General features: G+C 36.8%; 1 protein-coding gene across 5 annotated transcripts; it reads left to right on the top strand.

The window, feature by feature from the left end:
* Window positions 1-774: 774 nt before the first annotated feature.
* LOC104328999 (sodium channel protein type 2 subunit alpha-like) lies at window positions 775-77,979 on the top strand. Of its 5 annotated transcripts, XM_075429659.1 has the most exons (29): window positions 775-1,005; window positions 11,074-11,327; window positions 13,173-13,297; window positions 17,384-17,700; window positions 21,387-21,507; window positions 22,406-22,493; window positions 24,032-24,160; window positions 24,858-24,949; window positions 25,866-26,138; window positions 26,424-26,487; window positions 27,371-27,512; window positions 27,665-27,871; window positions 30,798-31,097; window positions 35,337-35,684; window positions 37,500-37,632; window positions 38,776-39,014; window positions 41,979-42,152; window positions 43,433-43,789; window positions 45,830-46,315; window positions 55,888-56,008; window positions 56,596-56,750; window positions 57,759-57,932; window positions 63,930-64,052; window positions 66,076-66,357; window positions 69,242-69,295; window positions 70,557-70,694; window positions 71,968-72,072; window positions 73,491-73,761; window positions 74,666-77,979. In XM_075429659.1, exons 4-29 carry the CDS (start codon window positions 17,434-17,436, stop codon window positions 75,856-75,858), a joined length of 6,036 nt encoding a protein of 2,011 aa, XP_075285774.1. In that variant the 5' UTR covers window positions 775-1,005; window positions 11,074-11,327; window positions 13,173-13,297; window positions 17,384-17,433; the 3' UTR covers window positions 75,859-77,979. The 5 variants fall into 5 exon arrangements, with proteins under 5 accessions (XP_075285774.1, XP_075285775.1, XP_075285773.1 ...); XM_075429660.1 differs by lacking the exon at window positions 13,173-13,297 and having other exon boundaries at window positions 11,126-11,327; XM_075429658.1 differs by lacking the exon at window positions 13,173-13,297.
* The last annotated feature ends 43,917 nt before the right edge of the window (window positions 77,980-121,896 follow it).

Genomic DNA, 121,896 nt, shown 5'->3' with positions numbered 1-121,896 from the left:
ATATTGCACACTCAGCATTTCTACATCTTGCTTTCGACAGACACAATACTCCTAAAAACTGACAATAAAAATATGACAAAATCATATGTTGCCTGAAGCACCTTATTCACACAATACCGTTGCCCGTGGACCAGGCGATGTTGGAGCAACCTCCCTAATAATTCTTCACAGGATGGCCAGAGGAATCCTAGGTAAGAAGATGTAAATCTGCACATGCCCAGGAATCCTGTCTAAGGGCAAGACTTTGAGCTATGGTTTTTATGTAAGCATGGTACATTTTATGCACATAAAAGAAATTAACATGATGCCAAAAATGTGTGATAGTGTTTAATGAATAAGACAGTATCAAGATAATCAGCAAGTTCGGCATACACCAATTAGAGGTGCAGTCAGTGTCTATGCTCTCTCCTTTACACATTCCTCTCTTCCCATAGATTTTTAAAGGAAACAGCACATTTAAAACTAAATGCTCAGCTGAATGTAGACAGACAACTGTTTACAAATTTAATTATTTTAAGAAAAAGTCTTTAAAAGGTTTATTCAATAGTGTGTGGTTTCGTTGGTCTGTTCTGCTTCTTGCCTGGAGGAACTCACTACACAGGAGCTGTCTGAAGTGTAGGTCAGAATAAACTGGGATAAAGATGCCTCATAAGCTGATGCTTTGTACGTATTCATTATCTTTACCAGTAGGTGGAGCTGCCACGTTAGGTGCTGCATTTTTTTCACTTCTTCTCCCCCACCCTTCACCCCCCCTTCTCCTAATAAGCTGTTTTCTGATATATGTTGGGTACCATAGAGTGAGACCGAGAACAGGAAGCGGAGGCAGAATCAGAGAGGATTCTGGAAAGGTCTCTGTGTTTTCTTTTCCACCGAGAATACAGAAATTATAATTAATTAGTAAAGCTTTGTGGATGGAAATCTGGACTATTTCAGAAGGAGACATATATTATCATATTATTTTTGGATGCTGGGATTTGCAGTGATTTGTCATTCTCTTTCAATCAGGTAAGATGGAAAAACATTTAATTGTACCCATAATAAATCTTAGCAATGTGATCTTTTCCACATTTCAGAATCGGATTGTGCCCTCTGGTTTGCTGTTAAGGTAGAGTCAAAGATGGAATGGGGAATTCAAAGCCATTTTGTACTGACTGATTGTGATGATGGTGTGATTTTTTTTCATTCTAACCTCATTAAATCTGATATCTGGCCTCTTACTCTTCATGTGATGTTGTGATGCAGTAGTCTCATAAAATCAGATCATTTTATAATCAAGGCATACTAAATTAATTCCTAGCATTTTATAGAAGTGACCTTCTTTCTTAAGAAGAAAAAACTGGTGATATTCAAGCTCGGGAACACCAGGTCTCATAAGATTCTGAGCATCTCAGATTCTGATGATCCGGGAATAAAATCTATGTGGCTTGTTACTGCTATTTTCAATATATATAGATATGGTGTTTGAAGAAATTCCCTTATTAGCTAGATTTTGTGAAAGATATGTAAGGAAATATTTTCTTTCTGTGCCATTTTTTGCATGGTTGTGTGTCTGTGTGTATGAGAGAACAGGCTCATTAATTAACCAGGGGTCCACACCAACAATACAGTTCACATTTTGTCTGTAACATTACTGTCTAGCTTAATATATGCTTATTAATAGAGCTGTTTGATGAAATCAGCACGAGAATTATTATATTTCATGTTATTCTCCATTTATCTATTGTCTCATTCATTGTTAACAGTAATAATTAAAGCAGTCAGTTATTAAAGGTAAAAGGAAAATATCTGTTGAAGATTACTTTGATATGTGAATTCTTTTTTCATTAGTGGTTCTACAGACACACATTCACATTAAAACTATGTATGTTACCACAGTATTAATTTGGAAATTATTTCCAAGAGAAAACAGTAGAAATAAAAAATGCCAAAAAAATGTACAACAGAATAAGGAGTCTACTCTTTACAAATCACCATCTAAATCCATGTAAGAAAAAGAAAGCAGGATTGGGTCTCAGGTGGTACTCAGAGTAGCAAGTGAGGCCTGTACCTGAAGCAGTGATATGCAAAAAGAAGTTTTTAATTTGTATTTTTTATGGTGCCAAATCAATGTGCCTGTGGCATCCTTGTGTAACTTCAAAACAAATAATAATAATGATGATGTTTTTTTAAAAACATACCATGTTTGTGTTTTAATATTTGATTTGTCAAGAAAACAGTTTCAGAAGAAGACTTTCTAACTCCGCCAGTTCAATGTTTAATTTTTGCTCTCTTACACATCTCGATTTTGGGAGGAAAGATTGTTAAAGACTAGAATGTGAGCTGCTGCAGTCATTTGAAGCTTCACAGCACCTATTAAACTAATATGTTGTTTATAAGGCCCTGATATTTATAGAAATTATGCTTGTGTTGTTAGCTTACGATTTTTCCCTCTAATAAGCAGAAGAGCCCATACTGATCTTAGCTGTGCCAATTAAGCTTGGTATTGTAAAGTTGTGTTTAGATAATGCTAGATGTTAGCAGAGGTAAAGGTTTTCATGTTTTCGTTGGAGAACACAAAACAATTCCCCTATGCCCTCTCAGATTCTGCCAGAGGGGAAATTTGGTCATTTCCGTTTATTATCGGGTAACTGGGAGTGGGGAGGGATCAAGGGAAAGGAGAAAGTATAGACAGTATGGGGTTTTTAATCAATATGCTGATAGAACATTTTGTGTGTTCACCTCTTTTTCTTCATCAGATAGCATTAGATGAGTTAACTTATACCTGATGAAGATTAAGCATAGAGATAAATTTATTTGCCCTCAAAAGACTATGGATTTTAGAAGCAAAAAGAGTGGTAGGATGTAAGAGGGAACTTTCTGACTGATGGTATCCATTTTCTTCTGCTGCTGATGTTCTCAGCCCTGTACAATTTGCTGTGTGTATGCTGTGTATTAATTACATTGCAGGAGTCCCACAACTTTTAATGGATCAGAGAACAGCAGATACTAAGAGAGTTCTTTGTACAAGGCAAGAAAGTTGTGACCTCATTCTCTAAGTGCAAATCCTGACCCATTTTACCCATATGCTGTTCTTACTATTAGGTGACAGATGAAAAAGTCAAAAGTCTAATTAGCTTATTTGCCCCTCAGTGTAACTCTTCTATATTTTTTTACCTTACAGCTGTTAATCAGTGATATATACTGTTGCCATTTGCAGGGAATACTGTTTTTTCACCCTCACTTGAATAAATAAAAGGTTTAAAATATCATAATAAAAGTGATGCTCACTTCTTCAGACTGCTTATGGAACAAATGTACACAGTCTGAGCTGTGGCTTCCGTGGGCCCATCAAATCAAGTGTCAGCCACCATAAAATCCATCTATAGGAAACTGCATCCTCTTCAGTGGAAAGCTGCTGTTACCCATTACAGCTACCACTCCTGATTAAAAGCTCTGAAGCACATTGCCAATGGCATCTCTCTCTCAGTCTGGTATTGACTGCCCTCCCATAGGACTCCGATATTGGAGCTGGTATCTTACAACCAGTTAGTTCATCTGCTTTCATCAAAATTTTCTTTATGGACAATGGGAATCCCTAGTATATCATTGTGATAGTGTTATTGCTTGATTTCCCTTGTCTTATGACAAGGTAAAGCAGAGTGACTAGCGATAAAAGCAGCTCAGGCAGGGACTGTATTACTTCAAAATATAAATATAGAGTAGGAGCACCATATGCTCTTGAGTAACCACAATGTGTGCATACTATCCCTGTAATCCTGAACAGGGGTAAGCAAGTTAAATTCTCGGTCACAAAAGTATCTGGTCTCTCATTTGCTCGTTATCCATCCCAAAATGATTCCTTTCCATTACAAAAAAAACCCAAACCAAACACCAAAAAAACCCAACCAAACCAAACAAAAAAAACCCCAAACCAGAAGCACCAGCCAACCTACCCCAAAACCCATAATTTCAGATTGTTGCTAAACTTTAAAGTGGTCACTTCCAAAAAATTACTGTTCACTTACTCTACCAACTAAGACAGATCATGGAATGTGTTTTAGAGTAAAAAAATGCAGCTAAAAAGTTAAAATTTGATTACAGAGCTTAAGCTTTTATGAGGCTCTTCCACATGTAATAACCTTAAGGAAAGGGTTATTTATGCTCAGATTAATTATTTGTCTAGTCATTCATTCTTTATTGTTATTGATCTTTTCTTACTGAGTAATTTTACTTACGCAAGTGTAATCACGAAGCTACCACGTGCACAGGTCCCTTTTTCAACCTGGAACTGTTTTTCCTGCTACTTCTCTGGATTCCCGATGATCCGTCAGCTTGCTGGATGTCATATATCGCTAACAAATGATCATGTTTGGAATTTGTATACATTGACTGTGTAGTCCACATGCAGTGAGTCTGGCACATCCCAGATACCTCGACTGCATACATGCTGTACTGTTGAGCTACCTGCTCGGCAAAGCTGATGCACTTCACATGTGTTGAAGTTATTGGGTATGTATAGATCAGCTGCACAGCACATACAGCTGACTCCCTGCACCTGCACTGCATCACGCACATCCTCATATTTCTTTGCAGGATTTCCTGAATGAAAGTATGAGGGACAGTAGTAAATCTGAAAGGTTATCACAGATGCCAATATGAAAAATGGCTTGGAAGGGTATCACTACTGTTGGCTCTGTGATCCCCTTTAATATTCTCCAGTGTTACCACTTAACAGGAAGGTCTTCGGATAGAGATACATAGTAGGCAATTTCCATTTATAGATGATTTATGCTTAAATTAGACATTGCTTATTTAATATTAGGCCCTCCTTTTTGATATGAGAGGGGAGCAATGTTTCTGGTCTTTTTGCATCATTTATTTTAAGAACAATGTGAAGTTAAGAAACTTCCTTTTTTATGGATGTGTGACATTTGGGGCTAGCGCAAAGTGTTGCACGCTCTGCTTAACCATAAAATATTATTAGGTATAATTATATATAGGTTTCTAAGAAGTGAGAATTTTGTATACAGAAATGCAGATGAAGAATTAAAATAAGCAAGGAATAAAAGGAAATTATTATTCACAGGAAAAATAGTTCCTTTTATATAAGGCAACATAGGACTGTGTGGCCTGGCTACTGTATTCATTGACAAAAAACTGCCATCATTGTTCATAAATCATGTCCTTTCACTGTCTGGTAGTCCTGGGGTAGTAGCAGAGATTGCCTGAGCCCATGTAGCCTGAATTTGGCCCCATATATCCCAGATTCTTGCCTACATTGGTTCAAGTATCCTGAAGAGTCTGCCCTTTGTTACGTGCTATTGCACTCTTAATATTTGGACACACTGAGGAATTCCAAATTTATGCTGGTTAAAAATATACTCTCAGAAAACCAAAGTTCTTGGTCTAATTTGAAGTATGTCAAAATAAGAAGTTTTCAGATGCTAAAAAGAATGCACTTTCTTAGCAAACAACTCTTGTCTTCTCAAAAGCTAATCACAAAATACAACTGTGTAACTGTACAAAGACTTTGATACAAGAACATTTTTATCCCTTTTTTTTTATCTTTGAAATATATGTGTGGCAATCTTGGAAACCTGAAGGTGAATTCACCTCTGTCCCACCTGAAACCACAGAGGTTTTTTTTTTTCTCAGATGCCATTAACATGATATCAACTTGATTTCCTTGAGCACTGAGATTTCTCTACACTTAGCAGCGCTAAAAACCTTTACTTTTGAATAGATATGTGATTGTGCAGTGGCTAAGTAATAAGGATCAAGCTGGTAGACTACAAAATTAGGACATTAAGTCACAGGAATGAAGAAGCCCTAAACATTTTCTAAAAGTTGACCTAACTTCACAGTGAAAGAGAGAGATTTTTAACCACAGAGAGATTTTTCTTATTTGAACAGATACTTGAGTGTGTCCTTCATTGAAAAGCACTCTTTAGATTACAAGAATTCCCTAAATCTAAACTGTGTCCAAAAATTCAAGTTTCCTGTGATAAATTTTATGTTACACAGAGAGAGAGTGCACTTCTAAATGATGAGTGAAGTCATATGTCTAACTTGCACTCTTGGACCCTATCAAGGAGCAAAGCAAATTCCCCTCATCACAAACAGCTTATAATCTTTTTTAAAAATTCCATTTTACTTCATTTTAACTTAAAGCCCAATCATCTGTAAAGCTTGTGTATGATAGATGAAAGTAAAAGTGCTAGGGTTTACAGTAAGAAAGACAATCAATTTATAATGTTATTTTAGGTCTAAGTGAAATAAACTTGATGACAGAAAGAAGTAGTTAATCTCAAAAAGGCCCAAGACTCCAAGGTCAGATTGAACTGAAAGAAAAGAGAGGGCAATCCTAATTTTTACTTTCATTCAGATGAAATGTCTCAAGAAAAGCCTGTCACTAATACTTAAGGCCAAAATGTTCATATGAAGAAGTCTGATCTGAGACAGAAGTTCAGACCAAAAGCAGTATAAAAAAAATTCAACCTGTGTTAGGAAGGAATTTCTTCCTACCAAGTGAAGCTGTAACTGAGTGTTACGAGTCTTCCTGAACAATTTTTACTAACACGAGTTTAAGTTACTTGCCATGTATTTCCTACATATCAGTTTGCTTTAGTTTGTGTTATAATAGGAAGTATACTAGAATTCTAGTAGCTGCTATAGCATTAGGTATCATTCTGTAGTGTATATTACTTAAAGCTATAGGCCTCTAATCTGTACAATATTTTGTTAATATACTTGCAATTTCAATATTACAAGACACCTTTTAAAGAGGTGCATAGGCTTTGCTCATTTGGATTTATTACATAGAAGTAGTGACTCAAAGTCATACCTCCGTAATTCATTTGGAAAACATTCCAAACTTAGGGCTTGCTTAAGTTTTATTAGGCACTTCCATGATGCCTGAATTAATGCCTTGAAGAAATCAATGTACATTTTTCATATGCTGTGTTAAACCACAGGTATAAAGAACTCTATTTTCATGTTGACTTTCTGTGCATTTTCCTGCTTATGTAGTAATGATCACGTTCAGATGAGAATTGTGTGTAAGCCTCTCAGCCAGAAGTTCCAATTTTTTCCCTTTCAGTTTCCTAGACAACTGTCAAAGTCTAGATACAATCCATTAATCTTGTGCTATACAAAGTTTATTCTTTCATATTTTTGTATTGATTAGTTTCTAGGGCTTAGGAAGACTAGGAAAGTAAGTGTTCCAGCTGCATGGTTCGTAATGGTTCAGTTAATTTCCTGAGTTTAGTTTGTAATTTCTTTTTCGTTTCATAAGCAATATTTTCTGTTGCGAATGGATTTTCATAAGTTTCCCTAGAAGAATTTAGAGAAGAGTATTACTTTACAAATGGAGCTTTCTATTTTTTTTAACAAAGCAAAATCAATACTGCAAAGTTTTTAAGTATTGCTAACTGATGTTTTATTGTGATTTCCGTAACACCTCCACAGTGGATAGTGATGTATGTTCCAGTGTTTCATTTGTCAGCACATTTAAATTTTGAGTACAAAAAATATTAAGAATTATTTGAAACTAGATTATGGGGAACACACAACAAATAATTCTGAATCTGGACAATTAATTTTGTGGATAACTGTTTCTCATTAATCTAAAACTGGGTTAACATTTTTATAATCCTTTAACACTTTAGATGTCCATATGGTTGCCCACATTTTCTCTTCATTGTCCAGCATTTGTCCCTGAGATTTCACTTATTTGAAGCCATCACTGGCATATTGTCCTATAAAGGTCTTTATAAGAGTATCTAATTTTTAATAAACCCATTTCTTTTCTAAATCACATTTCAGATGTAATCACACATTTTGCCATGGGACAAGGTGACAGTAATACACAACTGTCTTTTCCAGCTTATCATTACATTGACAGGGAGCTCAAGTGCATGAGGATATAGTTTGAAAGTTTTTTTGAAGCAATATCATGTCTCAGAATTTGAAGGATATTCTAACCAGTCTTAAAATACATGCTGATGCCATATAAGCAGAAGAGTTCAGAAAAGAGTCCCACAAGACTTTCCACCTGAAAGGAGGTTGTAGTGAGGTGGGTGTTGGTCTCTTCTCCCAGGTAACTAGTGTTAGGATGAGAGGCAATGGCCTCAAGTTCCATCAGGGGAGGTTTAGATTATATATTAGGAAAAATGCCTTTACTGAACGAGTGATCAGGCATTGGAACAGGCTGCCCAGGGATGTGGTTGAGTCACTGTCCCTGGAGGTGTTCAAAAACTGTGTAGATGTGGCACTTCAGGACATGGTTTAGTAGGCATGGTGGTGTTGGGTTGACAGTTGGACGTCATGATCTTAGAGGTCTTCTTCAACCTATGATTCTATGAAAGCATATATATAGTCTGTCCATCAGGAATCATCCCTGAATAGTCCTGAGATTTTACCTATGATTTACTCTTGGAAGCTGAATCAGGATAAGCTACCCGCTAAAAAATGACTTTGGTCAACATGGTATCAGCCAAAATGATTCTCTATCGTCACTTTCAGATACAGTAAAACTGTATAATTTAGACCTGCCTATGAAAATTTCTAGTCTTGGAGTAAGAATGAAAGATATTAGGTTTAGAAAAAAATGATGTATTTTTTAAAATGTATTGCAAATATCTGCATTATACAGAAAAAAAATGCTAAAAACTGTATGAGAGGAGTTATTAATTGACATTCTGTAATGAAATTATGCTGACATGGTCTAGGCTATTACAAATTCAGGACAAAGGGCTCATAATTCTGCCAGCCTCCTTCCTTCAATTTTTGCTGTGACTGCCATTGATTCTACTATACTACCATGATGTATAGGATTAGTGGATAGAAAGCTGCATCTCTTATCCACTGGAGATTCGGCCAGTACATATATATGTAGGATATAATAAACAGGAAGATGGAGACTAGGTGATAAGATTACATATGAAAAACTGATGGTGAGGGGACTGGAGCATCTCTCCTGTGAGGAGAGGCTGAGGGAGCTGGGCTTGTTCAGCCTGAAGAAGAGAAGGCTGCGAGGGGACCTAATATATGCTTATAAATATCTCAAGGGTGGGTGTCAGGAGGATGGGGCCAAACTCTTTTCAGTGGTGCCCAGCGACAGGACAAGGGGCAATGGGCACAAACTGAAGCACAGGAAGTTCCCTCTGAACATGAGGAAGAACTTCTTCCCTCTGAGGGTGACGGAGCCCTGGAACAGGCTGCCCAGGGAGGTTGTGGAGTCTCCTTCTCTGGAGATATTCAAGACCTGCCTGGACAACGTTCTGTGCAGCCTGCTGTAGCTGTCCCTGCTTCGGCAGTGCTGTTGGACTAGATGACCCACAGAGGTCCCTTCCAACCCCTACCATTCTGTGTGATTCTGTGATTCTGTAAAAGCTTCTCTGCCTTGTGCTCTAATGCAAAATACAGATTTACTGAAATCACTTGCACTGCTAGCATTATTAACAATTTTCACTTTAAAGATTAATTCCTCAACACACATTAAAGATTAATTCCTCAACATTTTGCTAACTGGCACATATTTTAACAATGGGACAGAAGTTACACCCCCTCTTTTGAAAATAAATGTCATCTGAATGCTTAGTATTAGTGATTACTCTTTTTTTAGGAAGCTATAATGTCCTTTCATATTATTTTAAAACTCGCAAGCAACAGCACTTGCACATTTTGCTTATTTGCACTGCATCTGACCATGAGATCAGATTTCAGCCACAATGCTACTTCAGAGGCAGAATCCAGATGCACCCAGCAGGCAAAGGGATGGGGAAATCCCCTACCTACCCCCAGGGAAAGCTGCATTCAGTGGAAGGTACGCATTGGTGGATAAGCATCACTGGTGGCAGTCTGAGAGTCATGAACCCTGAGGTTATTACTGTAGACACAGCTTTCAGATGTCTTCAGTGGAGCCTCTCCAGTAGTGACTCACCACAGTAAGATGTGCTGAATCAGTGCCTACTCAAAATGACCAGGACATTGACATAGTTTGCTGTTAGCAATCATTCAAAATGAAGCTCTAATTGTGGTACCACTTGTATCTTTGAGAAAGTGTAATTCTAGATTAATAGTAACTAGTACTAGGTAAATTCTAGGTTAGTTTTTGAAATGTATTTTCTGTAGGAGTACTTAGAGATATTAAAAGCAGGAGAAGCAGTGGTCTAATAGAAGGCTTTCACTTTCTGTTTTTCCACCTTCTGGGTTGTCTTTGACCCGATCTGCGTCTATGCAGATTTTCTTTATTTTATCTACAGAGTTTCTACAGTGGCTGCTCATTTTCACTATATTTGGAGAAATGTATTATTAAGGGCCACTTTGGCAGGAGTAGAGACCTAGAAGAGAGGGATGTCTTCTTTTTCTTTTCTTCTCTAGGAATAAAAACAAAAATAACAACATAAAAAGTATGAAAAGAACCAGAAATATATGTAGTTCAAATGAGAATAAATGTCTCAGAGACATCTTATCTCAATCTCAATGGCTGAAGACTAAAGTTTGCAAGCTGTAAGTAGACTATTTAAACTTCATAAACTAGATACTCAGATTATTAAAGCTTTAAAGACAGAGGAAGCCTTAGCCAACCTTTGGTCACCACTTATAATGATGCAATGTTTAAACTGAAGAACCTGGAGAAGAAATTGTCTTCTGCTATCACATTGCTTGATATGGAAGAAAAATTGTTTCACACAAAGAAAAACACTTATATCGACCTTCTCCAAGATAAATAACACGAAGAAGTATCCATAATTTCATGCCAATACAGACTGAATTAACTTCTGTTCCTGGTTAAAGACAGTAAATCCAGTGGGGAGCAGTGATGCCCTGTGCAGTTCACTGAGTGACAGGATCAGAACACTCCTGTTAGCCTGGGCACAGTTATCCTGTGTCTACTAAGGACTGCACTAGTCATGCAGTAATCTCAGCAAGACCCATTTTTCCCTTTTAGTTAAAGTGTGCAGGTAAAAGAATAAATGGAATTTTTGAAATTCCTATCACTTAAAGAATATTATTAAATGTACTTTCGGTCTGTGTTTTGTGGACTAACCCATGTTCCATCCTGCTTTTCCTATATCTCTTTGCTCTTAGGTTGGAAAAATGTGTCTATGTGAATATGTAGACTTATCTTTGTCTCTCGCAGTTAATTTGGAGAAGCTTTAGACACAGGAACAAAGAATGAGAGAGTCCTGAAGAAACTTCAGTCTTGAAGAAGCTTCAGCTCCCAAGGAGAAACTTTTCTTACCAATTCAATTTTCTGCTAGAAATGCAGCCTTTTTGTTTTCATGATAGCAAAAGATCCAGTGGCTAAATTCTGAAATTTGGCATTTCTTACAAAAATAAAGGTAAGACTATCTTTTCTTCTCCGCCAGAAATAAAATATCACTTCAAAAGGTAGCCATTTGGTATAGTGCTATATATCTTCACTAAAATATCAGTGGGAAAATGAAACAAATGTCTTTAATGAGGTCTAGCTGTAGAAATGTTACATGTATTGTAGCTATTTTCCATTAGAATGTAAGGATCTTTAACATTGGAAGGTATTTGCAAAATATTAAGTACTGTATTCCAACTAGGTTGATGGGCTAAGAAAGAGACCCTTCCTCTTCCTCTTAAATTGCATATGGTTTTCATTTGGCCTTCTTCAGCTTTCTCCAGTACTTCAAGCATTCACACTTGAGCTCTTTTCAACACCTTATCAGAGGCACCTTACGGTGTTAAAGAAAATCTGAGGCAGGGCTGTATTTAAAGAATTCCTAGAGGTTTTGGTCAATTTTTATAAATAAATGGGTCACATGATTTATTCTATGGGTTCTACAACTTTCAGGTACGTATCTGAGGAATCCAGATTAATTTCTTTACATAACCTATGTATTTTTGCTCTAGTTTACTAGGTACAGCATATATTGGCATTGATTTAAGACTCTTAATCCACTATTTCCACTCCTAGGCCTGAGAAGTGAAGAAATAGGAACACATTAATTCAAAAGTGAATGTTGCAGTGAGGTAGAGAGGGAAGAAAAGAGTGTGGAATGGCAATGGGCCCAAACAGGCAAATAAGCACAGTGAAAGGCTATGTCTTGGTGAGAGAAAGCAGTGTCCAAAGAGATCCTCCCAGGAAGCAGCTTTGTGATCTTCCAGACAGGTGTGAGATTGCTTTCCAGTCTCTGATCTAATCTGTTTTGAGTGTTTTCCCATCTGCCTAGTCTTTCACCAGTCAGATTGAACCGCTTGTATTATTTTCTGCCCAGATTTCCAAACTCTTACAGTACTTTCTTTTGTTCAGGTTGGGGTTCTTAAGATTTAGTTAACATGCTTTCACACCTCATTGCAAGTCATTACTGAGGACATTCAATAAAATTGCACATAACATCCCTGAAGCACCACATTACTATCAATTCATTACTATATCTCCTGTATTTCCTGTTCTTCAGTCAGGTTTCAGCCGATGTGAGCTACCAATTCATATTCAGCCCCTTACCACTATCCCATTCTAAATTCTTTTAAAGTAAGGTTTTATTAAAGAAATATTATTTCTGTTACATACCCTTATTAGTTGATTTCATATTCTCATAACAAGTATTTTTGACTTCTGCAATTGATTAATTTATTAATAAGTATCTGGTGGTGACTTTATTATTTTTATTTGAATCGTTATGTAACGCTAATGCCTGTAGGCCACTGAGGCTGACTGTACAAATCCAGGCAAAAATTATAGTCATTGCTACAGATAAATTATAGTCTAAGGAAAATGACACAATAGATGAATGATAAATGTTGGAAGGAATGGAAAAAAGGAAAACAAATCCTGCATATTAGTCAGTTAGGACCTCTAAACACAAATTATCATAGCTTAAATTAGTAGATTACAGTCTAAAGCAGAGGCAGTTTCTGAGCAGGTGCTAAATGCTGGAGGCTGTTTTCAACTTAGAGGAAGTCACTCCTTTCCTTGAAAATACCTACTTCTGTTGAACCAACATTCATGGATTGCTTGGCTTAGGACCCATGGATAGTTTTTGAGTACAAATGCCATCAGAAATTTCAATAAAAATATTTCAGATTAGATTGTCTTCACAGCAAAGTAATATTTACCCATCCTTTTGTTTTTAGGTTAAATTGAATGCAGCATTACCCAATTTGGAATTCGATCAGAGCTCAGTAACTTAAACATAACTTATCTTCACTTTCAGAAAATTAATACCAGAATTTTGCAAAACCACTTCCTGAATACTAAGAGAGGGGGTTAAGATAACTCATTTCTTTAGACAACTCCTGCATAGGCTCCCCCTGTACTGCTTCCCATCTCAGGACAGCGGTAAGTTGAGTTGAGGTAATTTTGTGATGACATCACCACACAACAGCTACACTTTTTGCTTCTAAAGCTGCAGAAAATAATCTCCAGCTGCTGCTGAAGTGGTGCCATCCCTGTTGTTTCTGTCTCTCTTACCATGGGAGCTCCACTTCTTTGATCTGGACAAATATCTTTACTGGCCTGATGTGAGCAAGCTAGTCTTATCGACACTAGTGATGTACAGCAGAGTTTTGAAGCCAGGCTTTAGCCTCTGAGAGGCTACTGCTGTGCTTGGCACAGAGGAAGATACTATTCCCAAATTACAGCCTCTCAAATAAAAGATTAGCATAAGAAAATTATGATAGCAGTTGGTCATTTTACAGATTCCATTTGCTATCCTTGCACTTATTCCAACCTTAAACAAATGCGTGTTTGTGTGCCAGTGTTTCAATTTTAACGGAATGAAAATCTCAGTAGTCAGCTTTTTCAAGGTTTTAGCAGGAAAATAGTTCTCATGCCAGTGCTTTAAAAGCAGGAAAATAAGAAACACTGCTAGATTTGCCATTTCTCCACCTTGAAAATTTTGAAGGGTGTATGTGGACTATTTCATGCAGAATGCAAATAACCTGTTAGATAACCTGATGGTTTTAATAAATAATCATTCTATCCACCAGACTCTTACACAGATAGTTTCACTTTTACCATTTGCCTGATTTAACATATCATAAAAACAGATACCTTCAGGCCACATCTCTGGCTTGTTCAGAGATACACAAAAATGAATTTGACATCGTTAGCACAGATATTTCACTTACTCTCTGAGTCATCTTCTGTGTAAATGGTGAGAAGATAATTACATTCAAAAATAAAATTTAACAAGTTATCCATGGACATAATATAATTAACTGAAATGTGCATAAAATTAAGAACATATGGATACAGTTTATTGCTCAATCTTGTTGTTTAAAGGAAGAGACTGAAGGAAGACTGGAGAATGATTTATAAAATGCAATGCTCAAATACCACTAAATGGATTTATTTGGTGAAAGCATGTCTTTATTAAATTGGAGCTTATTTTTTCTAATGAAATCTATTGAATTGTAGACCATTATACATCTGGTATCTAGGCCCAAATTGTATTTCAAATACTTGAAATTCTTTTTGCTGAGCAGTATCAGGTACTGAGGGGCCTGGACCATATGTATTTTTGAGACTATTCCTTTAAAGATTGTTTTTTTAATGAAAGCTATTCTGAAATGGTTAGATACACAGAATTCTTTATCTGAATTCTGTCCAGTATCATTCCTCTCCTGGCAGTTTAGTTACTGGATAACAAGCAATTTTAAAACCAGCAAAGAAAGACAAGTGAAGTTATCACTAACAAACAAGCAGTTCATAGTTCAAGGATTGCTGAGAGCTTGTTCAGAGCTCAGTGCAGGGAATAGCATTACTTTTGTTTCATTGGTCTAATAAACTACTGCATGTATAGCAACAGTAATCAAATATGTATTTGTGTGTTGTTCTGTTAAGCTCTGTAATTTGAACAAAAACACTTCAGGTGTATTTCATATAGGAAAAATCTTCTTGTGTAAAAGCAGCAGCCAGGAAAGATAGAACTGCTCTAGACTAGTGGAGGCAGGACGGAAGTCATGTTTCCAGCTTGTCAAGAACACTTTTTTAAACCATATTTTATGACTGTCTGAGAAATATGCAGTGAAACCCGAAGTCTGCTAATATGACTTCTCCCAGTCATTTATTGGCCTCTTTGTGGACTTCTAGCAATACAAATACATGTATTTCTAGTGAGGACAATGTATTTTTCTGTAGCATTTGTAACTGTAACTGTTAACAGATGAAAAGCAGCCTAACCAAATGCACTGAACTATAAAGAGAAAACAGACCCACTGATGACTCTAGGAGGGTGCACCTTTCAAGACTAGTTTGATAGGAAAGGCACCTAGGTCAACAACTTGAATCATAGACCTGTAAGATGTGGAATAAAGGAATCAATTATTCAGAAAGACCAAACAGAAACCTCAAGCAGCTTCTTAGTTTATTAATCCTGGACGGACAAAAGCAATAATCAAAGGAGTGTGGACTGTATCCAGAGAATGTGTATATTTTTAATTTTCAAATAAAGGACTATTTTGAGTTTAGGATCCTTATAATTGGAGGTTACATTAACAAAAAAAAGGTATCAGCAAAGGCTTCCATCTTGTACAAACTAAAAATTAGTAGCAGAAGCTTCAGTATAGCAACATGTGATAAGGTTGCCAACTGGAGACTCGGGCTGGCTTAACAATTTATTTTTCAATTTGTACTGCATCAGTACCTCCAGCCCCTCCAGGATCTCTGTGATTCTACACATTACGTTAACTCATGGTTCTCCAGGCTCCTCCTTGAGAAAAGCTTTATTTATGTCTATGTTACACTGTATTTTATTTATTAATTTATGGTCAGGTACCTCTGTTCTGGTCTTGTGTTACTTAGATGTTTGGTGCTGTACTCTACTGACTAAATTATTTTGGCGATCTCAGTGCTGACCATACACTCTGATGCTGTGCTGTGAACCCACTCCAGAGATAGACTTTGTGTGGCACAGGAGCAGGTTTACCCACCATGTCATTGGATTCATAATTCAGACTTGGGAATATGTAGTTTCATTTCTTTCCTCCAGTTTTCTACTGTAGGTTCTTCAAGCAGTTTTTAACATCCCACTCTACCTTTGTGCAGATTGGGGGTCATTTGTAAAGGAATCCATTATTTCGTAAGATCATTACTGTAGCACTTTTTGTGTGTGTGCGATTTCTACACACTGCTCCAGACAGGCAAAAAGCTTTAGAAGAAAGACTACTGAATGAATGCAAATGAATACAATATTATGTCTCAAATGTAGATGTGGCAACATCAGAATACAGATGTTGCACATTCATGAGGTAGAGTAGGGAAGGCTACATGGCTTCATGTACAGAAAACACAGAACTCAGGCACTGAAACTCACTCTTAAAAATAGGTTTTCATAATTAAAATTATTACTGTTCTATGCCACAAAGTTTTGCAAAGAAGACATCAAATAAGGCTATCATTTTTTGCTTGGCCCTGCTCCTGAACCAGATCTGTCTTCCTTCTGCCATTGCCTCTCTCCAGCCATTCAGACCTCTCCATTGTGGTGTACAGTGCATCAGTTTAAGCAACTGGTCCTACTGCAGAAGGACTTGGAAGAGAGAAAAGAACATTACTTTCAGCTGATGGACTGCAGGGCTTCATAAAGAAACTTGCTGTACAGTGGAGAGTTTGGTGCAGAGAGCAGGAAAAACCAGCAGGGACTACACCATTCAGCACTGGCACCAAAGACATTCACAGGGAACCAGAGCCTTAGATTTCAGACTAGTTTTAGTCTGAAATAATATTATGACACTTGCCTTAGAAAAAATCAGGAACAGCATTCTTTTCCCACATAGTCTTGATCATACATCCTGTTTCCTTCTACTTAAAAGGCCTGTGGTTTTGATTCACAGCTCACAGTCAGTCAATAAATGCAACCTAATCTGCTTTGATATCTAACATTAACCTTCAGCACAGTAAACTGCCAGTAAGAAAGAATTATGCTTGTTCCTCTCATAATTCTGTTGCTGTCATTTAAACAGCATTAATCATACAAAAACTTCTGTTTTGTTTAATGGAAGTATTTACGTTTGTAAGTTAGATTACTGATACTTGAAGAAATACAGGAAGATAAAATGCATTAACTAGTAAAATAGAGGTTTGCAATCTTCAAGTGTACTTTATAGAATATGCATTTATATTTGCTGTTAGAAAAAGATATACTGTCAAAACACTTGTATCAGTATCTTTAACTGGGAGAATCTAAGGACACAGGCAAAGCGGTGTTTGCGGGCAGAGGTAGTGTCTTTCTCCAGACCAGCAGGAAAAAGCTGAAAAATAATTTTAAAATACCTAAATAAATTCTGAGCAGTTGCTTTTAACTTTCATTAAGCCTTGAAATATGCTTCTTCTATTTCAGGCCTGGAAAGGGTTTCTAAGCAAATGCTGGCTTTTTTTCTCTTGGTACAATCTAGTTTTCCTAAATTATCTAATTTTCTTTTATAGGTCATTCTTATGCAAGAGGCTAAAAGTAATTAAATTTGCAGGATGAAAACATGGCACAGGCACTGCTGGTACCACCAGGACCTGAAAGCTTCCGCTATTTTACTAAAGATTCTCTCGCAGCTATTGAAAAGCGTTCTGCAGAAGAAAAAGCTAAAAAGCCCAAGCAAGAACACACAGATGATGATAATGAAAATGGTCCAAAACCAAACAGTGACTTGGAGGCAGGAAAGACACTGCCATTTATTTATGGTGACATACCTCCAGGAATGGTATCTGAACCTTTGGAAGACTTGGACCCATATTATATCAATAAAAAAGTGAGTGAATAATCTTTTGCACAAAACAGAATATAATTTTCTATACTAGAAAAGTTTAATCACAAAATATGATGGTTACAGTCACCAAGCCACTAAATATACAGAAATGTCCTTCCATTTAAGAGAACTGATTTATGCTTTTTCATATTGTGACTGCTTCAAATTCCGTTGATTTACTTGTTATTTACTTGATTGTAAGGAAGATACAACTTCCTTGAGCTTGCCTGAACTTGAGAACATGACTGAATTTTCCTGATTTCAATGTGGCAGGAAGACTGGATATGACAAACAAGGTGTCCCAAGCATGGGTTTGCAGGGGAGGTCATTGTAGATAACCAGGTAGCATCCATCCAAGTCACTGAAATAAAAGACTGCAACTGTACTCTTTGTTTCTGTTATAGCTATATAACACATTTTAACACACATGTATGTACAAAATATGTCTAGCTACATATATGTAGCATATAGAGACTCTGTGTAAATCCTGGGTCATATAAAACTACCACAATGAAAACTGTTGCTTGAGGTACTTGGGATTGCTAGGATAGATCTCTGCTGCACAGCTGTCAATTAGAAGTCTGTGGCAGACACCATGGGAAAGAATTGAAAAAAGAGACTTTTGGTGTTCTGAAGACTGACAGTTTTCATACAGAAAGAGCAGAGCAAAGACTTAAGTATTGTGAGAGAAAAGTAAAGTGCCTGAGTTACCTGTGTGAGGCTATAACACAGCTGGTCCATTAACAGCTCAGTTGTGCTCCATGAAGAATGTAAGCACCTAAAAGAGGTGTGCTTCCCCTTCCGATTTGCACAGTAATACAAAGCCCTCATTTTCACATGGTCCACAAGCTAGGGACTTGGAGATAGAAAGGCTAGTTCAAACATATCCATTCAAGTAATATTTTGCCCCTTGACCTTTTTAAAAGTCAGGATCTGCAGCAGAGTATATGGGGTTTGGTCTTGAAGCAATGATACGTAGAATCTGGAGACAGACTCCCATTATATGACTTAAGAGAAAGACAAGGAACAAACAAGTATATCTCCGTAGCTGGGATTGGTTGTAGACTACGTTAAACTTCTCCGGGATCTGAAATAGTCCAGCCTGGGAACAGTTAAAAATACCTGATGTCCTGCACAGATTAGTAAAAGGTACAGCTGACAGTAAGAGCAGGTTCTCCTCTGTACTCTCTATCTGCTTTTTTCTGCATGCTCCTTTAGCAGCATCAAGATGTCCTCTTGGTTACTGATAGACCAAAGTGTTGTGGGTAAGGAGAGTGAAGGAAGATGAGGCTGTGGATAATAACCATACATTCAAAAATGCAGAAGGTGTTGGACAAGTGCTTGGGATTATCGTTCCTCAACACTCTGAAACAGAGAAGGAAACGGACACAGTTGCTCTTGTGATAGCTTGAGGCATTCCAGGCTGCCATCCAGATAAGAAACTTGCTGTTGAGCAACTATAAAAAAATGAAGTCATAAAATATTTTAAACTGTAAATAAAGTTATTTTGTTTGTTAGGAAAAAATTGTGCCAATAGCACTCTCAATTTTGTGGCTAAATTTGTGGATTCCTTTGGTTTGCAAAACTCCTTAAGAAACTATGGCTTCAGTAATAGCAATGGAAAATAAAGGGCAATCCATATGTAATTGCATAACCTAACAGTTGCCAAAGTCAAATAAACAGTGCTGTAGATAATACAAATAGTAACATTATTAACGAAGTTTAAAGAAATGAAAGCTCATAGAAGGAGTGTTGCCAAGGGTTATTTTCATTCATGTGGTTTTGGTTCTATGAACAGTTCCATGCAGGTTCTTACTTACAATATAATTGTGTGCACTGAGCCCTTTTCTTGACTAGCTGCAAAACAAATCAGGAATAAAGTTGCTTAAAGTAAGTTCAGGAATAAAATTTTCTAAACAAGTCTTCTACAATCAGAAAACCTGAGAAGTACTGAATTATAATTTCTAACCTCTAATAATCAGAAAAAGTAGTCAGATTTTTTTGAACAACAGTGTAAAAACTCAGACTACTGATGGACTTGTTATTCTACGAGAGTAATTAGTAAACTGCAGAATCTTTCGTCACAGGTGACATCTGTATCTATGTTACGTACCAGCCTAAGGTGCTCAACAGAAAACAAATAGACTTCTTACATGATGAACTAGAATTAGTCATCCCTCCTCCAGTTTGTAGCAGAAACTACTCTTAATTGTTGACTTGTCAATGCAGAGAAAGTCATATGTGAATTGGAGTCTGTCTTCAGGCTCTGCTGCAGCAGTGTCCTCGGGACAAGTAACATCTTTCTAGCATTTCTAGATGGGTAAAACACTGTATGGCAGAGAGAAATGCCAATGGCTGAGTCCATTCTCTGTCATCCTCAGTGCTATGCTTGATGTTATTCTGTGAACAGGCACCGGCAACGCTCCTTTACCTGTTTCCCTTCCCACTGTAGAGAGGTTTGCTTTCTCTGCCAGAGCCAGCAGACCAGATAGGCGGTAAAAGGCCGTGGAGAGGGCAGCATTCTTCTGATCACAGCCAAGTTTTTACCCAGAATGGAAATCAACATGGAGAGCAGTGATACTATATAGCTCTGCTGAGAGCGTAACAAAGACTCTTTTATGGTAACACAAAGCAGGGCCATTACCATTGACAAAGAGCAAAAGGAATGAAGAATAGTCATGTCCTGAAGAAATTTCAAACAGCACCAAAGATGCAAGTAAGCTTCACACACAAATACACTTGGAATAAAAATGAAAACACTTAGGCGATGACTGCCACCAGGAACAGAACAAAACTGAACAAGAAGTGTAGGTTTGTCAGGTCAAATTATAATTATATATAATAATAATAATTATAAAATAAAATATAAATATAATATAAAAATATAAATATATAAAAATAATATAAAAATATAATAATATATAATATATAATATAATAATAGCTACCTAAATATGATGCTCACATATAGGGAAAATAAGAGCATATTGTTAAAAATGAAAACAACATGTTTTTGAAGGGAAGTTTTGTTGTTACAGGATGCCAAATTCTGGCTACATTTGTCTCAGACTGCTCAAAACGATGTCAGCTGGCAATTTATTAATCCCTTTTATTTTTTCACAGATACATTTTTAGAAGATACATATAATTGGTATTGATAGTATTTAAAAATCAAAAATGAAAACAAAATTATTTTAAAATTATGGCTAATTGTGTAGTGACAGGTGTTTGTCCTTGTCACCATATAGATGTGTATATAATTCTGTCAAGTATTTGTTCCAAATACAAAGCGTTTTGGTTTTGTTTGTGTTTGCTTACAAGGTAGAATGTATTTGATTAATTTGAGACTCTGACTTTAATCAAAGACTTACTAGAAATAAAATTGCAGATATTTTAGTGATGAGATGCTGCATTTTGCTATTATTGATAAACTGACATTGTTGATGATAGTTCCCACCAATTTTAATAATATCAGAATTCAGTCCACATGATGGGAAATTTAGAAAATTAGAGAATTGGCTGTGGAAAGCTTAATCCACCGTGTTCACAGAAATCAGTCCTTTTCCTACCACAGGTAGACAGTAGAATGGAACTTGAACCTCTCGGGCGGAGAATGGAATCCTTTAGAAGGAGGTAAAGACATTTATGTAGTCAAAACTGTATTTTAATTTTGTATTTGTTTTTTTGCAGACTTTCATAGTATTGAATAAAGGAAAGGCAATTTTCCGATTCAGTGCCACATCTGCCTTGTACATTTTGACTCCTTTTAATCCCATCAGAAAAATTGCTATCAAGATTTTGGTACATTCATATCCTTTTTTCTTAATGTTGGTTTAAGGGTTGCCATTTAAAACTATTTAATTACTGAGATAACACTTTTCATATAGATATACAAATTCTGTCCATGTGGGTGTACTATGCTAACTAAACATATGATGATCACACTTAAAAAGCAGCAATATTGCATGTGAGTTGCAGTATGAGCTTCATTCCTACTGAGAGAATTCCCTGCTGAACCACCTAAAGCTGTCAGAGTTTAAATATCAAGCTTTATATACAAAAGGAGACCTGATCCCATACTAAGCCCTGCAGCTAAAGCCAAATTAGTAACAAACCATTGCACCTGAACATATCTCAGGTCACACTTTTGCAGAGACCGGTAGTACTATTCGTGAACTAGACTCACTTGGCAAGGACAAAAGAGCATGAGTAAAGAGCAGCTTTTTCAGGAATACTTCTCCAGCATTATGTTTTCAGCACTGGGGTAGGTGTCCTATAAAAGATCCAGGTCAGAATAAAGGACAATATTTTCAAATATATTTCAGTCATGTCCAAAGAACAACTTGGGCATAAACAACCAACCTCTGCCTAAAGATCTTTTAGAACGATCTCCCTGGCTTCAGTGGGTAATTATGTTTAGGTACTTGTTTCATATTTTTACAGACTTAAGTATGTGTTTAAGTTTCATTTAAATCCTCAGCCTGCCATAATTATGAAGTAATGCATTGTTTTACAGTAACTGCACCATAACATGCCAGATGGCACACTACTTCAAATAGATAAAATTATGTGCAAAGCTTTATTTTCAGATTTTATTTAGAATGTTACGTTATTTGTACATATTTTTACACACTTAATATTTTTAATTATTTCAGTGTTACAAAACTGTCATGTTTTTCTGAGTTACATCCCTTGACTATAACCTACATTATTCAGCATGCTTATCATGTGCACTATTTTGACCAACTGTGTATTTATGACCATGAGTAACCCTCCGGACTGGACAAAGAATGTAGAGTAAGTTAAACTTTTTTGATTCTTCATTTTTACTACTTTGTTTTTGTTTGGCTACAAACAGAAGCATTTTTTGAAAATTGCATGTCAGAATGGGCTTTTTGAGAGTCATTAAGAATCAGATTCCATGAGATCATCATTATCTTTCTGGTTTTCTCATGAATAATTGATATGTTTTAGGAGTAATGCCTTGTTCTTTAAAATAATGTCTGAAGAATATCTGAACTTCTACTGTGAAGTACAAACATGAGCTCTTGTCCTCAGGTGTTCTGAGCTGTAAATTGGAAAAGGAGCTCCAGCTTCAAATATGCACGTAAAATTGTTGCATGTCATTGGTAACGCCAGCCATGTATTGCTCGAGTACCCATGATCTTAGCACAGCAGAACATTCATTGTGGCTTACAGATGTGATCTCACAAGTGCCAGCCACAGCAAGCACACACAACACTCAAACCACGAGAAACTCAAACTGCTGAGGAAAGGGCCTTACCTATGAACGAGTTAGAAACAGCTGACAGAAGTAAGGAAACCACATAGTATCTCTGTTTCTCTTTCCTGTTGATGGTTATACATCCATGTTTGTTCTCGAACAAAACAGAGATACAAGTTTTTCTTTGAAATACTACTACTTATGAAAAACCTGGTTCTAACCACTTGTGGTTTCTTTCATTCCCTCGTGTTCTGTAATAGCCATTATTGATTTCTATTTCTTTATTTCACTGCATTAAGGAGTCTTACTCTGAATGCTGCATCTAGAAACTGCACTATATCTAGAAACTGCACTAGTATTCACCCGTTCCCAGTATGCTCAACAGTGACTATGGCTTGTTAGGGTTGCTGAGAGCCTGAAGGGAGGGCAGTAGGGTCTTTAGGTAGATTTCCTCTATTCTGGAGCTCTGCACAGACCCATGTGGGTCTCAGGAAGGCTCTGCATTATGCTGATTGTAACTGAGTATTCTATGTTTTTAAATAAATGGCTGTTCCCACACCAGGTAAATTCGTAGTCATGCTCCACATCTTCAAGAATAACAATTGGGGGATGCTTTCTTATATTTAATGATTATTTATAAAATAAACCTGTATTATAGGTATGAGTATAGTTATTATCCAGAACTGATTTTCAGAAAACTCTCTGATTTTGATATAAAAAAATTCTTAATTATTTGTAATACTTACACATCTACCTGATTTGTGAAGACAAGCAAAGAGTCAGCCCTGTGAGTGCCAGAGAATGTACATATAAATATCAGAGTCAGAAATGTATATAAATACTGGAGTCTGAAATTATTTGCAAGCACAAAAACTGAGATTAAATCAACGTTTTAGAAAATGGACCGTATATATGTGTCAGGTTCAAATCTCATGTACTGAACAACGATTACATTCTTAAGCGTGTGTGGCAAGTTAAATTAATGATTTCCTCTTTTCACTTCTAAATATTTTTTCTTTTTTTTTCTTGTAAGTCGTCTTTGATAAAGAATGGCACTGTCTGTAAGTCTAAGTATGCAAAAATCCATTTTTCCTGCTTTGATGCTTTACAGGTACACCTTCACTGGAATTTATACCTTTGAATCACTTATCAAAATTCTTGCAAGGGGCTTCTGCTTAGAAGGTTTTACTTTTCTGCGAGACCCGTGGAACTGGCTTGACTTCAGTGTCATCTTAATGGCGTAAGTGGTTCAAGAACTTTTTAAGCTTTTAGGGCATGAAATTAGTGGCAAATATTATTATAATAAATGCATTTATTTAAAAGTATTTAATTTCTGCAACCTGTGAAGTTTGTAGACACCATATCACACATTTTAGGGCTCATAAATCAAAGTAAAATATGGCAGGAGCCAGCACAGGGTGTCAGCCGCTAGTGTAATTACTGCTGAGGGACACTAATTTCATGTCCTACATTTTTCTGCTCACCAGAATGGAAGCCATCCCTTTGACATCATGTCACCATGCTATTACAAGCTAATTAGTTTAATTAGCTGTTCAAATACAAATCAGTGAGTTTCACTTCAATGAAATTCAAGCAAAATCGATGAAAATAATTATAAAAGAGAGGTGTACTGAAGAGACAGGTAAATTTTGAAGTATGATTGCTAATGTTGCCACAGAGGTTATGAAGACCCGCATAATTAGTATAAGATCTGCCTCAATTCTGAATAACTGTGATTTAATCCTACAGGTATGTAACAGAATTTGTAAACCTAGGCAATGTTTCAGCTCTTCGAACTTTCAGAGTATTGAGAGCTTTGAAAACTATTTCTGTAATCCCAGGTAAGAAGTAGTTGGTGTAAGGTGTTAGGCCCCTCGTATCTCCAGCTGTTATTTGTGTGCTGTCATTGTGTTTGTGTGTGAACTCCCCTATTACAGATATGTGACAGAGTTTGTGGACCTGGGCAATGTCTCAGCGTTGAGAACATTCAGAGTTCTCCGAGCTTTGAAAACAATATCAGTCATTCCAGGTGAGAGCGAGGTTAAACACCGAGGCTGACTTTCGTTCCATTGAAGTCAAATTCACTTATTTTGAGCATAAGTCTTGCTGTTTGCTGCCCATGTTGCGAGAAAAAAAAAAAGGCAGGGATCATAAGCCTGGATTATGATTCTTTCCCTTTTCAGCATTAGCTTCTCTTATTTTGCAAAATCAGCCTTTGAGTTTAACAGATTGTTGCATGAAATGTAAAATATGAGGCCTATGGGTTATTTTGCTTTGTTTTTCTGCATTTTGTTATGACAAGTTATCTCTTTTACACTAAAAAAGCTTTAGCGCTATGGCTTTCTTGGTTTTGAATTTTTTTTTATTTTACCACTTAAAATTGACATTAGTTTTAAAGACGACAAAGTAACAACAAAAAACCAACCAAAAAGGAAATAAATACTGCACAGGAAAATTTATCAAACCCAGATGATTTTTTTTTCCTCAAAATTACTTGCAATTCTATCTCATACTATCTTCACAGTGTTGTGAAGTCATATTTAATATAAATTTTTTTTCCTTAAAATTACTTGCCATTCTATCTCATTCTATCTTCATATTGTTGTGAAGTCACATTTAGTATTAACTGGAAACTCAATTATTGGCAGAACATTAAATGCAGAGAAATATTAAGAAATCAAATCTATAACAGGAAGTCATGATTGATAAAATTTCCTGCTTGAGAATAACATTCTTTTTTCAGTTTATTGGAATATATGTACATTGCATATTCATAAAAAAGAATCTTTTTCTTTCATTCATCTTCACAAGCTCTGAGGCTGTTCATGAACCTTTACTTTGTGAGAAATAAAAAAAAATTCTTTTAAGTGTCTGCATGACATCTTAATTACATGGGAAGGGCAAAGATACTCTTTGATAAATCTATGGTTCTTTTCTCTTTGCAGGCCTAAAGACCATTGTAGGAGCCCTAATTCAGTCTGTGAAGAAGCTCTCGGACGTAATGATCCTGACTGTGTTTTGTCTGAGTGTATTTGCACTAATAGGGCTGCAGCTGTTCATGGGCAACTTGAGGAATAAATGCCTGCAGTGGCCTCCAGACAATTCCACTTTTGAAATAAGTGTTATTTCCTACTTTAATAGCACAGTGGATGAAAATGGTACATTTGTTAATATGACAGTGAGCACATTTAACTGGAAGGATTACATTGAGGATGAAAGTAAGAATGACTGATATAACTATGTTTAATATATTTGTGGCTACAGTATGTAACTATTTGTGATCAAACAAAGTATATTGAACAGTTGATGTTTCTGCCTTATGCAGAACTGCTTACAGTCACTGACTGAGATCAAGTACATACAATAAACGAGTACAATAATCAGAAGCGTTCCTAAACAAGCTACAAAGTGGGCAGCAGCTAGCCACTTTGATTTTATTACAATTTATTTTTATTTTACTTCATTGGATTTATTCACATATATTTCTAATGCTTTCTACACAGCTCATTTTTACATTTTGGAAGGACAAAGAGATGCCCTACTTTGTGGTAATAGCTCTGACGCAGGGTAAGACCCTTTAAAAAGTCCTCTTTTATGTTCTGTAGAAAAAGCAGTAACGTGAAACTTATCCGTACCAGTTGCATCTCCATATTAGGAGTGTTACAGATCATCTAGAATTCTGCTCCTAAACAATGGCTTCTTACTTAAGTCAAAATATTTTACTCCCTGACTAAACAAAATACTCATTAACAGCCTTTCTTCCTGCTTAATTGGAAAATGATGTTGGTGTTAATGATAAAATCTGAACTCTTGTAAAGTCTATTTTGGAGATGTGCTGACTGAAGAAAGAAGGATGAAAGCAAAGGTTAGAACTGAGAAAGAGAATATGTGAAATACTAAGAAGGCACAGTAGTGACTTCATAGTTCAAGACTGAATCTTTCTTTTCAGGCTTAACTCTTTTGCATTAATGGCAAATTCTGCCACACACATATGCCCAATTATGAGACTAGAACTATTAGGTGAACTCCAATACCTATCTGGCAACAGTGAAGAAGCTCATTAAAAAGAATACCTCAGCATTATGTGGGAGATCCCTAACAGTACAATTGGATTTAGCTAATATTGTTTAATCTGTCTGTAACCTTAACAACATTTTAGCAATTATTTCTGCCAGGAAATTATTGATTTGGAATAAAGATTCTATTTGCAAAATGTGACTGAGAATAATTTAAATGTTTAGCTCATTTCAACCAGTGAATGGATGGAAAGCATATAATTCATTTACTCTCTTATTAGTCTGTTTCTTAGGACTTTTTTTCTGGATGAATTAAATTGTAATTCATGGATTTCCTGTGGAAAAATAATGCATATTGTTCCAAAAGATAATAAAGATATTCTAGAAGGAACTGAAAGTTATGTGTAAGTACTTCCTTTTTGGTTTTCACACAGGCAGTGTCCAGAAGGATATATATGTGTGAAAGCTGGCAGAAACCCCAACTATGGTTACACAAGTTTTGACACATTCAGCTGGGCTTTTTTGTCACTCTTTCGGCTAATGACTCAGGACTTCTGGGAAAACCTGTATCAGCTGGTAAGAAATTTTTATGACATAAAAAGTAAATTGTAGGTGACATACAAAATTATAGAAACAGGCTTATTTGTACATGAGCTGAAAACATAATGTTGTCGCAGTAACAAAGATAAGTGGTGGAATAATACATAGATATGTTTTCTACTCCCTAGACATTACGTGCTGCTGGGAAGACATACATGATATTTTTTGTTCTGGTGATTTTTCTGGGCTCTTTCTATCTGATCAACTTGATTCTGGCTGTGGTTGCCATGGCCTACGAAGAACAGAATCAAGCAACCATGGAAGAAGCAGAGCAGAAAGAGGCAGAATTTCAACAGATGCTGGAACAACTGAAGAAGCAACAAGAAGAAGCTCAGGTAATAATGGAAATTGTACTTTCTGGACAGCTTTATTCTTACGGCAAAGATAATAATCCATTATGAATTAGAACATGTATAAATTGTGCAATGAAATACAAAAAGGAAAAAGTCTTGTTTACCACACAAGTCATAAAAGTGGAAATAGCCAATTAAAATCAGGAACTAACCAAATAGCAAAAAAAGCAAGCTAATGGTACAGAAAAGAATACTACGAAGTTCACCAAAAGACTGTAAAATAGTTGTGACAAGAGTGTCCTAGAAACCTGACTTTAAGTAGTCATAGTTCATGATGCTTTTATGTTACAGTTCTTATGAACAGCATGAAAAAATTCTAGTGATGCTACTTCTGGTTTACAGTCTGTGTGAGAATTGCCAGGCTTGCCGTACTTCAAAGTTCTTCCCCAATATTCAGAAAATAGAGAGAAGGATTGTAATCAGTGTTGTTTTAGGTTTCTATCCAGCAAGGTATTTAAGCATATCCCTAATCCAAACACACTGAAGTCAAACAGAAGTTTATATATCCTCAGAACAGAGTAGCTATATATATAACAAAGGTATTACTTCAGAATTCTTCTACAGTAATCTTTGTCTTCTTTGAAAAGAGAAGAAAGTTATTTAAAGTTTTATGAGAAAATAAAACATTTTAATAGATACTTTTGCGTGAGATTTTCTTATCTGAAAGTAAAATAGATGCAGGAATTCAGCTCCATGAGTCAGATGTCTTTCTAATTTCTGGACTGATTTTCTATTGCTTTTCATCTTGCATATAGTAATTTTCAACAGGACAATGTTTATAGAAAGATAGCAAATTAAAATCTGCTATGAGACTATAGTTTTGGTAGTATTTTACAGCTACTTTCACTAAGTTAGAATGATTCTAGGAAGTGCTAATAGAAAATAAAACTCTTCATCTTTTTCTTGAAAAGAAAGCTTTATGCATGACCTGTGAAATCTAATTAGCCTATCTCTATTTTAGTCATTAAACCCTATCACTTCCAAATCACTAAAGAAAAAGTAGAATCCTGCAAACTTCAAATTAAAAAAAGTTAAATATCAGCAAAAAGTACTTTTTTTAAAACAAATCTGATATTTTCATCCATGAAAGGGACTAAATCACATTATATCAAAAGATACTAGATGCTTGCCTGTTGTCTAGATGCTTGCCTGTTGGAGAATGGGAACAGAGATCAAGCTGATCCAGAATTAGGAAGAAGAGGAAAACCATATGAAATGGAGACTGCGAGGAAGGTTAGATAAAGGCCCTGGAAAGCCGTTCCTTTTTAAAATGAATGACCACTGAATTCATTATAAGAAAAGCAGTGTTACCGTCAAGATCCTTTTTGTACATGAAATTGTTAGTAGAAAGTATGCATTACAAGGTGGATCACTGAGCTGTTGAATTGGTTGCTGAGATGGAAGTGCATGTGAGACCCACCTCTCCACTCCCTTGACACTGAACCTATTCATCCACAAACCTAAGTCATCACGGCAGTCTGGACTGCTCCACTTGTTTGGCCTTTGATGTTAGTATTCCGAAGTAGATGGGTAGTGACTCAGCATCTGCTGTCCGTTTCTGTTAGAGCATTGGAAGGACAATACTCTGAAACCAGTATGACAAAACTTTGAGTATCACTTTTTTTAACTGATAAACACTTCAGAGTCTTTTTAATACTCCATTTAGCAGAAAAAGTCTGTATTAGGCCAACTTGTATAGCATGGGTTGTATACTGTGGCACAGGAAGCCATTCATTCATATTCTGAGATTTCAAACTATCCTTTCCTGCTGTAGAGAGATGTATCATCATTCTGGAAATACCTGGCATTGAATATAGTATGTTTTGCCAGATAATTACTAATCCTCTTTGTTATACAACAAAATATTTCATTATATATGTTTTGATATATACATATATCTAAAATATATATATAAAATGTCTCTTGCCATTTCTCATACCACCCTTTCTTGTAAGCTCAGAGCAGCCTATCAGCTTCCCAAACATATTTTCCACTGCAGAATTTCAAAGGAATCTCCCAGACAGTTCTTTCTAGGCAGAGTACTGGACACACTCTCAATTCTTTCTTTATTTGATGACTAAATGAACCACTTTCCCTAATGGACCAAATCAGGTAGACTGACGACTGTAATTAAAGATACTCGTCCTGAATTTTGGGATGGCTCTTTGCCCCAGTCAGTCACCTCATCCCTTTTCATCAGAGAAGAAACCTAAATTTTTTCTTCTCTCTGGCAGCAGCAGCAACAGGCAATAAATGTACCTTTGTGTATCTGTAACAAAGACCTAGAGTGCTGTTACAGTGGGAAATGCTGGAGGGGAAACTTGAAGAGGGAGGGAGAGAGGGCTTGAAGACATGTCTGGAGAGTGTGCCTATTGCCAGTGAAGGCAGAACAAAGTGAGGGGAATGTCCTTGCTGTAAAGACAGGAAAGGCTGGATTCAACTATTTGCAGGCTGCTGGATGGATGAACTCATATGGTGAATGTTAGGGATTAGTTTTCGTTGTTAGGACTCTGAAGGGATCAACTGAATTAGAGAATGATGTGGGGCTTTTCTCAAGAGAAAATGGGGAAGCAGCGCTGAAATACATGAAAAAGCCCCATGTTTATACTTTTCTGACTACCTTAATTTTAGATTGGTGTCCTGTGCAGCAAGTCTTTCAGGAATAGTGATGCTATTGTTCTGCTGAAGTTGATGCTTCGCATCTGAAGTTGATGCTTGAGACTACTAAACAATGAGGAGCTATACAACTCAATAGTTTATCTTGAGTTTAATTTGTTTGTGCATATTTGCATACTCAAGTGTGTACAGCCAGCAGTACTACCGCGGTGATAATAAAAACAGTTGATAATATCCTATAAAATTGTTCATTTTTGACTTACTAAGAATACCTTGCTTTGTAACCTGACAGGCAACAGCAGCAGTAGCAGCAGCATCAGTTGCATCAAGAGATTTCAGTGGTGTAGGGGGATTAGGAGAACTCTTGGAAAGTTCTTCAGAAGCATCAAAGTTGAGCTCAAAGAGTGCTAAAGAAAGAAGAAATAGAAGGAAGAAAAGAAGACAGAAAGAAATGTGTGAAGCAGAGGACAAAGGAGATATCGATAAGTTCCCCAAGTCTGAGTCAGAAGACAGTATCAGAAGGAAAAGTTTCCGCTTCTCCACAGATGGAAGTCAACTGACATATGAAAAAAGGTTCACGTCTCCCCACCAGGTACAGCACTCTTCTTTATCAAATCATGTACATCTGCTATAATTTGGTTTTGAATGACATTACAGAAGCTCTACATATTAGAAGTTATGCGAAAAATGAGTGAAGGAAAAAAACAGCGGTAGCACCGTTAACAGTGTTACAGTTTGATATGGTTTGACCTGTTCTTTTAGCAAAGGGATAAAAAGAACATACCAAAGATAATTGTAAATGTAATTAAAACATTTCTGAAAATGTATTTCTGAAAACGTATCTGGTAGATTGGAGAAAGAATCAAAGATTCTTTGATTAGTATTCATATATTTGCATTAATCAACATAAGTTCTCTGTTCTGCATCCATTTCAAAACTATACAAATACGGGGTTTTTTTAGCAGACTATATCATCAAAATACCCTGAATAGGAAGTTCCACACTATCATTAGTTTCTATTGCTTTCCTTAATTAGTTTCTTTAGATGGTAGATAATGAGAAAAGTAGCTCTTGTACTCCACAATAAAGACAAAATATGTAGGGATCATTTGGGCTTGTATTTATAAGAATTTAGTCATAGTGTTCTTTTTCATTAAAAATTCATTATACAAGATGGGGAACCATTGCAATCATAGAAAAAAAATTAGTTTAGGAAGGACCTCTGGAAATCATTTAGCCCAAACCTGAAAGCTCTACTCCCTTAAATCAGATGATATCTTCTGTTGTTTAAGGATACTGTTGTTTATTTCAAGTCTATGCACAGTTATGGTATTTGCAGGAAAATCTCAAAATGCATCTCTTCGAAATGATCATGTTGGGTCTCAGTCAACAGATGACATTTAGCTACCAATACTACCCATGTTTAACTACCAATGTTTATCCTATTCAATGTTCGTAACAAGTGTGTTAGTTTACAGACTGATATAAAATATGAAATTCAGAGGCGGAAATACTTCACACTGAAAAATATGCACTGAGGGGAGGAAAGCTTAATTTGAGACAAAGCCTCAGTAACTAGTCAAGTATAAGGGATGATGCTTGGTCTGAAAAAAATACATTTGCATTTCTAAGGAAGTGAAGTAATGTTTATTGTAATTAAGAAGAATGACCAGGTTGTTATCCGGATAAGAAAAAAATAGAATGTGAAAAAACTGAATTGTTAAATCTCTCTCAACTCCTTTGAGTAATATTGTAAAAGTGTATTTCCAATCTAATAAAATGTACTATTAGTTTTGGGCCAAAGCTGCTCAAAAAAATCTTTCATTAATTGGAATGGGGTTTGAGTCGAGCTAATACAAAGGAGCTGCAGCCAAAGATCTCATCTTAGACTGCACAGTTGTGTCTCAGATACGTAAGTGCCCACAGCTCACAGATGGGAATGAGTGACTTGACTACACTAAAGAGTCACTGACAAAGTCTGAGCAGAAAGGAATTTCTAATTGCTAGTCCCGTGCTTTAACTACTTGATAACAGGCCTCTCCATTTTCTAGTCTAAATTCCCTGATGCTTTTTTATATATTTCTGGTGAAGAGACTGATTAAGGAATATATTATGTTTATATTAAATTAATTTTTTGGTGCACAGAAAAAATACTTAATACAGAAGCATGTATACTAAGGGCAGGTGAATCTGAGAAAAAGAGATTCCATAGGTAATAAACTTTCTGTAGCTTTATTAACATACAGTAAAGCATTGTATGTATTTGTTCATACTGTGAAACTCTCAGAAAGCTTTCATCCTGGCAATTGTCATGAAGAACTGTGAAACTTGCACAGAAACTTAAGAAGCTTAGGAAAGCAAGGCATTCCAAATGACTTTTGATAACATTAAATGCAAATTCATGTTGTAGAATAAACAATTAAAAAGCATTTAAAATCAAGTCAAAACAAGTATTGTATATGTCTTAGATTTAAAAGAAAAGAAGGAAATGGTGCAATAGACAGGAAACAGCTCATCTTGAGACATCATGAATTACACAGCAAGAAGGAAATAAGTGACCATCTGAAACAAATTTTTTTAAAAATTAATTTAAGATTTTAAAATACAAAGAGATTTGTATCAAGTGAATAATCTAAATGAGGATAAGTTATTACTTAAAGACTGTCTTGGCAATTGTTTTTGCAGTTGTAAAAATGCTTTGGGGCAAACATTGCCTGCATATAACTGAAATAAAATGGAGCTGCCACACAAGTGGAAGGATTATGGGCAGTAGAACTGGTGAAGGCAGAGCTGGTTTGTCTTGGTAGCCATGCAGTTAGCTGCCTGGTGAAACAGAGTGGCAGAGCATGAAACAACATGGCAGAATGGTAAATGAGATAATCTGCCCAGTCAGCCCCTGTAGAGGTTTGTCCTTTGACACAATATTCCGCATGCAAGTGAATGATGCAGCCTGCAAGAAGAGCCAAGCTTTCCTTTCAGACCTTACTTTCCAGGAGCCTGTAGACACATATATCTCTGCCTCTACACGTGTCAGAATTGCAGCCATTTTGGCTCATAACTTTTGTCTCAGGCCAGCAGGGACTTTCAGTGCAGGCATTACTCCTCCTGAATCCCTGAGAGGCCTGATCCATTTAGCTGTGCTCAGAGCATGGTAACACATATTGGAAATATTGGACAACAAATAAAACATAGCAGCCATGGAAACATTCTCTAAAAAAAAAGGGTAGCAGTGGAAGTCAGACGAAACCTAGTGTGCGTGTGATTTTTTTGAAGGACTGTAGGTTGGCCAAATACATTTACAAAGAAATGTACAAAGGGTGCAGTAATTAGTTTACCACTTTGTCAGAATTCAGTGTCATGCTCCATAGCAGCTAGAGCTTTTTTTTTTAGATAAGATTATCTTTCAGCATAAGCAAAACAGTACTTTTTCTCCAGCCAAGTTTACGTAAATGGGTTAGCAAACCCATTTGGCTGATATTCTTCAAGTAACTCAGCCTGAGGCTGACAGCCAGCATAGAAAATATCAGCCCAAATTATTAAAATTTGGTACAGCTGTAAGAGAAGGAAAAAACCTCACAATGGTAAACACTTGCCAGCCTTTACAAAAGGCAGCACTACCAGTTCAGCATGCATATTATGTGTGTATATGTATAAATCAGATGTGCATATACAGAGATATATATGTATTGATATACGTATTACTCAGTGTTTGGTTTTCACAGTATTAATATAGGCTTATATATAATAGTGCAGTTTTCACTTTCACTTTAATTATCCTGGGATAGAAACCACTGCTATTACATATGAGCACCTTCCATTTGCAAAACTAGTGAAAAATCGAGAATCATCTCAAACCGGGTTGATGTACCAAGATGCAAAGATTTGTACAAATGCAGAATTGAAGAAGGCTTAATGCAAGGTTTCTTTTTTCCACAATTAGTACTCATTTTATTTATTCATGAATGCTGTTAATAAAATATGTAGCAAGGGAGAAGAACATTCCATTAACCAGCTTCTACTGTAATTAAAAGATGAATTACCAACAACCACCAATTTATTTTTCTCATTTGTAAGAGGGTATCTTTAGGTAACTATGTCCCTGGTGAATGCTTGCTTTGAGCTGCCTGATGGCCAAGTGGTACCTGCTGATAGGTGTGCAGCCTGTTGTAGCCCCCAGAGTGCTATGCCCAAGAGTGCTACTAGTCATCTCCACACTACCTCCAGAGCTTCCCTAAGCTGTTGCCTCTGTTTTCTAGTTTTAGACTACTATGTATGTTGGTCCCACACTACTGAGTCTATTGTGAAGAGGGCAGACACATTCTTTACATCAACTTAGACTGAATTTAATACCAAACTTGAGAACACTTCTGTCTCTAGCAAATAGAATAGAAAACAATGATTGGTGAGCATTATCAGTTATTATTCCTAGGAATTCAGGGGATGAAGAAGGGAAGAAAAATAAAATATTTTTAGCTCTGTGCTCTAATAGAAGAAATAAAAGACAAATACCTGCAAAACCTTGATAATGATGTTAAGAACTGTCTCCAGCACAGTCACGGGTCCATACTAATTCACCCTGCCTTTTTAGCTCAAAACTGCCCAACCTTACTTATGTCTTCTGCACTGTGTTTCCTCAGGCCTGCCACATTATCTTAAAAACAATTTTTCCCCTCTACTTCAGGTCCCCTAATGAGCACATTCTCCTAATGGACACACTGATACTATTGAAGAAAAAAGTGACTATCCTTCCTCCAGCACTGTAACTATTCTCTGAAAAGACAAGAACTTAGAACCTCAGTTCTAATGCTGTTTTGTTTTAAATCTTTCACAGTCTTTGCTAAGCATTCGCGGCTCCCTGTTCTCACCAAGGCGCAACAGCAAGACAAGCATTTTCAGTTTCAGAGGTCGTGCAAAGGATATAGGATCTGAAAATGACTTTGCCGATGATGAGCATAGCACTCTTGAAGACAATGAGAGCAGAAGAGATTCTCTCTTTGTTCCAAATCGACATGGAGAACGGCGCAACAGTAATATTAGTCAGGCGAGTGTGTCATCTAGAATGGTACCAGCCCTTCCAGTGAATGGGAAGATGCACAGCACTGTGGATTGCAATGGAGTAGTTTCGTTGGTTGGAGGGCCTTCAACTCTAACATCACCTACTGGTCAGCTTATACCAGAGGTAATTATAAGTAAACCAGTAATTATTACAGTTCGGTTCAGGAATGGATATTTTTGTCAGTGCTCACCTCTGCTTGCCTCATCATTTCTTAGAGCTGTGAGAAATAACTTACAATAGTTTCTAAATAACAGAACATTCAGGGAAAAAAGTCCTCAATCTCCTATGTCTGAGGCTCACTGAAATATTATATTCTCTTTGCCTTCAGCAAGAGATCTGCATATAGAAAGAAAAAAATATAAATTCAATTTGACAATTCGTACATAGTTTTGCCTCAACAACAAAGGTAGACATTTGCTATATAACTAAGGATATAACCTGGAAGTACGTATAGGAAAACACCTGCAAAATGAAGTGGAATGCAGTTACTACTCCCATAATAGTTAACAGAAATACCCCTTACTAAATTTATCTCGAAGAATTTTTTTCCATAACTTTGATGAGAAAAATATGTACAATTTCTGTGTACCTTCTCAATTACATGACATTTCAGTCCCAGTTTCAGACTTCTGTAAACTACGATGTTGTTTCAAACCTTCAAAAAAGCATGTAGTATTTTAATATGGATTCAGTATGGCATTTTGGTGGCTATAATACCACTGTATTTAACCTGAAAAATTATTTTCACTATAAATAACTATGGAGATTTCATTACTACTATTACTACACATATCTTTTTCTTTTTTTTTCTCTCCTATCTTGATATAGACCTTCGTACCAGAAATTCAGTCAGATTACCTCAGAGGTTATGCATATATACTTCTATTTCGGAAACAGATTCACTTGAAAAAAAATTTTGCCATTTAACTCAGGAGTCTTCTCTAAAGAAATAGTACTAGTGAATGCTCAGAAATGTTTTTTCATCTTCACACTAAGATAACCTTGAAATCCCTTATGAGTTCTGCAAGCTTCTTTATTCTTTTTCTGGATGGGGACAGAATAATGAAAAAAAGAGTGAGCAGTTTCCATGAATCAGAGAAACAGGGTAGAGCAGGAAACAAGATTTAGGAACTTTTTAATCCCTCTTCTGTGTTTAGTTGCCGAGGTCACACTGAGAAGAAAAGCAAAGGAACTGTAAGGACACCTACAAGCTACAGAGTAGTGACATGTTAGGCACATTCAAATCAGAGCCAGGTATTATTGCTTTGAAAAGATAATTAGAAGCCATACAAAACCGAGAGGACTTGCATAGTCATTGCAAGAATATATCACAAATTCTGTATGAGCATAGTGGTGGGTGAGAATTAGGTAGAAGAAATATTAAACAACGTGTGATTTTTTTCTCATATAAAATTTTCCAACCATGCTTATCAGGTTAGGAATGCAGTATACAGTATTAGAGAGATAATTACTTCCTAGAATTATACTCATGTTTCTTATATCAAAGTTACTTTCTTAAATAATAGTTCACCTCCTTCTGTACTCACACTTTAATTATTTAACATGACTAGCTGCTAGAAACTCAGGTGACAGGTTTCAACTTTGATAATTTGTTCTGGAAAGAATAATAATAATCACCAGCAAAAAGATACCTAACAAAAAATTTGTTCAGTCATTTAAATGAGAACCACTTTTGGTCCCACATTGCCTTGGGATTTTGTCCCCCAGCTGATTATTTGTAGCACTGTACAAAATTCCCACTGAGTTCCTCAATAAAGAACAAAGAAATTCCTGCGGGAACAGAAACATTCAGAGTGTAAGAAAAGTCTAGTATGCTGCACGAAACTGATTTTGGTTATCATTACAATATTTATACAGTAAATATTGTTAACTGGCTGTTGAAAAGGATGGTTTAATGCCTCAGTATTTGATTTACAGGGCACCACTACAGAAACAGAAATAAGAAAAAGAAGACTGAGTTCTTATCAAATTTCCATGGAAATGCTGGAAGATTCTGCTGCAAGACAAAGAGCAATGAGTATAGCCAGCATACTTACAAATACAATGGAAGGTATTTGATGCATTTTATCTGACAGACAGCTCAGTGAATTTCTGCTAACTGTATGCACAAAGCAATTATTTACATGATTTCCACTGTAAATGTAAAACTGGACACGTGAAATCTCTGAACATCAGATATAAAAGGCTTTTGAGCATTTCTAAGATCATTTACACATTCAGAATGCTTAGTCATTTATTTTTCATAATACCTTCCAAAATATGACTTCACTGAGTGGACTAACAGAGTAACAGAAACAAAATAATAAGAGCTAAGGGATGGCCAGAGTCCCAGGCAGACAATACAGGGATTTTCTTCCTATAAGACATCCACAGGAAAATCAATTAAGATACACAGGAACTGCTATGATAAAGGCAGTGATATGCTAGCTCAGTCATTTCCCTTAAACGTAAAATTCAAGGATAGACAATAGGAAATTTCAATGAAAAAGACAGCTTTAAAGAAAACAACCAACTGTAATCAACCCATGCCAATGCACATGAACTGCCTTCCTCAAGCATTTCTTAAACTTTCTTAGTTAAGTATAACTATAATTTTTAAAATAAGAAAACAGGCATTCTGTATATAAAAAATACTGATTTAAATAAGCAATGATAGATACGCACACGAAGTTGTTTATCTGCTATGATATTGTAGTGTTTCAGTGCATTAGCAATTATAATACTTTTAGTAGCTCAAATCAAAATACGTGCATGTTACATGCTTAACCGAAAAGGTTCATATTTTTTGAAGCCTATACAAATGATATACATTAGCTCACTGATGATGGAGTTATGGTGACTTTTAATGTTCAAAATTAAGACATCTGCTGTAAGCAAGTCAATTAACCTAAACTAAAGGTCTAGACTCTCCCTACTGTCATGGGAAAGAGACAATCACATTTCTGTCTTTAGATACATGTCAGAGATTATTCACTCTTTAGAGATAACTTCACTGTCCACTGGTTGTAGAGGAACTTAAATAAATCAGATGCTTAACTTTAAAATGGCTAAAAATGGGTGAGGGAAATCCCATGTTAGTGTGAGCTGTTTATTTGAATGATTTAATCTTTTTGTACATTTTAAACAAAAATTTCCAGAGAATATAAATGGAATATTCATGATTTGTTATTTTTTTTCCTGGGTTATTTTTCAGAGCTTGAAGAATCCAGACAGAAATGCCCACCATGCTGGTACAGATTTGCAAACACTTTCTTGATCTGGGATTGCTGGAGTCCATGGTTAAAAGTAAAACACGTCGTCAATTTAGTTGTGATGGATCCATTTGTTGATCTTGCTATAACTATTTGCATTGTTTTAAACACCTTGTTTATGGCCATGGAACATTACCCAATGACAGAACAGTTTAGCAGTGTCCTTTCTGTGGGGAACCTGGTAAGTTGTTTGTCATGTATTACTTGGTGCAAAAATACCATTTTCTAAAAGAAGAATGATCTTCTAAAAGAAGCAATGCATAAATGCATTGAATTGGTTTTAAATTTATTCCAGGTTGGTTTTTATAATCAGTTTAGAAACTGTATATATGATTTTCACAGATAAAGTCATTTTTGCTGGAACCTTTAACTTTCATGCATGTATTTTGTATCTACTATAATGAAATAACTGAATACATGTGGAAGTGCAATCTTCACTGGATTAACAGATTTCTTGAGGCCTACCTTGTTTTTTTTCTTTAAAATATTACGGTAGATTATCTAATTTTTACCATGGTACTGATATTCCATCACAGAAAATATTTTTCTTCAGTAAGAAACTGATGAAATATTTAGATGTCAGAATTTCTCTTTGAGGTTTTTTCAGTTAAATTACAGTGAAAGTACATTTCCAAGAAAGGCATATTTCTTGTTAGCAGTAAGTCCTTGCCATTTTAGGTAAATAAAAAATACTTATTAAACTAGAATATTATTATTTATTCTCTTTCACAAAGCACCTTGTATCTGTGAGTTTATCAGTGATGTCTTTCCTGATTTTAATTTGATCCAGAGATTTAGGTTTACATGTAACTCCTTTTCTGAGCAGATACCTAAATGTGACATAATGCTTAAATGTTGTTTGCTTCTCTCCATTTGCTTCTAATGCTCAGGAAGCAGAGGGCTGAACTGTCCAAGTGTTTGTTTCAGAAGAAGATTCATACATTTTTAATTTTTTGCCAGCTCACATAACTACCAGTAGTTGACACAGGAGAGGTCTGGATTGACTCACACAGCATGCAGTCCTGAAAATCAAAACCAACCAACTATTCTGAACTAATCACTCAAAAAGATTAGTTTTGAAAAGTCTGCTAATATTTAAATGGAGCAGTAATAGATTTTTCAGTCAGAGTATGTTTTAAGTCTAAACATTTTCCTTATATGTACTGCTAATACAACCTTCTATGACTTTTTTTAAAAATAGAACTACAAATGAACTTACTACCTATGTGTTCTTGTGTGCATTAAGAGTTTCCTTTCTCCTGCACAAAGATTTAATTGCTAGCATATTCTTATATTCATCACGGATTACAGAATATTGTATTTTAAAATGCTGGTCTGTCATATTGTCAGAATTATTTCTCTCCAATCATTCATACTTACAAGGTCGTCTGCCTTTTCCTATCTCATATTTTTCTTTTTTTTACTCTAAGCTAGCAACAGTCATATTTTTAACTAGCTTTGTAACAATCCAGTATCCTTAATTAGGACTATATATATCTGCAGTGAATACTATTCCGGCTGGTTTCAATTAAATTCTCTGTTCCTCACTGTATTAATCTATTAACCTTAATTTTGTGATTTGCATTCAAAATACGTTAATTTACTCTTTGCCTGTGACATCACGGTCTGTTTGAGGATAAATTAAATATGACAAATATGACTCTGCCTTTTCTGTAGCATTTTAATGAGAAGGAAGAAATAGTTCTAAAATGCAGTGATTCATTTTCGTAATGCTAAAATTCATCCAGATTCAAAATTCTTAATAATTTTAAGAAAACTTGAGTTTACTTCTACTAAAATGTATTTTTGTGTATTTGGGGATGCAGTTACGCTGAAAAAGAAGTAGTTTGTGGATGGAACGGGTTATTTTGTGAAGGAAGTATTTTAAAATTAAATGTTTTTAATTGCTTGTTTTTTCAATTATTTTGACAAATATGACAGTTTTTTCAAGAATAATCTTCTTGTTGTGTTCTCTTTACCACACATAGCAATACCTGTTATATTCTTCTGATTATACGGTAACATCTCTTATATCTCAATTTAATAGTATAGCATTTCTTGCTATATTTCCAGTTTCTCAAAAGTATACTCTTTTTAAAGTGTTAATATTTACACTTTGACAATGGTGAATGTTTTCACAGCATTATAGCCACCTCCCAAACTTCTTAAATTAAAAGATAATAATGAGAGTAGTTATATAGTGTTGTAAAAAGTCATCTGTGCTTCCATAAAACTTGCTGTAGGAGGACTAAGAAGAAGCTGAGTAAAGAACTCTCACAAGGCAATGGTAGAATACATTGATGTACTTTACTAGACTTTTGGATCATCTAGGATATTCTTTGAAAGTTCTGCAGAGTATTCATATGTTCTTCATGGTTTCACAGTATGCTCCAAAACTTCTTCATTATGCTGCACAAACCACTGATCACTACTCATTGCAAGAAGGCGTTGGGTTAAATTCTGGACTTTTAAAAACTGAGGCATATTGATAATTTCACATTTGGCACTTCCATATATTTCAAAGAACTTTCACACCTTGAAGTTCTTTTTTCCCAAGAGGAAACAGCTATCACACAGAATAGAAGCTATACTTGAAACCTCTACATCCTCACAAAAGCCCAGTACAAGAAAGTCCCACTTCCTCTGTCTGTTCCACCCATACTCTTCAACTCTGACCTAAAAGACAGACCTGAGAGAGTCCGACCTTAGTGAGTTTCTCTAACCCTTCTGTTTAGACTATGAGCAAGGAAAAAAATTGCTTTCAAGTCTGCTTTTTCTTTACTGGGACTATCCTCTAGAAACAGGACTGAAAACACCAGATCATATCCCATCAGCTGCTGCGTGGATAGTCCAGCATGTATCAGTCAAATATGAACCGGAGCTGAGCTGCTGAACAGTGAATAGCTTTTTCAAGCTTTATCAAACTTCTTCCCTCCTATATATGTCCTGATTTAGTAATTTGTGTTTAATTATCAGTTCTTAGTCTTTAGAAATACTTAGATGTCATTTGGAGATAGCAATTAGCTGTTTTATGTAGTAACAGGTACAAGGAACATGTATGAGAATGCAAGATGGACTATAAAAATTTACTCAGGTATATAAATTTCTCTTAACAACTCAACTAATTAATTACATTTTGTTTTAGGTATTCACTGGGATATTCACAGCAGAAATGGTACTAAAGATAATTGCCATGGACCCTTATTATTATTTCCAAGAAGGCTGGAATATTTTTGATGGTATTATCGTTAGCCTTAGTTTAATGGAGCTTGGTCTTGCAAATGTTGAAGGATTATCTGTTCTTCGGTCATTCAGACTGGTAAATACCTTGATAAATAAATATTTGCATGCAATTGTCTCACTCAAAAAAATGTGCTGACCTCTGTAATAATTACCAGTGTTGTAAAGATATACTATATAATTAAATGGCTCACACTATTTTTCATATATGCCTAGTTTGCAAACCATATTTGATAAGTGCAATTTTAAGGTGTTTGTCAGTTGATATCCTTTGATATCTTTTGGTATCAAATTACCCTTTTGATAGCCTATCCTACTGATATCTTCTGCGACCATAACTAACTTGTATCTTCTGAGAATTTCGTAAGTCTTTGTTATACTGATTTCATTAAGATTAATCAAAGCTGAATATCTGAAAAAAATATACATATTGCCACCAGAGTAAAGAATCATAACATTTTTAGTTTTTATATTATGAACTTTACTTTGTGTTACTCATAAAGCCCCTGAGTAGATCCTCTCTTTACAACTTTTCTTTTAATGGGCACCAAGAAAAAACATTTAGTAACTCCATTACGTGTAACCAAGGGTCATAACAATCTGACTTTAGGATAACACTTACACTGAAATATTATTGACCTTCTACTAGAAATGTCTTTTTTATAGCAATTAGTTTTATACACAAACTAATTTATAGGTATGTTTACTGAAGGCACAACTGTCATGATTTAAAAGTCTGTATTACTAATTGTTATCGCATTGCTTGAAAACCTAGGTTATTTCCTAATACATAGAGCAGGAAGTAGTGACTTAGTTGATTAGTGCCAGTTGCCATGGTACCCAACTTCACATGCTATAGTTTCGTTACTGAATATTATTTTTAAGTTAGTGTTTATGATTTGAATGGACATCATAATATCAGCATCAAATTGTTGCTTCAGAAATTGTCCCCTAAGCAAGCCTGAAAGATCTAATGTTGTGCTGAGGGAAATGCAGAACCAAGCCAGCAAAAAGGGAGTAGTGAAGGTGATGAAAAAAGTACAAACTGCTACAATGTCTCTAAGTAACTTAGTAATACTGTAATCATTTGTAAGTGGATGTTTAAAAATATTAAAATCAAATGTGGTACAAACACAAATTATGGGTTTTTTTCTATGTGCATCACTAAGATGAAATGCTGAACACCACAGTTTAGGCAAGTACCAAACTCCTTGCTTCCTGCTTTCCATTCAAATAATCGTATGTTCCTACTGAAGAACAAATTAATCTAAAGAAACTGGTATGTTCTGCTAAACAACTTTGACCTAGCTTCTATTTCATAACTAACACTAATGATGCCTCTGCATTTTTGTTTTTCAGCTTCGAGTTTTCAAATTGGCAAAATCCTGGCCAACTCTAAATATGCTGATTAAGATCATTGGCAACTCAGTGGGGGCTCTGGGGAATCTGACCCTGGTGCTGGCCATCATCGTGTTCATTTTCGCTGTGGTTGGGATGCAGCTATTCGGGAAAAGCTACAAGGAATGTGTCTGCAAGATCTCCAGTGACTGTGTGCTTCCACGCTGGCACATGCATGACTTTTTCCACTCTTTCCTGATCGTATTTCGAGTGTTGTGTGGAGAATGGATAGAAACGATGTGGGACTGCATGGAGGTTGCAGGCCAAACCATGTGCCTTATTGTTTTCATGCTGGTCATGGTGATTGGAAACCTAGTGGTATGTGATGAGCATTTTTGAACGTTAGTTCTGGTGCAAAATATACATAACTTACAGCTAGGCAATGAGAATGTTTGCCATACTTCTGTTTAGAATTAAAAATAAAAAATCTGGATGTGATAGATTTTGGGTAAAAATGTATTATGATTCCCTTCTCTCCCTTTTCGCTCATGTCCATACACTGAGGTACTCTCACTATGGTTGCAGGAATTTAGGGATACACCAAAACATCAAATCAAACACCCTATCATGGGAGAGCTGCAGCTAATTTAGTGGTGCTGTTTAAATCCAAATATCTTCTTAACTGCTCTTGAAATAATAAAGCTCATGCTGCAACAGCTCCTGGGAAGCTGCTTCTTCAGAGAAAAAAATCTAATGGACTTTCTTATGCCCGTCACAGCTAATTCCAACTCTAATACTAATGACTTAACAAAAATAAAGTATAATATAGATGTTCTTATATAGAATATCTTGAATTCAAGTACTGAACTTTCTGGCCTGCTTAGGTGTAAACAACAAAAACAAAACACATATTGATTTGATGTCCATCCTAAAAATGAGTTTGAAATATTCTAACTCAAAATTATAGAAGAAAATTTTTTAATTCAAGCTGACAAGTTAAAATGCCAAAAGTTCAGTTGATAAATATTGAATTGATGAGAACTTCTTAGAAATCAGGATTATAATTGGAATGTATAATTTACACTTCTGCTTTAAGTTTACTGTTAATCTTTGCAGTTTGTTCTGATATGCCTAAAAGCTGTATTTCATTACTTGTCAAAATTCTCTTCCTTTAGTGATATATTTCAATGTGATTTAAATTTTTATAAAATAGTATTTGAAGTGTTCATATCCTAGTTGTTTATATGACCTTGCAATCTTGATATTATATCAGCAGAAGTGTGCAGAACCCCAGAAAGTTATTTATGCCCAGTAACCTGCTCCACTATTTTTTTTAGTATTAGCTTCAGCATAGAAATTCTGTTTCAGATTCGTATTGTCGTCTTTATTCCAAGTGTCTTTTTACCTCCGGGTTCTTTTCTGGAATTGTGAAAGTCTGCGGAGTTAAATGTTATAAAGAGTAAAAATGAGAGACCAAACATATTTAACTATGAGGAAGTTTATTTATGCCATTTTGCCATATCATGAAAACTTTTGATGTGTGGTGGTATACGAGTATACAAAAGTATGAAATATTAAGTGCTTGAAAGCTTTAGTGAAATAGCTACAGTTTATAGTAGATTATATTAAAACAAGATGATTAATGATGTTTGAATTCTGAGGCAATAAACCACAGTTCTCAGGCAATGCTGGTGCTAAGATTGTTACTGCTGATGAAAGGAATCTATTTTATTTTTAAATTCCTACATAAGAGGAAACAAAATTTTCATTTTTTGCCAAGTGAAAAAGGAAAAAAATCCAATTACAAATAATATAGTATTATTATAAATAACAAAGATTAAAGTGTAGAATTCATTTTTAAATATTCCTTTTATCTTGTTATGAGAAGCTTTATAGAACTTAAGAGACAAGCTCAGAATTAACAGAAAATCACAGTCTCATGCTATAATCTTCCAGATAGAAAGTGTAAGTAGATTATTGTAGCATTAACTGATATATTTCTAAAATATCTGCATCATAGAAACTCATCTAACTTTACAACTTATGTTTATTTAATTCTACTTACAATCCAAGTGATTTTAAGAGATTTAGAAGACTTTCAAACTTCTGATGAATGTGTATAGCTAGAATTTTTGTAACTTTTTAAAAATTTTAGAGTCTAAGCAACCACGTGGCTTCAAACAAAGATCAAAAAGTTTAAAATAATTAGGTATTATAGCTTGTTTGTTTTCATCTTATGAATGAATACTGATAAAAACAAGTAAGGAGATCTTTTGCTATTTAAGGTGCTATGTGTTTGTCTAAAATTAGTGAATGTTGGTTTTCAAAACAATGTGTGCTATTTGACAGTATTCTGTACATACGCTCACTTCTTATGTGTCTGTATTTGCTATACAGCTGTATTCTCTCATCTTCTAGGTATTGAACCTGTTTCTGGCCTTGCTGCTCAGCTCATTTAGTTCAGACAATCTTGCTGCTACTGATGATGACAACGAAATGAACAATCTCCAGATTGCTGTGGCAAGGATTCAGAAGGGAATAGATTATGTTAAAAAAAAGATACAGGAATTCATCCAAAAAGCCTTCGTTAGAAAGCAGAAAGCTTTAGAGGAAATCAAAGCACTTGAAGAGCTAAACAACAAGAAAGACAGCTGCATTTCCAATCATACTGCTGTTGAAATAAGCAAAGATCTGAATTATGTTAAAGACGGGAATGGAACCACCAGTGGTGTAGGCACAGGCAGCAGTGTGGAAAAATATGTAATTGATGAAAACGATTACATGTCATTCATAAACAACCCAGGCCTCACTGTGACAGTGCCAATTGCAGCTGGAGAATCAGATTTTGAAAATCTAAATACAGAAGAATTCAGCAGCGAATCTGATATGGAAGAAAGCAAACAGGTAGGATTTTTTTGTATCTTAACAATTAAATTGCAGCCATGCATTTACATATCTCTTAATCACATATTTTGAATTGTTTAAAAACTGTCTTATGCCATGTAAATGTAGTTTATATTTTATTATTTTATGTAATTATAATTCAAGAAAAAAATTGCCCTACGTGATGGTATACTAGGGGTCCTTAAGATTTTACACTTTTAATACTCTGTTCACTAGCATTTGGAAGATGTATCATTTTAAATATGATTATTTCTTTCACAATTCTATGAGGTTTTAGGACTAGTACATATTTCATAATGCATTTTTTCTGTAGTACCCATAATGCGATCAGGATTTACAGAATGTGAGTATTGTAGAAGGCTAAGGAACAATCAGGATACAGCTTTGCATACCCAATCAAATAAGTGGGGAAAAAAAATCTTTCTATATGTAGGGTAGTTCTAAAAATGAATGCTGAGACATCATAAATCAGTGATCTATTGTGGATTATCTAGAAAGTTTTGTGAGTAATATTCATACAGATTTTGGGTCCAGAGACTATGGCTGGCTAAATTGAAGTAATCCAGATACCAATCAATGTCATGATAAAGTCGTATCTCAAGTTACCCTGGAGAGCAGAATAATTTTGTAATATAGATGCATGTGGAAACAGTTTACTTGAAAGCCTTATGCTACTGTTATTGTACAAAGAGACAGAAGTTGGTCTAAAAACCAGAAGCCATGTGCCTCAAAATATAAGTGGTTCAAATACCAGAAGTGGTTATGAACAGGTGATACTGGTATTCAACACTTTGTATGTTGGAGTAATGACCAATGACAAGCTAATACATGCATTAGCAGAATATAAATATACCCAATGCCATTAGAAATATACAAAATGTCAGATTTAAGGGATCAGGAACCATGGATAAGTATGTTTTCAATTAGATTAGAAGTTACGATGCTGTGTGATAATTCATTGACACAAAAGGGTTTGTTTACCATAAAGAAAGTTATTTTATAAAGAAGCCGTGCGTTCATGACTGTGTCATAGCTGTACAGCTGCCAGACTTGCAAATAATGCTGTATTCCTCAGCAATACGAAACTATACCACATAACATTAACAGATAGCCATGATCCAGTTAATCATAAAGGAACATAGTGTGTGATTATTTGCAACTGCAAAGAAGATTGCTCTGCATAACAACTGTAAGATGAAGAGCAAGATATTCTATCATCATCTGACTGAGTTGCTCAGTTATGAGACAAACATTTTCAATGCAGGTGTGTAAGACAGCAGTAGTGCTTATCCATGGCAATTTAAGAATGTAAGAGATTCAGGAAGTGTAAAGTGATAGAATTTATGAGATCAATTAGTATCAAAAAACAAGCTTTCAAAGTGACTCTGGGTCTGAGAGTTAAGTATTTTTCATGTAAACTGATCTAATAAAAGTTAGTCTTTTCCAATGAACCTTTAGCAAAGTCTTGTAAGTATTTTCATATATTCTGATGTTCTTTAAAATGACGTTTTACTATACATTTTCTGCATTCCTTGTGCTTAGTTTTGATAAATACAGTGATGAGTGCCTTCCTAGTAACTCCATCTTATGAAGTCACATACCTAAAAATTTCCTTAAGAAGTTACTTTTTAAAAAGTTCATAATAGGAATTAGGAAGTTGGGAGGCTTATAAGCTGTGCAGATGCTAAACGTGCAGTTGTGTGACATGTTAGCCTCAGCAGCAGAGCTGCCTTGGGAAGTTCCCCTCCATGCCTGGCCCCTGATCCCCTGGCAGTCTTTACCACTTCCTCTGCTACAGTGCTTGTGGGTCCGTAAGGCACGTCACTGGAGTGATGTAAGTTAAATAACATCATCTCATAAGTATCATTTGTTTATTTCTTCTTTAAGATAGATCGAATGGTTCAGTTTACAGCGTACTGCCACATAGTCTATCAGAAAGCTGAGGACAAAATAAAATGCAATGCAAAGGCAGAAACTCCTCTGCTTTCCAAGTGAATATATGATGTAAGTACAATGCAAGAAAATGGAGTAAGAGCCCTTGTTGTGCTGAGAACTTCTGAATGATACCAATTTCAAGGTGAATTTCACAAGTCAATTGCTCTGTTCGTTCACAGCTTTTCTTGGTTCAGCCATCATGCTTTTTTCTTCGAAGGCCATTCTGAAGTTTCAGGACTGTACTAAATAAAAAGGGATTTTGCCTTTTTTTATGGACTTTAGATGTATCTGTATGTCTTCAGGAAGAGAAATCAAACTCAAAAGTCTGTACAAGCAATTTGAAAGTGAAAATTTCAGGTGACTGTGGGAAACCCGCCAGTAAATGATGGATGGTGTATATATTAAGAACTCATGAATAAATTTTCAATGGGGATAGGATAAGTTTAGGACTTCTGCTGAGCCTCAGGATTTCCACAGAATGCAATAATTATTACCATTGCAAAGCTGGAGCAACAGTGCTTCCCTCAAGTTCCACTCACACACAACTATCTAGCGTGTAACTGTCTGACATGTATTCATACCGTGCAAGTGTGCATAGTGTGAATGGTATCTAATAACACAGGAATTTCTTACCAGTGCCCTGAAAACTGTGAATTCTATATTAATTGCAGTTTCTGTTCTGGATTCCTTATTCCATTCCTTCTGGATGATATTTTGGGGAAGCATAAAGTGGGGGTTTTTTATTGTGTGTATAAAAATCCACCTGCTTTGGTAATATATGAACAGACGTTCTGATGTGTGACATGAATTTATGAAGATTTCCAATCTTTTCGTACCGAGTTGACAGTACTGTTGAATCCTTTGCTACCTTCTGATTGTCTTTTGAGGAAGATAAAGAGTATATTGGTGCAGTGTTTAAGTTACCTCTCTAGAACAGTACACCATCATTTGCTTTATTTCGCCTTCAAGGGATACCACTGAGACAACATTCCTGCTAGGAGAAGGCCGGGTCTGCAAAAGGAGGGGTAAGAGATGGGGCAGAACTTTCCCCGCCTTAACTGTGGCAGTACTTAGCACTTAAAATACCCTCAGGAGCTATCCCCTTCAGTAACTTTTTATTTAACAGCAGAGCTGTGGGAAGATAGATCTGCACAGGAACTGTAAAATGAACCATTTTTTCTGGTAAAAAATGATGGCCTGCCATCAGTGGCCGTCAGTAATTTTCTGGTGTCTTACTGACTGCCACTGATGTTAAGAACAGAATGATTATTTGAAGTCTATCAGCAATAACAGGTCATGCTAAAAGTGGGGCAGGGTCTGTGTGCCCCTGAGGGATATGCCAAGAGCAGGTAATTACTATAGAAATTGTAACTATGGGTAAGTGAGGAACAAATTGTAATTTTTCCTATTTTCACTATCAGATATACTATGGTACAAAATAACTCTAGCCACCAGGTCTCTTTTGGAAGGCTGGTTCCCTTTTTTTTTTTCCCCCTTTCATAAAAACACTTTCTAATTAATATGCTAATTAATAACTTCCTAAATCTGCCAGAACCTATTCTGGAACCTGGTTGCAAGGTCCAGACCTAAACAGATCTTTCTCACACATATCACTAGATATTTGGGGAAGTCTCTGTTTGGATGAAACATAACAACATTTATTAGATTTAAAAGTTACCCACTGCCTTAGAGTAATAGTTGGCTGAAAGTACCTGAAAGAATCAAATATTTCACTGATACTTTGAAGGAGAATTTTGTCAGTATCTACTATCAGAAAACAGAGGTGCAATACCCAGTGAAATAACCATCAGAAGTAACGGATTTCCGTTCTGAAAATAAGATACTTGAGATAATTAACTTTAAAGATAATAAGAAAATGAGAAGTAACTAAAGGGGCTAATTTGGCGCTTTTTTAAAGTTAGCATTGTGGATGCTGTTTCTACTATAAAATATGCTTACTAATCAGTGAAATGAATGGACTACGTTAATCTCACCTAACATAAGACTCCTAACTATGGTATTTCTGTACAAGTTAACAACTCTTCATTATATCTGAATCACAACTTTATGAATCAAGGACTAAGTTCAGTTTTCTGATCGGGTTTCCTAGTGCGTTTGTGACTAGGTGAAGTAAAAAGACAGAAACACAGTTATTACATTCCCAAAAGTTAAGCACTGCCATTGGCCTTCAATAAATTTCGTAGCCAAAACATACCCAGCAGTGATTTGATCAATTTGTTGGATGATTTTTTATCACATTTCTTTCAACATATCCAACAATCTAAATTCCCCTTTTCTAAAACTGACCAATTCTGGGACAGTATCATCAAAAATAATTCTTTATGTTATGGACTAGCTGTGTATAACTAACGAATGAAACCGTATATCTGGATACACTGATGGGCCACTGTCCAGATACCAATCCCAAGAGTTTATAGAGTCCAAAGTATATAGCATACTAAATCTAAACTAGAAACTTACACAATATGATACTTCATCACATTTAATTTGAACTGAAATTAATGAGGTTTATTTTCATTGAGATCTGTAAGTTCTATGACTATTATTAGAGGAGGAAGAAGAAATAGAAAGACATGCATCTTCAAAGCATTTTGCTTACTGTATGTACGTTTTTTGAGATAAAAGGTATAATCACATAGTCAGTTAAATGAAGACTAGAACTTTAAACCAAAAAATCCCTTAACATCTTATTAATAGGCATTAAGCACTATATAAGTACTGGAATACTTTCCAAATCTGCTAACCATGTCTTTATTAATTTAATTGATTGTATTTTCATTTATGAATCACAATTTCAGACTGCGGATTATAAGGTCTAGCTTCTGCATTTCTTATTTCTCTAAAATAAACTAACAAGTTCTGCAGAAAAGTTTGTTGAACATTTCAGGTGGTATGTATTTCCCTTTTTGCCAACTGATCATAAAATATTTAATAATTATGTTTTAATCGTGTTAAAGCCATGTTTGAATTAGAGATTCCAAAAAGAGGAAAACTAGAGAACCTGTGTCTTGAACTTCACTACCTACCATTCTTACTTCTCACAGGGGTAAAACCAAGCTGGAGCAACAAGAATGCAGCTCTGGTGCTTTTTAACCAGGTAGAGCAACGTGTCACCACTTTCACACAGGTTACCTAAGCAAGTTATACATATATATGTATATATATATATAATCACTTTTTAATGGATTTTGACTGGCCTGCATGCTCTTCAGCTATGTACCTTCCCTATCCATTGCAAGACAGTAGAAACATGCACAGCTGCTCTCTGCTGAGTCATGGGACTCACATCACAGCATGGTCAGGTGGGATTGGCAACCCCAACATACATTTTTTTAACTCTGCTAATGATTTTTCTGGATAATTTAATACAGTATTTAGCAATAACTGCATGCTCTACAGGTTTTGAAGTATGGATCATACAAAATACTGGAATGTTATATGTTAAAGAGGCCAAAGAAAAAGGGAGCATGCATAGTTTTTAAAAAATAAAAATAACCCTTTTTGATTCAGCCCTTATAAATGTAAATATTTAATGAAATGTGTTGAGTGATTTATGTAATAATTACTGCCACAGCTTTAGCTCCTTAATGAATAACATTTAAACTTTTGCAGTAGCTACTCGCATAAAAATTACAGTTATACTTTTAAATCTATAATGCACTGTAATTCAGATCTTTAAGATGCTACAAACTACATTCAGTATTCATTTGGGTAGTGCATATCTTGAGTTTTATAAATTGCAAGCAGAGCAAACAGTTTCATAATTGCTAATATTATACTTAGCAAATAACCCCCCTTAAAAAACTCTCAAATCAAAGCATTTTACAAATACTCTTTTCTTAAACTTTAAACTTAATAAGTTTAAACTCCTTCATAAAAAGTGGTATTTTGCAATGTGTTTCATGACAGCAGTCTGTGTCTGAGTTGGGGGACTTTACTTGGTGTAAATTAGAAAGATTATGGAGTAGTTGGCATAATTTTTGTAAAATTCCATGTATATTTACTCTAGGGTTTTTTTCATTATGGGCAAGTATAATGTCCATTTATGCATAATTGGCAGAGCCTTCAGGAATAGGGACAGCAAATATTGCACAGGAGCCAAAGTTACATGAAACTAAGGAGGTCAAATTACCCTAGTGAAACTTGGCGTCAAAATTTTGTTGGGATTGAGATTTCAGTCCTGTAGCAGGATTCACAGCTGTTGCCTTCAGCAAAAGGATAACCAAATGGTTTGTTTGCACCATCGATTAGAATGTAGTGTGATCTATCTATATTATATCATAGTATAAATTGTCCAGAGATGCCAAAAGAAATTCATATTGGTGTGTATTCTGGAAATTCTCAGATTTTACTGATTAAATCTTTAACCAAGATATGCTTCAATCATCAAATAAAACTCTAAGGAGATTTTTAAACTGGTTTTCTTAATATTATATAAAAGTCAAATATCATAAGATCTGAGATTTAAAATCAGTTTAGAATCACTCTGAAATCATTGATCCCCATCATTTTATATTTTGTCACTCAATTACAGTGCAGCTTTCAAGATTCAAAGGATAAAACTACATGGCTGAATTACTAAAGGCAATTTGTAATGGCTGAATCCCTTTATTTTATTGTCACTTGAATCATGAAGCCGTTTGTAAAGCTTAAAATTTTAGGAGCCTGCTCTTGCTCTTACTGATATCTAGAATAAAATCAAATGAGAGCAAGACCAGGTCTTAAGTGAATGCATTTTCTTGTAAATGGGCACATTAACATGCTGTTGGTCAAAGCTTGTTTTAATGGTCTAAGCTGTTGAAAAGAGATGCATTGCTCTGAAAGGACAGTATGGAGGCTGATTATACATATTAACCAAGTATTTGGGTTGGTGATGAAGCATTTTTTAATGTTATATTGTATACAATAATATTTATAATACTATTTTCAGAAAAACATAATCCCATTGAGGTAGTCTTATTTTTTATTTTATTTTTGTGTGTGATTTCCACAGTATTGCTCAGGCTTCTGCTCTAGTCAAGCATGTTGTTTTGCTGATTCAGGCCTTGAGAATGCTGCATCATAAGCAATTGCTTTCAAATGTATCCTTGCAAAGGAAAATGTGATATCATTGAAGATACAAATACATATTTACAGGGCATGGCGTATTCTAGAGGCTGATAATCACATTTATGACATGAAAAGAAGATTGTGTTATTCCATCATGTATCTTGAGTTTACTATTAGTTTTATTAGTTTTATTGCTATAAAAAAAAGATCATCAAAGTTGCCTTAATTACAATGCAATGGTTCTTTCCTAATTTAGGGGTTTTGAAGCAAAGAAGAGAAGTTTTATTAACTTAATGAGGTTTTTTTAATAATGCAATTGTTTGAGATTATTTGAAAAATAATGAAGAGAATTATAGTAGGTTTTGTTTGTCCCAGTTATGAATTGAACTTCTGTCACTTGATTTTTAGCAACTATGCTGACAGGACTATCTGCAACAGAGTTTACATGGGAAGAAGCAGTTAAAAAATTGACTGCCTTTTAATTGGCACTCATCTATTGATGCTTACTACAAACTTTATCTTGCTACTATTAAGTAATTGATTTAATGATGATGGACCAGGCCATGAATTCGTTTTCATTTTCCTAACTTGAATGTGATAAGCCATTATTTTCACAATATTTGGGTTTTATTTAATGAAGAAACTGCCTACAATTTCAGTGACAGGTTTCAGACTTCTGATTTCTTTGCATGACAACGAAATATAATAAGAGAATTAATCCACAAATCTTATTTCTTTTTTAAAAGAGAGCCTTCTGTGTGGATAATAAGGTGGTGTGCTAATAATGCTTAATATAGTGTACATTAATGTGCATTTTGGTTTGTAAAAGTAACAGAGAAAGCAAAGTTTTAAATATTCTCACTATATGAGGTACACAAAATATTTATTTCAGACTTACTGATCTACATGACCAGTAATAAAATGATTCCATTTAGAGACAATACGGTCAATTTAGGGCAGCTTCTTAAAACTTAATTCTGCAGTTATCCATTACTCAACGTGGATTTTTTTTTAAACTTCATTCATCTCATATAAAAGTTGAATATGAGGAAAGAATTGCTTACCAAACTATATAAAGATATATGTGCCATTTACTTCATTCCTGGCAGAAAAAAAGCCCTTAGCTCCCAATGCACTTTCCTGAAGGTACTGGGTTTTAACTGAAGAGCTGAATAACTAGTTTTAATTTTCAGCATTGTCTCTGAAGGAAAGAATACATGGAAATGTCTCCTTAACAAGTTACTGTTTACTATCTATTGCAAATCATTCAAATCATCTGAATAGCATTTTTTTATATATTCTAAAAATGTCACCAGCTTGAAAACTAAATGTGAAAAGCACTTGGTATTAAGCAGTCTCTCAAAAAATTTGTATAGAAAGGTCTTTGCATAGTTCAAAGGGCATGACCAGACCTGCTTAGCTGAAACCACAAACCTAGCCTCTGACCAAATGCCCTTCTGTTGCATCAGGGCCTATACAATTTAAAGTATTTGTTAGAGCTGCATTATAGATCTCCCTCGAAATTCCAGTGTTTTACTGTTGCATGCTATAAACCAGATGTATTTCAGCACCACGATTTTTTTAATGTTGCTTTCTGATTACAAGCCTTATTTCACGGTAAAATAAAATGTATTTCGGATGAAAGCAATTAAAGACACAAACAGTACTGATAAATGAAAACAGATTACAAACTTGATGTCGAATTATTGCATTAGTTGTGTGTATCTTTAGCAGGTTTGTCCTTTCAAAATATGCTTTCTTAAGAGGACAAAATTATGGGCAGTCTTGCATGACTGATAAACAGCTTGACTTGATCGAAATTTCAGTGTACTTGGTAAAAAGTTACATAATTTCAGTTGCTTTGTATCACTCTCCAGTTCTTGCAGTTTTCAGATCTACAAGTGCTTTTATTGTAGTAAGGACTACAATATTTCACTGTACACAAAAGTAGGAGAACGATAGAAAAATTTGGCATGGAAAGGACCTCAGGAGGTCTCTCAATATGCACAGGAGATTGGAAGGCAAAGAAGAGATTTCAGTTCTGGTAATTTGTGCTTCCTGCAAAAATTAAATTGTGCAGAAATTTACCGTTAAATTCCATTAAATTTACAACTTTTTAATCCAGATATGGTGTATGTTTGTGAAAACACCATCTGTAGTGGACATGAAAGATACATGTGGAGCTTTCTGTTAGTTCATTTTGCTGGGAAAACTAAGACACATTTTCAGTGTAATCCAGTATAGTAAAGAAATGAAATAAATGGAGAGTGTGGTACATGCAAGCTCTCCAGTTTTAATATTGCTGAGAATACTTCAGATGTCTCATATGTGGATCAGGTTAGTAGCCAAATTATATTTAATTGTTCCCTGTGAGAAGATAAACTGAGAAACAGGACTATATGATGTATATCTCATTACTATGTTTTTACTTACGGTGATGCATATTTATCAGAGTATAAATATAGCATTCGTCCCAAGTCAGAGACTGGTATGACTTGACTCAGTATCGTTTTTTACAGAATATGTATCTAATGAGAAAAAATTGTTCTGTGGAACTTTACTTGCAGAAACTAAATGCATCCAGTTCATCAGAAGGCAGCACAGTTGATATTGCCCCTCCTGGAGAGGGCGAGCAAGCAGAAATCGAAAGTGAAGAAGCTCTTGAACCAGAAGCCTGTTTTACAGAAGGTTGTAGAATAACTGTTGACTTAAGAGATGTATTAGTAAAATGGCATTATTACTAGACATATTTAAGTTCTTGAGATTTTCAAATCTGGTGGACCTTCATGACCTCAACAACTGAAACAAAATACTCCTAGCCTAGAATGCTGGAAATCAGATGCCAAAACAAGGTTTCCCTAGGCTTTGTGTAACTTTATCTGCCTGGCCACTGCATACATCTTGAAACTAAGAAACTTCATTAACTTTTCTGTTCTTCAAATGCTTTTCAGTTATTTGAAGGGGCCATTGAAATTTGGAACAAATGAATTTTTGTGAGACTCCATCAATGAATGGAAAAGTTACACGCCAGCAGTCAAAAATGTCTATGTTTTTTGGATTGAGTTTACTCATAATTGTGTCTAGCATTGTCTGGTTTCTCTCCAAATTACTTGTCTAAAATGAGGTATTCAGGATCCTATAAAAGAAGATTCCACTGTTTAATTTTAAGAAACACTAAAAAATTTGTTAAAGCTCCTAACAATGTTGATAGCACAGTAAATATTGACTTTGAAATAATTTAATTTTGGATTGTAATATCTCTTAATCTAATGCAGGCTGTGTGCAGAAATTTCCATGTTGTCAAGTAAGTATAGATGACGGCAAAGGAAAAATTTGGTGGAATCTTAGAAAAACCTGCTACAGCATAGTTGAGCACAACTGGTTTGAGACTTTCATTGTGTTCATGATTCTCCTCAGCAGTGGAGCACTAGTAAGTAGAAAAAAATTGCATACGCTGAAATATTTAGGTATCTCCTTAAAAGCAACAGCAAAATTCAAATTTGCTTTACAAAGACCTGTTTTGCTTGGAGCTGCATAAAACTACCTGCATTCCATCATTTCAGGATGGAATGAAACTTGGCCCAAACTTGAAAAAGTGTTAAATTTTACATGCACTTTTTAGTGATACTTTTGATTTACCACTGTAAACCTGGTGCAACTCTATTTAAGCCAGCATAGCTGCTCAAGATTTAAATTGCCTGCCAATTTTCAACATGTTCATCAAGAGAACTGAGCATTGTTAACTATGAATATATAGCTAAATGTATGATATCAAGTCCTTAATTCCTCCTAGGCTCAGCCACTTTTTGGATTCTGCTTATGAAAGACCATACAAAAAATGGAATAATTACTTCATTCTATTCCTTTTTTGGAGGCAGGAGATAGGGAAGAGTGTGACAGCAAATTAAACCTAACAATCACTTTCCAACCAGATTTACATTACCCAACTTTCCAGCTTAACTCAAGTTGAACATTTGCTACAGTATGAATGTGCATAGTGTACCTTCTAGCAAGGACATTGCTCTCTAATTTGACTTTTAGGCATAAGTTTGATTGATGGAGGATAGAAATGTAATCTCCCTAACTGCTTTCCAGAATGGAAAATCTCCTTTGTATAAGAAGGGGGTTTTTTTGTGTGTGTATGTGAAAGTTTCTTAATACCACAGTGGACGAAAACTCATGCTTTAAATTTATTTCTTCATTCATTAGTGAGATAGGATATATATATATATACTTTCAACCCCAGACAGGGCAGAATATGTAAAGTTGTTCCAATCTGTAGTATGGTCAAAGATGTGAAATATGTAAAATAAGAGGATGCAGAAGAACATGGGGAAAGATTAGCTCTGGCCTACTCATTTTTTATTGATGTATTCCTTATTTTTATTGTGTCTATTCTGTGAAACATTAGTAGTACCTGAATATATTTTTTTCACAGGCTTTTGAAGATATATATATTGAACAGCGCAAAACTATCAAGACCATGCTGGAATATGCTGACAAAGTTTTTACATATATTTTCATTTTGGAAATGCTTTTAAAATGGGTAGCATATGGTTTTCAGATATATTTTACTAATGCCTGGTGCTGGCTGGACTTCCTGATTGTTGATGTAAGTACACAGTCTTTAATATTGTAAAATTCACTATGGTAAAGTCCTTTATATTGTAAAACTCATTAATACTAAGTTTTCTTACAAACATGCAAAAATAATTCACATTGTATAATTACACTGCATTAGTAATAGACTGCAGTGATCTGGATGTGTTATTTAAAGTACATTTATATGCCAGAAGGAAAAGGATGGCTGGCCATCAGTTTGTTCATTCTTCATGGTTAATAATTTTGTACCCGGGATGTATCAAAAGATTTTATGAGGAAAAAAACTAATTTTGAAGCATGCTATTTTTAATGGACTCTGATCATACTACCTTATTCCTTAGCAAGTAAGACACTAAATTGTGCAAGTTTCTTCTACAAACACTGCAACTTTGCAAGTGAAACAATACATTTGGTCCAGATTGCGTCTGAGTTCTCAGAACTCCATCCCCTAAAACCACACTGTTATCATTTGTAATAAAACAGAAAGACAGTGGCTATTTGGTCCAAAAATTAGTTAGTTTTAATGGGCTGACAATCTCCAATAGTTAAATCAGCTATGACTTGGCAGGGGTTATGACAGAAGAGAATACAAGATTTCCTGGCTGCCTTCCCAGCTGTGATATACTTCTGTGCAAAGGCCTTGCTTATGTTGTCAGAAGGGATCAAAGCTGGTTTTACTCCCAGAATATTTTGGTCTCTCGCCTTCATACATCATCTGACCTGTTTCATTGGCTATACACGTCCTCAGTGTGGAACTGAGAGATGGCATCTCAGGGCAAATCTGCATTTACAGTAATTTCTGCCCAAGCTACGGTATTTCTTGAGAAGTTTGTATAAATCCTTGCCCCACAAATACTTATTCTTTATGAATATATAATAGAAATGTACCAGATTTGTGACTCCCAGAGAAAAAAATACCTATCTAGATGTGTCTGTAACTCAAAATGGAAGACCTTCTCTTTTTTTTAACCTGCCCAAGTTAGTTTTGTTATACTGCTAATCTCTAGCTCTGTCCTGTTTATTTATTTAATAAACTACAACTCATGTTTTAATTATTCTTTTTGTAACATAAACCTAAAGAGTTTATTCTAAACCATACTCCACGGTTTCTTAATAATAGTTTAGCCTCAGAGATGCTGTTAACTGAGCAGGCTCTCAGAATTATAAAGAACATCATCATAAGTAAAGCAGCTTATTTTGCCAACTTTTTACTCATAATTTTTAATTTTATAAGCAAAAGCATGACTCAATGAGATTAGAACCTTCTACTTTTGAAGAATTATATTCAATGTTCCAGAAAGTGGTAAGAAATGTCTTACTGTGCCTAAGGCTAATTCAGCAATTCCTTTAGCACTACCAGACATCACTTGAAAGATTCAATAGATGAACTCATGTCATCTTCCTATAGAAAAGCAGAGAATCTACACTGCTTTAACAGGCAGGTTAAACAGGTGTGATTCAGTGGCATTCTCCCAGTGAGAACACCAATGAGCCCCTCTTCATCAGATGTGACCAAAGTTAATCAAATTGTTTAATTCAATCCTCTAAAATTATTCAAGAGTAAACACTGATAGTCCTTCAGGGCTTTGACCTTTAATATCTTACACACCTGAGTCTCTCACTGTGAGAAATAGCCAGAGTCGCTCTCAGTGATTGTGACCAAATTAGATTTTAATAATTACACAAAGAAATGGCAATTTTTGTCTCTGTCAGTTTACAGCCATGACAGATGACTCTTCGTACATCTGACTACCTCAGTTTAAGACCTTATCGTGCCATCTCTCCACCCTGCTCTTCTGCTATATGCAACAGTATCTGTAGCAAGGAGCAGATACTTGTGTGGAGTGCCTTATCTACCCAAAATCACAATCTGGTAAATTTGTTCAGTTAGTTCACATTTGTCGGTGGTTTAAGCTAAGAGACTAAATTTTGGATGCAGGCAGCTGAGAAGCAGGGATGTATTTGCTATTTGGGGGTAGATTAATTTTGGCAGAGGTATCCAGTAAAGGCTTGAGACAGCAGTATCTTAACCCAGTACAAGTAGATGCTATAGGGCATGTCATCCTGTACCTTGGTTTTTGCTCTTACCCCTTTCTCCAGAAGCCATCTGTCATGAGTTTATGATCTACAGCTGTAATGACTCTAAGTTGTCTTTGCCACATACAAAGCTAGAAGATAGAATGTCACGGAAGGAGACAGGAAATCTGGGAGTACCCAATGAGTTTGTCAGTTATTAAATTTGTGTAGTTTTCTGCTGCAATATGTAATCTTACATAATCTTAAATGGATACTGTTTTCTGCTGTATATTTTTAAACTTCAGTAAGGTAGTCCTATAATTTGGTATAGACACTTTATTTCTAGATTATTGTGTTAATGAATTGTACTTGAATGAAATGGAAATAAGTAACATTTAAAACAAATCATGTATTTGCCAAATACTGTGGGGCAGTAATGAATCTCTAAGTGGAATGAAATCTTCGACCTTCCTGAAATTGTTCATGCCTGATGAAATTCCAATGGGTACAGTTTTTGAACAATTACATGTAGCAAAACAACCCTCCAATTTGGCTTGTTGTATAGTACATCAAAAGTTGGTCATATTGATGGCTTATATAATATTTCTTCATATAGCTAAAAATGTTTCACGCTTTTTGTTAAAACAGTTATAGTAATTTAATTAAACTGTGCTCTCAACCTTTTTATTAGCTTTTCAGAATAATTAACTCAGCAGCAACATTCTGGAAAAGATCAGGGTCACATTATACCAAAATACTAAATCCTGTATGCACAAAGTAAGAGGCAACTGCTGCCTTGGCAACTTCATAATAAAAATAAGAAGAAATAGGATGAGCATATTGATGTGTTGGGAAACCAGGTACATAAAGAGATGTCACTTTGATAACATTGGATAATCCAGAAATTAATGAAATTAATTAATTCTTTCAAAGGGATATTTAGATGGTATATGCATGAAATACAAGGGACTTGCTCAGTGAGTTGGGAAACAGAATCATGCTTGCAATTTATGCATCTAAGCAAAATAAATTTTGAATACTTGCCAGTAAAATACCATAAAATAAGAATTATTCACCAAGTACATATAGAAAAAATCGTATTATCTTAGCATAGGACCATAACATAAGAAAGGCTACATAAGGCATAAGAAAGGCTACATTAGGTCCAGTGTTCTGTCTCCAAGGGTGTCAGAAATGCCTATCTGGAAAACCAATAATACAGTATCTATATTTCAAACAATAAGAAAAATCATTAACTTCTCAACAGAATGAAAAATATTTGGATTTTTTTTTCCAAATCTTGCAGTTTATTTTTATTACTAGTTAAGTGTAATACCTGAACACTTAAACTACATGAAAGATAGGATAAGCAGTGTTGGAACTGTGGAGGGCCATATGCCACTCAGGACCTGGAATCAAATCACATAAATTAGCCACCTCACCAAGTAGCATAGAATTCATATGGATTAAAAATGCAGGCCTAAACAGAAATAAAGTCAACGTGGAGCTGTATGACCAACGGTCTGGCTCGGATGACAACCTTGACTGAAGATCTTGAGCAGGGCTAATTGTGACTGCTAAGCTGCAAAACACTTTTTTTGCAACAGAAAGTCTACATTAGAAGATCTGTAGACAAAAATGTGGACACACAACTGTCCAGTTTTAGGACATTAATGTAGAAATTCTTTCCACCATGTTGAATTCATTTTCATTTCTTAAAATTACTCCATCTGCATGTATTCCTATCTGAAAAGAAAGAAATTAATCTATTTATCAGTGTACAGGGTCATTTATTTTCTCACTAGCAACAAAACAAGTGGAACAGATGATAGAACACCAAGTTAAGAAGACTGAGAAAACCAGAGCAGTACAGAACAGCTGTATATATTCATGCTGTACATACAATAGAATTAATATCAAAGAAATCCAGGCAAATCTTTGCCTCTCATTCGAACTGTCCTTCAGAAGAAAATTGTGTTGTTTACAACAGTTGAAGTATTTCTCTGTGAAACAACTTCAGGTTTATGATGTAAGAAAGAGCACTAGCACCACGGTAAGAATGCTGCAAGTAGGTTGAAATGGAAAGCACAAACTAGGCTGGAGAATGATTTACAATCAGAACCTAAAAACTTCCAAAATACACAGTGCCACTGAAGTTACAGGAGCTACAGATATGCAACTAGCTTGCATGGAGTCTTGTTCCCGGAAGACAGCTAAGGCACAGTGCTAGTTTGGGAAGAAATGTATAAAATGAAGCAGCCATTAATGTGACTTTAATTTTAAAAGGTATGTCTTGCTCTCCCAGTGGGAGACATTTTTTTTAATATCTATTTCATAGTTTATTTTTAATCCATAAAATGTGTAGTCTTTACAGTAGAGGTTATTGTCATATCTGGATATCTTGTTGATGTGAGTGAATCAACGAATATTCTATTAAAAATACAGAAAATTCCTTGTCTTGTTATCTCTGGAATATATTTAGAGTGGCTAAGGATAGAAAGAACTCTCTCACTGTAGAATCACAGGACAAATAAATCATATTAATAACAATTACTAATAACAATTTCTGACAATAATTAATGTAATGGCAGAAAAAATAATGTTATCTCTTGTAAGTGAAAAGTTACAGACTACAGAAAATCAGTAATATTTTCTTCTTAATATGCTCATAAATCACATCAAGTTCCTTTACAAACTTATCCATTACAGCAATAAAATAAGCCTTTCCTTTGATAAAAACAATTACATCCTGATGTGTAATCCAGTTGAAAGGTATGAATTCACTAAAATGCTATTTTCTGTTAGATTAATATATATAGCAACATAGTAATGAATAACTGATTTCTGTCTGCTCTCAGATCGTCCTTTTGAGACATAATCTTGTAACTCTCGTGTTTGTGATTCATCTAATTGTTCTTTATGGATACAAGTAAGATAGGAAACCACCTTTTCATATAACGGGCAAAATCTTATCATCATTATCAGTGAATGCCTATTTCTGTACAGCCAATTATTTGAAGAACTCTCTAGACTGAGGTACAGAAATGAACATTTGAGGGATTTTTTCAAGGACTGAAATCAGCCTATGTTCATTTACGTGTTTTCTATGCTTTTGGTGGTAGAATTGAATGAAATATGAGTAAGGTATATTTTCCCACTCCTGTGTCCAAAACCGCTCCAAGTAAGTAAATTAAATTCTTTCACATTAACATTGTTTAAAACTCAGTTCCATTTGAGAAGCAAATGAATTGCTCCTTCCTGAAGTGGATTGGTTTATAATAATATCCTGGTAATGCGAATCAGGAGCTCACTACTGTTGTAGATAATAAAGCACTTGCTATTATAATGGTAGCAACTGTTAAAATCTATCCCATAATATATAGCCCATATCCTGTACTTAGAAGAGAAAAAAAAGTTACTGAGTTGTCTGGCAAGTGAGAAAGTACCATCTCTGTCAATATATATTCCATAGATAGCCTGCTTATTGTTGCTATGAACTGAATGTTTGACTTAGAAGTAATATTTATAAGAAAAACTAATTAACCACTATATTACTTTGCATATTATTAGTGATTATATATATTAATAATATTCTCAGTAGTTAATAAACTATCTTAATGTATTCAGAATTTTAAATTACTTGGAAGATTGAATCTCAATGAAGTTATTGAAAGTATGGCTATTTTGTCTTCAAATATTTCTGAAAATTTTATCCTTCACCAACAGTGTGCTTCCATCTGACTGCTAAAACCTTTCCAGCTATAACAGACATTGAGTAACATATATTCCTTTCTCAAACATGGCTTCATATGACCTCTTGCCTTTCCAGCAAGTATGAAAATTGTGGTATTTGGCCTCCAGTGCCACCATAAGCAAGAATGGTGTTCTTCTATTTGTCACCGTTCATCTTTCTGTTGATTGAGTCTGCATTCTTTTTAAACAAACAGTGTAGAACGATTTTTATAATAATATTTTTTCTGTATTTTGATAGGTCTCATTGGTTAGTTTAATAGCCAATGCTTTGGGCTATTCTGAACTTGGTGCCATTAAATCGCTTCGGACATTAAGAGCTTTAAGACCTTTAAGAGCCTTGTCACGATTTGAAGGAATGAGGGTGAGATAAATCAATGAGTCTGAATGAATGTATACATACAAAAATTAATGTAGAAGTGTGACAGTCGTGCCTTTTGCAAAGAATTCCAGAATGGGAATGCATGCAAAAATGTGTGGATAAAAGGCCTTGCAACATGTCCTTATATGCAAGAAATGTACAGCTTACATTTGGAGATTAGACCTTGAGCTTATTAAATTTGCTTGCTCACTGCTCCATGGTTGTATTATCCCAGCCCCCTGACTGCTAAAGTTTCCATTGATTTGTGGACCTACACAGAAAAGTAAAAGGACATGAGGAATTTTAGAACAGAGGGCTGTTGGGTTTTTTTCTCCCGTTTAGCTGGAGTCTTTATTTTATATATTTCTGTAGCTAACTTCTATTCTCTGTTAGTTTGTCAGTAGTTCAGGATGGAACAGGATTACCTGGGAAACAAAACAAAACAAAACAAAACAAAACAAAACAAAACAAAACAAAACAAAACAAAACAAAACAAAACAAGGTGAAGAAGCTGACCACAGTGACACACCAGAAACTAAAGCCTCCCTGTGGCTCCCTGTCTACCTGCCCGGGGAAAAAAAATCCCACAATAAATGCTGTACTATTAAGGAAAGGTTCTCTGAAGAGACACCTGAAATAAGGACAGGGTTGGAAGTATAGAAGGGGAGAGATGGGAAATCATTTTCTCAGCTAGTGTCCTTTACTTCATGTGAATGCACCTGCTGCCATCTTACCTCTCCTCCTACACAGCTAAGTCCTTCCTGTTGAGGAAATTATTATTTTCATATTCTGCCAATATCTGACAAAAAAACCCCAACCTAAACTATTACAAGCAGTCTGCTGAAAATGCAAACTATGCTATTTCCTGGAAAAACTGATGTATAGAATATTAACAAGGTAATGTTATTGAGAAATATCCTTTCAGTCTTTCACCTCAAAATGCCCAGATGCTGCAACACGTTTATAGTTCGGTCATAGGTCTTAGTTTCCAAATAAATAGTGTGGTTGTCTGGGTTGAGGCTGCTGATATTCTAGAGGTGGCCATACTAGCCAGTGTAGGGGAGTGTGTCCTGTGGCAAATTGCCATCACCACTATATTTTACATGGTTTGCGTTTCAAACAGCACTTAAGTCCCTGCCTAACAAATGGGCAAGCCTTCTATTGATCTTGGGCTACTTTCAGTCAAATTAGTCAATTGAAAAATAATACTATATTCAAAACCATACAAAGAAAAGTACTGCAGTCTCTACTGATATGATAGAAAATTATTGTCTGAATATCTGCAGCTTTCTTTTAGTTCAATCACAATAAGAAAACTTTTGTCAAGGGATTTGATCTGATCTTTTACTGCCACTTGCCCATATAGAGTAGCTCAACTGTATTAAATGCAGCCATCTAAAAAAACCACCCTATCGGATAAGTGTAAGAGCAACTATAGTGAGCTAGGCAATTCAAAACCAAGACTTACAGCAGATGCTGTTAATAAAGAACTAAATAAGATATGCTTAATTGTGTTACATTGTATGTAGATGCTAAAACACACTGGTGTCGATACATACATAAAGTTTCTGAGAATAAAATCATTAGTAATGATGACACTGATAAATAATATGTTTTACATACAGACATTTTTGTTGTCTTCCACATCATCATTCTTTAACCTTCTTTTGGTTTATTTTCTATCTATACATTTTGATTTGTATTGTTGGAATTTAACATTTATTTCTCTCTTTTTCTCTAGAGCACACAAATTCTAAGAATCCATCTTGCTACTAACAGGTTTTCTTTTTGTTTTTTGAGGTTTTTTTCAGACTTTTGCATTGTCTTAGTTTCCATATGATTTTATTTCTTGCTTTTTGGAATCTCATTAGTGATTTTATTGAACCTTAAATAACATTTCCCCCATAAATTTTTATTGTAATATTTCAACTGTCCATTTCATATTAAAACTGGTTTAACATTTTTAAAGTATTTCTATTTTTCTCTTTATAAACTAAGTGGCTATTTTGTCTAATTTGTACACTAGGTGGTTGTAAATGCCCTTGTAGGAGCAATTCCATCTATCATGAATGTATTGCTGGTTTGTCTTATATTCTGGCTCATCTTCAGCATCATGGGAGTCAATTTGTTTGCTGGCAAATTCTATCACTGTGTCAACACCACAACTGGCGAGATGTTTGATGTCAGTGATGTCAACAATTATACTCAGTGTGAGGAACTCATAAAAAACAATCAAACTGCCCGATGGAAAAATGTGAAAGTAAACTTTGATAATGTAGGAGCTGGATATCTTGCTCTGCTTCAAGTAGTAAGTAAATTTATATATTTTCTTTTTGCTGTTTTTAAAGAAGTCTGGGAAAAATGGTTAAGACTGTTCAGTAGTGGAATAATTTCTTCATAGTAATGATGTAGAACTTGCACAACTCTATTGAATTGTTACCTGTAATTTTTGTATTAATGATAGGAGAATAACTTTCCATTCCAAAGCTAGGGTGTACAGTCTCATCATGATGATAATAATGTGAAAATATTAAGTGAAAAGGTGCAATAATCTTTTTAGTGCTGCACAATATAAACTCCAGGAATGCATGGCAGACAAGGCTTAGACGTCCCTCTCATTATTAAAAAGGTCTCTCCCTTCCTTATGAGCTCAGCTGCCTTGTAAGACAGGAGGGCAGAGAGCAGCTAAAAAGAGGGCAGACATCCTGACTGTCTGGTCTGAAGTGAGCAACTACCTCTAATGCCTCCTACATAATCTGCTCCTAGGTATCATTACACATTCACAGCAACATTCTTTCGCATTCAAAATCCATTAATCTAGGCAATTCTGGCACTGTGAAATAATTCTTATTTTGTCAACAGCCTGGTCAAGGTAGAGTGGACTTTTATCTATGGCTACACTTATTTAAGGAATCAGTTTGTAAGTTAGATGGTAAAAATAAAAACAGGTCAACCTGGTGTCTCCAGTGCATGTATTTGTTTAACAGGGGCTTGATTTTCCAGACCTGGAAGTAGGTTTAGGGAAGGAAATCATAACTAATGCAAGATCTGAGATCCGGGCACTCAATGTTTTATGTAGCATGGAGCCAATTCTTTCTCTATTTTCATAATACTTCTGTAAGAGGTCTGAAATCCTGTGAGAGAAGTAGGAGCTGCCCATGGGAAGAATATGGATAGTTACTAATAGACAGATTCTAATTGAGTATTAGGTCTGATTAATCATATAACACTTTCTCTTGATGTTTGCAGATAAACAGCACTTGCTACTAAAATAAATATATTTCATTAAGAAGTACATGAAACTACAAAGACATTAAACTGTGGGTAAAACAGGAAAATGTAAAAAACTTCTATCACAAAAAATACTAATTATTTATAACTATCATATTTCATTAATGCTTGTTAAAGATTCATTATAATATACTAAATGAATATTATGTTACTTACAGTATTATCCTTGTGAAGTATTAGATGTTATTGTATTGCACAGTATATTAATTCTATTAATTGCTGCTACTTATATAATGTCTATAAATTGTATTTCCCCTCCAACTCCTTTTCCTATGTACTGTGGTGCAGAAACATCTTTGTTCTAGGTACTGAGCATATCTTTTATTTATGCCAGAGGAATAAAGACTTTAGGTCTTTACAGTCTCATTGGCTTAGAGTGGAGCTTCTGGTAGCTGATATCCGACCCAAAACACAAGCAAAAAAGCAAGCTATTATGTTTAGATGATTGAGGACTGTAGAATGACTTGCCTATAATTTGACATATAGATTCACTGTATGAAAAGGTGTCAAAAATGTCAAGGGATTGTTACTGCTCTGATATCACCAAGTCATCCATGTCACCCACCCTGACAGTGTTGGTCTTTAATTACTACATCACTACTCTGGACCTTTCGTTCTTCTTCTCTTTCTTTGTTTTTTCCTGATTTTTCATTATTTTCCTTTTCAAATATTCCCTTCCACCCTTTGCTTTTCCTGCAGAGATTAAGGGATCCTTGAGCATGTATCATGTCACCTCTTCAGCTGATTGTTAACATTCTCTCTCCACTCTTCTGCTGTATTTATTGCTCTTATCAAACTCTGCTCCTCTTCTAATACTGCTATGTAAAGTGCAGCAAATGGCTGTCAATTGTCAACTGAGACAGAAGGATCTACAAAGCCTGGCTCCAAGCATATCTTCTTCGTATTGCACTGCAAGATTCAGGAGGACATGAACACTCCCAGAGTACAAGTTTTTTGCTGTGAAAACTAGCAGCTGTACCAAAGTCCCAGAGCTACTTCTGACAAGCACAGATGCAAATATGCTCCTTGGGATGGTTCCTTGCCTGAATCTCCTCAGGAGAGATGCTCTTTATCTGTTCATTTCACAGGCCTTTTAGCTCCTTTTTTCTTTATTGTGAATGAACTTGGAAAACCTGGGTGATGAGCAGGCACTCACAACCTTCAACTAGCATGTCACACCAGCCTTTTGGTGTTCCTCAGAAAGCGGACATCTCATGCCCATGAAAATCACCTCCTTAAAGCAATGACGGCAGATCTTTTTTACTCTCTATTCTACCTAGACAAAGTCTCTACAGGAACTCAGGTCTTTTATAGGAGTTAATCACAGCTCCTTCACAGTTCAGTTTTTGGTCTTCTGTAAATCTTATCCCACAAGAACCAATGCCTATTTTGACTATGAACAGTCTACTCCTTTTAGTTATGTGGGATTAAAACATTTCTAAAAACACCATGGCAGTTTAGCCATAGCAAAAACATTCAGATGTGTGTTAATATCTGTCCAGAAGTTGTATTGCTGACTCCATCAATTTATGCTGTAAACTTCATAAAATGGCTGTGACCATGAGTGATTCTAGTAGATTCTACCTGAACATCTTTACCATTAATGTCAATCTGAGTCTGTCATTCTTCCTCTGCAAAGTAAACATCTGCAGCTCCAAACACACTGTGCCCTTGCTGAGACTTTCAGATCCTAATTTTTAAGATTTTTGGAATACCTGAAAAATAATGTCTCAAAAAATAGTATTACTATGAAAAATATTTTATTATGCCTGTGTTATTAAATGTGTTTTGTAAATTTAGATATGATTTTATCAAAAGTTAAGGTCCAAATGCTGTGACCTAGTTATTTTCCACATTATGAATTTTTATAGGGAAGATAAACAACTGTATTATATTTCTAGGCTACTTTCAAAGGATGGATGGATATTATGTATGCTGCTGTTGATTCCCGAGATGTAAGTGTAAGACTTTCAAAGATCATCTGTTGCTTATATTCTCATATACTTACACAATATAGAATTTAAACAGCTACACATACAACAACATTGAGAATTATAATCAGCACCAATACATATTTTTTCCAGATACATTTAGTCTAGAAAGGAACTTTTATGTAGCTTCATGAATATTAGAAATTGTAGTGGAAAGAATTAATGCCACTTCCTTCTGTTTAGCCAAGTAAATTAAATTAACTGGACTTTTTTCTGGAAAAGCTAATGTTCATCAAAAAAGCAAAGAAGATGTTTTTAACCACTGCCTTTGGTAATAATGAGTATGAATTAATTTAAGATTACATAATTTAATTATTATATATTGAATATATTATTCTTGTTTTATCATTTGTGCATTTCATTGTTTCTTTAGGTTGAGCACTTATGTTATCTAGATATATGTGCAACGACATTTTACGGCTGAAGATCATCTGATAAGTTTTCTAGGGATTAGAATTTTATCTTGCCTACATAACTAAAACTATGTTTACCTTTTACAAAAAAGTGCAACACAGATGCCTGAACTAGTTCTATACAACCTAGATTATAGTCACATTAGCAATATCTGTCATCACACAGTGACTTTCATCTTCCAGAGTAATACATCCTGTTTCATTAACTTCAGCATGTCTACACTCTAGCACATTGTGCAGTAGAGGTGCAAGTGTTGAGATGTGGAATCTGGAAGAATCGAGACAATAACAAAATCCTCCCTAGAAATTTGCCTCAATTTAATGGATTTCAAAAAACAATATACTCACTAGAAATTTATTGAAAACATCTATTGTTAGCTGGATGTGAGAACACTCATGTAAGACCAAAAGTGTTCTAGGGAGATTTAGGTGATATTAAAATTGATTGATTCTGTTCCTTGAAAATATACTGAACACAATACAGAATATTTAGATTTGTGCTGTTAAAATTAAGTACTAATGACTGCTATCAGTCCCACATTGCTTCTTCCTTCTATGAGAGGAACTTTGTGTATATGTACATACATAAACATATCTGTGTGCACATTTACTTTAAATTCCATATGAGTAATCATTCTGTCAGCTTCCAGTTCTCCAAATATTGATTGAAATGGACATGTTTGGTCTTTTTAACATCTGAGTGCAGTTTATAGCTTTTCTAGCTCAGATAGCTTATACCTATTCATAAATTATATGCATTGTTTTCTACATCTAGTATTGTCATGGGTAATAAATTGTATAATATTTTGTAGGTAGAAGATCAACCTAAGTATGAGGAAAATTTGTATATGTATCTTTATTTTGTCATCTTTATTATATTTGGATCATTCTTTACCTTGAACCTTTTCATTGGTGTCATTATAGACAACTTCAACCAACAAAAAAAGAAGATAAGTATTTGATTTTTTTCCACAGTGATATAAATTATTTCCTATAATGAATTAATAAGTTATTTATATAAAGCTAATAAAAATCAAAATTTATTTCAAGTCCTTGAAAAAAAATGTATCTTTTTTAACATAATCTGTGTTAAATCTGTGGATGTGATTTCTGACATTTGCATTTCAGTATTTTCACAAGCAAAGAGGGACAAATCATGAGTCAGTTCATAATAATTTGCAAATTGTGTAAGAGCTAAAATGAAGATGCAAAAAGGGAATGTGCATTATTCTTCTGATTAGAAAGCCTCACGATTCTTAGCCTTCAACTGCCAAAAAGAATTAGAACCTCAGGATCATTCTAAATCTTTGCATGCTGTGAAAAAGCAGTTTCATATGATTTCGGTTTATCCAATCACCAAATAAAAAGCAGCAGTACCAAACAGAAACAATGGTAAAAGTCAGTCATGAGCTACAGAAATTTTTCCTCGTGAAAATACTCTTTAGCTTCTTAAAAGAGCCATAAACACATCTGGGGATACTTCCTCAGTTTCTATCAATTATGCCATGCTTTGGGCTTCCAGTTTAGCAGACAGTGACTTTGACACTGTGTTTCCATCTGACTTTGTTCTGACTCATCAAGAAGCACAATTTACTTTATCCTGAAATTCAGTCAGTCAGGTGCACATCTGACCGGCAGCATTTGCATCTGCAAACAAAGGCTCATTTGAGTTAGTCAAGGTTCCAGTGGTGTTTTAATTAATAATTTGCTATGGCATGATTTGGATTACTTCTCATAAATTTGTATCAAAGGTAATTTTTTTGCTGTCATTAAAACCCGCAGATTAGACCCAAATACTCTCTCTTGATAAAATTGTGCCTCAAAGTTAGACCACTTTTAGACCTGGCTAGCTGTAAACCTAAAAGTCTATCTAGAATTTCAGACATGGAAAGCACTAGTCAGGCTCCCATGCATTAAACATATCCTAATCAGCGAGTATTTAACAGCATCAGTATAGTAACAACCATTTTAACCATGTCAGCAAAAGTGAGCATGAAGACACTGGAAAAACTCAACTGTCAGCCTGACAAGGCACCAATAAGGGTTTTTCTGTGTGTTAGGAATGCATATGAGTATCTACACTATTAATACCTGAAAAAATCACTTTTGTTATGTAAGTCAAATATAAATGTAATATTATATTACAGAGACATATCATGTTGTTAAATGTTGTATGTGTGGACGAGGACATGATAGTAATTAGTTTTGATATTATTTCTTTACTTTGGAGGTCAGGATATATTTATGACAGAAGAACAGAAGAAATATTATAATGCAATGAAAAAACTGGGATCCAAAAAGCCACAGAAACCCATCCCAAGGCCAGTGGTAAGAGTGATTTGATTTTAATACCCCTAATATTAAATACTCATCTGGGAATATGATTTTAGCAGAGAAGGTTATATGTCTGGAAAGAAAATACTTTTTCCATTTATTTTCTTGTAAAGGTAAAATGTGTCCCCTGTTTTTAATTCAGCAGACTAGATTTTTCATGTTTCATTTAAAAACATATACTCTGAAGTATGAACTGTAGGGTTTATCACAGAATATCACAGAATAGTAGGGGTTGGAAGGGACCTCTGTGGGTCATCTAGTCCAACCCCGCTGCCGAAGCAGGGTTTAATAAGGTTTAATAAGGTTGATGTGAAAAATTTCATAATTCCTTGCCTAAGTCCTAGAAAAGTGCAGCTGACTGGATCATTTATCGGTTCTTGTTACCAATGGATGAGCTTCATTTTCTGTTTTTTCTCTTCCCAGAGAATTTGTAGGAAATGGGAATGCGCTGGCCCTTGCTGCTGAAGACAGAAGGGGGCAGTGGTCACCTAATGTGAAAGACAGATGCAGATAATGTTACAGAGTAAAAGAATGCCCTAGGGAGTAAAGCACAAACTAGGATAAGTTTGTACCTAAAATAAGAAACAGAATCACAGAATCACAGAATCACAGAATGTTCGGGGTTGGAAGGGACCTCTGTGGGTCATCTAGTCCAACCCCCCTGCCGAAGCAGGGTCACCTACAGCAGGCTGCACAGGACCTTGTCCAGGCGGGTCTTGAATATCTCCAGAGAAGGAGACTCCACAACCTCCCTGGGCAGCCTGTTCCAGGGCTCTGTCACCCTCAGAGTGAAGAAGTTCTTCCTCAAAACTACTCTGTTATTTACTGAACTCATACAGTGTTTGGAAAAAATAAAATACTTGTTGCACCTTATGCACCGAGTGGTTAAAAATAGTCTTTCTAAGGAGAGACATATGGCAACAAACGTTTAGCTAAGTACTAAAGGAAAACTAGGATATTGCAGTCATGGTGTGTTTGAGACATGTAACTTCAGCGGTCCAATCATCTCACCAAGCACAATTTATTTAAGGAAAAGAGAGACGTTTCTGGGGGCTCGTATTCTAAGAGCAGCTAAGAAAAAAGATAAGAAAATGAGTTTCGATTTGGCTGGTACTCTTGCTGCGTATCAAGTTATACCACCTTTTTTACATCAATAATACAAATTGTCAATGTTATTACTATTATTATTGCATTGTTTCCCTTCCCCCCCTTCAGCGAACAGCGGTACACTTCCTGATCCACTCTTAACAGGATGAGATACAAACCAGCATGGGTCTGGTGTATGTTAACAATGTATTGTGAATGGGTCTTGCTCTGCACTCCTAAATCTTGCAGAGACTTGCTTTCCCATTTGGCATTTGTAAAGACAAATATTTTCAACTATAAACTGTATTCCATCTTTGGTTTTGCAGAACAAATTCCAAGGCATGGTCTTTGATTTTGTAACCAAACAAGTATTTGACATCAGCATCATGATACTCATCTGCCTTAACATGGTCACAATGATGGTAGAAACAGATGACCAGAGTAAAGAAATGGAAACAATTTTATCCTGGATTAACCTTGTGTTCATTATCCTTTTCACTGGAGAATGTGTCCTGAAATTGATTTCACTTCGCCATTACTACTTCACTATAGGCTGGAATATTTTTGATTTTGTGGTTGTGATTCTCTCCATAGTAGGTAAGAGCAATTCCCTTTCAAGAAAGAACTAGTGGAAGGAAAAGGCAACATTTGTTTCAAGAATAATATGATATCAATATGAAATTTTCTGCTTCCTATATGACTTACATCTTGAGTCAGATCTTTTGTACTTTATAGCATACCATACATGAAATATTGCATGTAAGATTTTTATCTCTCCCATTAGATTCACTGTCATCTTCCGCATCAAAAGATGTAAAGGAACTATTTGGCACATCAGATTAACATGTACAAATATAAAGAGGAATGTTTAGTGGTATAGGCAAACTAACTACAAATTTGCTTTCAGTACTGAAACTGAAAAGTATGTGAAGGGAGTGAGATTTTTAATTGCTTTTGCTAACTAAAGTCTTGGTGAATATTTAGATTTCTGTCAAATAAAAGCTAATGACTCTCCAAGGTGCAAATGAGTTGTATGACAAAACTTAAGTCTGAGAGAGCGATACACCTGAGAAAGGCTGTGCTGATAGAGTGTAGATACTCAGGTAAAAAGAAAATTACAAATTTGTAGAAATTAAGCCAATATAGTCCTTCATAAAAGACAGCGTTAATAGGCTCAGCTTCAAGAACTAATTATATCTAAGACAGAAACTTCTCTTTCCAGGCTGCTCTAGGAATAACCAAAAGCTTAGATAGACACTACCTATCTTGCTACAAGCAGTCTTCTTTTACTCATTTCTCTTCTCCTAGATAGCATTTCAACATAAGGAAGGTACTTTCACCTTAATAACAGCTTTCAATAAAATGTAATAACTTGTATGATGTTTTGCTATAACATAGACTCCCTGTACTGATTGTTTTGGAGACAGAAATAAATAATTTTTTCTATAGGTTATGAATGAACTTTAAATTATTTTTCAAGTATTCACTTTTTTTACTCTAGGTATGTTCTTAGCGGAGATGATTGAGAAATATTTTGTATCCCCTACGCTATTCAGAGTCATCCGACTTGCCAGAATCGGTCGAATCCTGCGTCTCATTAAAGGCGCTAAGGGAATCCGCACTCTGCTTTTTGCTTTGATGATGTCTCTTCCGGCTTTGTTCAACATCGGCCTGCTGCTGTTCCTGGTCATGTTTATCTATGCGATATTTGGCATGTCCAACTTTGCCTATGTTAAGAGGGAAGTTGGGATTGATGACATGTTCAACTTTGAAACGTTTGGCAACAGCATGATCTGCCTGTTTCAAATTACCACATCTGCTGGCTGGGATGGTTTGCTAGCCCCAATCCTTAACAGTGGGGAGCCAGACTGTGACCCCCATAAAGATCATCCGGGGAGCTCTGTGAAAGGCGACTGCGGCAACCCTTCCGTTGGGATTTTCTTCTTTGTCAGCTACATTATCATATCATTTCTGGTAGTGGTGAACATGTACATTGCTGTCATTTTGGAGAACTTCAGTGTGGCCACTGAAGAAAGCGCTGAACCCTTGAGCGAGGATGACTTTGAGATGTTCTATGAAGTCTGGGAGAAGTTTGATCCTGATGCAACACAATTCATAGAATACAGTAAGTTATCAGATTTTGCAGCTTCGTTAGATCCTCCTCTTCTGATAGCAAAACCAAACAAAGTCCAGCTCATTGCAATGGATCTGCCCATGGTAAGCGGCGACAGAATTCACTGCCTTGACATCTTGTTTGCTTTCACAAAGCGTGTTTTGGGGGAGAGTGGGGAGATGGATGCCCTCAGAATACAGATGGAAGATCGGTTTATGGCAGCCAATCCTTCTAAAGTCTCCTACGAACCAATTACAACCACATTAAAGCGAAAACAGGAGGAGGTATCTGCTGTCATTATTCAGCGTGCCTACAGGCACTACCTTTTAAGGCAAAAAGTTAAAAAGGTGTCTAGTATATATAACAGAAATAAAAACAAAGAAGGAGATGGACCAGTTATAAAAGAGATAATTACTGATAAACTAAATGGGAACTCTACTCCAGAAAAAACGGATGAGAGCTCCTCTACAACTTCCCCACCTTCTTATGACAGTGTAACAAAGCCAGACAAAGAAAAATACGAAAAAGATAAAGCAGAAAAGAACTACAAAGGTAAAGTTGTCAGGGAAAATAAAAAATAAAGATCTAAGAATTCTGCTTGTGGGACAACTTGTTTACAGTCTTTGAGAATGAAGCATCCACTGGACTCCTGCAGGAGATTTATGCCAAACTGACAGTTTTTACACATATATATATATGTGTGTGTGTGCGCGTGCGCGCGTGTGTGTGTGTGTGTGCATATATAGACATTATATTAATACTTAAGGTCAGTGCCTATAACAAAACAGTGAACCTTCATTATCAAACTGTGACTCTGTGAATCAGGGTAACAAACTTGACAAGAGGTGACTGTTTTCACTACAGCTGACACTGCTAAGAATGAGCAGAAAATTGGCTCCGCAGAGAACATGGAGCATGAAACGAGTGCAAAGCGATACTTTTTTGTGTTTCACATACCGCAAAACACATAGAACAGTAATTCTCTTCACTGTTTGTAATGCAGCTGCTACATGTGTCATATTTTTGCAGAATCAGTATTAGTGTATTTTTCATTTTTTAATTCACAGGTTGGTTACTATTACATGTGACTATTTTTGTAACAGGTTTTATGTTGGGGAAAGAGGTATGAGGACCGGATGTTCTACTCTCAGATTCTCTATAATGTACAGATAGAAGTGATTTGCATAGGTATGCTGCACTTGTCAGTCATGCGTAAATAAAAATATGACATTGCACAAAGCTAAAGATTTTAAGACTTCCATGTTTCAGGGTTGCTCTTAAATTTGAGGTGTTCTAACTACTCGTATGGCTGCATCCAGATTATGTGCATCCAGATTAACGTGCCTGCGAAGTCTTCTCTAGTTACAGGAACCTGCAATGACTTATTTTTATGCAAATCATTAAACATGAACAAGTTCATGTTTTTGTTAAAATATTCACAGCTTAAAAAATATTGTGCAATTTCTGCACTGGGAAAATAGCTTTACCAAAATATACCTGGGAGTTCTTTGGTTTTTTAAAACAGCTCAAATTTTTTCCTAGACTGTTCTTTAGTTACTGGCTTCTCTCATTATGGCCAACATCCAATGAATCAATAAAATACCCTTTTCCATGTAAATATTAACAGTATACTGTCATGCATATTTGAGCACAGAATTAAACGTCTTTGCCACATTGAATTGCATCCAATATGTACCACAGTATCGGTAATCTGCAAGAGCTCAACAGGACATATTGTGTCATTATAGATGGTTTGGAGAGTGTCACTGATGCATGTCAATGCTTTTGCTGCTGTATCTTGCTCCTTCCACTGTCCGCAGTCTCCACTATAGGAAGCCATGTGTCAGTGGTGAAGTGAATCAGATTGTCCAACCAGACCTCATTCTTTCAAATCATTAAGCAATAGTTTGCAGCTTTTTATGAGCTTCTTTAGTTTTGCATTTTAAATTTGAAGTGGCTACTATATGGTGTAGAATCAGACTGTACAGGCCATATTGCAAACTGTTTAACTTGTTGAAAAATGTGATTAGCATATATAAATAATGTAAAGAAATACCATTTGGCAACAGTTTTGTATATAAAAGTCTTCAAGTTTAGATCACTGTTTCTTATATTTCTTTCCTCATTCACTTGGCTTACTTTCTAATCACAGTAATTTCAAACTGGCATCATCACATTATGAGAAAAAAAAGTAAGTATTTGTAGACTATCTTGTTTTAATATTATATTTGCATATATTCCAATGTGAAGTAAATTGTGTAAATCTGGAACCCAGCTTGTTTCCAAATAGTTATATCTGGTAACAGGACAAAGCAAGGAATGTATTAGGGGAATGTGCGAATTTCTAGCACTGTTTGCATCAGAAGTTCCAAGATAGTCTCATTGTTCATGAAATCCTTGATATCTTGCAGTGTCTGTTTACATAGCCTATTCTTACTCTTTTTGAATCACGCTGCACTAGACTTGTACAAATAGGATCCACAATATTTCACAAGAACAAAATGGCACATTTGTATAATCAAGGGCATCAGGACATTTTGTGTTTCAGACACAAGCTATCATTAATTGTAGAATCTTTCTTTTACAGATGCTTTCGACTTGTAACGTGTTGGTGAAATGCATGCAGGAAATTGTTATTATTATAAACAACGTAAACAATATTACAAATGAGCCAAAAAATAAAGATTTCATTTTTTATTGTATTTCTTTTTCTTTGTGTCTGTCCTTCTGTTCATTAAAGCAAGACAAAAACTGGCTTTGATACAAATAAAGAATGCTTTCTTTATGATTAGAGCTAAATACCTTATTCTTCACATTTTAACTTTTTTTTTTATGTCAAAACAATTTTTAAAAAATCTGAGAACTTTGACCACACCCCATTGATCTCTACTTCTTTGTTGCCAACATACTGTCTGGGGATAACACAAGACACCTACACATTCTGCCCCAACAGCCTTTCTGTCAACCCTCTAGAGCCCCCCCCCAACCATAAAGGCACTGCTAAGCATCTAAGGTATTTTTTCAGTTTGCCACATTGCTACTACCAAAGCTGCATACACTTTACAAGTTTTAAATATGCAAACAGACTCTCCAAAAACGTTCCTCTGTGTGGTCCTGTACAACATTCAGCCAAATGGCTCATCAAAAACAGATTAAAGTTGTTTTTAACTGAACAGTGATTCTTTTTATTCCAGTAATTCTCAAAAGTAATAAATACCATTTCACTTGATCTCACAAGAAAGTGACCGCACTGAAACCCAGTTGTGTTTAGTGTTCATAGTCATAACATCCAGATGTTATATAGTAACTTTTTATTTATAATGGATGTCTTCATGCTGTTCAAGGGCAGAAAGATGTAGTACATTGAAACACAATATTATCTTACTGAATTTAAAATATTATATTTCAAAACTAGCAATAAACAGAATATTCCTGGAGTTTGCTCCCTGGCATGTTTCCAGTGTTTTATTCATCTGTGGATATTACGCTGTATTAGCCATATTTTGGACAAATATTAAATTGCTTGGAAAGCCATAATATAACTGATGGAATATTCTAACACTACAATGTATTAAGATCTCTAATATGATGAGCATCTGCAGTCACTGCAGCAGAGTCTCTGAGTTGGTGTATCATGCAACAGGGAAGCCACATTTGCTTACAGGAATGGCTTTACCTACACCAGAAAAAATGCCTTACCAAGAACACACAGAATTGTCTAGCCTGCTCATACCATTAGCTCCTGGAGCTTGTCCCTGGCCCTCTTAGAATATGGGGTTAAAGCGCAAGACATGGCCTTCCACAGTTGTCGGGGCATCCTTACAAGTACCTGGCCTCCAGGCCTGAATTAGAGAATCCTCTAATCACATTGGGTTAATGTTAGTATCTAAATCCTTGAAGTGAAAGTTATGCACATCATTTATTCCATCACTCCTCTGACTACCTTATCTAATGTCACAAATGATTCGATTTACTTCCAGAGACTTTTGGAGCTCTTCTGCTGCTTTGGTCCCTGACTTCACATCTAACAATTGCATTTTACTCATACCCATTCATATTACCTGTTCAAAACAGCACCTAAAATGTGCAGAACTTCTGCTCTGTGAACAGGTTGGCAAATGTTCTGATGAGGAATGACAGTTCATCATTCATTTTCAGGAACCAAGAGTCTCTTACAGTACTCTGTAAAAGTAAGATTTACTGTACCCAGCTCCATTATGAAGCACTGTATATGGGAAAACATTGACAATGCTTTTGGCCTGGATTAGCATGAATGGCTCATGGTCTTGGTTTAACCTGGACTGGAAATAGACTCACTGCTTTGAGGGCACAAGTGTCATCCTAATTGCCCTTTACTACTTCTGTGAACTTCTTCCCTTCTACCTATCCCTTTTTGCACAGAAATCAAGACAGTTTGTATAATTTAAATCTCACATTACACACTCCTCTCCTAAGCTTCCAGAGCATTTAAACAGAAATGCCCCTTAAAAGAACTTCCTACATACTACTAGGCAAGCCAGTAGTGATGGTTATCCCAGTCAAGCATGGTTTTATATTCCTACCACACTGTGCGTGTAGTCCCTCTCCACAGTCAGCAAAAAAGGATCCCTTATGGCTACTAAAATCCCTGTTGGACGACTATACTGATCCATGTCCATGAACAGGTGCATTTTCCATATGTCCAACCACAGAAAAAATGCTTTCCACTATGTATTAAACCTCATATTGGTCATGTGTTGCCAAAACAAGAGTATTAGTAATGCTGACAGTAGAGCTAGGTCACACTTGGAGTATCAGTTCATTACTTACTGCTTTTATTTAATGAGTTTTTAGATTTAAGAATTTCCACATGGATGCCCCGAAAGAAGACATATTCTTGTTCAGTACATTGCAAGTTAATTCATAGGGTAGCACAGCTTAATGCTGTTCCCAAGCAAGCATTCCCAGAAGTCCTAGTGCCTCACATGAGCCAATGCAGCAGTACTAACATGCACAGTCATAAGAGAGTAATGAGTCTGCAGAATTAACTGAAGCTAATTCAGCACTGAAGCAATATTAACAAAGGAGGAAAGCTCAGTGTGTGGTAGGAAAAAAAAAACCAAACATTTCCTCCACAAAGGAGCAGACTGGCCACAATAACTATAAGCAGGACTGTCATCATGGCACCTTATGATGCCCAGTAGCCAAATGTATTTGCTGTGAAATTCATTAATACCTTAAATTAAATTGTGAGTACTCAGCACTTCTTGGGCCATTATGAATTGCATACTGTACTTTAATAAAAAAATAGTCAATCATTTAGACCATAAAATTATGATAGGAATTAATAAAATCAAGAAAGCCCTCACTAAGAGGGTACACCTCCAGTATATGACTTACATGTTATATCATTATTACTGTGACATGAATTGGTACAGTTGTGCCGAGTTTCAGCATCCATGCAGGGACAGGAACGACTCTCACACATTGATACAATGCACAGTCGATTCACTTTATTGCTCCACTTGCGTGGTTATATACATTTTTCATATCTGCACATACGATCACGCTTATTCGGATAGGCTACAGACATAAATCATGCGCTGTTCACGCACCCCACATTCCCTTATGATTGGTAACTATGCACTAACGCTAATAGCAACAGACTGCCTCCATGTCCTTGACCACATCTTGTTTTTGCTAACCCACATCATGTGCACTATCAGAACTTTCTCAATTGTTATTCTTAGCTGTCCTTTCCAGCGGCCTGTTCAGTTATGCGAACTGTTTTTCTTAAGCGGCCTAGTCATGCTAACTCTCAAGCTACATCAACCCCAACATAGTTGTATGAATATTTTTACATTGAAGATCTTAACTTTCTTGAAGTGCCATTTATTGTGATTTTTATGTTCCTCTCTTTAGTTCTTCATCTAGATAGATAAATTTAAAAAAAACATCAAGGAATCTGAGCAGGAAAAAAGATCACTGGACTAACAACAGAACCTTATAGCTAAAATAAGTTTTCATTATTTTCTACTTGCCTGTTTGAAGAATGTTTGGTTATCTAGACAGAGATAAGACTCAGAAAAGAGAAGCAACACCATGTGACTGAGGCTGAAAACCACAGAAATAATTCATTATAAATAGACAAAGCAAATCGTAAACACAGTTCATTAGTCACATGTTCAAACTGCTGAGCTAGTTACAACGGATGTTTTCTAAAAGATCATGAACAGCTCATGTACAATTTAATAACAAGACAGGATAAGTAAAGGTGGATGGTGGAGTGCTGTGATCTGTTTCCACTAAACACCACAGAGCAGGGATGTGCTTTGTCTTTGTAATGCAACACACACTCTCCACCACTTTCCAAATTAAATACTTCACTCCCATAGAAGAAAACATGCTGCAACATGAGCCTCAGCTAAGCTAAGAAAATAAATTGTACTGCAGTAGCCTAAGTAAACTGAAGCCAATTACCGTCTCTCAGGAGAGAAGACAAATCACATGTATCTCTGCAGCAAGTGCTATGTTTGATGCATATAAGACAAGACATATCATGAACAATTTATAGCAGTAAAGCAGGCATCCGTTCCCAAGCATTCTACACTTCAAGTACATTTACTGTATAATAAAAGCCATTTAATGTTTTTTCTCATAACCTACATTAAGGGGTAAAGGGAAAATTGGTATCAGCCCAAAAAGGTATTCTTTGTTCTTATAGGAAGCACGTATCAAAAATGCAAAAAGCATTTATCAGATCTTACATGCATTCCTGCTTTTTTGTAAAACTGTAAGCCTCTCATGGCAATTTCAGTATCAGAGGGTAATTTACTCTTTATTCTAAAAGCCTTATAGTCTGTACACGGATCACAAACACCCTGTCCCACCAGTCTCCTAACGTAGAAATGCTGGGTTTGCTTTCAGAAGGTGTAGCCCCAGGTACGTGCTTACAGCAAAGTACAAGCAAAGTAAATTGGCCATCCTAAACCAAAGTGGGTCATGCTGCTTTTTCCCTCAGCCTAATGCAGTGATATCAAATCCAGCAAACCAAAAGAAGCTGTTCAACAACGTGCCATGTAATAGCAGCTGTATTTAAAGATAACATGCACAGGTTTTTCAATTATGTCATACAAACACTGTAAGTGGTTGTATCATGAGTTTCTTTCCCAGAGAACTGCAACCGAGTGTCTGAGTTCAACAGCCACAAAAATTGACACTTCTTTACTTTTTTTCTCTTGTTGCTGTTACAGGGGGATGACAGTGATGGGTCTAATTTTACGACTCTGCAGGAAGCTCAGTTCTGGTATACCCTTCAGAGATCCCAGCTCTGATCTAAGGAAGGAAATTGATTGACCCAGAAAAAATAACAGCTTTTTGTCTCTGCTGAATACCAAAGGCCTTATCCTACCTCTTCATGCAAATAAGCAGAGAAAGATCTGAGAAGCATGGGAAAGTCTGCAGCGGGAAAGCTGTATAAATTCTGTCTCTCAACGAAGAAACATTAAATGAAATAGGCAAACACAAAAAGATACAGAAGAAAAAAAGGGATGGTAGCTTTAACTGTCATAGTCAGATCCCAACATGTGGGACACATATCACAGGTATCATTTATTCTTTGGATGGGATTTTGCTACTGCAACTCCAGGCACCAGGGAACAGCACATTCTTTTCAGACTCTGAAAGTGACAAGGGACAAAACTGGCAGAGCATATGCTACTTCCATGAATGTGTGCTGTACAGAAAGGATGTTACTAACATCTCCCATCTGCACCAGGCACATCCTTAATTCATGTGTTGCAGAGTTTGTGCAGAAATGAGGACAAGCAGTGACTTGTTTTACTGTTATCTTCATTTCACAATGCAGCATTTTAAACCAAAGTCTATATTTTTAAATGCTTAATTTACATGTGTATTTTCAATTAGATGTTTTAGGGATAAAAACCTGTAACTACCCCATTTAGCAGATTTTTTTAAATTTTTTTTTTCTTCTCTTCCAAAGAATGAGAACAAATTATCTGGTTCATCCAAGCTGTGCAATAGGAAATGCAGAAAGGCAGCAGTGGTATTTAAATTACCTATATCCTCTGCCCATGCTCTCTAAGTTTCTGATACACAGCAGAAGAATTTCAAGAGCTCCAAATGGGGATGTGAAGCAATATCCCTCTTGCTGACCAGACACATGGACATATACACTGAGTGCAAAGTGCCTTAAGGGGTACTTGGCCTCCAGTGGGCAGCCCTGCAGGGGGATTCTCAGTTCCCAGAGGCAGCAGGATTGTAGCCTTTTTGCATACCGTGATCTGAGTTCATCAGAACTCTGATGTTGACATCTTGTATGTCTTTGTGATTGACATGCAAGAATAGTTCCTAAAACTTCACAGATAACTAAAATACAAAGCCACCCCGTTGTTTTATTAGTCTTAGAATACTTGCCCAGAACAAGTAATGGTTTTTAGCTAGGTGTTTTATGCTATTTAATTGTCAATGGAGCAGGCAGGGCAATTTGATGGCTGGGCTAGTAAATTTTCAAAGCAATTTTGCAAGCCTGTGTTTTTTGTTCTAAGCATTCTATTTTACAGATTATATGTATATACAAGAATGTTCCTTGTTGTACTTCAGACTAAAATACATAAGTGACAACTTTAGAAGACAATGCAGCTTACTAGCATGGCTGCTCCCAATTCATCATTCTGCAGAATTCGTCTAGCTGAAGCTAGAGATTGTAAATATTTTACGGTAAAATGGTATTTCTATGTTTTCTAGGTCACTGCTGCTTTCTGCTCCTGAATCATTAGGAGCAAACAGCAGACCGAAGGAACTGCTGAATCTGAAGACAGAGTACAAAGGAGACGAATTGTTCTCTGCAGCTCACAGCTGCTCCCGCACTCCTTCACAGCACTGAAAATATACACAGAGTCTCTTCGCTTGGGAAACTAAGATCCAGGTGATAACTCACAATCACTCACCACCGGGACTTACGCACTTCAAGGAAGTACTAGCTGGAGTATTTTCTTCCATTTAGCCAAATCTCTCTAACTAATTCCGCATTAAAAAGGCAGGGTTTCTTCCCATCTGCACTCTCCTCATGTATTATACTTGCCTTCTTTTTGTCAGCCCACATTAAATTTGAATCAGGGACACATTCGTGTTGTTTGTGTACAGCATTCCTGGCTGAACTTTAGGCTGAAAATTCCAACTCTGAGTAATATTAGTAACATCACAGATTACAAACTCTTTTCCACAACTCATTTTCATCAGGTGTTACATGTAGACAAACAGAGTGACAGCTGCATGGTCTTTAAAATAAAATTTCAGTCACGTAAAGAAAAAAATCCCTTCTGAACCACAAGGCTAGCTTTCACTTAGCTTGCTCTCTCCCTTCAAGTCTGACAGTCCTTTACCATTTTTCAGCTTATGTTACTTAACTCTCTTACATACCGCTCAAGTTTCTCTCGCCTTACTCAAACACATTGCTTCCTCCAGTAGCAGAGACATTGACCTGCGCTGCTGCAAAGGAGGAGAGAAATTGAAACGACAAGTATCCTGCAGCAGCACCAACTCCAGCTGCGGTCTTGGCAGATCTCAGAAGTTTGAACAAGGCCATGCCAGGTCAGGCCACAGGAGAGCATGTAGAGGGAAAATACTGGCAATTCACTACGTGGCAATTTTTGAGCCACTCGAATCCAAAGCCAAAGATGATGCAATTCCGTTTTTCAGCTGCAACATCAACAAGGTCAAACCACATTTAATCACTGAAAATGCTATTAGACCTCTTTCACAAGTGAAAACTCGCGGTCTGCGCATGTTAGGCACAGTCCAGCTTCTTAATTCTACTTACCTAAATTGCTGGAACATACTGAGGGAAGACAGAGCTGAACGACTTTTTCCATTTGCTCTCATTAACACTTCCCACCATGGCATGTCTACTTTCTGTCACTAGATGTGGTCACAGCCACAGAGCCCTCCCTTCCCATTCAGACCAATGCCCTAAACCGCTGCCATATTAACCTGCTTTCACCTCAGCACAGGTATACCTTTACTTCTGAAGTGCGCAGCTCTGGGAAAACCTATGCTCAGTACAACGCAGAAGCTCAGGCAGTCTGACTGTAATCATCCTTTTGCCTTTCTAATCCATGTAAAGACTTTAAATGGTAAATGTGAGCAGCCTCTGTCGCACTGTCCGCAGTGATGTATTCTTTCCAATTCCTGCATTTCAGGGAGCACACAGGCATGCGACAGGGTAGGCGTGTAATCAAGTGCTGTCCGTACAAAAGAACCCACAGCTAGAAGGAGTATATCTTGAAGCCCTTCCCCCCATTCAGGAATTACTATCATCTTACAAGAGCGCTCCCTAAGGGCTGTATGTAGCCATGGTGACAGGACATCACCACCTGCCTGCCCCTGCAATGGAGGCGATGAGCCAGAATACAAAGCTTTGTTTTGCTGCTGCTGAATGCATGCAGCACATTGTCAAAGAACCCGACCCTAACAGAAATCCAAGAAAATTAAAACAGTTTTTAAAGTACAGAATCTGAAAAAAGTTCCAGAATTATTAATAAAGGCTTATGAAAATGAATCAACAAAACGGTGGCTTGAAAATATACATGAATGGACGTTTCACATTCTTCAAAATGCAATTTTGAGCATAAAATCATAAAAGGGATGCTTTATGTCCAAAAGCTGAAAATGCAGGCATTGCAGAAAGATTTTACAATGGGCTGCAATTGTTACTACACATTGTTTGTATTCTGGGGGAAATGCACACAGCTTACCATACACTGTTGGCCTGCAGTTAACAGTGTCCAGCTTGCAGCATTTTGCCACTTTATGAGACCCTAAACATCAGCTGACCAAAAATCACAGAGACACTGGCTAAACTACTGTCATGGTACCACTCAGTGATCGGAAGAAGTAAGCAGTACAAACAATGAAATAAGCAGGCGACATACACCCTGACATAGACAGGAGACAGCCCAAACAAAATGGGAGCTGAGGAACTCCTCCTTCTTATTCCATGTATCTAGTCTATCCCTCAGGTTATGCATACATTGTGGAATTAGGCAGCACCTCACAGCTCTCAGACGTGGGTGCATGACCCTGCCTTAGCTTGTCCTTATGCTGGGCAAGACACCCTGAGTATCTCCTTTCTCTTCTCTTCCCAGCACACTGGGTTTCCCCGGGAATGAAAAACAGGCTGGCAGGGAATTTCAGTGTTCAACAGGTTCACTGAAATGGGTGACTGGTGGGTGAGGACTTACAGGCAAGCTGCAGAATTCTCCTTCTTGTGGTTCAGATTTACCATCAGAGACCATAGATACATTTTCCACAGGTTGTGCTACTGAATAGGGTTAGACCTCTATGTCCCTAAAGCTACTGGAGCTACTGGAGACCTAGAGCTCCTATGGATCCATTCACATGAGCTGGCTTTCCCAATACTGTAGATGACTTCTTTCAGTGTGGAAGATCATAGAATCATTTAGGTTGGAAAGGACATTTAAGATCATCGAGTCCAACTGTAAATCTAGCACTGCCAAGTCCACCACTAAATCATGTCCCTAAGCACCACATCTACACGTCTTTTAAATACCTTCAGGGATGGCGACTCCACCACTTCCCTGGGCAGCCTGTTCCAGTGCCTGACAACCCTTTCGGTGAAGAAATTTTTCCCAACATCCAATCTAAACCTCCCCTGGCACAAATTGAGGCCATTTCCCCTTGTCCTATTGCCTGTTACTTGGTAGAAGAGACCAACACCTGCCTTACTACAACCTCCTTTCAGGTAGCTGTAGAGAGCGATAAGGTCTCCCCTCAGCCTCCTCTTCTCCAGGCTAAACAACCCCAGTTCCCTCAGACACTCCTCATAGGACTCTAGACCCTTCACCAGCCTCGTTGCCCTTCTCTGGATACGCTCCAGTACCTCGATGTCTTTCCTGTAGTGAGGGGCCCCAAGCCGAAAACAGTATTCAAGGTGCTGCCTCACCAGTGCTGCAGACAGAGGCATGACCACTTCCCTACTCCTGCTGGCCACACTATTCCTGATACAAGCCAGGATGCCGTTGGCCTTCTTGGCCACCTGGGCACACTGCTGGCTCATGTTCAGCCGGTGGTCAACCAGCACCCCCAGGTCCTTTCTCGCTGGGCAGCTTTCCAGCCACTCCTCCCCAAGTCTGTAGCATTTCATGGGGTTGTGGTGACCCAAGTGCAGGACCCGGCCCTTGGCCTTGTTGAATCTCATACAACTGGCCTCGGCCCATCAATCCAGCCTGTCCAGATCCCTCTGCAGAGCCTTCCTACCCTGAAGCAGATCAACATTCCCGCCCAACTTGGTGGTGTCTGCAAACTTGCTGAAGGTGTACTCAATCCCTTCGTCCAGATAGTTGATAAAATATTAAATGGAACTGGCCCCAATACCAAGCCCTAGGGAACACCACTTGTGACTGGCCACCGAATGGATTTAACTCCATTCACCACCACTCTTTGGGCCCGGCCATCCAGCCAGTTTTTTACCTAGTGAAGCATATGCTCATCCAAGCCATGAGCAGCCAGCTTCTCCAGGAGAATGCTGTGGAAAATGGTGTCAAAGGCTTTACTAAAGTCTAGGTAGACAACATCCACAGCCTTCCTCTCATCCACTAAGCAGGTCACTTTGTCATAGAAGGATATCAGGTTAAAAGTTCTTCCATCCTTTACTACATCATTTGTAACCAGTAAACATTTAATCTTTCAGATGGTTAGCACAGAAGACAGAATTGTGATGAAGTCAGGAAGACTGAAAAGAATGGTTCAGTGCTCTCAGATATGTTATTGGTTCAATTTTGACTAATCCTTACCACTGCACAAAGGGGAGGTGCTTAGGCACTCTGCCTATAGTCACTCTCTTTCCAACATATATCTATTTAACAGGCAGGCAGAGGCTTTCTGGCATCAATAAAACATTAAGGCTTCATGTCTAAAACAAAAATTCAGCAAATGCTGAAGGTCACATACACTAAAGTTAATCTGCCATCTTGTGGGTACATACCACAGTACACTGTTTTTTAATATCTAGTATAGAATTTATTACAGACAAATTAATATCTTGTATTTGTATATTAACTGCCTAAGAGTAGACAGTAAAAATTTCTGAATGAAAACTGGGAGATACAAATACAATCTACCAACTGGTAGGTAAGACATACACAATGAGTATTGTACATCCTGAAGAAGTAACCACAGAGCAATATTGCCCAGGATATAGTATTAATTCTAGTTGGTCAGACGCTCTAGGCTAGACTCTTGGTCACTCTCAAAAATTAACAATACAGTCATAAACGATGATTTAACAACATCATAAATTAGCATAACTCAAAAAAAGAAAAAAACAAATCAGACTCTTTCTTCCAAACACAGGAAGAAAGATCCATCAAGAAAATCTGTCATGTCTTCAATATCAAATAGAATCTAAACCTAGCAGTAAATTTTATCTAGCTGTACAACAAGGCTTGGGTTTTATTTTTGCCTAATAAATTTATCTATTAATAAATTAAATCCACATGAAACTACTACTGCATTCAATCTTTAAACAAGTTGTAAAGTACACTTTCATGAGTTGCTGAGTAACAACCTCTTTACTGCTTTGGCTGCCAGTTAAATTGGATGTGGTAAAGAGCAAGCATCAATGCAAAGGTAAAGTCCAAATGACACCCACAACGGTACAAACATCAAAAGGGTTTGTCCATATACACAACTGTCAGCAAATTATGACCATCAAATAAAAAATAAATTCTCAAATGTGTTTAAATATTGCTCTAAAATGTGAACAGCCCTTCTTTCCTTCCTGTGTAGAATATTATTACATTAGTACAAAACAATATCATGAAATTACATTAGTTTAATTAGTGACTAATTTTAATAGTGTCATGAAAACGTTGTTCCTGCCAGGAACCCCTAAACTGCTATCACACTTCATGTGCATTATTATTTATTTTCATTGTAATGAATATCTCTCTCTAGTCATGACTTGTTGAAACTCTTTATAAAATTATCAGTAAAAAAATGATTTTACTTTACATACAGATAATTTATTTCAATATAATCCTTCAATAAGACACGTCTCATCTGTGATCATAATGACTATTTGCAAAGCTGTAAGTCTTCTGTGGTGCATTCACAGGATTATTTCTATTAGATAGGAATAGTATGGAGATGTCACGTGTCAAATACATTTCACTTTTTGAACAATTAGAAGTCAAAACTGTGGTTATGTCTTAGCAAAAAGAAGTTACGGTGCTTTAATAAAAACAATGAAATAGACTCAAAGCACAGGCAAACAGTGTTCTACACCATGACTGTTAAAGTCATGATGTGTGTCACTTGTACAAGTATTGTGGAAGAGATTAACTTTTTTTCTCTCTGTGGAGACCAGTGATGAGTGGTGTTCCTCAGGGGTCAGTACTGGGATCAGTGCTGTTTAACATCTTTGTCAGCGACATGGACAGTGGCATTGAGTGCACTCTCAGCAAGTTTGCCGACGACACCAAGCTGTGTGGTAAGGTCGACATGCTGGAGGGAAGTGATACCATCCAGAGGGACCCTGACAGGCTTAAGAGAGGCTTGTGTGAACCTCATGAAGTTCAACAAGGCCAAGTGCAAGGTCCTGCATATGGGTCGGGGTAATCCCCGGTATCAATACAGGCTGGGGGATGAAGGGATTGTCCTGCCGACAAGGACTTGGGGGTACTGGTGGATGAAAAGCTGGACACAAGCCTACAATTTGCACCAGCAACCCAGAAGGTCAACTGTATCCTGGGCTGCATCAAGAGAAGCGTGGCCAGCAGGTCGAGGGAGGTGATGCTGCTCCTCTACTCTGCTCTGGTGAGACCTCACCTGGAATACTGCATCCAGCTCTGGAGCCCCCAACATGAGAAGGACATGGATGCGTTGGAGCGGGTCCAGAGGAGGGCCACGAAGATGATCAGAGGGCTGGAGCACCTCTGCTATGAGGACAGGCTGAGAGAGTTGGGGTTGTTCAGCCTGGAGAAGCGAAGGCTGCGGGGAGACCTTAGAGCAGCCTTTCAGTACTTAAAGTGAGCCTATAGGAAAGATGGGGACAAACTTTGTAGCAAGGCCTCTTGTGACAGGACAAGGGGTAATGGTTTTAAACTTAGGGAGGGTAGATTTAGACTGGATATAAGGAAGAAATTTTTTACAGTGAGGGTGCTGAAACATTGGAACAGGTTGCCCAGAGAGGTACTGGAGGCCTCATCCCTGGAAGCATTCAAGGTCAGATTGGACAGGGCTCTGAGCAACCTGATCTAGTTGAAGATGTCCCTGCTCACTGCAGGGGAGTTGGGTCAGATGACCTTTAAAGGTCCCTTCCAGTCCAAAGCACTCTATGGTCTTTAAGGTCCCTTCCAACCCAAACCATTCTATGATTCTGTTCTTAAGAAAGATTCAGGAATTAGCTTCATTGTTGGGTTAGAAACCTGGAGTCTTTATGTGTTAATGAAACAAAACACCCAGCTTCACTCAAGAAAATGAGAAAAAGGCTGAAGAAATAGCAATAGAAAGTATGGCTTGATAGTTTATTACATCCGTCCAAACAAAAAAAAAAATGGTATTCAAAAGAAAAAAACCACATTTTGTAATGAGCATTTGGATGTATTTTCACATGGAGAAGAAAGACTACAGGGCTTTTGGCTGTTGACCCAGACAAAGATAACAATCCTAGCAGTAGATAGACTAGAAGACATTGCAGATACGCTGCTGTTTTTGCGTCCTTGAATGAATCTGACTTAGTATAAACACCACGTCACAGGGAAAACGGTATCAGCAGAAGACCTCTTTTGGGTCACCTCTCACCTCCAGTTTAGTCATTTGGAGGAAGGGCCAGAATAGGCCAATATAATAATATGTTTGCTTCAATGATGACATGAAATATTTTCATGCCAGACTAGCTTGGTAGCTTTTTGAGTCAAAATTCTGCCTTACCCATGCAAAAAATTACTATATCCATCAGGTCAAAATGAGAATATCTTCTTCCACTTTTAAATACAAAGTACTATAAGAGATATACAAATTCAGACATGACACAGATACAGCAAAAAATATATAATTTTGTAATTTATTTGTACAATCCACCTACATTGTTTCTGCTACACTTTGTGAGTGTTGTATCAGCTACCTCATGGGGCATTGCTTAATTTCATTTAAATATCATCAAAAATGGAAGCCTGCCACAAAAATGAAGATACGGATTTTGAGCTATTAATCTTTCAGGGGAATTACTGCCAAGACTTTGGTTCAGTTCACTTCAACATTAAGTATTGTTTACAAATCCAAATTCTAGATATAGGATGTGATTTTGAATAAAAATTCTTACCATATCTCTGTACCAGTCATGGCATCCTACTCAGATTTTGGTGTGATATCCGAATACAAATATACTCTAAAAATGCTTCACAGAATGATACTGAATATCAAATGAAATAAATTTTTTCATTTATGTATAAATTTGTCTTTCCTTATTACGTGCATGTATTATATATACATATATAAAACACAGTTCAGAGAATTTCATATACAAGGATTCAGCAGTGTTCCACAAACGTGACAACAATATCTCATTTATAGGTACTGGAGATTACATGGATGTCTTCCCATGGTCAAAACAGACATTAAATCTTAATCTGCAACCTGAATGTAGGGATTCTGTTCTCCTTGCCACCTACATGTGAGCATGCCTCATACCTATCCATCAGAGAGTGTAAGGATATTTCTACATCATTTAGGACAAGTCAGATCACACGTGTCAAGAGTGACTCACACAGACAAGGCAACAGGTTTATCAAGAGCTAGTTGCCATGGCAAACAGGTAGTAAGTTCAGTTTTGTATGAATCAAAAGAAGAGAAATAACCTCCAAAATAGCTAGGCACTATCTTCAGTACACTGTGTGGTTTTTTTCTTCTGCAAATATTAAGCCAGTGTTATACAAATCACGAAGTCATACCATATACCTCATAGATGCTTTTTGATCAAGAGATACTGCAGTTTCAGTAAGTTCTAATACTGATGAGCTACAAAAATATCAGATCCCTTTCCCAAACATTTTTCTTAAATATTGTAGACATATTCTAGAGACAATGTGCTTGACAACATTTAGCACACAGAATCAGCAAACTATTTAGAAAAATCATTCTTCTAATTATTTTCTATAAAATGAAAAAAGGTATGATCTGATGCCAAAAATGTTTTGAAACCAAATCATCCATGAAAAAGCCAGAGCAGCAACACTAGTAAAATCTGAACAGCAGTATCAAAAGAGAACACTGTACATTACTTTCTAATTTAATACCTTTTATAATACATCATGCATCTCCAAGAAAAGGAATACATAATACAACTTTAGCTGGAAAGGAAAAACCAAGATGGTTCATGCAGTTAGCTAGTTTTAGCCCCAAAAATAGATATTCTGCAAATAGAATCAGCAGTAAGAATTACAGTACAATGCATAATACACTGTCATTAACTATTAACTACTATGATTTTAAAGGACTTCAACAGCTCTGTGTGTAATACACATACGCAAGACACAGAGTCTCTAAAGCAAGTCAACTGTATTACAAGAGGACAAATGCCATCACAAATACCTCTGCCGGAACAGTAAAAAGAAAAAACAAAAAACACACCCCAAAATCCCAGCCTATTCAACAGTCTTGTATTTTATTTGCAAAAAATTAACACATAATACATGAAAAGATATTTCAGATCAACTTGAGTAACTGCAAACCTCCTCTGAAGAAAATGCCATTAAAATGGCACTAAAATAGTATTGTTGTTTCAGTGCTTCTCATGTATATTACATTTACTCAGACTGCAAATCGAGTAAACTTAAGTAAATTGTTCACTAAGTTGTGTCATTCTGTTTGTTTCCTTTCCCTTCCAAATTCAAATTCCAGAAACAGAATTTGAAGGTCAAGCTAAGTTATTTCTGGCTTCTCTACTGACTCTGATTGAAACATGTTCTTGTTCTACAGGCTATAATCTACCTATCACTGTCCCCAAGTAAATGATCACCTTGGCACCTCTCTTCCCTTCTTATATCCTCCCTCCCCGCCTCACTCCATAGGAACTAGCTATCCCCTTTCTCATATAATCCGAGACCAATTATTCTCAATGGTATTTAATTTTGTTGGTTCTATTTCAGACCCAAAAAGGGGGCTTCTGTGACCAAGTGCCACTTTTCCAACTGTACTAATTTTTCCAAGAAAACATATCACCTGTACCTACAATTCCAATCTAGCATCCAGTAGGTAAGACATATGCAGCCAGTATTATCAACAACTTCTGTGGAGTTGTTTTAATAATTCAGAATGAGACAATGAGATGACGAGATTATTGCCCCACTTTACACATCTTATCCAATTACTTTATGGCATTTGTACAGACTACATTGCATAGTTATTGAAGTGATGCAATTGAGATTTGTGCATAATGAATAAAAGACATCACAGGTTAAAACTTGATAAAATGCTAGCAAGGGTTAAGTTCTGTTCTAATCCTTGGACAGCTGAGTCATGTGGCTGCTATTGAACGTGCTCTTTGCCTCAAGCATTAAGCTTTTCTCTGTAATACATCTTGATCTGTAAAGAAGTGATGAATAAAATAACTAGGAAATGTTATTTCTTCCCTTGTAGTGAAGTGGGGAAAAAAAGGGAGAGTAAGAATCAGTATGTATAGCAGACTATGTAGTAAAGTCAAAGAACCCAGTGTACAAAGAAAAGTAAAGCAGTGGCATCAAAAATGATAATTCAGTATGACTCCCATTGAAACAGAAAATTTCAGATTAAAACAGGACCCTTTTCATTTTTTAGTTATTTAGTTTTAAAGGAGCTAGCCATTTGCCATAAAGAAAAGGTTTTGTTAAAACCCCAGTCATCCAGTGAAAAACTGAACACTATTAACCTAGCCTAGTAATTTTTGCAAATTTAATCCTAAATAATAAAATAAATTTTCCAAGTGAAAGTGTTGTAAATAACAAAGCCAACTTCCTCCATTTCTGTTCTATCACCCCACTGAGTTTAAAGTCCTAATGTTTTGAGTAAATCCCACACACTATCAGAAAGTGAAGAAATCATTAAATAAATTACAAATTGTACAAATAATTTAATTAAGTACATTCATATTTCTAAAATAGAAGCAGATGGGAAGATAGATTCTATTCCTATACTATTGCTGAGTAATAGAAAGGTGACAAATGCATAAGAAAGGTATGTCACAGAGACAAATGCTCAGTCTCTTAGGTTGGCATTAATACGGATTTTAGCATGAGCACTCTACTCATTTACAGAGTTTGAGATAAACAACATGAAAAACTCAAGACTAATAAAACATTAACAATTTTCTCTTTCAGTTCTCATGAAACTGCATTTTTGTTCTGAACATGACTGGAAACTAGCAGGGGTAAATGAAGTGCTATTCTTGTGCTATTTACCAAGCTGACATAAAAAGCACTGAAATCTGATAAAAAAATTTCTTAATATCGTTCCTATTACTGTCATAAAGAGGTAACAGATTCAGAAAAAGAAAACAGAACTGAACTGCAAGTAGGTCTTCATTAGGAAACCAGGTTGCATTTTAGCTCACTAGAATCAATTCACTGACAATACTGACTGTGAACAGGCAGCATAGATAAGGTGAAGCAAAGTTTTCAAAAATCACCATGCCTTTTGAGTGTTTAACCTAGTTTACCAGAAGTGACCCTGGAATTTTTACTCTCTCTCAACAAATGACAGGTCAGATCTAAAAAATAGTACAAGCTAAGTATAAACTGCCACCATGACACTAAACATCATTTTCACGTGTAGTCTTCATATAACCAGTTGTGATGTCAGCATTTTACCACTTACCCTCATACTTCTGGTTAAATACTAAGGTTTTGCACTGAAGACAAGAATTATTATTAGCCTGTTTATGCGTCACTTTAGCAAACAGAATGGCTTACTGGGGATATGGTATGACTAACGTGAGGTGAAGGAAGGAAACAGCTTCGTGTCACCACATTTCAAATGAATCTCCTGGTTAAAAAGGTGGTATGACTATGTAATTGTTCTCTTCACGGTGACCACTCCTGTGTATAGTTAGCCTACAAAGGAGATCAAATTATGGAAAGCACTGGATCAATTCTGGTTAAATACCAGTCTTACTTTGACTCCATGGGTAACATTTTCAGTGAAGAATCTCCTTAAAAATTACTCATCCAGAGTCTGATAAAGTGAATCCAAATAAGTAAATACCAGAATTCTAATAGGTGAATAAGTAATAAAAAATAATGGTGAGTTCATGGCAGGATGCAATAAGGATACACTAACATTCTTATTGACTTGTCTAATCCTAGGAAAATCCTTCTAATTTGTTTTTATAGACTATCACTCTGCAGCACAGCAAGCAGAGTTTGTGCATAAACAAGATGACCTAGTTTTCAACATCTGCAAGTTGTAGCTTGAAGCTTGTTACTTGAAAAGGCAATTAAAATTTAAATAAGTGTGAAAGAACAAACTCTTATTTTCCTTGAATTTCAGTCAAAAACCAGCTATGCATTAACTAATATTCAATACAAAGTCACATCAGAATTCAAAACAACAAAGGATAATTAACAGTTGTAGTCTTGGAGAATAAAACAAATCACAGACAGATACTAAAACGTATGCAGAAATACATGAGAACAGTAGAGGTAAACATTTCAGGAGACTTGGTTGGGCAATTCCTTTCAAATCATAAACGACGTAAAGGAAATGTAATTCCACAGAACATTCTTCAAGTAAGAAATAATCTCTGAGCTGACGAACAAAGTGACCTGTATACTTTCACATGGAATTCATTAAAAAGCCAGGCATTCAACTTGCAACAGACAAACACTTCACACGAACGGTGACTTTTAAATATCAATAAGTATTTATATAGGCAAGCTTATTCCTGTTGTCTTCTATTTGTAATTTTTTTTTCATTGCATTTGTCTCTGTTATTATTTAACTACACATTTCAGGATGGATTTACTGTTATTTACTGAAATGTGTCCCTTATTACAAGCTGAAAAGTGATACACAAACCAAAATAATTTCTGTTGCAAAGAGCCTGTAAACCAGGCAAACCCAGGGAAAACTGTCAAAGGACCAAGGGGCATTGCAACACCCATTGTTCAAGGAAGCCAAGGAATCCGAGTAATTCCTATCTCTCAGTGTCCTGTAAAATGTTCTGGAAGACAAAGGTGCCAGAACTTATTGTATGTTATACTAAGAAGCTATGCTGAGTAAATTCAGCTCCATCCCTGTCACTGCTCCAAAGGATGGCTTTCTAATTAAAGCACAAATGCTGAAGTCAAAACAACCATATTCTGTTACCAGCTCCCCCGCAGAACTTCAGACCTTTGGCCAAGACTGTGAGGTTATTATCTTTACTTCATTCTGCATTAAGAGTCCAGATGTCACCACTTACACAAACACAGTTTAACATAGACATAAAAAAGTGTTCTAGACTTTTCCCATGAAACTATTTTTAATGTAAGGCATACAAACTATTTTGATGACAAAATCTGGCATCCTACTGACAAGTGCACAATACTGTGAATGCTTATTTTTGCTTCCACAGACTATGGCATTCATAAAAGAAATAACTGTAAAATTAAAGATGAAGGATAGGAAACAGAGTAGCCATGGGAAACTAAATATCCCTTAGAATTAAGTATACATTGCCATTCTTTGTGAACTTATTTACATTTTAAAACTCAAATATTATGCAATATACAAATTTTTTAATGACAACATTCTTTGACCTTTTTGTCTTACTAATATAAAGTATTTTCAAAGGATGAAATAGACCAGCCATTGAAATATATGCTGGTTACTTTGACATCGATCCTAGGTAGAATCACAGAATGGAAAATAAAGACTGCAGTCAGTTCAGAATTAGAGATGCTAGAATAACTGATGAGCATCAGAAGAGCTTTTGGAGAACCAAGTCTTGCCAACCATCACTTTTTTCTGAATACAGTAAAAGTAACTGTGTTGACATCAAATGCCTTGCAGAAGCCTTTTAATAAGCTTATATGACATTCTGAGACCAAAAAAAACACCACAGTAATATAAAAAAAAAATCAGTATAGGGTCTGAAATCAATTATACCTACATAAATTACAAGTATCCAAATTTAAATGTATGAGATGCTGCTAATCCAAGGGAGCATTCCCATGCAGATCCTGTGTGGCTTGTTTTGGCCAACAGTAACATAGGCATCTTTATCATAGACTGGAACATGGTCTTGCATCACATTCTGGCATACTCACTTGAGAAGAAAAGAAAAAAGTTGACAAACTGAAAGTTATCAGGAAAAAAGAGTCAAGAAACAGTTCTAGACCTTAAATAATGATGAGTGAAAATTGTACTTCATGTACTAATTACTTTATCCAACTGAATACTGAAGCAATGTGATTATCATTTACATACTCTTACATGCAGAAGAGACTCTTTTTACATTTTTAAGATGTAAAGTGTTATTAGATAATATGGTTTGCACACTATACTCTTCAATCTCATAATCTAGTAATACATGCAAAAGCCTAATACAAAAATCTCAGAACTCTTGCATACAAAAAAATTGAGCTACAGCTCTGTAAAATCATCCCTTTTCTTTAAGTATGATTTATATACCCCCTTCTGCTCTCATGAGGAGGATTTACTAGAATTATTACTAGAATAGTAAGAAAATAGTAGAATCAAAACCCCTTCAAGAAATAGTAAATAACAAGAATTAGATTTAAAAAAAAAATATCACACGAACTTCCCCTTGGACTCGTATTATCACCCACCTGAGATTACATACATTGGAATTCAAATTGCCCATTTCCAGCATTCCTTTCAGCATTAGTACAGCTTTATATCTGAAAAGATATTTCTTTAAATTACATACATCTTGTTATTGAAGAACTCTGCCTTAGTGTGACTTATGTTTGGATTTCTTCGTGCTACCATTCCCTCATTCTCTTAGGCAATTCATTTGCTTATGGTACCATCTGAGAAAAGATTACAGGTCAGCATCCTGGAACCTACTCGCCAGCAGACTGTTTCCCTTCTAGGGCAGCACCTCTGGGCAGACGGTCTGGCAAGCCAGTTTGCTCCATCCTGATTCTCCCCAGACAGGGAGGCAAGTGATTCATCCCTCCTGGCAGATAAGCTGCTGACATTTCCATCTCTGTTTACTGGGTTAGCTGGCAGATTGTTGACATGATCTTTTTGTTTTCTCCCTATTCTTTTTACATTAGCTCAAGGAACTTTAGCAGGAGAATACTCACGTTCTACTACAGTCTGAAGAAACTACATGGAGTCAACTTTACTAGTAGTTTCATTTTCATAGTATAAAAGCTAAGCATGTGTATTAAAAATCTACATTGCAAAATTCAGTTTGACAAAAAATTAGAAGGTGCTGAAAAAAAAGGCATCTCAAGTCATATGATACATATTATTTTCACATAAAGATGTTATTAAGGAAAGCCAAAGATTTTGCAAAGATTTCTTACGGCCCTGAGAAAAACACTTACGAATAGATCTTGCTCCATAAAAAAATTAAACCAGGCCTCCTTTTTTTAACTTAAGTGACAAGCAGTTAAATTCTATAAGCTAAAGATTTTTAAACTCAGAATTTCCAAAAGGAAATGCACCTTTTTAAAGCAAACAACTGACTGCAGTAACTGCAGGAGTGTAAGAGTTGGATTCAAAAGTTCCATCTAGCTATAAAAAAAGGATAGATTATAAATTTTAATGATGCTTGGCAGATCCATAAATTTTAAGCAAGTTAATCTTGAGGTCGCTCAACTGTACAACACACAAAAAACTTACTTATATATAGCATTACACAAATAAATCTTCCTAGGATTGGAAACCTAGAAGCCGTACAGGATATCAAGGGAGGGAGGACAGGCTTAGGTACAGAGCTAGCAGAATAAAAATAGACCAGTAATGCTCTAAGAAGCAGGGAAAGCAATCACTACCCATCCTAAGACACGGACCCATGAACTTCCAATGCCACTAGACTACATTACATGGCACACAAAAACATATAAAGTTGTCTGTTTAGTTGCTGTTTACTAAAAACTCACTGACTTGTGATTGTGTTGTAATATTCAAGAAAAAACTTAAGTTTCGCATCATAATTGTATTATTTCTAAATTATTAGGACAAATTATAAAGGTAAAAGCTAACAGGATATTCAGCTCTGGATTCTCCCTTCTTTGCCCTCAATCAATCACCAGCTATGCTTTTATCTTTGAGCTCTGCCCACTGCTTTCTTGTCTCAGAAACAGTTTACACTTATTTAATGTTAATGTCATGTGCTTCTTCAAAAATGCTAAGCTGGAAAATTTACATGTAGAAATAAACACTAAGTACCTCTAAGGCTGAATAGCTATTTGGTCACATTCCCTAGTCTCCAGGGTGCTCACTACTGTAACATTTTTGCTAAATAATTTCAAAGTACATAGGAACTAATTGTAATGCCTGTATTTTGAGTTTGACTGGTACCTGTAATCAACCTGATAAAGAAGAAAAATACCCTAAGAAGCAGAAACAAAATATACTTCCACTGGAGTCTAAATCTCCAAGTATTTTATTTTAGCATATAAATAAGAAATTAGAGTATACAAATAATTCTTTATTGTATCAACATTGATCAAACATTCCTGATACTTTAAACAGGCTCTTTTCTTCCTAATTCAAGAACCTGAAGTTGCAAAAGAAACAATTCAAATACAAACCATTTCAAATACCCTTCTCTTACTATTAATGATTTAAATCACCTACTAGCTTCTGAAATTTCTAAGAGTCAAGAAAAAAATCTCTTCAGATAACCACAACAGCGAATGGAAATAATTCTTATGCACGTGTTTTCAGTGATAATAAGGGTGATGCTGAAAATTTGCCTCTCTTTCACCCAGTTTCCTGGACAATAATACAGAAATCACTAAATAGATGGGTAAAATGTAAAAGGGGAAGTGATTAAGCATTTCTTTTCAAAGTCTGTAGGACAGGAATTATTCAATCTGAAGACGACTCAAATTTATAAACATAGAAATCAGTGTTAGATAAAGCGCACTGGTAAAGGGATTTAAAAGTAAAACAGTGCACAATATCTGTAACACCAGCATCAGAGCTGTGAAACACATGGTATATATTTATTTTTAATGATTTATAGGACATTTCTGAAGAGGTATCAACTAAGCAAACAGATGGAGGATGTAACTAAAAATTACCTCTACACCTCCCAAAAGAGAGAATTCTTGAAAGATAGACTCATTCATCTGTCCAGGGCTTTCAGTCTTATTTATTGCTTTTCATTCAGCAGAAAAGAGTATTTTTTGTAAGTTTCCCTTGAAAACCACATTAGATACACACATGATGTAATACATCTGGCAAAGTATGTCCCTGAGTCACCCTGATTTATCAGAACCAGAGCTGAGTTAGACACAGACTTGTAAATATGGTATATGGGAAAATGCACCTGTGGAAAAAATTTACAAAAAGATTCAAGTTTTTCAAGATCTGAGTAAGGGTCCCTAAGTGAGATGAAATAGTATCACCTTATTAGAGTATATTCTCCTTTGCCATCATAAAGGAGCTGGAATAAATAATAATCTATCCTGAAATGGAGAACTATAAAGAAATTTTGAAGGATTTCTCCATCTAATCATCCATGGTTTAGCATTACAGGGAAAATACGGGAGAAGTCTGACTTGGCATTATAGAATACCTTAGTATCAGGAAAAAAAATTCTGAATCAACAAGACACAAAAAGCTGTGTTTCTTATTATTATTGCATCGCTGAATAATAAAGACAAAACAAAAATGAAGTTAATTAAGCACCGAAGGAAGTTTTCATAGTTCTATTAAATATTTCCTATCAATACTGCTAAATCACACAGGAGAAAAAGAAGTCCCTTATTTTCTAGTTAGGTTAAATTAGTTCATTGGAAGATGAGAAAAAAACTAAAACAAAAACACAATTCAAAATCTATGTTGATACTCTGTGGCCTTAAAAATAATTTTAATTGAGTACAGAAGTTCTATAGAGATTTCAAATCTAATTGTCCCCTCCCCAACTTCAACACAAACAATGCACTTTTTGTAACATACAACGTCTATACTATCATCAAATACAAGTTTATAGTACTTCTGATATTTCATAGAAGCTTTATATTATTTGGCCATATTTAAGATGCATTTTCATAATTTGTGAGAATAAATTTTAGTACTTCAAAAAATATTTACATTCTAGTTTGCTGTGGAGACATCTGCAAAAATAAAATATTCCGTTACATCCTTATTCTGCTGGGGTTTTTTTTGTGAATCAAAAAATACTACTCCCTTTTAAAAAACAAATAATCCCTTTGGGAAGGTCAGCAAATGTAGTCATTTATAGTAAGAAAATATTTAGTTAAATTACTGAATTAAGCAATAACCTGTCTGAAATGTTTCCATATGACATTATCCACAAAATAATTGAACTAATAAGGAAACAAATTCATAGAATCATAGAACAGTAAGGGTTGGAAGGGACATTAAAGATCATCTGGTTCCAGCCCCCCTGCCATGAGCAGGGACATCTTCCACTAGATCAGGTTGCTCAGAGCTCCATCCAACCTGGCCTTGAACACTTCCAGGGAGCAGGCATCCACAGCTTCTCTGGGCAACCTGTGCCAGTGTTTCACCACCCTCATGGTGAAGAATATCTTCCTAATATCTAATCTAAATCTGCCCTCTTTTAGTTTACAGCCATTCCCCCTTGTCCTGTCACTACACACCCTTGTGAAAAGTCCCTCTCCATCCTTCCTGTAGGCCCCTTCAGGTACTGGAAGGCTGCTATAAGGTCACCCCGGAGCCTTCTCTTCTCCAGGCTGAACAGCCCCAACTCTCTCAGCCTGTCCTCATAGCAGAGGTGCTCCAGCCCTCTGACCATCTTTGTGGCCCTCGTCTGGACCCGCTCCAATGCATCCATGTCCTTCTTATGTTGGGGGCTCCAGAGCTGGATGCAGGACTCCAGGTGGGGTCTCACGAGAGCGGAGTAAAGGGGCAGAATCTCCTCCCTTGACCTGCTGGCCACGCTTCTCTTGATGCAGCCCAGGATATGGTTGGCTTTCTAGGCTGCAAGCGCACATTGCAGGCTCATGTTGAGCTCCTCATCCACCAGTACTCCCAAGTCCTTCTCCTCTGAGCTGCTCTTGAGCCACTCTCCGTCCAGCCTGTACTTGTGTTCTGGATTGCCCCAACCCACATGCAGGACCTTGCACTTGGCCTTGTCGTACTTCATGCGGTTCACACAGGCCCACCTCTCCAGCCTGTCAAGGTCCCTCTGCATGGCATCCCTTCCCTCCAGCGTGTCAACCACACCACACAGCTTAGTGTCATCGGCAAACTTGCTGAGGGTGCACTCAGCCCAACTGTCCATGTCGCTGACAAAGATATTGAACAGCACCGGCCCCAGTACTGACCCCTGAGGCACACCACTCATCACTGGTCTCCACCGGGACATCGAGCCATTGACTACAACTCTTTACAATTTGTATTGTCCTGGTATGCCCTAAATTGCCTAGTTATTCTAGTGCAGCAAACAGAACAAAGCTACACTGATACCAGTGTTTCATTCCTGTTACATCTAAATTCTGTTTCCTGAAAGAAGGAGGCCTACCCGCTGTAAATAGGTTCACAAGATGTATTCACTCAAGGTATTTAAATAAACTCAATACTATACCAGGGAACAGTTTTGTCACGAAATTTTCTGAGTGCTTATATACTTGACCTCCTCCAGGGTAAGTGCCTTTTCCCTCTGTTTTATTTACATGAATATACAGCCAACCAGTTTAAGATTTCATGTACATATCAGTACCCATAGGAAGCATGCTCTGCCTAGTGACAGACTGAAAGGGCAACTAGGCCGTTCTACAGTGAAAAACAAATCAATGCTCAAAACCATAAATTTGGGTTTTTTTCAAGAAATATATCATAAACACAAAGCACCATTTTGCATACAGATTTATCTGACAAGGATAGTTAAAAATCCAAAATATTCTGCAGCATCATAACACAAGAGAAAAGTCACTGCCTAAATTTTAACACATTCCAGGAATTCACAGAATTCCAATGCGCCCACTTCCTCCTCTCTAGGCTAGCATTCCCTTTTTTGTTTCTTAGGTCTGAACAAGTACTGCTTGCACACAGGTAAAAAAGTCTTTGTAAAAAAATAAATTATTAGTAATAGTCTGTGAAAATAAACCAAAATTAACTTACTCTGCCGAAGCACATCATGAGCTGCATCACTTCTACATATCCTTAAACTCCTCCTTTCTCAGTGTATTTGTTCCTTGTCAGTTTTAATTGGAGAAAATGGTGAATGGCACTCAGCACTGGACCTGCCAGAACTTTACTATTCACGATGCAGCTCCTAATGGGACAGTACAAGAGAGTTGTTTTGAATAATTTAATTTAAAAAGGGGCAGGGATGAAGGAGACAAAATTATCTTGCAAAACAGAAGCAATTTTTGATTCCCACCAACTACTAGGTTTGAATTCTACCTGTTTGTGAACACAGACCATTTCTGGCGAAATGTCAAGATTCATTCACTACACATTTCAGAATTAACTGTACTGAAATGGGACACAATGATCAAAGGGTAAACTAGAAGAGTTAAATCTTAAAGATTTGAATCTAGTTAAATTCCATATTGATCACAATTGTGAACATGAATTTACTACTCAGCAGTCCACTAAGTTTCTAGTTTCTGAAAGTCTTGCTAATTACTGCTGGCAAATTTAGGAACTAGAATCAGTAAGAACATTGATCCCAGAAGACTAAAGACCAGGCTACACCAAGATACACAGGGAATTTGATACGTGTACGACCTTCTCTTTATGTCTGCAGAGGTGGACATGAAGAGCTCCTTTGCACTATAAATAATTGTTTTCAGATGCTTGCATAAACTAAGTTAATATCTTAGTTTTTACAGCATATAATGGTTTTTACTTAAAACCAATTCTACAGCTCGCCCCCCCCATCCACTCCGCTCTCAGTATTCATCTCCGGTATTTCACCTCATTTTTTGACAGGAATGCATGAAGGATTTTCATGACCCAAAATGCCTTTCAGCTCATCTTAAGAAGAGAGACTTTAAAACACAAAACCAAATTTGGCAGAAACTGAACATTTTTTTATATTTTATAAAATGGAGACCTGCAAGTAAATTCAGTTTGTGGTCAAAAGAGACACAATGTTTCCTTCAAACGCATGGTAGGATAGCTCAAAGTGCCTGTAAAATGTGCTCACTGATGCAAAAGCTTAAAACATTATCTACTGCCAGTAGCTGCACCACTGGCAGTAGATTACAAGTGCAGAAAATTTCTATCTACTACAGCAGAAAACTGACACTTTATACATGCTTACAACTAGGCAGAAAAGCCTAGCAAAAAGAATAAAAGCATTTTTAATACATAGAATGATAAAAATCAGGATTTAGATAAAATTTTTCATACACCATAAAATCCTATCTCACTGAGTTGGTGCTGATGAATAAAAATATTTGACAATATAATGTTTACTATAGGTTTTTATCTATCTTTGTAAGAACGGGCCTTTAAAATCTGAAAAAGAAGAGATGACGCGAGATCTACAGGCTTAAAAGTAAAGAAATCATGTTATAGTGGCCACCTAGCTGCTATGACTAGTATAGTTCTCAGTCTTGAATTTCTGAATGCATTAAATATCTCAGATTGTCTGTAAATATTTCCATCAAACGTGCTTATTAAGTGAAAATTGTGTTGTGCAAACATTTTATACTAGGCCGTTCTTTCTCTTTCCTGTCACACCTCAGTGCCAGATGAATATTTCCCATCACCCGCTGACAGACTGGACCTGTCTTTTCTTTCATGGACCTGTAAAGTCCTGGTGGGAAAGATACCAGAATCCACTGGTCTAAGCTCAGTTCAGTAAGTTTATGGGGAAGCACATGACCACAGGATGCTCTGCTGCTCCAATGATGGATTCTATTGCAGCTTCATTTCACATTTCAATCTCATTAAGCATAATCACCTGACATCTATGTACATATACAGCCATTGTGATAATTTTTTTCCACCGTATTGTCTGAGGGTAAGAGAATTTGCAGAATAATTTAGATTTGAAGGGACCTCTTGAGATCATCTAGTCCAACCTCCTTGCACAAGCAGGGTCACCCAGACCAGGTTGTGCAGGAGCATGTCCAAACAGCTTTTGAATATCTGCACAGGTGGAGATTCCACAACCTCCCTGGGCAACGCATTCCAATGTTTGACCATTCTCACAGTAAAAAAGGTTTTTCTTTAGTTCAGAAGGAATTTCAAGTGTTTTAGTTTGTGTCCATCGCCTCTTGTCTTATCAGTAGGCACTACTGATGCCTAGCTTCCTCTTCTTCATTCTCTCCCAGCAGGTACTTATATACGTAATAAGATCCCCATTGAGCCTTCTCTTCTCCAGACTGAAAGTCCCAGTTCTCTCAGCCTCTCCTCATATGACAGATGTTCCAATTCCTTGATGATCTTTGTGGTCCTTCTATGAATTCACTCCAGGAAGTCCACATATTTCTCATACTGGGAAACCCAGAAATGGACTGGTACTCCAGATACAACCTCACCAATGCTGAATGCAGAGGAAAAGGATCACCTGCCTCAACCTCCTGGCAGTGCTCTTCCTAATGCAGCCCAGGATGCTGTTGGCTTTCTTTGCTGTGAGGACACATTGCTGGCTTATGTTCAACTTACTTTCCACCAGGACCTCAAAATCCCACTCTGCAGAGCTGCTTTCCAGCCACTTGGCCTCCAGCATGCATTGGCAGAACTTGGCACTGCCCTTTGTCAAACATCATGAGATTCCTCTCTGTCCAATTCTCCAACCTGTCCAGGTCCATCTAAATGGCAGCACAACCACTTGGTGTATAGTATTGTGTAGTAACTCCTCACCGTCTTTGTATCATCTGCAAATTTGCCGAGATGCACTCTGTCCCATCACCAGCTTCCTAACAAAGAGGCTGAACTGTAACAGCCTTAGTATCAGTCCCTGGGGTACAGGGCAATTAGTGACTTGCCTCCAAGTGAACTTTGTGCTATAACATTATTCTTCAGCAACTAACATAAGAACTGTGGTCTGTTTGTTTCAAATTCACTATTTCTATTTTTTCTTGGTTCAACAAATTCCATGAATATTAACACAAATGCTATCAAATAATCTGTGAGTACAGTTTTTCTATTTGAAGATCTGCAGGCAGAAGAACTTTCTGCAGCAAAATGGAGAGGAAATCTGAGTACTAAAAAGTCCAAGAGCACATGGATTTAAAATAGAGACTATTTAAAAACAGGTTTAAGTCACTGTGACCTCAATCTGTGGCACTAATTTCTAAAGATGTTTTTATACTGTGTTATCTTTGTACTATTTAACAATACTATGCATATTTTATCACCATTTCCCTTTTGACAGAACTAGGTCTCCATAAACACATACAGAACTGGAAGCAGAGTAGAAGTGTTTGAAAACAAACATCTAAAATGTTGGGCAGCATATAAAAGCTAAAACATTATCATTATTTTTACCATTATTGGCCTTGTATTATATAAGGATTACGCTGAATTTTCTTTATGATATTAGTATCGCAACAACAAGCCAAAATTGTAAGACTCTTCTGAAAGCAAAGCTGCTGTTAAATTCTGTCAGGAAGCACTTCTTCCACTTAGAACTGCTAGCAAAGCATGTGGTGAACATACCTGAATTCTGACTCTATAGGCTACAGGACCCTTGCCATGAGACTAAGGAGTCTTACTGTTCATAAGCCCACATTTTAGTTCTTTTAGTTTACAGAGTCACTGATGTATTTTTTAAGACCTTTATCCAGAGCAATACTTGAAGTTATTGATATCACATTTCTGGTATCAGAATTTTCCACACCACCACCAAGGTCTATGTCACTAGAGTTTTAACTCCATTGAGGGTCCTTTAGACCAAACAGATAGAAAGGTAAGCTCGATTAAAAAAAAAAAAAAACAAAAAAAACCCCAAAAACAAAACCCAAAACCACACCACCACAAACAATCACCAACACCACTCACTGGTCCTTCAGTTTGGGGATGTGAGGGAGAAATGAAGTAACAAGCCAAGAAATATCCTTATAAAAATAAAGATTTTTTAAAATCCTCCACACCTTAAGCGCTATCAGGCAGCTCAGGAAGGACCAAACTCAAACTGTATTACGCTAGGTCAGCTTCTATAAAACTAAGCGGAGTTCTGCTATCAAGGATGTACTACTCAAAAGGTCCTTCATATAGCTCAAGGCATAGAGAATTCTATTTAGCTGAGACCAGTGTACACAATCAGTAGGGTAAAAATAGTGAGTGAGCTATGCTTACGGAGTCACGGTTGCCCAATAACTAGATTCATATTGTATACATTGATTCCTTGCTATTTATACATGTTAAGTGATGTGATCAATACTGTAGCATGCATTTTGCACATGTATCTAGCTGGGTGTTATTCTCTGCCCACTCAGAGTATTTATATCTATGTATGTACTAGATGTGTTGCAGTACTTCATTAAATGACTTAACACCTTAAAATGCTGTACACACAAAAGCTGCTGTTATTTTAAAGGAAAAAAAATTCTGGGAAGCAGCTATTCAAAACAAAGCCCATAAGAAAGTGTTTTTAAAATCTGTCATTTTGGATATTTGCGTTGCAGGGTATGTTCATCTTCAGTAAAATAAATACTCACTTATTAAACATCAATTAAAAAAAATGTAATGCAGTGGAATGCATTAAAACACCCAGATAGCTGCAAAATATCTGTGGAAATTGCGACTGAAATATCTTAAAGTTTGAGAAGAAAAAGGAATGAGGTAACTTTTTTTAAAATATTGTATACAAACACAAAATACAAATTACAGACAGATAAAAAATAACACTGAAAAGAACATTTCTCATGTCTAATACCTACTGAGATAGATAGTTTTAAGTCTGTTTCTCATTATTTGTAAAGAAACTGTTGAGGCTCTTGCACTTAAAATTAGACTTACTGTATCAGTTATGTTTCAATTCTTGGCTGCGACATCCTTTCGGCCTGCCCCTACACTGCACTCTTGTGAGCTAGAGTGGTAATGCAATAGCTCAAGATGACTTGTTTCTAGAGTATGCGGTTTCTTCGATACAGAGATGCACAATGGGAAAGGAGTGACACAGCAGTTGCACGCATGGGAGAGAACTCCTTGGCCTTAATTTGCTGCTGCTGGAGGATTCAGCATGAAAAATTGATTTACCACACCTGCAAGCGTTCCTTTCTGAACTGGCACTGTAGAACAGGACTACTAAGTATTTATTTTGCAAATAAAACTGACAGAAGAGAAAGCAGTCAGACAAGCTTTTAATATCATATTATGATTCAATAATAATTATTCAAAGAATAATAATGGAAAAAGGTATTTTAAGTGGAAATAGCCTGCTGCTGTAACTCATTATGCAATTCCATCTCTTGGCTGTAACAGGAAGCAAGATATTCAGCTGCTTCATAGCAATGGCTGTTTCTTGGCTTCAAGAAGACCTATGCTTATCCTGCCTATAATGACTGTGACCACATTAGGGCACTTCTGAACCAAATCTGGTGAAGTGTACCAATAATCTGCTGGCCATTACCTGGATCACGCAGATGTCTCCAATTTTATAAGCAGTTGTGCTTATGTTTTTAAGGTAGCACCAGTAATCTTAAAATCATCTGTAAAAGCATTTAAATAATATCGTATCTCTACTGCTATGGCAGGAAATCAACATTTGGAAAGCCTGGGCAAGGCCATTCAGCTAGTTCTCAGTTATACAAATTGGATGCTTATTTGCATACACTATGTTAGTAAAACACGTAGTGAGGAAGAAAGGAAAGGAATTGATAGAGGATCATCTTAAAATAGTTAGAACTACAATAGCAGTAATCTGTAGCTGTATCTAACAATGGAAACTCTAGCTGCAGTCCTTTCTGCAATGTCATTAATTGCTGCTGTGGAAATAACAATGTCATTAATCCAAAATTGAAAGCAGAGAGCATCTGGAAACTCAAAGACCAGTTTGCAGCATCTCTAGTGTTAAATTTCTAATGTTAAAATTTATTTACAGGATTGTATTTCTCACCCATAAATCATATTCTCTCAGTCCTCTTTTCTGCCTCCCACTCAGCTGCACCTCCACCCACCCTACTTCAAGGCTGTACTGTTTGTGCAAGGTAATGTTCATCACTGCATATCGTAAAATGATTCTACCTTCCGTTACCCAACAGTGCTTCTTTTTCACTCCATATCATTAATAGTTAGTCACAGAGCTATTATTCATTCTCTGAACTCCTAAAAAGAGATATCACTGATAGGTTTATATCCTTAGCAACCGCACATAATATGGAGAACTGTATTTTGATCAGCTGTATCATCACATGTTCCTATTTCTGCTTGCAAACAGACTCTTCCTGTTGTTGAATAATGTGTGTCAACAACAGGCTTCAACAAGATATTTCATACCAGTTAATATTTAAAACATGTCTTTACCTCCCCAGCAATGTCACTAGTTCAAGTTACTGCAGTCTTTCAGCCCAAAAGTAGATCTCTCTGCCAGCTAGCACTAAGCCAGGTACCTATTAAGCCTTGGTTCTAGTATAAAAAATACACATATATATATATGTCTCTGGTTTTGCCTTAGATAATATTGCCTCTTTATATATAAAAGTATGGCAGATATGTTCAATTGCCTACAGTATTTGATCACAGTGAAAACAACTCCTGTAAACATAAATGCTGCCTTCTATTTTAAAACTTCATGTTTACTATATTTTATTCAAATTATTTACTATATTTTACTCAATTTAGTCCACGTGCACAGTAGGGAGTGCCCTAAATAGAAGAGGTAAGACTGTGAAATTCTTTATAGAAAATGAAATTGTTTCAATAGTTACAATCAAATTTTATATTCACTAGGAAATTTCAGGATATGCAAGGACTAAATGTATCTAATTTTACATATATGTTTGCATTAGCATGCTTTTGTAAAATAAAGAAAGGGGTGTTGGAAGACTACCGTTTATTATACCAAGCATGAAGTGGATTCAGTGAAGCCAGCTGGTCTTTCAACATAGACCCAACCTGAGTAGACTCTCTATCATCTATAGTCTATCCCTTTCCCAAGACAACAGCAATGTTAAAAAAAAGAGGAAAGTCGTAAGGTCAGAGAATACTACAGTGGCAGGAATACTTAAAAGCTGACATCTCTGTAAGTAAATTCTCCATTCGACAAGGAAAATATGTCTACCGATCAAATCCCACATCTTGTTTCTGGATGTTTTTTTGGCCAGCATTAGCAGCAGACTTCTTACAATTCTACACTCCTTTTAGACTGATCATGTTTCAAAAGCACTACAAGGAAGCCTAAAACCCCAAACTTAATAAAACTAGTATCTTGGTATACACGGGGAAATTCTGTTCATGCAGTACTATAGCAACATCTTGTTCCACACACAGACCTAGCTGGTATGACCTGCTCCCCTTTTCCATACATGCAAACACATTAAAAAAACCCCAAAACTTTAAAAATCATTTATGCAGCTGTTCATTAAAAATACTACCACTTTGCTCCATTTGGCCCTCTTTTTGCTACTCTTTTCCCAGAGCTTCACTTTCTTAAACCTTTCCAAAAGACAACCAGAGCCACTGCATCCTACAGTCACAAATACCCCCAAACCAGACTGAAAGAATTATTTGAATTTCAGCTAAGTGAGGTGAGAACTACAGGGACCACTGTTACTCTCTCAGGCTCCAAAGGCAGCCAGAAAAGTCCACTACCCATCTACTCCAAGGGTATTATCAACTCGGACAGCACAAGGTGGTTTTCTGTAGGTCTTCTGAAAGGAAGGCAGAAATGGGGGAGCAGTGATTCTTGAGGAGAAGAGGGTAAAGTCAGGCTTCTGAAGGGACAGCAATAGTAGCAATATGGGGCTAAAATGTGTGGCAAAGTACTTAACACTTAAACCAGAGTGTGTCTGTATGTACTTTAAAAAAAAAAAAAAACCAAACCCAAAGATCATTAAATGACAGAGGGGACAAATTAAATAAACACAACTATCGTATTACATGCCATCCCTAGTTCTATCAAAGAGATGTTCTCAGGTAAATTAGGCACCTTGTATGCCAAGCTCTTCAAAAAGATGCCTCTTCAATATCTCGCCTAGAGGAACCATGTTTCTGGCCTTGAGAGGGAGACAGTGTTTTGTAATACCTTCAGCTGAATTTGTCTGTTGAACAGAGATATATGTATAAATATCATGCAAACATTCACACAGTTGCACACACAGAGTTATCAACATTTCCTTTTCTTCCTCCCATTGAAAATGCTACTTTGAGCATTAAAAAAGTCTCTCTTGTCAGTTCACTGTACTGAAAATAGAAAAAGATTGTTTTTATTAGCAAATACTTTATTGTTATAATTGTATGCAGTTATCCATTCCTTTAGTTAGTTGCTATTGCCAATGGAGATGATTCTTAGTCTCTCCCCAGTGACGCTGTATTTGTCACTATTCTGGGCATTAATCCAAGACCAAAGATAGGAATGAAAATTATAGGCTCTTCCTACATAGCTTTCCTTTTTAGCAACTTCATGCAGGCTCCACGTTAGCAACTTCTAACTTCTCTCAGATTTCTTCCTACATAAGTCACTCTCCAAATGGATCAAAAGTGAAATAAATTCAGCTCACTGCTATAAGGGAATTTGTTCTTCAACTTCTTACTGAAAATACAAGTCTTCTTTTCAAATTCATATAAAGCTAATAGTTTTTTGTGGCTGCTGTTTTCTTGTAGCATTTTCTATAGTATTCATCACATTAATATCTGAGGAAAAATATTAATGGAATTTTCTTCACAATAGTTCTGTAAAATGGAAAATATCATAATCCTCATTTTAGCAATAGGGAACTCGTGCTGAGAAAGTGTGCTGCATGTTCAACATCATAAGAGAAGATTATGCTGAAATCAGGAATATCTTTCTGAAAATACAATCTTTCTCATTTCTAATTCTTTCAGTGTTTTAGAAAATATTGCTACATATTCTTACTGTTGTTCCATGATGCTAATTAAGCAGAATGCTGAATGCAATGTTTTGATTTGATCTTACTCATCATATTACCTTAATGGGTAGGAGCCTCTGTCCTGGGTCAGGATTCATTCTGCCGAATGTTAACAAACTAACGAGTTGGAAATGCTAAAAATACTAAGTATTAATTAACAACAACAACAAAAAAGATAACCAAATTTAAATCACTCCTGGTCTGAATTAATTGACAGCAATTCTATTTTGAAGCAGGAGACAGAACTAAGGTTTCACTGATACCATCTGTCATTTATACTTTGACACAGAAGAGATATTTGTAAGGCATATCCACATCCTACTGCTATTGGAAAATCTCTGTAATCGACTATATGGAGCCCCTATATAGCAGTAGGAGTCTATTTGACTAAACATTGCTCTCCATACGTTTACCAAATCCCTTGGATCGTATCAAGTAGATAGTTTAAAAGAGACCTACTGTTTCACTGAACTTTAAATGAACATATTGACAGCACACTGGAAAACTGTTAGGCTTTTTTTTTCTTTCCTCTTGAGATCCTTCCTCTTTCTTTACTTCTCTTTATTTATAATATCAAAAAAAATAAGGAAACCATATTTGCATGTAGCTCTTCAACCTCACTCTAAAGTAAAATCAAGACCTGTTGCCAAAAACTTCTTGGCTGCCTTTCCCAATGAAATGTTTTCATTTAGAGTTAAAATGAGCAATCAGATATGATTACAAATTGAATGATGACTGGGAGACACTTAATCACCTAACTAAGGTAAAAAGTTAGGAGTGGCAAATCAGAAAACACTTTTGAAAGAAAAATCTGAGAGGCTGCAAACACAATCAAAAGAGAAACTAAATGGCAGGGAAGTCATCAGCAAAACAGCATTTGACAAACCCGATTGCCTCCTACTTATTTTTGTCCTACCATTTAAAAATCATTGGTTCCTACAGTTCATTTCTGGTTTTCTCCCTCTTTCCTTCTTCCCCTTGCCAGTTCTTTTGGCAAAACAAAAACTACCTGTTCTTCTACTCCTTCTCAACACACATCAGTCTTTCACTTACTAACCCCCTCCAAACTCGCATTACTGTAGAACCTAATACAGGACTTTACACATACAAACAAGTCTGTCAGATACACAGAAGCATAACAAAATAATCCATTACATCCCACAGGTGTAAGTAATGTTAGCTTTTATGCTATATTCATACAATACCATAGAGCATTTAGGAGTTACATCATTGACTTCATTTTGTCCAAGTTCTCATCATTAATATTGTATCCATAAATCATATTTTAAAATAACAAACAAGCAAAAACTTCTGGGGAGTTCACAGTTTCCAAAAGCATAGCAAAAATGTCCAGTCAGTTGGTACATCATAAATAAACTATAATTTATTTATTGCCTGTAATTTTACACTGCAAATATCTTAAATACCTATGTAGCTCGATTCAAATACCAACTTTCTTAATCAGATTTGCAACATCTTATCTCCTTACTCTCTGCATAGAAAAAAAAAAGAAACATAAGTTTGAAAATGACCAGGACTCATAAGTGGACAAACAGTTGTAAGGAATGCCACGATACTAAGATTGTTACGAACAAGCCAAGAAAAGACAGAATGAGCGTGACTAATCTCTGGCACAATTATCAATTATTGTACTTAATTTTTGTCACGTTTTTACAATAAGATACTCTCTTTTGAGAAAAAAGAACTGGAAGAGTATCACTCTATTTTATTTTTGTTTTCCACCCCTGGCAAACCCTTTTGAGCATGTCAAAACGCCCACAGTTGATTCTGAGTTCAGGCGCTGTTTTCACCACTTGTGCTCAATCGTCATTGTGTTTGTAGAAAGCTTTTCCACTAAGGCCCATCCAAGCAGCGACCAGAGAACCCAAGAATCCTGACACCGACTCCAGTCCTTCACCAGGTGTCACCTACACGAAGCTGCACGTGCTGGCAGCTGATAGGAAGCTGGTTTGTGCCACCCTCCAGTGCCTGCGGGACAGAGCAGGTCTGTCTGGACCAGCTTGCTCCCAGCACCACGGCTCTCCCGCACACGGTCTTTCCGTGGGAATTGGCAGCAGGTGTGAGGAGGGTTGCGGTGATGTGGAATTCCAACTCCTGGCAAAAAGCCAGGCTCCTTCACCCTTACTGGGTGAGTTCATCGTCACAGAACTCAGAAATGATCTGTAGGAGTATACACCTGAGTAAGAACCACTCAGTTCCGCAAACAGGAATTAAAAACATTGGCAAAGAATTTCAGGAAAGAATTAATACTGTGTATTAGCGATGCAAGGGATATGCATATCAAAATAAGAGAGAAAGGATCTTTTTGTACTCAAAGTATATTGCATTCTTAACCAGAAGAAAAATACTGAGTAAAATTGGCCTTAGTTCTTCAAATAAGCCCATAGCTTATCATAATAAGGGCAGCTTTTTTTTTAAGCTACTACAAGCATACATTCAGTTCACCATCCACTTCAGAAAACACAGATGAGACATTCCCTCAAAACCATGCCATTGATCAGTACTCGTTCCGAAGACATTCAAGCATTAAAGCACAAAAACAGGAAGCACTAGTAACAGAAATTAATACACTAACACCAATTTTTGCCCTTTGAAAACAAAACGTAAGTAGCAATCAAAGCAGCTTGTTCTATTTCTATATAGAATCTGTTAAGGCACTGGAGAAATACTACAGTAAAAGCTCTAGGACTGCACATAGTGTCACATCATCAGTGAATCACAAAAATCCAGCAGAACACCAGCACTTGCAGTACCACCGGCTTCTGCGACAATTCAGCAAGAGAATGGAAGCAATTAAGTTAGCCAGCTGGTAACCACAATGCCATTACACTCAGCATAAATCAAAACTACATGTGTAACAAAGACATTTAGCACACTTCACAAAAACACCCTTTATACATACATATATGCCTGCCAAACATGTCTCTGTGCCCTTACTTTTCAATCTCTGAACACCAAATTACTCCAGGCCAGCTGCTGGCTAGGATGTTATCAGTCACTTGCACCTTAGTCTCTTGCCTTCAGGTCTCCTACTTGTCTTTATTTTGTCTATATTCTTTCATCTAAAGTAATTCTATAGTATTATTTTTTTATGTCTGTAATCCTGTAGTCAGGAGATAAATTTAAATAAAAAGCCTGAAGATCCCACAGTTCAGCTCCTCATGACAACACCCATTTATCTGCTATTGCACATCCAGTAAGTCACCTATGATACACACAATCTCTGCCATCTTGGGGAAAAAAAAAATCTGACATTAAGGGCTTACAGTAACATAAACATATATGAAGAAGAACAGATTGTTAAAAAATAAAACTGTAAGATCCAGCATAAGACGAAAAAGATAGTAGATACTAAAAGCTGAAGCCTCTAAAGTAGAAGCAGGGTAAGCCAGCCTACTTAATAACACAAGGCTGTGGCCAAATACCATTGTCTCCATTTAGTCAACACTGAAGGGGCACAGAGTGACATAACTGAGTAAGCTGTTTTTATTATGGTGACAGCTTCAGGCAGCTACCTAAATCAGTTCTTATATGTCTTCATGAATTAAAACTGCTTTAATGTTTTTTCCTGACAACTAGTCAACCTTCTCCATCAGCTACCAGCATAAAAATATATCCATTGAATATGAGGCATATTGAGATAGTTTCTTTATACTTTTTCAGTAGACCTGGCTGGAAACACTGAAAAAATCTTACCTTGGCTTTGGAGAGACCAAAACAATTGTCTAGCGGAGATCAGCCAGAAGAGAAAGTTCCATGGAATGTGGAAAGAGGGACAGGCCACTTGGGAAGAGTACAGAAACGTGGTGAGAGCATGCAGGGATGCGACAAGGAAGGCCAAGGCTCACCTGGAATTGAAGCTGGCAAGGGATGTCAAAAACAACAAGAAGGGCTTCTTCAACTACATCAGCAGCAAAAGGAAGTCTAGGGACAACGTGGGGCCGCTGCTGAATGAGGCGGGTGTCCTGGTGACGGAGGATGCGGAGAAGGCAGAGCTACTGAATGCCTTCTTTGCTTCAGTCTTCAGTGCTAAGACTGGCCCTCAGGAATCCCAGGCCCCAGAGGTAAGAGAAGAAGCCTACAAAGAGGACGACTTTCCCTTGGTCGAGGAGGACTGTGTGAGGGATCGCTTAAGCGATCTGGATGTCCACAAATCCATGGGCCCCGATGGAATGCACCCACGAGTGCTGAGGGAGCTGGCGGATGTCATTGCTGAGCCACTCTCCATCATCTTTGAGAGGTCCTGGAGGACAGGAGAGGTGCCCGAGGACTGGAGAAAGGCCAATGTCACTCCAATCTTCAAAAAGGGCAAGAAGGAGGACCCAGGGAACTACAGGCCGGTCAGCCTCACCTCCATCCCGGGTAAGGTGATGGAGCAGCTTATCCTGGAGGCCATCATGAAGCAAGTGGAAGAAAAGAAGGTTATCAGGAGTAGTCAGCATGGATTCACCAAGGGGAAATCATGCCTGACCAATCTGATAGCTTTCTACGATGACATGACTGGCTGGGTAGACGAAGGGAGAGCCGTGGATGTTGTCTACCTTGACTTCAGCAAGGCTTTTGACACAGTCTCCCATGATATCCTCCTAGGGAAGCTGAGGAAGTGTGGGCTGGATGAGTGGTCGGTGAAGTGGATAGAGAACTGGCTGAATGGCAGAACTCAGAGGGTTGTCATCAGCGGCGCTGAGTCTAGTTGGAGGCTGGTGACAAGTGGTGTCCCTCAGGGGTCAGTACTGGGCCCAGTCTTGTTTAACTTCTTCATCAACGACCTGGATGAAGAGTTAGAATGTACCCTCAGCAAATTTGCTGACGACACCAAACTGGGAGGTGTGGTAGACACACCGGAAGGCTGTGCTGCCATTCAGTGTGACCTGGATAGGCTGGAAAGTTGGGCAGAGAGGAACCTGATGAGGTTCAACAAGGGCAAGTGCAGGGTCCTGCACCTGGGGAGGAACAACCTCATGCAGCAGTACAGGCTTGGGGTGGACCTGCTGGAGAGCAGCTCTGCGGAGAGGGACCTGGGCGTCCTGGTGGACGACAGGTTAACTATGAGCCAGCAGTGTGCCCTGGCTGCCAAGAAAGCCAATGGGATCCTGGGGTGCATCAAGAAGAGTGTGGCCAGCAGGACGAGGGAGGTTCTCCTTCCCCTCTACACTGCCCTGGTGAGGCCTCATCTGGAGTACTGTGTCCAGTTCTGGGCTCCCCACTTCAAGAAAGATGAAGAGCTACTGGAGAGAGTCCAGCGGAGGGCTACAAGGATGGTGAGGGGACTGGAGCATCTCCCCTACGAGGAGAGGTTGAGGGAACTGGGCTTGTTCAGCCTGAAGAAGAGAAGGCTGCGAGGGGACCTTATAAATGCCTACAAATATCTCAAGGGTGGGTGTCAGGAGGATGGGGCCAAGCTCTTTTCAGTGGTGCCCAGTGACAGGACAAGGGGCAATGGGCACAAACTGAGGCACAGGAAGTTCCGTCTGAACATGAGGAAGAACTTCTTCCCTCTGAGGGTGACGGAGCACTGGAACAGGCTGCCCAGGGAGGTTGTGGAGTCTCCTTCTCTGGAGATATTCAAGACCCGCCTGGACAAGATCCTGTGCAGCCTACTGTAGGTGACCCTGCTTCGGCAGGGGGGTTGGACTAGATGACCCACAGAGGTCCCTTCCAACCCCTACTATTCTGTGATTCTGTGATTCTGTAGAAGAAACTAAAAGTCTTCTCAAGAACATTCCTTTTCTGCAAACCCAGCTGGTTTGTGGAAACCAATGCCTGTCACCACTTACTCCCAGCTCCAGAAAAAACTGATAGTTTTGGTGTGAAATAGCAAAGTAAAATGGGAGAAAAAATTCTAAACTGCTTGACACTTTGCCTCACCAGTCTGTCTTTGCAGAATGTAACTCATCATTCCCAACACTCTTCCAAATGGTTTCCATCTTCATCCCCATTTATCAAGTCCTCAGGTATACAGACAGACCCTGTTTCTCTCTTATGCCTTGTTCACTGCCACTCAGCCAAACCATTTGTTCTTCCACATTCCTGGCACCAGGCACAATGAAAGCTGGCACACTTACTCTGGGGGATAGGAAGAGAGGGGAAGATTCCTCTCATGCTTTGTCTTCCCCCAGATAGTTTCTGCATTCCTGTAAGCAAAATGCGATAGGTTTTAGGCATTTGCTGACGTTATGTTTGTGAAAATTTCACAATCAGTTCACAATTCAAAGTATCCTGTTTTAGGGTGGGTTTCTTCCCCACTTGCAGATTTTATATTAAGTTCTATATTAGAATTGTAGAAGTATCAAACTTTCCTATAACCCAACAGCCCTACTAAATAAAGTCTGCAAACTTCTTTGTACTGTTAAAGCTATGCCCTCAGTTCCCTCCTTCGTATGTTCAGGATCATAGTGTAGCGGTATAGAAAACAGGTTTCTTGTAGACCAGGATGTATCTTTAATCTTTCTCACAATTTACAGATATCTATGTACCCAACACTCCGATGGAGAGCGAATTAGCCAGGTGCAACAATCCCTGAGAAAGATTTATGCTTACATTAATAACACAGCTTTGATAAGCATACTATATCATATTTTTATGTAGGCAATAAGTTTAAGACACATAGTGTAACAATTTCACTACTATTGTTACGATTTGTAAGAAAGTCAGATCTGTTCAGACTGAGGATGAAGGATTTTTTCTTCCAAGTGGTGAAGGGCCACACTTGGCCCGCTTTCTCCTACCCTTTCAAATCTGGTCAAGCAGCACAAGTGGAGATATCCAGCAACACTTTCAGAAAATTCCAATTTTTGTACCTTCCTCCTCAAATTCTAATTCATACCTAGGTAAACAATCAAGCAGACACAGCTGGCTTCTGTTCTCAGCTTCTCTTTTTTTCCCCAATGTAGGTGGTCCGGCAGGTAAAAGTGTGATATTAACTCCAGTGCTAAGCCCTCAGCTAAACACAAGCAGAGTTACCTGCACTCATATGCTGTTCACCTACAGCCATCTGAATGTGAAGCAACCGTTTATTCTCTTACTTACTTTCTCAATTATAGTGAGTAACCAACAGCAGAACTACTGGGAGTCAAAAGTAAACACAGGAGGAAAAAAAAAATCCAGGTTCCAAGAAAGGTGAAAGAAACACCTAGGAAAGCAGATAACTAGTTCTTTTTGGGCTCATACAATTTAGCTGAAAAGTTATAGGGCATAACTCCGCAAGGCAGTTTCCAATTCACAGTCAAGAGTTCATAGCACAGCTCTCCCACACCAGCATGCCTGCCCTCTGGGCTTCATGGCGGCTATGCTGAAGCAGCAGAATTTTGGTTCTGATTTTCCCAAATAAAGAACCCATGAATTAATAAGTTGGAGAGAAATTACAGGTTTACATTTCAAACTTGCCATAAGAAAAATTCACATGTAAAGCTTCAAATTATCTTATTTAGATGGGTTTGTGCGAGATTTAAATTAAATAAATAGCATATTTGTCACAACCAACTAGTAAGGCAGATCCAGTTGCAGTTCCAGATTTTTTCCCCCTCTAGATTTCCCTCCTCTTTTGACCACAACTGTACAGGACATGTTATATATGAAGCAGAAAGTTTTTGTTATCACGAAAGACTGAAGACCCAGGATCCACAACAAGAACCACCACCAAAAGGTTACCAACACTGCCCACACAAGATTTATTACCTGTATGTTTAAAGACTCTGTTTCTCCAAAACAGATTTTGGTAGCTACAACTCATAGGAGAGGAGAAGCTATACTGATATCTTCCAGCTCAGTTGTTTAGCATTTGTCCACAAACTTCACAAAGACTACAGGTTCTTACGAAGGCCAGGTTAGAACTTTTAGAGTGTAAACTCTAGGACAGGCAGAGGAGATGAGGAGGTGGTGTTGCCCTCTATGTCAGTGACCAGCTGGATTGCATGGAGCTCCTCCTGGGGATGGATGAGGAGCCAACTGACAGCTCATGGATCAGGGTTAAAGGCAAGGCAGCGACAGGTAACATTGCAGTGGGGGTCTGCTCCAGGCCACCCAACCAGGAAGACCAAGCAGATGAGGCCCTCTACAGGCAGATAGGAGCAGCCTCATGTTCACAAGCTCTGGTCCTCGTGGGGGATCTCAACCACCTCAATATCTGTTGGAGGGACAAAACAGCAGGGCATAAGCAATCCAGGAAGTTCCTGGACTGCGTTGATGATAACTTCCTTCTCTAAGTGACAGAAAAGCCAATGAGGAGAGGCGCTATCCTGTACCTTGTTCTCACCAATAAGGAGAGGCTGGTGGGGAATGTGAAGCTCAAGCTGCAGTGGCCCTGAAATGGTGGAGTTCAGGATCCTGAGGGCAGCAAGGAAGGTGCACAGCAAGTTCACTATCCTGGACTTCAGGAGAGCAGACTTTGGTCTCTGCAGGGATCTGCTCCATAGAGTACCACAGGATAAAGGCCTGGAAGGAAGAGAGGCCCAGGAAAGCTGGTCAATATGCAAGGATCACCTCTTGCAAGCTCACCAGCGATGCATCCAAAAAAAAGGGAATTGGGCAAAAACGCCAGGAGGCCTGCATGGATGAACAAGGAGCTCTTGGACAAACTCAAACACAAAAAGGAAGCCTAAAGAGGGTAGAAGCAAGGACAGGTAGCCTGGGAGGAATACAGAGAAATTGTCTGAGCAGCCAGGGATCAGGTTAGGAAAGCTAAAGCCGTGACAGAAATAAATCTGGCCAGGGACATCAAGGGCAACAAGAAAAGCTTCTATAGGTATGTTGGTGATAAAAAGAATACTAGGCAAAATGTAGGCCCTCTCTGGAAGGAAATGGGAGACCTAGTTATCCGGAATATGGAAAAGGCTCAGGTACTCAATGACTTTTTTGCCTGTCTTCACCGGCAAATGCTCCAGCCACAGTGCCCAAGTCACAGACAGCAAAGGCAGGGACTGGGAGAATAAAGAATTGCCCACTGTAGGAGAAGATCAGGTTCGAGACCATCTAAGGAACCTAAAGGTGGACAAGTCCACAGGTCCTGAGGGAACTGGTGGATGAAGTTGCTAAGCCACTGTCCATCATATCTGAGAAGTCGTGGCAGTCTGGTGAAGTTCCCATTGACTGGAAAAGGGGAAACATAACATTCATTTTTAAAAAGGAAAAAAAGGAAGACCTGGGGAACTACAGGCCAGTCAGTCTCACCTCTGTGCCTGGCAAAATCATGGAGCAGATCCTCTTGGAAACTATGCTAAGGCACGTGGAAAATAAGGAGGTGGTTGGTGACAGCCAACATGGCTTCACTAAGGACAAATCGTGCCTGACAAATCTGGTAGCCTTCTACGACGGGGTTACTGCGTTGCTGGATAAGGGAAGAGCAACTGACATCCTCTACCTGGACTTTGCAAAGCATTTTACACTGTCCCACACAATACCCTTGTCTCTAAATTGGACAGACATGGATTAGATGGATGG

Source organism: Opisthocomus hoazin, chromosome 9 (assembly GCF_030867145.1).
Source record: "Opisthocomus hoazin isolate bOpiHoa1 chromosome 9, bOpiHoa1.hap1, whole genome shotgun sequence".
In the NCBI taxonomy this organism is placed as follows: domain Eukaryota; kingdom Metazoa; phylum Chordata; class Aves; order Opisthocomiformes; family Opisthocomidae; genus Opisthocomus; species Opisthocomus hoazin.
The sequence above is the reverse complement of the archived record's forward strand: the minus strand, read 5'-3'. Positions and strand labels throughout refer to the sequence as shown.

Bases quoted from the DNA above. Each gene is read 5' to 3' on its own strand.
- LOC104328999 (XM_075429662.1), top strand. From the start codon at position 17,434: ATGGCACAGGCACTGCTGGTACCACCAGGACCTGAAAGCTTCCGCTAT. The intron at 66,358-69,241 runs GTAAGTAAATTT...TTATATTTCTAG, and splicing joins ATCTTGCTCTGCTTCAAGTA to GCTACTTTCAAAGGATGGAT. The intron at 73,762-74,665 runs GTAAGAGCAATT...TTTTTACTCTAG, and splicing joins TGTGATTCTCTCCATAGTAG to GTATGTTCTTAGCGGAGATG.